At 37.4% G+C, this 139,748-nt stretch overlaps 3 protein-coding genes across 3 annotated transcripts; all 3 read right to left on the bottom strand.

The window, feature by feature from the left end:
* Positions 1-9,338: 9,338 nt before the first annotated feature.
* On the bottom strand, positions 9,339-97,993 carry ths (thisbe). The gene is made up of 5 exons (XM_064680631.1): positions 97,697-97,993; positions 80,534-80,579; positions 42,565-42,688; positions 16,472-16,590; positions 9,339-11,606 (listed from the first exon to the last, which is right to left on the bottom strand). Coding segments are annotated over exons 1-5 (2,559 nt in total). The 5' UTR covers positions 97,699-97,993.
* On the bottom strand, positions 63,207-64,632 carry LOC135427085 (uncharacterized). The gene is made up of 3 exons (XM_064680513.1): positions 64,132-64,632; positions 63,976-64,078; positions 63,207-63,613 (listed from the first exon to the last, which is right to left on the bottom strand). Exons 1-3 carry the CDS (start codon positions 64,378-64,380, stop codon positions 63,555-63,557), a joined length of 411 nt encoding a protein of 136 aa, XP_064536583.1. The 5' UTR covers positions 64,381-64,632; the 3' UTR covers positions 63,207-63,554.
* Positions 82,117-84,480, bottom strand: LOC135427124 (uncharacterized). Its single transcript, XM_064680547.1, has 4 exons — positions 84,328-84,480; positions 82,920-83,009; positions 82,548-82,867; positions 82,117-82,492 (listed from the first exon to the last, which is right to left on the bottom strand). The coding sequence occupies exons 2-4, from the start codon at positions 82,978-82,980 to the stop codon at positions 82,313-82,315; spliced, it is 561 nt and encodes a 186-aa protein (XP_064536617.1). The 5' UTR covers positions 82,981-83,009; positions 84,328-84,480; the 3' UTR covers positions 82,117-82,312.
* Positions 97,994-139,748: the final 41,755 nt, after the last annotated feature.

A 139,748-nucleotide genomic window follows, 5' to 3' on the forward strand; every position in this document is an offset into this window, starting at 1 on the left:
TCCATGAATACGCATATTCATATGAATATGAATATGAATATTAATGGTAAACTGAATTTGTATCTGCTGTGTAACTGGGCAAACATCTTCACCTGCTGCGCTGGCCAAAACCAAAACCAAAACCAAAACCGAAATCCAAACCCAAACCGAAGTCAATATTTTTGCTAATATTTAAAGCCCCAACGTCAGTTGGCGCCAGTTTGCATTTGTTTATGGTCGCCACATTTTTATGATAAATCGCCGAATGCCATTGCTAATTACTGGCTAGCAGCTAACAGCAGCCACTGGCTAAATCTGGCCGGAATCAGCTAAAATCAGCAACTGCTTTTTTGGCCAAATGAGTAGGCACATTTGGCCGCATATTTGCCCGCTCAAATTGCGGGCACCTGTTGCGTCTGCTTAATTAAATTTAAATTACTTAACATTGGACGCGTGTCATGTATTAAAATGCTAATAAATATGCATTTGTTGATGTTTCTTTTAATACCCTGTAATTGACTGCATGCTTGACGTGTGACATGCATCAAATAAATACATTTTTTTGTTTTGTTTTAATACCCATTGAACATGGAAAATGTTGTAAGGGGGTTAAGCAAGACTTGGTAACAAGAATTTCGTTTATGTGAATGCAATTATAATCTCTATATATAAAACTGTTTGTCCTGACTGACTGACTGACTGACTGACTGACTGACTGATTGGTGATCAACGCACAGCCCAAACCGTAAGAGCTAGGAAGCTGAAATTTTCACTGTAGTTACCTTATGTAATGTAGGTGCACGTTAAGACGGGGTTTCGGAAATTCCACCCGCAAGTGTGGACAAATCGCGAAAAACGTTTGTATGTAACTTTTTTGTTTACCATCCGATCGGCCTCAAATTTATTTTCAAAGGTCTTTGTTCAAATTCATTTGAGGGGTGTTTCGCACTTTTTGGAAAATGCATCCCTCCTTGGTGGAAATGGGGGTCAAAAATTTGGTGGGTGACGTTTCGCCCTCAAATTTATTTCCAAGAATCTATATGAAAATTTATTTGAGACGTCTTTTTCACTTTTCGCAGAATTTAAACTTCTTCGGGGGGAATGCGATTCAAAGATTTTTTGGGCGACGTTTTAAGATATGTCCGATTTGCTTCAAACTTATTTTCAAAGCTCTACATAAGAACTTAATAAATACGTATTTCAGCGATTTGGGAAATTCCACCCGCAGTGGAAAATTGGCGGAAAACGGTTGTATGAAAGTTTTTTGTTAACGATCCGATCGGCCTCAAACTTATTTTCAAAAATCTTTGTTCAAATTCATTTGAGGGGTGTTTCACACTTTTCGAAAAATCCGTTCCTCCTTGGTGGAAATGGAGGTCAAAGATTTGGTGGGTGACGTTTCGCGCTCAAATTCGTTTCCAAAGATCTACATGAAAAATCATTTGAGACGTGTTTCACACTTTTCGCAGTATCTAAACTTTTTCGGGTGGAATGCGACTCAAAGATTTTTTGTGCGAAGTTTTAAGTTGTGTCTGATTTGCTTTAAGCTTATTTTCAAAGCTCTCCATAAGAACTTAATGAATACGTATATCAGCGAATTGGGAAATTCCACCCGCAACAGTAGTAAATTGGCGAAAAACGGTTGTATGAAAGTTTTTTGTTTACCATCCGATCGGCCCCAAACCCTTTTTTTTAAAGATCTATGTTCAAATTCATTTGAGGGGTGTTTCACACTTTTTGATAAATCCATCCCTCCTTGGTGCAAATGGGGGTCGAAGATTTGGTGGATGACGTTTTGTGTTCAAATTTATTTCCAAAGATCTATAAGAAAAATCATTTGAGACATGTTTCACATTTTTCGCAAAATCTAAACTCTTTCGGTGGAAAATGCATTTCAAAGTTTTTTTGGTGGTGAATTTTAAGTTTTGTTTGATTCCCGTCCGATCAGTTTCAAAATCATTTTCAAAGCTTTTTGAAAACATTGATTTTATAACATACGTGCCACGGGCAAGACCGGGTTATACCCGCTAGTATTATATATATACTATATTTATTATATAATATGGTATCTTATAGAACTTGTTAAATCCCGAATATAATAAATCCTGAAAAGTTGCAATTATTTTTACCTTTCTTAAATCTTTATTCAACTGGTTTGAGGGCCGGGTTTTAGTTTATTAAAAACAAAAATGAAAAACAATTTTGTTTTAATCTTTATTTTTCATATAAATTTCGGCTGCACTTTGGCAACCGTCTGATTAATTTCTCATTTAAATTATATTTAATTTAAACATAAGCCTTGCATATAGGGTAGATTGTAGGGCATCAATTTTATGTACTTTCCTCGTATTGAAGAATGATAACAAATGTCTTTTAAAAATCTCAAACATTTTAGTTACGATAAATATAATTTTTAATATTGAAATGCATAGAAGTTTGTAATAGTAGAGAGGGATGTTTTTTTATGAAAAGTGAAAAGCTTTGGCGGGAATCCTCGAAGGGAAGCCTTCAAGAGAAACCTGGACGCGAATACTTGAAGGTTTTTCAGAGTCCTGTGAAGTTGGTCATTGACGCCGCCGTGTTGGTCAATATGTGCTAATAACTTGACCAATAAAACGGGACAGTTGGCCAATAAATGCTTGAATGCCGCGAAATTGGCTAATAAGTCCAGGAAAGTCGGTCTATATGATAAGCACTGCTGAGATGGCCAGAAAATTCTTTTTCCAAGTTCTTCATCATATAAAATGTAATTAATTGAAAAGCTCTTCCAAAGGACATTTCTCTATAATTCTTAAACCCCATCGCGAGCTGCATTTGGTGTTAGTAGAAGAGGCTTCAGAGAATCTACTAGTTGGGAGGTCCTGACTGGAACCTCTTAATTGTTATTAATTTCCTTTATCAAATAGGCGCTCTACAATCTCTCGAGCTCGTGAGCCATGCTCCCTAAAGCTGGCATATAGAGTCTCATATACCCTATCTATATAGAGTTTTGTTTAAAAAGGTTTGTATGTTGCACATTAAACATTTTAATCGTCGAAATCTGAAAGTTTTTACATATGCGACATACATGCATATGTATGTGATATATATTTTTATTTATTAGCACTTGGCAACCCGTGTCTGCCTTTTTTTTTGGTATTGTATATCATGTGTTCGATGTGTTTGTGTTAGCCACATTTATATGCCAATTTTAGCCCCATTTGCCGGTCATGGGCTTCGTTTTAACGTGCCATGGGTTGCACCCCCTCTGCCCCTTCCAAAGTCGTCCGCCGCTTCACCCGTTGGCGGGGCCAACGATGTGGGCATAAATCTTGCACGCATATTTAAGTTGATGATGTTAAATGGCTGTACTAAAAATACGAAATATGCATGCCGTATGCAGGCAACAGTTTCATCCTGTCGCTGTCCAGTGGAATGTGCCACAACACCAACAGTAACAACAGCAACAGCAACACCAGCAACACGAGCAACAACGGCAACAACGGCAACAACAGCAACATGGCGACATTCATAAACTAAAACTGAGCAAACGTACCGAACCTGCAGGCATTATGGTCCGGCAGGGGTGGGGCGGAGCGAGGCAACGGGACTCTCGTGGGTTTGGGTTGGACAACAAGCCCGACCAATGCAACGGGGCCAACAAAACGTTCTACCCAAAAAAAAAAAAAAGAAGAAAACAAAGCGACAAATCACAAAAGCAAATTATAACGAATTTGTTATGCTCTTTTCCAAGTTTGCCTAAGAAAATATTGAGAAAATTGAAGATCTGGTGAATATAAAAGCTTCAAAGGCTTAAGAACTTTAAAAGAAGTTTATGAATCGATATCATCGACATGTTGCTTTCGGCTCGATTTCGGATTCTTCATTAAAGATATCAAAACATTCTTAAGCATGCATATCCAGACTATCGATATCTTTATCGCTTGCTTTAGTCACCATGCCATTGGTTCGACGATTTGCTCACTATTCCTGAGGATAGTTATCAAAGCAGCCAACAAATTTACAATGCTCTCGTCTTCGATTTTTTATCATTGATATTAATCCTCTTTTAAGCATGCATATAAATACTATCAATATCTTTATCATCGATATAATTATTAGCTTAAGCATGTTTATCAATATTATCGATATATTTATCAAATCGCCTATCGATTTTAATTTTCTTGCTTGTGTTTTCGATTGCCACATCAAATGTCAAATGACTTGCTCACTATACATAACGATAGTTATTGATAGAATAGATACTTACATTATGTCAAAATATCGATTTGATGGCTTCTTCTATCGATAAAAATCACAAACATCGATAGGCTTTAATAAAATATCTAGAGTTAACCCGTTACATGTTGCCTTTCAAAGTTATTATACCCTGCGCAGAGTTGTAACAGCAATTGGTTTTTCTCAGTCAGTAAAGAGTTTTTTCTCTCATTTTTTATTTTTGTTTCCTTTTTTTTTTTATTATTATTATTCCTTGGCATGTTTTCTTTTTGCTTAACGGCGGCAGATTTGAAAAGAATTTTTGCTCGCAAATGAAATTGTTTCCTGTTAAAAGCTGAAAACAAAAAAAGAAAAGAGAAACAACTACTAAAAAATATGCGAGACTCCATGGCCAGACACGAGACACGTTACCTGGGACGGCACCTGCCGTCGCAACGATTGATGAAATTAAAAGGTATAAATAAAAATCTTTTTAATGGTCTGCGGGGATTTGGAACTTAATTTTTTAATTAAACAAGCAGCACACGGGGACAACGTTGATAACTGAATCTTGAAAAAGAGCAGAGCAGGGCAGTATAAAGAGGCGGAGGGGGGGGGGGCGAGAAGAGGGCTGCCTGAGATACGAGCCCAGCAGCCCAGAGGCAAATACTGACTGGGACATTTATGCAAAGCAGCCACCGAGTTGGCTTTGCGACCACTTCGTGGTGGACTGCAGGCACTTGTGTGGTCCCCAGCCAACGTCTGCACTTCACTCGCTTCATCCATGGTCGGCTGGCAAGTGGCAGCAGCCAGCAGACAGAACCTGAGCCCGTGTCTGTGCCTGTGCCTGTGTGTCTGTGCTCTTGTGGCCTGGCTGGGACAAACGCATATTTGGCTTAACACTTTTACTGGCTATACCACTATCCTGGTAGTTACACCCCGCCCACAATTACATGTTAATCCCCGACTCCTGCAACAATGTCAAATGTCAGCACATGTCATTTGTCATGGAGCCAGCGCTGGTGGTGGTCATCCAGACAACAGCTTCAACTCCAGCTACAACTTCTTCGCATTGTCGCCTGGTCCACAATTTGTCACTGGCCTTGGGCGACCACCTGGCATTCTCTATAGAGCCATAGAATCGTCTGTTTAACATGCTCAGGCGGCTATTTAGAGGATCCCTTCGGTATGTGTGGGACTTTGGCATGTAATACTCTATGTTGGCAACGGAAATGATAATGATAATTGCCATTTCGATATTGTTTTTAGTAATAGGTAGAGCAAATGGCGGAAGCTGCCTATGAGAATTAGCTATTAAGGAAAGTAAGTTATTATGGCAATCTGTTCTAAAAACAAATGCCCTTCACATTATCATTACAAGTGTCTTTAGTCTACAGAGTTTTGAATTGAACTGTTTGCAAGGATTGACAAGAATTAACCTGTTGCAAGAGTCTATATTTAGAGGCTTTATTCTTAATGTGACTATAGGTTTATTTGTATGTATGTAGACATGTACACCTGCTCTCGGGGTAGTGGGTCGATTTCTTGAGAGTTTAGCGGCCCTGGGTGTCGGTCTTGCAGGCGGGTGACAAATAGGCACGACATTGCACCACCAGGGATCAGAGGAATGAGCAAAATGCACGACGTTGTACCACTATGGGTCAACTGAGTGGTTGATAGGCATGGCGTTGCACCACCAGAGTCAGACGTTTTGCAACTCTCGAGAATGTCTTTTACCTTGTGTATTACCATTTTTTTGAATTTCAAATTCAAGCAAATAAAACTAATTGAAAACATTTGCTTCTTTTAATTTATATATAGTTTTTATTTATACGATTTCTCTGCACACGTTTGAAAACTAAGAGAGATGTTATAAATTAATAAAATAACTGAAATAAAAATAAAAACGAATGCAATAAAAAGAAAAAAATGTGATTAATATCGATTTTTGACGCTTTTATTTATTTATTATTCGCGTTACTCGTTTAAATACAAAGAAATGCAATTAAATAGGCGTTTTTTTTGTTTCGTTTATAAGAATAAGAGTATAGAGATAGGGTAAGTAGGTAGTTTTAAGGAGAGAGTAGAGATGTGAGTGTGTGTGTGTGTGACTGTGTAGTTGTGTGTGTGTGTGTGAGTGTTTTATACATAAATAATTACAAGTATGCTGCGGCTTAGAAGTAAACAAATTACAATTTACAATGCAAAATGCAAAATGGCGGCAAACGGGGCAACTAAATTACACGCATTAAAATTAAATGTTAAAATTAATTCATTAATTAGTAATAGTGTGAAATAATAAAAAAAAAAATAATAGTATTGGCGCAAATGAATTTACAAATGACAAATGAGCAGCGCTTGCCTGGCCGTAAGCTTCGACTGGGCTGGCCGAGGGTTTTTCTTTCCTTTTTTTTAAATAAATATAGCCGTAAGAGTAGTACGAATGATATATATAATAAAGATTTGCATTTTCGTTTTTTTTCGTGTTTTGTTTTTCGTTTTTCGTTTTTTTTTTTTTAGTATTTTTTTAATATTCGTTTTTGTTTAACATAAAATGTTATATTACAGCAACGCGCATATAAGTACAGTAGTTCAATTTGATTTTTTTTTTGTGTATTTATTTGAATTTTTATCTGCTTTGATTTTTAATTTTATATTTGCATTTTTTTCCTTACTGTGTGTGGCTTGTAGTTCAATTTGTTTATGGCTGTCATCAGTGTCTATTTAAGTAATCATAAATGTTTCAATTGTTTTAAAGGTTTTACTTTGTTTCGTTTTAATCTTCTTCTTAAGTACACACTAATTAAATTTTTCACCTAAGCATTTTGTTGCATTACCTTTTGCTCTTGTTATTAATTTGCTTTAATTTACATTCATACATATTGCTACATATAAACTTGACGCGTTTGTTTTTTTTCAGTAATTTTTTTCAATTGCCTTTTCGTTAATTGAACTTGTATTTTTGTTATTTGTTTTTCAAATTTTGTTTATGTATTTGGTTTGCTAATTTGTTTGAACTATTTACGTTTTGTATTTCATTATGTTAATAATATATTAATATAAATATACGAGAAACAATTATTGTTTATATTTATGTATATATATATATATATTTATATATATATGTAGAAAAGCAGCAGTTGGTTTCGATTTCTTGTTTGATTTTACATTTATTTAGTTACATATTTAATTAATAAATATAACGTTTATTCAGTGTGAATTTTGGTGTTTGTCGCCGTATATATACCATACGTTTCATATGCTTATTGTTTTGTAGCATTTGTTTTTTTCTTTTTATTAAAGGTATTTAAAATTTTTAATTTTTTTTGTTTTGCATTTCTTTATAAACTAGTTCTTGACTTTTACTAAGTTGCCTTTAGCTCAAAGTTTTCAAAATTAATTTATTCTTTTTCAATTTCTTGCTATGCTTCAAAATATTTTGTAGTATTTTTATTATGCTTTGCTCTAAATCAGCTGAACATTGTGCAACACTGTAAATTGTTTTCAGCAGTGTTGAGCAATGCAACAATTATATGCGTTTAGCTATTTGTTTTTAAAATTCGGTTTATTTCTATTTATTTTTCATATTTGAATTGCCCCAATTTTATTTACTTGTGCCTATTAAAATTTAAACTTTAGTTTCTTAATTGGTTTTTTTTTTCATCATTTTGTTTTTGTTTTTTGGAAGTGTCTTGCTGTGCGAATTTGTTGTCAATTTGTTTTATTTTACTTTGCTTGCGTATGAATTTAAAAAACATTTTCATTAAATTTGTTTACTAATTTGCAATTTTGTTTGCGCTTCATTATAAAATTTTGAAAATATATATGCGTACATAAGTATATACTTAATTGTTTTTGTTTTAGTTTTTCTTTGTTTTTTTTTTTATAGATTTTTTATATATTTTGTAATCTCATTGCTAATAAATTTAATTGATTTAGTAAACCAAAGTTGCTATTTTGCGTTACATTCAGTGCGTCTAAACATTTATTTATTAAGTTTTTAGTTTTTCTTTTCGCTGACACCATTTGATTTTAGTTTTGTTTTTTTAATTTTTGCAACTTGCTTTTAACAATTTTAGTTATTTTTTGTTTTTGCTTTTGTTAGTTATATAGCACATACTCGTAAATAAAAATCTTATTGTCTTTCATTTATAACTATGTAGCAGTTCTGCAAGTTCTTCCATGGAACTGTTTTGCTTGACTTTTGTTTTAAGAGCTGTGTGTGTTCGAGTTATGACAGGCCAGTCGAGTGCAGCTTTAAGATATATTTTTATATAGATAGTTTAGTAATAAGCAGAGCTCTAATTACCAGTAAAATTGCTTTATTCATTTAAGTAACAAAACAAAACAATTTTAAACAATTACGTGAAGTAAATGTCATTGTAATATTAAATTATAAATATCTGTTTATTTTCATACGGTTGCCATAAAAAATGATTTCTAGTATTTTGGGCAATGGTAAATACAATTAATTATAATTATATATTTAAATAAGCATTACTTCAGTAATTGTTATTGTAATTACCGGTAATTGGGCAAACTTTAGCAAAGGCCTCGGCATTAAATTTAGATTAAAATTGTGGCCTGAGTATATTCTTTTTTTGCTTGTGTGCTTTTAGGCGTGTGTGTGTGTGTGTATGTGTATGTAGGTGTCTGTCGGTGTGGCCAAGTGTTGCAAAGTTCTGACTGAGTTGAGGCAACAATAAGTGCGCCCTAGGTTGCGGCCTAAGCAACTCGACATATATATAAGTAACTATATATATATATATGTACTATATATGCAGTGTATGTATATGTATCAGTTCATTATATAGTATATCTATCAATGTATATATATATATATATTTATATATATTTGTTTAATGCATAATTTTTGCTTGAATTTACCTTCACTTGTTTACAATCATTTGCTTTTGCACGTATAAATTCTTTGCCGTTTAAATTAAAACTCATCGAAAAACTGTACTGAGTATAGGTATATATATAAATATGTTTGTATATATAACTCGACTAAATTGTCAAAGCCAACTTGTTGCGCCCGCAAACCGTGCTGCCATTTACCGATTGTCAAAACCCCCGACCCTGACCCTGACCCTGACCCTGAACCTAAACCTGATCCTGATCCTGACCCTGACCCCGCTGACCAGCTGCTGCTTCGTTTACTACGCGAAATTGCGCAGTCGCCGCTGACCGCGCTGCTGCAGTCGACGGCGCTCATTGTTGATCTTGATCTTGGCTATGCGTATGGATTCGGGCAACACGGATGTGGGCGAAGTGGCCAGAAAGCCACTGACAAAGGTCAGACGACTGTTGCTGCTGCTCGGATTGCTGCTGCTCGGATTGCTGCTGCTGCTGCTGTTGTTAGTACTGTTGCTGCTGTTGTCGTTGTCATTTAAGATATCCTCGAAGACATCGGGATATACGCTAATATTGTCCAGATTATCAATGTCTATGTCGCCCGCCTCATTGCGCACATAGGTCAGCTGATGATAGGGCGTGGCTAGTAGCTTTTGTGTAGATTTGCGTAGCGATTTCTTTGTGGTTGTTGTTGCTGCTGTCGTAGCAGCTGTTGTTGTTGTCGCTGTTGGTGCCGTCTCGGTTAGCATGTTGTTCAGATTGCTGTTGATGTTCTTGTAAACACTGAATAGCTTGTCTGCAATATGTTGCTGCGGTGTGGTAACAACACCAACAGCTGCTGCTGCTGCCGCCGTTGCTGTTACCGTGCTCGCTGCTGCTGCACTACTGGCTGCTGTTGCTGGCGGCGTTAGCAATCGCGTGCTGGCTGTGGTATCAACTGTTGCCGGGCGCATAAGTTTGTGTAGCTGTTGTTGCTGCTGCTTGGTGTTGTTGTCCCGCAGCAACTGTTGCTGCTGCTCGTTAGGGCTGCCGTTGCTGTTGCGATGCCTGCTGAGCTTATGCGTGCTCTGCGCCAAATCAGTCGCTGTTGCCGCTGCTGTTGCTCCAGTTGCTGCTGCTGCTGTTGCTGTCGTGTTGCTTGCAGCTGCCTCTGCCCCATGCTGTTGCGTTGTGTGCCATTTGTTGTACATTAGCGTGGCCAGTGTTGCTGCCAGCGGCGTCTGTTCCAGCACCAATTGTGTGCCGGCTGCTGCCGCTGCTGTTGCTGTGGTTGTAGCTGTTGTTGTTGCTGCTGTTGTCGAGGTAGTTTTAGCCACTTGGCTGCTAGTTGCTGTTGCAGCTGCTGCTGTTGCTGTTGCTGTTACTTTGGTTTCATAGTTAGCCGTGGTCTGCAGCTGATTTTCTTCATCTTCAACCAGCTCCGCCTCGTACTGTAACAATTCGGTGTCATTGCCGCTGCTTGTTGTTGTTGTTGTTCCTGCTGCTGCTGATTTTGTTGTTGTTGCTTCTGATGCTTCGGTTTCCAGCTCTGTGATAAATGTGGACCAGGCATCATAGTTGCTGCTGCTGCTGTACGGTTTAATACTGTCTTCTGCTGTTGTTGTTAGCAGCATGTTGCTGGCGCTTGTGCTGCTGCTGCTCGCATCTGGTGTAAAGCTATCAATTGTAGCTGTGGGCGTGGCGAACCAAGTGGACCAGGGCTCGCTGCTGCTGCTGCTGCTGTAGGCATCGTCGTAGCCTGTGGAAAAGCTGCTGCTACTGCTGCTGCTGCTGCCGGCGAACGTATCGTCCGTGCTGCCATCGAGTGTTGTTGCTGTGGAGAGCAACTGCAATTGTTGCAGCTCCTGTGGATGATGTTGTTGCTGCTGTTGTTGCTGCTGCTTTTGCTTGCGCGCCTTTCTTCGTCTGCCCTTGCGTTTGCTGGCAAGTGTTGTTGTCGACGTTTTGGTTGTTGCTGCTGTTGTTGCTGTTGCTGTTGTTGTTCTTGCACTTTTGGCAGTTGTTTGTTTCGTTGGACTAGCTGTGACTCGTTGTTGCTGTTGCTGCTGTTTGCGTCGCTGCTGTCGCCGCGCCAGCATTGAGGGATCATTATGATGATGTCGCACCTGATGTTGCTGCCGTTGCTGTTGCTGTTGTTGTTTTCGTACTAATGCTAATTGTTGTTGTTTTTGTTTGTTAGTGCTACTTAGACTACTACTACTATTATGGCCATGATGCGCTTGTTGCTCTTGCAACTTTTGATTTTGGTTATTCGATTTGTGGCGATTGTTTTTGTTGCGCGAGACTTTGCGGTAGTTGCTGCTGTGATTGCTGCTGCCGCTGTGATTGCTGCTGCTGCTGTTGGCCATCATTGCGGCCGTCTCGCGCCATTTTGGTAACGTGTGCTGATGGAAAAACTGCTCGGCATCGATCTTATTGAACATGTAGCAGGCATCGTTGACGCTCTTCTTGGGCCCCACAGGCTTACCTCGGTGCGTGAACCCGACACGTCGCTTCAGATCGACTACGGAACGGAACACGAAATAACCGTGCACGATGGTCTCGTTGAAGTAGCAGGTAGCGCGCAGTTCCTTCTGCAGAGAGAAAAAACGAGAGAGAGAGAGAGAGAGAGAAAGAGAGGGTATTAGATAGAGTAAGATCATCAGTTAACTTCCCTACACTTGACACTGCAATTTATGAGCGGCATTTCCTGGCTGCTATTTTAACTTGTCGACAATATTTTGACAAGCAGCTTGCAAGTGAGAGGTTAAGCAGCGGCAACATTGACAGCAGCAACAATAGCAACAGCAACAACAACAACAACAACTATGAAGCTAGAGTGTGTTTATTTATAAAACACTTGAAATACCAAAATGACAGCCCAAATGAAACGCGGCTTGATTGTTGCTGCTGTCGCGGCTGCTGCTGTTGTTGCTGCTGTTGCTGCTGTTGTCGCTGGCAACACCTATGTGTCAGCCTGCCCAATCTCTGCCATTTGGTTTGCTTTTCGATATAAAGTGTTGCAGATGAGGCAGATAAGCAATTATTCCATATTTAGTCGAGCCACTTTACATTTTGGCGAACGTCTAACCATAGTATTTATAGCATTTAATTGCTATTTTTGAGCGGCTTCTCAGCGGCCACTCAAAAATCTCACAACTGGCCGCTGCGAGGCGGCTGCTTCGATAGCCAACACATCGTTTTGTTATTGTTTGTCAATTGGCGCTACTTGGTTCTCTCGTATTGTTCAGTTTTATCTTGATTCTGCCTCAAGTGTGATCTAACTCATTTTTATTAATTATTCAAAAGTTGTTTTATATTTCTTTTTTTCGAGCACTTGACTAATTGCGTGAGAAGAACATTAAGGCTGGCATATCACGAATGTCAACATATTCTATTTATTATTAAAAAACCTTTTCAATTTGGTTTTTTTACCTGCTCGTTTTCTGTTTTCTTATTTGAATGCAAATCAATATAGTATATATATTTAAACGCCTTAAAACCTTTTCTTTCCTCATTAATATCATATTATATTATAATATCATTTGTATAAAATAAGTATTTTTAAATATTTATATATATATTTTTTAAACCTTTTTTATCTTGATTCTTTTCAAATTATTTTAAAATTCTTATTTGTATACCCTTGCTGAGGGTATTACAATTTTGTCATGAAAAGCGTAATGCATAGAAGGAGACATCTCCGACCCTACAAAGTATATATATTCTAGATCAGCATTAGCAGCCGAGTTGATAAATACATGTCCGTCTATCCGTCTGTCCTTCCTTCTGTACGTCTGTCGGTTTCTATGTCTTCAAAACTTTGCGAAGGTCTGCTTTTCTGTTGCAGCAGGCATATAGCTGCCCTAGAAACGATGGGTCGAAAATTAAGTGCTTGTATGGAAAACTTTTCTCTTTATCAAGATATCTTACCAAAATTGGCATTTATAAGTTTTATTATGCCCCCTATATGTATGCAAAATCTAATTGACATCGAATAACTATATCATATAGCTGCGATAGAAACGATCAGTGGAAAATTTTATACTGATATGTAAACCTTTTTTATATGCAAAATATTTTCAATATCGGACCACTATATCATATAGCTGCTAAAGGAAAGATCGGTGGAATAGATCTTATATAGCAAAATATTCTGTTTTCTAAGATATTTCTATAAACTCAGCATTTTTGAGCTATTCTCACATATCTGCAAAAGGGAAATGTCTACAAGGGTATTATATGATGTTAAATTAAACTGTTGGAAAAATAACTTTGTTTTTTAATTTAATAAATTATTCTTCAAATTATTTAGAATTGCTTTACTTGTTTTTAATTGGTTGAAAAAATAGAAATAAAATTATATTTATGTTTTATTGTATATAATTAAAATAATAATTTATTCAGTAATAACTGATTAAACAATTATGATTTCATTTTCTACACACTATAGTTTATAAATATTCAAAAACTATAATTCTGCGGCATGCCTTAGCTATGCTGGGTCCACTTCACGCCAAAGTGATTCGCTCTAACCTTATCAAACAATTTGTAACCTCAACCCAATCATATGTCACAGACATTAACCTTCAAGCAAAACTGTTCAAACTGTTAATAAATGTTTTATAAGACTTTATAAAGAGTGTGAAATCACAGTTACGAGTATTTGCACACATGAATTCAAGTTGGGATTTTGCGATCATAATCGAAAGCAATAAAACGACAAGTGCAAGTTTTGACCTTAGAGATATGCACAGATATAGCCGAGTTCTATTGTATTCGCAGTATATAAATATAAATGTTATTGTTTGCATAGCTCGATTGCGGCTTTGGCTAACTAACTGTACAATTCATATTGAGAGCTATGAAAGGACATTGAAATATTTTTGCAATTACAGCATAAAATGCCGCGTCATTCGATTGATTGATTAGATATATCTATCAAATGTCATGTATATATATATGAATTGTTTGCTTCAATGATTTTTATGATCACAAATCTATGCGAGGCACTCGACTCTTTGGAGTATGTGTGTGTTTGCCTATTTGATTGACATTGAAATTATCTAGCTGCCCAGAAATTGTGACAATGTCTCTCAAAAACAAATGCACTTGGGTTACATTTTCTCTGCAGCTCGAGAACAGTTGCAATTGGAAGCTAAGCATGGAAACAGTTTCAATTTTTGATACACCATTTTTGCACTTTTTGTATGCAAATATCAAGCATACGCCGCGTAAATAAAAAGCACAACAAAAAAATGCACACATTTGTGTGCCAGTTTTCTTTTGTGGGCAATTTGTTGTCTCGCCCCAGAGTTATAAGCAGTTATTATATTTATGTTTATGTGGCTGTAATTGCATATGAAATTTCAATATTGTAATAAATATTTTATTTTCTGTTGTCGCGCGTTTTTCATGACAGAATTGGTGCAACCGCAACAGGTTTTCACTATGACAAAAAAATAATAACATTCCAGTCATGGGTTGCCAAACAATTGTGCTTGACTGACAGATGCCCTGTAGTTAGCTTAAAAAAAAGGTTTAAGCTGCGTCTACAAATTGTTGGAGTTTACTTTATTGAATAACTTTTGTGTGTGAATCACAGTGCGCAGCAGTGTAAAGAATAGTGAGAATCTGTCATATATTTGAGCTTTGCAGATGTGGGAGGCTGCAAGGAAAATTTGTTGCCTCAAGCTGTTATTAGCTCTGAGATTAATGAGATATAGACAGGTAGTTCATTTCTGTTCAATTTTGGGTAAATCCCGATGAAATGTACTGCATCCCACCATTGAACCGAGGGGCGCTGTCGTGTAAAGTACGATTCGAGTCGCCAAGTACAAAAGTGAATACAAGCTAAGACTATATGCTTAATAGTTGAGAGTATAATTAATAACTATATATACCGGAGTAGAATTATCTATTATGCTTATCAGAAGTCTTCTGGAATATGACGTTAATCGCGCTCGAGGATCGCAGTTTAAAGCATAGATGCCGAAAAACGTTTATATATATTTTCTAAGATCACAAATGCCTTTCTCACAACTGTCTAACCCTTCTCACCTTAATTTGTACAGGGTATGCGATGCGAAAAAAAAATGGTAAAATTATTTACTCTGGTAGTGTCTGAGCTGGCGCTTAGCGCCCTGTCGCTGAGTTGGCAATTTATGCAATTTGGCCAAATCGTTCAAGTATCGCCATTGTCGTTATAATCGCTCGTTTGCATAAAACCATTATGTGCTACATGCCATAAATTATAGTGTTTGTACAGTTAGTTTGCATAAAGCGGCGGCGTTTCAAGTACAATGCAATCCAATCCAATGAAATGCATTGCAATGTAATCAAATTTGTTACAAGGCGCCCGTTCGGGGCCTTGGCTTTAAGTACATATCATTATAGTTTGCCTTTGTCTCTGTGTGTGCGTGTGTGCGATTGTGTGTGTGCTGCCATAAAGATGCAAGTACTGGGAAATGCAGACCACATTTTACAATTTTCTTTTTATATCGCATAGGAAGCCATAAAGCCTATCAAATAATGTGAACTCAGTTGAATTCATTTATTTATGGGCATTATCAAAAGCGGGATTCCCTCGACTTTATGTGCATTCAGTTACTATCAACATTTACACTTTTTATAAGCTATCTGTTCTATTAACCCACATTTTGTTAGAGTATTTGGGCAGAATGTGAGCTATAATGCAATGTTTGATATGGATTTTCTTTAACTTGGAATAGACTGTATGCCTGCAGAAAATGAGCTCTAATGCAATGTTTAATATATTTTTGGAGTAAACTTTATGTCTTCTGATATCATCCAGCATATATAGAAGTAGGCAGATATGAAACTATTGGTTCTGCAAGTGTAGAAACCCTCAGAAGTTCTGACATTTTTAAAATTAAATTTTTAATTAAATCAATTATTGTGCCTGTCTACTATGTATCAAATTGTAAGCTTGACTAAAGACTGCTTGGAAAGCTCAAATATTGTATTTTTTAACAAAAATACTTTTCAAACGATCAGGAGCACCAAATGTTTTTGCATAATCGTTAAGTTGGCTGCACCTGAACTTTTCTAAGGCCTGCTTGGAAAGTTAAAATATTCTATTTAAAATAAATATATACTTTTCAAGCGATCTGGCAACACCAAACGTTTTTGCGTGGTCGTTAAGTTGGCTGCGCCTGAACATTTCTTAGATTCTCTTATATGAAAAACGTTCCCAACCTCAATGCATAAAATAATCTTACAAAAAAAATTAGCTAACATAAATTAAAGTAAGTATTTCTTTAGTTTCTCGTTTAATTAAGATTTGAATGCCAACGATTTGTCATAAACCTGACGGCATTTAAAATATCATCATTAAGCACTTGACTTGAATTCCTTACGTTTATTTGCTCAACTTAGTAAATGCGAGTAGCTATGAAGTCACTCGCTGCTAGACTCAAGAGATCTCAAGGTAACTTACCATGCCAACTAATCTCCAGTTGTCGTTGAAACACAAATATCTTTGCGTTTCTTTTGCGAACAGTGCTATTTTGAATTCGTTGTTCACATAGTCCGGGAGGCCGACTATCGTTATATTTTCTGTAAAAAGAAGAAAAATAAAAGCAGTTTGAGTACCTGTGTATGTGCGTGTGGATCTTTTAATTGATGTAAATATTTGGCTGGCAAAAACATTTTTTAATTAAATGCAAACACGGACGTGCCGTGATTAAGCGTGTCAAAGCAAGCCGATCTAAGCGATCTAAAGGGAAAGGTGGGTTTGAAAGGCGCAAATAATTTTAATATGTAATCGGAAGCTAAACGTCGTATTAGCTTGTACTTTAATCAGTGGATTTTTTTAGACACGCCCTCCAATGCCGCACGTGTCCAAATACGTTTGCACAATGTAAAAAGTAAACAACAAAATTATTTTAAAATTATACAAATTTTTTTATAATTAATTTAAGGCGTGTTCCACACTTTTCGCAAAATCCGCCCCTCCTAGATGATAAGAGCGGGTGAAAGGTTTTAGGACCGAAGTTTTATGTCCATAAAAGTATCCAGTTTAAGTTTAAGTCTCCAAAAAAATAAAAAAATTTGGCGAAATAACCTAACTCCACCTTTGGTTTATTATCGGTTTCAAAATCATTTTCAAAGATCTTTATCAGAATTTTTTTGACACGCCTTTACAAGGTTCACCACTATTCAATGGAAAATGAGGGTCAAAAGCTTAATAAACGAAACTTTTTAAATTGGGCCTTAAGATTTTTACCACAAGACTAACTAGGGCGGAAACCTCTGATTGCAACATTTGGTTCTTTATTCGATGAACTTTAAACATATTTTTAACTAGAAGTGGAGATCAAGATGGTACAGGTGGATTTCAATTTACCACGGGCGTAAACTTGGTGGAAAGGTAATATTTAAAAGTTGATGCGCCAAAAGTTTCCACGGGCAAGGCCGGGTAATACTCGCTAGTACACATATTTAATGCAAAAAAGTGCTCAAAACGTACAGTCAAATCTCGCTAAGGCCAACGCATCTTAAGCTTTTGATAGGCTGTTAATGAAAACTGGAAATACTGTGGAAAGAAGAAGTCTTAGATATTCAGAGAGAGAGAGGAAAAGAGAAAGAGATATTTGAAAGATGTTTGCCATCTGCGCCGTGTTTAATATTTGCTTAACAGTTAACAAGCCGAAGGAAATTCAAGGTGTGCTGCGTTCTAATTTTAAAAGAAGAACCGACTGCTGCAGCTGCAGTCCATGATTAAATCGGGCAAAGTAAAATGGGGGAAATGCATTAAAACCAAACTCAAGTACATATGGAGATAGCTGCTGCTATCTCTCTCCGACACTCTCCCCCCGTTGCCCTCTCTCTCTAGCTCTCTCCACTAATTATAAACTAACAATGTATCTAAGGCCACGCCCCGTTGTCGTCGTCGTCGTGGTCGTCGTCAGCCACAGGGCTATTGAACTTGCGAGCAGGCACAAAAGTCACTAATAAGTAAAGCACTTGAGCGCAGCCAAAGAAAAGCGGAATGTAGCTGGGGAAAAGCCACTCGAGTTAGATTGATAGGTGACTGGGTTCAGCTTCAGCTTCAACAGAAACGCTGACTGCCACAGCGACTGCGACGGTGACTGCGACTGCAACGTCGTCTGCCAGTAATTAAATTTATGCACAGAAATTCTTGGCAAAAGACGCCCGCTAAAAGTTGGCCGGCGGGGTACGTAGGCTGGAGCTGGGCTCTCATATTTCATAAGCCCGACAGGGCCCAGGGCCCAGGGCCAGTGCGCTTGAGTGACTTTTGTGCTTCACACCTTTTGGCCAGGCCACTGGCAGCAGCAGAGGCAGCAGCAGCCGCTGCGGCAGGCACTTGGCCTGCCTTTGGGGCCAACCAGTTGGTGACTCCTTCTCGATGGCAACTCGATGCTTGGGCCTTTTGTTGTTATTGTTATTGTTGTGATTCATGGCGCGTTCGCATAACTTATTGATTTCATTAGTTTAGCGACACATGCCAGAGAGAGAGAGAAAGAGAGAGAGAGAGAGAGTACTCTGAAGTTTGCACTTGTGAGTGCATGCCACTGCACCAACACCACCAACCCATGCACCACCAACTGGCACTTGCCACCATGCCACTTGCCGCATGTGCCTGCTTTTGTTTATTTTGCTTGGAGCTTGAAGTTGAGGCTGCAGCTGGAGTTGAGGCTGTTGCTTGGTCCTCTCCAAGCCTGCTCCAAGCAAGCTATTTTGCATTGTTTACCTTGTGCATTTCCAGTGGATTCTCAGTGGGTATTCAGTGGTTACACATTCGCACGGAGTCGTTGCTGATGAGCAATTGTGCTAGTTATCATGACAAGTGGCAGCTGGAAGGGGCAGATGGGCGGCAAAGGGAGGCTGCACATTGGAAACGGCGCAGTTATTGTGCAGGTGGAATCTGGTGGTGCTGAACATTTACCATAATAGATAATATTTCTATTATAATCTATAGATTGTTCTAGAACTGAGTGAGAATTTGTGTGAAATATGTAAAGCTTACGACTCCTGCATAGATATAATTTATCTGTAATAGATAATAGTATTTATGATGTAGATATATACATATGATATAGATATACAGAAAAAGATTGTTCTAGAACTAATCGAGAATTTATGTGAAGTACATATGTTCAAGCAGTCAAAGTTACAGTTAGGTAGCTTAAGATTCTTGCTTGGGAAGAATTTGATTTATTCCAAAATATTTATTAATTATATAAAACCTATTTATTATATATTTGTTTTGATATATTAAATGCAAACCCTACAGAATTATTTCGACATTGCATCGACATTAATATATATTAGAAAATCTAAAAAATACAATACAAAAAACTCTTTTAAAATACTTCAAATAAATCTATTTTACTTTAATCTATGTAAAAACTTTATTCTAAAAATTTTAAATTAATTAAATTAAGAATTTATTTACATATCATTTATAATAATCGTTGGATATAGTCTAAAGGCACCCCAATAAACGCACAGCAAAAGGCTGGTGTAGTGAAAAAAATGTCGGTTCAGTTTCGTAGATTATACAGAAGAGAACAAGATTAACATAAAGCTTCTGTTATTAGCAGTTGTATTCTGTTACGGATTCAACGATATGTATTATGTTAGGGTTGCACTAGTGCAGACAATATTTCAATACAAATAAATAAAATTATAAAGCCAAACAAAATTGAACACAGTTTAAACATATCTTTTAAACTTTTACGTTTTTCCTGAATAGTTTTTAGACAGATAGAATTATATCTATATTATTATTTGTATTTATTTTGTTATTTAATATTTATTTATTTTAATTAATTATTACTTGGACTTATTAACTTTGTACTCTTTTCGCGATTCTTTCTTTTTTAAAATTAATTATTACTTAGTAGAGTATAACTCTTGACTTGCATTTTTTCGGTAATTCTTTCTAATTTTTGTTTTTTACCAACTTTAAATAGCAAACAATTCCCTTTGTACGTTCACTTTCAGCCCAAATCTCACACGATGTGTTATGCCCCACCTTCACTTTAACAATTGCCAAAAAAAAAGAAAAGAAAAGAAAAACCTGCCCATAGCCTGCATTTACGAAATGAAATGTTTATTTTTAATGCCTCACGATGTTACAGAAATAAAACTTGGTCGTTTTTGGCTTCAAAGTTTTCACGACAAAATCACATAAAATGCATTTATGCTTGGAATTTTTATGGCCATCGATCGTTGATATTTTAAAGATTTTTCGGTTCGGTTCGGTTTGTTTTTCACTCCATAAAAAGCTACGATCGGTCCGCATTTTTGCCGCTGTTTATTAAGTTTTCAAGTTGTTTTTGTTATTTTATATTTTTTTTTTATCTTCTGTTGGGTTTCTAATTAAGTTATTAGTCACAGTGAGGAATTTTTTTTTTTTGGAGTCTGAGTCTTTAATTTATGTTTTTATTTTTTTCCCCAACATTTTTGGGTTTTTAGAATGGGCGTCGCCTGTTATCGATATCAAGATCTGTGCACTTAAAACGCATCATCGTAAATATGGCAAAATAAAACATTAGCCCAAAGACCTGAAGGCCTTCTAATTGTTAGATGCTATCACATTAGACTGATTTCAGACTCGTTAGGCTTATGGTTATGGGCTATGGAGGCGGTTGTTGTTGGTGTGGGTGTGTGTGTATATATATGTGTGTGTGCTTTTGGGCGTTCAGTGTGATCTTGAGAGGGTTCTTAAAGGCGAAAGTTATGGTATACGAATACATTAACTCTTGGTCAGCTATTATAAACGAGTTTTCATACTTATTAAAATGAAGAAAAGACTAATTCATACAATAAAAGAAAAGTTGTTATATTATTATACTCTAAGTAATCCATTCATGCTATCTAAATGTAATCGGTATAAGCAGTGTCTGCAAACAGCTTAAAGTTGGCTGCACTTGTTTGATAAGTTTATCGATAAGTTGTGGCACATGCAAAAGGATAACCTCAAATGTCTTGAAAAATATTAGGAAAACATAATAAATAATTATACTATCGCGTTGTTGACTTATGTTGCTTTTGTGAAAAGATCTTCATAACTTTTGTTTAACAATAAACCACAAAAGAACCATAACCTAACCTAAACCAAGTTCGAGCTGGTTCCATTTATGACCTGCTCACCAGCTGCGCAGTGACCGCTAAGAATCTTGATATATACTGTCAAAACTTAGAAATATAACGAATAAAAAAACACAATTTAATCGAATCAGATGAAGATAAAAACAAGCTGAAGTTCAGGAAAACAACAGGCGAACAAGAATAAAACCAAAACAACACAAAACAAATAATAAAATAAAATGAATAAAACAACAAAAAGTTTTAATCAAATATGCAAGCAATGAGGCTCATCAACATAAAATTAAAAAATCATAAAATGCTAAACTGCACAGCATGAACAAAATCCAACAGCAAAAAAAAACCAAAATCTGATTATATATCCAACAACGCCGGGCTCCAAAAATCTGACAACAAGCTGGGGCGTCAAAATGCCGCCTAATTGCGGCACATGTGGTAGGGTAGGTGGATGGAGGGGTACGAGCTCCAGCGGGGCAGGAGGAGCGCATGGTGGAATGCCAACAGATTTTGTTTTGTTTATTGTTGTTTTTTTTTATGACCTTACGATGTGCACGTCACACAGCTGGTCACTTTGTCATTCCATCAGCGTGATAAGCATCAAGCATCGCCCCCATGCCGCGCCCCCTCCCCGCCCCTGCAACCCGCTCCCTTATTGATTGCTAGAGTTATGGATCGCACGTAGCCGCCAGCATTTGAATTTGGTTTTAACTCAGATTTTGCCGGTGGGCGTTGAACGCTTGATAAGCATAAATTGCGGCTTATCGATCGGGACTGCATCCATTTGAATACATATGATAATAGCATTTTATTTGGCATATTTACAAGACTTATGCGACTCTTAACTGCGGTTTTACTTTCACTGCTCTAGAGGAAAGCTGGCAAGAGTTATGGCTAGAATAAAACGATTGTGGGCTTCGATTATTCATGATCATGATCACGTAGTTCAATATATCTGAGCAGGTTTTATTGATGTCTGAATCATGTTTTGTGAATGAAACGTTTGCTCTAATGCTTGTATATATTTGAAATCGAATGTATTTAGTTGAGTAAGTTAACTATCGATAGTAATCGATTTCACTATAAAAGAACTTAATCTTGACTTTCATATGTTTAATCTTTTTAGATTTTAAACGGGACTTGGTTTATTGATTGACTAAACTCTCGATATAATGTTACTATAATCGATATCGTTATGGAATAAAGCTCGGGAACTTTCTTTAAATTTTGGAAATCATAAATTTCAATAACATTTTCTGTTTTTAAGGAATTCCTCAAAATGTAGAAATTCTTTCTGTTTTTACGGCATTTTTACTGATTTATTTAAAATCGATATAATTGATAATAATCGATATCACAATGAAACTAATCATTTAAATTTATCTTCGCCCTTTGTTTAATATTATATATATCTAAAAAAAAATATATGTAATATTTTAAATGATATACGTTTTCTAGCTAAACTATCGATATATTCCTACAATAATTGATATCGTTTTGAAATCAATCGTTGGATTTTCTCTTTACATTTGTGAAATCACAAATTTCTGTTAAATTTTCTAGTTTTCGAGGCACTTTTACTGAACTCTTCAAAATTTTGAAACTTCTTTATGACGTATATTTCTAACTAACTTCTCTGTTTTCTTTCTGGATAGCAAAACTACGATCAGTCCTTAGGTTGCAGTGATTTTTTAAATGTACTCTAATTGTACTTAATATTATTGATAAACGTGAATCAATCATGTCAGCTCGATATTTGTGAAATGAAAAATGTCGTTTCATTCCTAAAATCGAGCACAAATTTATGATTTTGTCATCCCGACACGAACATATTTCACAAATTTTTAATGCACAAGTTCCACGCATTGCTGGTATGCGATCAGTTCTAGTTGGAGTCGGAACAATTCCGATTTGTTTTGGTCAGTTCTTGGAGCGCTCGGCTGTTTATCCTTGGGTTGTGCCGGCCATGCTGGCAAAAAGCAGTGCATTGGCCCTTTCCAGGAATGTTGTCTGAGGCCCGAGTCTGGCGACGCCGTGCGGCAGCTGCATTCCGGGAACTTTCGCGCTTTGATGCTGACAGCGACTGCAGCAGCGGCAGTTGCAGCGGCGACGTCTTAGATTACGTACGTATTTTGACTACGCGGTCTAAGTAATGGCTTTTGCACCAACAGCAACAACAACAACAGCAACAGCAGCGACGACGATTTGTCACATGGAGCAGCAGCAACTGGCCGCCATTGGATTGGCGGGCATTGGGCAGCAGCGTCTCGCAGTTGGATGTTGCACCAACTACTCCGCATCGCCAGTTATTGACGTTTTGTCACGTTTCCTGGAAAAAAACAGTTTTATTTGCTCGTCGCTGGCTTTTGGTTTGTTTGTAAGCCGATGCCACAAAAGCAAAACAAACTGCAAAACCAACAATAACAGCCCACAGCAACTGCAACAGCTAAACAACAAGCAAGTACGGTTTCAACCGACTACGCAATACTCTTTCACAGACCATTACATGCCAACCGCCATCCGTATAAAGAGATATCGATTTTTCCGATACATTAATCGATCTTAAGCTCTTCAAATGTCTTCATATCGCTTCTTGAGAGATATCGATTTTCTGCTTGTTTGTATCGATATGCAGAGAATGCCTTTAAGAAGACTTTATAGCACAAATTTAGAAACATTGATTTCCGATACATGTATTGATTGTTAGATAAGTAAAAATTCTTCACTATATGAATTGAGAAATATTGAGACATGTGTCGATTGTTAAAAAAGTTTTTCAAAAGTTTACATTATACAAATTGAGAGATATCGCCTTGTTCCTTGCTTGTATCGATCTATAGATCTATAATAAATTTGGGAAGACTTCGTTTTAGTAATTTGGAAATATCGCTTTATTAATAATTTACATCGATTTTAAGAGAAACTCTTTAGAAATCCTCATACGACACTTTGAGAGAAATCAACTTGCCTCTTGCTTGTATCGTGCTATAGAGGGTGCTCTTTAGAAGTCTTCATTTTAATAATTTAAAGTAATCGATTTTTTTCCTGATTGTATCGATTTTTGGGGAAGCTCTTTAGAAAACTTCATTATACAATTAGAGTAAACAAATTGTGCATCGTTTGAAAGTTAGAACACATTGGCTCAATCTTTAAACGGGGTTAAGCGCCAAAAATAATTGCTCGTTACTTAAAACATATAGTTATAAGTATTTCCGGACATGGCACAAAACTAATATACTCGCTTTTCAGTTGGTGAACGAGCATTTTAAGAAAAACAAACTTCAACTTGAAGCCGTTGCACTTGCCCTGCAGGCCCATTTATCAGTGGGAGCTGGAGTCTGGCCATAGTCGTAGTCGTAGGTTTGGGGCGCCCTCAACATATCGCGCTCGCGAGACTCCAAACAGCGCTAATTGCATTGGCACGCCCGCAGTTGAAAGCGCTCTAGCAAGGGGATGTGTGTGTGTGTGCGTGTGTGTGTGTGGGTGGGGGAAGGGGCGATGATGCGGAGTACCGCAACTCGAATGCCACAATTAGCGCCATTTAATGTGGAGCGTACTCGACTTTTACGCACGATTCCTGCACAGACGCCACTCAAATTGTATGCCCAAGCGGAGGGCCACAGTGTCAATGAGTTAATTAGCGCACGATTTGGCGGTACACCCTACCGCGCGACACCCTACCCTGCCCGAAGACCACAGCACAGCGCACTGAGACCCAAAGGGCCAAACTTGTGGCAACTCTGCCTGTGTGTGGGTGTATAAAAAAACAACAAAAAAATCTGTTTTTATTTAAGTCATCGTCGCGCTTTTCTGGGTCAAATGCAGCTCGTATAATTTATGTAGCGCTGATTGAATTTTGTGGTCCACACACCGAAAAAAAAGGGCAATTAAAATTATTGAAAATCCCACAAAATAAAGTTCAGATAAAAGTTTATATATTTTGAAAAGTCTTCGGCTCGATAAGATTGATTGAGAATGTGCAATGCTCATAAAATAAAATGCTAAAAGGCATTCGTTGTTAAATTCCACATTAAACAAACAAAAAATGCAATCGAATAAAGTGTATTTTTTGAATATTTATTTTGGATCGTTTTGATCTAGTTTTATGACAATTTTATGCTTTATTAGTGCACTAAGTAATCATATAAATTCCAAAATACGTTGGCACTTAAATGCATTGATAGGGGAGTACGTAAATCTTTTAAGGAGGTACATGAATATTTGCTTAGTATGCAGTCTATATAAAAATACATTTTTTATTTAATTATTTGATTTTTATTCAGATTTACATCTTTGGAAAGGGACTAGCATATCTATCATAGATCCCTAAAAAGCATTCCTTAATAATTCAAATTGAAACATAATCCATTATAGCCTTACGCATTTGAATATATTATTAAATACATATATTATTAAATACATATATTAGTAAATACATATATTGTTTAATACATATATTATTTACTAAATAAATCCGAGGAAAACTAGTTTGAGGCCATGAAGACGAAATGAAAAAGTTATCATTTTAAAATAAAAACCAAGCTCAGCTCGTTAAATTAACATGCAGCTACTGTTATAAAATGTTTTAAATGTAAATTTGGATTATAATCCCCAAACGGTTAGAGCGTGAACTTGCATAAATTGCATAAGCAATGCCGTAATTTAAGCTGGCTTTTAGCATTTTAATCGAAATATCGCAGCCAACTTAACGGTGCGTAGCTGCTGCAGTTTTTGTTGTTGTTGTTGTTATCGATATATGCTGAAGATAAACGTGCAATTAAAAGCTGCTCGCGCCATTTATCAATGCAATGGTCAGCAGCGGGTGAGCAGTATCGATGACAACGGCAACAGCAACAACAGCAACAACAGCAACAACTGCAACGGCAGCAACTAGAGCAGCAGCAGCAGCAACAGCAACAACAACAACCATAAAACTTAATAACTGCCTCCTTCTTTTTTGTTGATATTGAGAGAGCAAAAAAATGCCGACCACACGCAGGCGGCATGTTATTTACAGTTAATTGCAGCTGACTGCAGCGAAATGTAAAATTACATTGATAGTTGCATCAGACGACGACAACAACAACAGCAGCAGCAGCAGCAGCAACAACAACAAATTGCTGCGGGGAAGTTTCCTTTTTTTGTTTATTTATTTAGCGGCGTTGCGGTTTCGCTTTCATTGTTGTGGTTGCAAATGGAAAATAAATTGAAGCTGGCATTTAATTAAGTTAACTGCGCATAGAGCAGGGCAAGGGGCTGTGTGTGTGGGTTGCGGGGCGGCAGTCGCTGGCAATTTATTTAAAATAAATACAAATAAATCAAGTGAGAGAGTCGGCTAATTGCAGTTTTATCAGCGCAAGGACGTCTCAAGCCAAGACCCAGCCCCAGGTTGCAACATGCAACATGCACAGCAGCAGCAGCAGCAGCGGCAGCAACTATTTGCTTTGCAACAAAGTCAACGGGCCATGCATTTTATTAATTAAGTGCAAACGCAGTCACTTACAAGCCGTTTAAACTGCGTGTTAGCCAACTTGAAATGGGCCCGCTAATGTGGCCAACAAACCGAACAACTTGAAATTCGGCCACGGATTGCCGCAAAGTGTCAACCGGGCACATAAAATACCAGATGGAAGCTGGGAAGTTGGGCGCTCCGTTGGTGGGTGTCCACTTGTTTGCATTTAATAGCAAATGCGCCAAAAACTGGCGCTCAATTGCAACAGGCTCACAAAACAGCTATTTGTGGTAAACAAATATTTTTCCTCTTTTGAATGCCTTGTCAACGTGTAATGTGTGAAAAAGGGTATACTAAACTGATGCCAAGTTATGTAACAAGCACAGGGAGGCCTATAAAGTGTTGCATATATATTCGAAATAAGAACTGGCTGTGTTAGCGTCTGGCTATAAGTGCAATGCGTTCTTGATAGGTCCGGTAGCAATGACTGCTCTCCGATTGCCCAAAATCGATAAATATCGATATTTAGTAGGTTTTTTCATGCATATATTGGATATTAACAGAGATGGAGACACTAAAGCTTCTATATTCTTACTGAGATCTAGCTGCGAATGGTCTGTCTATAACTGCTAGAGAAGTCATTGCGTTTCTTTTTCGAAGCTTACGATAAAAAAGATAATTCTTCGATTGCCTAAAAACGATAATTATCGATATCAGGCAGATTTGTTGACAGTTTAGTCGAGTATGGAATATTTAGATCAAGTATATATCACGTTTTGAATACCTCCCCTCGCCACAATGCCCAAAATGGCAGTTGTAGGGATATAGTTCTGATATTTGACTTAAGCACCAGGTCAAATGCCATCTAATAATGGGTTGTACATTTTATACTGACAGACAAATAAACGCAAAAGTAATTATGAAATAAATCTTTCAAAGTTAAGTTGAGAAAAGAGCTATATATAAAGGCACTTCTGAACTGGAGCACAGGGTATTTGCCAGCTCTGCACCAGATGTTTAAATTTTTTTTAAGATTTTCTGAAATTTTGTTGCCTGCGTATTTTGCTTTTTGTTTTTTTGTTTTTTTTTTGTCCATAAGGCGCTGAGTTATTGTGACAATTTTAATTGTTTGCCAAATTGTTGGTGCATTATATGCGGACTGAATTATTGTCGAGATACGCGCAGAAGCATTGATTACGTCAGCATAAATTAAGATATACCTGGCGTTGATTTATGCGGACAGGTGTTAATTGTCATCGATTGGCCAATGAATAAGTATCCATAAGTATTCATATATCTGAATATATACATGCATATACATATATACGCGAGTATCCACCCAGCAGGAAGCCGCTGGCGTGGGTGCCGCAAATACATATATATTTTTATTTAGCGGAAAAACAAGCGCTAATTGAATGCACTTAAAAGCCTGAACAACTCATGTTTCGACCACTGATAAACTGCACTTTACGACTCGTGTAATAACCACCAATCCATATTTATATGTATTTACATAAATGTTGCCGAAATATACACAACAATTTATGTAGTCTTTTTGGCCTGCACCCTAGGGTTTCCTGAGTTTTGTAATTGCGCAAATGGGTTAATGGTAATTGCTGAGATATTGCTGCTAAAGGGGCAGCTAAATGGGCTGCAAAGAGTTACGTTTCCCAAATTGCCGCAAACTAGAGTAGGAGTACTTATGCTGTTAACCTGAAGATAGTAAAAGAGGTTTTGGTTTATATAGAAAACAAATTTCAGGAGTTCCCTAAAGGTGAGCTGAGCAGAAGGAAAGGTTAACATTTTAGTTAGTTAATACTGCCTTTGGTTTCTTTTTCTTATAATAATTTCTTCACTTTTAATTCTTTGTAGGTTTCTGCAAAGTTATCAAAAGAGGAATTTCTGTTGTAAATGTTTAAACTTAAATTAAGTTTCATCTTTGAGCAGATTAGCTACTATCTGAAATAAAGTTCTTTCTTGCTTAGTTATGAAAGTAAAGTTGTTAGATAAAATGTGGTCCGACTAATATTTTTTCAATTATAAAATAGTCTTCTATGTATAGATTCACATTAGACCGCGTGGATCCAAGCGGCCCTCTTCACACGCATTAACTTGGTCAAGAAAACCTTTATTGCGATGGCTGGAAATAATTTAATATATTTTTGTTTATTATTACCATTTTTTTTTGTTATTAGAATTATTATTATTATTATTAATATTATTATTTTTATTGTTATTGTCATTATTATTTTTATTATTATTATTTTTTATTTTTTATATATTTCTAATTATTATATTATTATTATTATTATTATTACTCCCAGATAATAATATTCCTTATCGTAAAAATCTAGTAGACTTCTAACATTCTCTGAGAGCTGTCAAAAAAAAGGCAAATCACATCACAATGGTGGACAGGAAATAAAGAGAAATATTTGTATAATATTACAACGGGTCTTGTTTCTTTTGTGTCATGCCCCAGATTATTAAGGAACTACTTAGTCTTAAACAATTATCCTTAACGTTGTCCTTTAAGAGCAGCACTTGAAACTATTTAAAAGACCACCCAAAACAACTTCAACCTAAGACGAAAAATAACACACACTCGTTTTTTATAGTTTTGGCCTGAGGTTTTAAATCATTGCAGGCGTGGTCCAAGCACTTACAACATAATTATTATAGAGGGCAACAAGACTAGCCAAGGGCTAGGAGTTGCGCCATTAACATGTCTGGCCTAGGAGAGAGAGACACAGAGAGCGAGAGATGAGAACATTTTAATGATGCCATTAATTAGCAAAAATTACCAACAATAAGAAAACATTCTATACAAATTTAACACCCTCAAGGCACAGTGAAGAGAGAGAGAGAGAGGGGGAGAGAGGGAGCATAGGGAGCGGCGGCAGTTGGCCCAGTCCTTTTGGCCTGTTGTAACACCTTTTGATTTACGTGCAGCGCAGCAGCTCGTGGGCCATAAAACATAGTTAGAACCTTTTTGGCCCAAGTCGAAGCGGGTTTGAGCCAGGCTCATGTAACACGACAGGGCGCCGTCTGTCTTAACAATTTTGGCCCAGAGCGCCTGCCAGCTAGGGAGGTAGGGCGAAAGGGAAAGGCAGCACCCACCGCACGTGCAAAAAAAAAAAAAGTAGAGAAAAGAAGGCATAATAAAAATGTCATGTCCTTGTCTGCATTTGCCTAGTTGTCTGAGTGTGTGTGTGTGGCCAGCCCGGGCCAAACAGGATTCTGACCAGGTCCAAGGTGCTAAGTGCGGCCGGCTGATATATTTTTTTTTGTTTCTGTGCGCCTTTTATTGTCTGTAATTTTTGCCAGCCAACATATTTTTCTTTCTTTTGTTTTATTGTTTTTTCGCGCGTCATTATTTCGACTTTTACGTTTGTTTGTTTTTCTGCGGGCCAGGACAACAGCAGCAGCAGCAGCGGCAGCGCCTTCTAGGCCCAGTTTATTTCTCTGGTCTCTGAGCTCTGGTCTGTGGGCCTATATCATTCGCAGCTCTGTTTATTCTGACATTGAGTGACATTGCTGTGCAACTGTCAATGTTACTTGGCATTTGTTGCATTTCAGTTTCCTTTGGTTTTTGTCTTAAGCCCTTCACCCATTGAAAATGGCTTGAAAACGGGGTATTTTGTTTATATAGCAGGCAGACGAAGACATCTTCAAACTATAAAAATCGGCTGTTAAGAGTTGATATAGCTACGATCTTATGTCTGTCCAAGTCGATCTCTGAGTTTATAAGAGCCAGAGTCTAGAAATTTAGAATGTCGACTCTTCTATTACAAATCAGATTATGTTATTCGACTATTACTCAAGGATTATAAGATCAAATTTGTTGCATTTTAAGCCTCTTAGAGTGCACACTAATATTAAATATTTCACTTTTGGGATTCGTTCCTAGGTTCTTACTAAAACTGAAACAAATAACACACTCTTGGAGGTATACCCTTGATCTTTCGGATGCATTCACCTTGGAATAGCTCATTTAAGCACTAAAATTTTCATCAAGTTCGGACGAGAAGCATCGGAGTTATTTAAGAGTAAAGTTTTCACAGCTAGCATCAAAGCAACTGCGATTGTTAGTGCCGGCATTCCGGCACTTTGTACAGGGTATCTGCTAGTCAGGCTCTGTCGACTAGTGCTATCTTACTTGTTCGGCCAGTTCCTCTAGCTTCAGCTTAATTAAGGCTTCAGGTGTAAAATGCTCATAAAATGTTGCCAGCGCCGTTGCCCCACAGCAAATTATGCGAACACACACATCGGCTACAGCACAGTGGGTAACCTCTTCTATACGCTAAGCCTGTCCCTTTTATTTTTGACGTGTTTCCCTTTTTTTCGAGCATATTGCAAATCGATTCGTTGGAAATATAAACTTGAATTGTTGCACTGACAACTTCGTCAGCGCTGCGGATGATTAAGTTGACTGCGGTTGGGCATTTTGTCAGTGGAATATACAGAAACTAGAACTTGAACTAACATAAACTCTTTCGGTAGCGGAAACCGAGTTTTAAAAATGGTTAAGAATATAGGCGATATATTAAAAAGGGTTTAAATGGCTTAATCTGCCTTATTTTTAAGCAAGAGTTACTCTTAAAATTTTACTAAATCGAAATATAAAATTATTTTCTTATCTATTTATCATATCCTAATATTTTAGTATATAGAAATACAATATTATTTTCTTACATGAAATTTCTATCTATTTATTATATCTTAAGCACATTTTCTTCACTTTATCATAGATTTTAATTAAAATTTATGTGAGTACAATTGGAATGTTTCGGAACTTTTTTGTTTTTGTATGATCGCATTTTAAGAAGTTTCCTGTGAATTCGATCTCTTCAGAATTCGATCCCAACCCTGTTGCCTTATAATGTCGGGGTTTGTTCTTCTTTTATATTATCAACTCTTACTCTTTCTTAAAGTTACTATCCAGTTTTAGGTAAGCCCTTCTTTTAGTCCTAACTAGTTCTAATTTTCCCCTTCTTCAAGTTTTTCTCTAGCCAAGTCTGATGCTTCATGATTATCCTTCCTGATTTGGACATCACTCGCTCCTAAGTAACTTCCTCTCTCTTCTTATACTTCTTCTCGTTTTAGCGATTTCCTCATCTGTTTATTCTACTTCTTATAACTTATCTAATAATCTTGGGTTTCTCTTCCTAACTCTATCTTTTGGTTGCATCAAATTCTCCTAGTTCTTCTGGTCTCATCTCTGGGACCACGCCTCAAGACATTGGGTTCTCTCTCTTGGGGATCATTTCCTGAGGTAAATTTCCTCAAGATTTTATTAAGTTTTGCTTACTTTCTTGCTCTCCTTTTTTTTTTGAGTATGTTTAAGTTTCCCCTATCTTATGTATTCCTCTCTGTGGTCTCACCAAAGTCTTCGCGGATTCTTTTCTGTCTTGTGTGCTTAACTCTGTCAAGTTTCTTGCTCTCTTCCCTCTGTTCCTACTTTACGCTCTAACGCCCTTCTGCATTCTTTCTGGCGCCTTCGTCTTATTGGGTAATTTGCGCTAATCTGGCGCATTTCTCGTCACTCGGCGTTTTGAGCTTTGGGCTGATCCTGACTTTCCAGACGCCTCGGTCAATGTCCTATACTTATTTTATTTTTGGCTGAATTTTGTTTTATGTGGCCAAAAAGCTGACCTGTTACCTGCAAATCTTTTTAGTCGGCGGCTGCCGCGTCCCTTTAATAATGAGATAAGAAAACATTTTACGTTCGTTTTGTTTTTGGTTTTTTTTTAATTTTTTTTTTGTGGACAGACTGCCGACTGTGCCAGCGACAACAGGAGCATCTCCACGCGGATAACTCTATTAAAAATTATTGAAAGCATTATTTTATGGCTGTCCATGGCCATTGATTGCTTTTGCCAGCGGAAATCGCTTAATGGTATTCCAAGGAAACCATTTGGATAGCCTGTATAACACCCCACCACTGGGTGGTCTCTACCCCCATAAAAAAAAGAAGGAGAAAAGTAGAAAGAAAACAATTGACTTGGTTACGTCAGTTACAACGTCATTGTTGGTTGTTGCTGTTGTTGTTGTTATTCGAGCCGCAATTACCTGCTACAAATGATGTGCCAATTGTATGCCATCACACGAAAAGCTCCACCCCAATTCCCAGCTATTTGCACTCCCCAATGCCCAGCCAAAATGGGCAATTACCAGTGCTACAAATGTTGCCAGCAAGGTGTCGGCAAGCACGCATTGTCATTTAGTCAAGATACAAGTACGAGCCGCAGCACGAATGTGAATATGAATTCACCAATACGGGCATGAACAGTGATGCGAATGTGTGTGTTCACAGTGAATGCAAGTTGAGGCTTGCAACTTAGCCACATTAGTGCTAAAACTCTTTGGGAATTATAGTCAAAATTATTGTAGATTGTAGATGCGCTCCTGCGACTGTTTCTTATAAACCTTTGTCAACAGTTTCTAAAAATAATCAAAAAATATATAAATAACCATCTTGCTAAAGAGTTTCCGTATATCTTTCTGTATTAACTCCTGTAGCTAGAAATGGCATAAAATAGAAAATGTAAACCCTTTTAGCTCTTCAGGACTTTAAGAGCATATATGCTTTTAAATTGTTAAATATTGAGCATTTTGTATAGGCAACTAGCAATTCGACTTCATATTAATACTGTACTTTTTGTAAATACTGTATTATATCACTTTTCAACACTATTTTAAGGTGAATAGCGTTTAAACAGCTTGAAATTATGAGCAAATTAAGCTATTAATTTGATTATCAGTTCCAAAGTATTTATATCTGCACCTTCCGTAATATTTGTGAGCACCGTAAATAAACTAATTCCAGTGTTCACAAGCAACTCAATAGAACAGCATTATTTATCACTTAATCATATTCAGGGTACCAACTATATGGGAATTATGAGCAAAAAAATAACAACTTTTAGATATCTCCCAAAACTTCTTTGTAACAAAAGTGTAAAACTGTGATCATTGGTTAAACCGTGACCGCAAACGTGCCGTCTTGCTCAACACTGTCACACCCGGAGCTGCGCCATCAGCTGGGGTAGACATCTAACAGATATAACGAAGGCGTCGCGTGCAACAAAATGTGCTTTGTACAATCGACAGACACGCAATTTTTGTTAACCAAATAAAAAAAAGGAAAAAACTAAAAAAAGAAGCCCGAAAATCGAAAAACCGACGCCCTACGTCCGCCTCAGCACATTAACAACTGCCTAAATACACAAGTTTTTCGCTTCTTTATGATATTCGTATGATTAAAAGCTTCATTTGCATGGCAAGGAGGCGGTAGGGACAAAGTGTTTGAAGTGCACAAAAAAGACTCGGCCAAGACCGAGACCCGGGACCCGGGCCAAGTTCGAGTCATGCAACAGCAGAAGCTCATTATACGGTAGTATAGAGCATTTGCCCGAAAACTCCGAACTCAAGCCAAGAACTCCGAATTTGCATAGCTGCACGCGATGCCGAGTTTACGTAATTGGAAAGTGCCTGTTTAAAAAAATATAAAAGAGAAAATACCAGAACGGAACGTGTCTCCCCTTCTTTAAGCAGTTGTAGTTGGTTGCGGGGGGAGGTAGGGAGGGGGACTCCTGCCCGTTGATTTTTAGGCACGGCCACCTTGTAAATGAATTGATTTATTCGTGCGGCACAAGCCAACTGACAAATTAATGCATTTCCGTTCTGCGGCATTATCGGCGCTGCCAAAACCCGACCTGACAGCTGTCGAGATCTTGGCCAATCTCAAGCACATAAATACTAGATATAACACGTAGCGTACATGTGTATAACATTTAGTTTTTCCTATTTTTCGTTTTTTTTTTTTTGAATTGCTGGCGCCATCAGTTGCGACATTTCCTGTGCTTGTTGAACAAATTTCTTTGTCATTCTTGGCCAATTCGTGGAAATTGTTGGGATTTAGTGAAAGTCTTTTTCGATTTCAAATCAAATAATACTTAGGCATAGAAGAATTTAATATATTCCAAGCGGATTTAGGTGTTGTATGCAGATTGAGGGGCAAAAAAGAAACACGCTTTCGGTTGGGGTGCATAAAGAACTTTGGAATTATAACAACAATAGATTTTGCATATTTATTATATTCTTCCATACACAAAAACTTTGCCAAAATTCTTTACATAAACAGCTCAAAATCCTTCAATGTTTTTTTTTCTGATAAGTTTCCCATATCTTAGGTTTCTTCTACATCAGTTAGTTTCTTATATTGAGTAATTCTTCAAAATACACATAATTTTCTATATACTTTCTCAGCATGAGAACCTCTACTTGCCGCCTCTTTCTTTTCAAAATGTTCTCTTTATTCTTCCATATGTGCATTAATTTTTTGCGAATTTTCCTTATCTTATAGCAAATGAGAAGAAGTTCTATATATCCAACTTTCTATTTGTTTTTCTTAACCAAAAAAACACTCCACAATCCCTGAGCAATTCGATCGATATATGTATTTTATTTCCCACACACGTAAACGTAAAACTTCTATCTCATCGCAATACAAATTATTCATGGAAGTGAAGTGTCCACCGAGTCTCTGCTGCACAACAGCCTGTGTGTTCGATAATAATGATGATAAATGCCGTGCTGGGTATTATGTACAATTTAAAGGGTATTTAAGGGATCAACAACAGGCGGCAGACGACGCGTTCTCGAGCCACAAGATCAAGATCAGGCCGAATGCTCTAACGATCCTCGTTGTAGCCGGTTGCCGGGTTCGTTTTTAGAGCTCGTTGATTTATAAAAAAGGGCAAGAGAGAGAGAGAGAGAGAGAGAGAGAGAGAGAGAGAGGGAGAGAGAGAGGGAGAGAGATAGAGAGAGCAAGAGTGCGAGTGCGAGAGAGAGGATCGCATGTTTAGAAATATAAAAAAACGTTGCATTGCCTTTTTGTTGTTGCTGGGAGTGACGAAAGATCATGTCCATTAGGTCGTCTGCAGCCAGTTAATGGCTCAAAATAAAATACAAAAAGGGTCCACAACGGTGGCTGATGCGATCTGCTCTGTTCCACATGAGATTGATATGTTTTCCGGGGCACGGCCGACGATCATATCGCACTGATTATAGTTTTGTGGTTTTAATATTCATGTCGATTATAACGCAAAGTCGGCTAAGCCGAACAGCTTAAAACCTTCTCCCTCTCTCTCTCTCTCTCTCTCTCTCTCTCTCTCTCTTTTGCTCTCTCTCTCTCTCTCTCTCTCTCTGGGAGCGATATTTGTTTGATGAATTTATTGCGCCGTTGATCAGCGTCGATCGGCGGCGTTTTGTTTTATCTGTCAGCCATGAAAGCGGCATTTCTTTCATATCATACACGAGTTATCTTTCTGGTCTGGTTCTGGTCTGGTCTGCGACTCGTAAAATGCGCTATTTAATGGCTTGGAGTGTGGCTAGTATGACTAAGCTTCAGATCATCTAACAGATTATCATGTGGTTGTCGAATTTTTATTGATCGATCATAAAGCAGCAGCTGCCACTAGTTTCATTGGGATAGGCATCGTTTTTTTGGAATCGCATGTCAAATATATTTTATATTTGATATTAAAAATGCCATCGGAGATCGTTGATAATATAAAGTATCTTAAGGTTGATATCATATGTGGAATATATTTTTGACGATTTACTTAATATCTTTAAAGATGGGTACATGAAAGGATCTGAAGAGTTTTTTAGTTGCTATACCATTATTTTTGAAAAGTTCGTAGTTGAAAGAGTTTCTGACTGATAATGATTGATGCAAATTTTGAATAGAAGCTGATCTATGTGCTTGAGGAGTATATTGATAGTTAATTCTAAATGAATCTATATTTTCATTTGATTGACTTGAGAGAAAATGAGAATTTTATTGCTTATAATTAATTCACAAATAAAAAGCCAATCAATCTAAATTGAAGCTGAAACGGCGACTTCTCGCTTGCTTGTTCGACGCTCAGAGACCCAAGTCACACAGGCCATACAGGATATTAATAGGAATTTAATATGAAAAATTATGATACAAGCTCTTAGAAAAAGTATGTGTAAATTAGTTAGGCAAATACTATTTTATTTTGTCTGAGATTAATACAACAAAATTATTTCTCACGCCCAAAAAAAAGAAACCAAAAAACGCAGAAGAAGAATTCTAAGAACTTTTAATTTCAATGCATTGACTAGCTGAGAATTCAGCTCCTTTGTCAGTTGCTTTTGGAGTGAAGTGCGTAATTGCTGACAATGCAGCTCCTGCCAGATTGAAAACGCGAACGCTCATTACCAATAGGAAAACGAATAGGAAAAGTGAAGATCGAAGCCCATTGAAAGCAAACAAGAGGGCAGCGCTTTGAAGCCAAGCCGAAGTTCAAAAACAAGCCCCATTGTTATTTAAATTCAAGCAGTAAGAGCGAGCGGCAGGCAGAGGGAGAGAGAAAGAGAGAGCGAGAGAGGGCGGCACTTGAGCGTGGAACGGTAGTGAGCCGGCTGGACTTGGACACGGCAATGGGAATGAGTTTTCTTTGAGAATGGAGAAAAACTATATGAAATTGGCGCTTAAATATTTTCTGGGCACTGTGGGAAACAATAATATTGAAACAGAGAAACGAAAGAAAAGTCAAGAAGAAGAAGAAGAAGTGGCCAAAGGGAACGGGCCAGCCCCCCACCCCACCTGCCTTGCCCCTGCTGCTTACTTAAACTGTAAACTTGAAATGGCCACTTGAGTTTTGAAGCGTTAAGTGGAAATCAATGGCGGTGTCCGGGCCCGAGACCCGGGTTAGCCAAGGTTTCAGCTCTGCGAGCCGAGCGGGCAGAAAGATCGAGTGAAGCAATTGACCAAAAACTGTCGAACCTGGCTCTGGGTTTTTCGACTGACGACTGACGATCGGCAAGCGGTACACTTGTTCAGCTTTGTTGTTGACCATGTTTTTCTTTTTTAACCGTTCTGCGCCTCGTTGTTTTTTCTTGGCCTAGACGCGGCAGAGCGAACGCGCGCGCTGCGCGGTAGGTAAAAAATGCAGTTGAGATTCTTTTCGTTGTTGTTGTCGTTGTTGTTGTTGTTTTCTGCTGTCGTCGGCTTCTCTTGGAAATTTGTTTGTGCGCAACGGAAATGCATTTATTTGTCCACAACTTGGACGCAGCGTTTAATGAAGTGACCGCCTCTCGACACTCCGCCACACCGCACCGCACCACACCGCACTGCATCACTCCAACTCCAAGTCCAAGACCGAGTCGAAGAGCTCGCTCTTTGCCACCGCGCGGGGCGTTAATTGATGAATCGGCGCAGCGCTGCTTGAGCAGATTCAATGACAAGCCCTGCCACTGCCTTTGGTCCTAACCCTACTCCTGCCCCTACCCCTAGCCCTACCTGTTACCCTGTTACCCGGCATGTGCTATTTCTTGGAATTTTCACGGCATGATTTCCTTTCCCAGTCGTTCGTTTGCATGTGTCCCAAAAAAATAACTTTCATACATGTCGTCTTTCGGGTATTTCCATGTTAAACACATCTATTTAAATTTTAATGATGTTTGTAATGATGGTGCTAAATATTTCCCACATTATTATCACCTATCTATCATTGAGTAAAATTTCGAGCTGTGTGTAGTTCTTTGGGGGTACTGTAAAGGTCGTTATGTTTTAGTTTATTTTGTTAAATTGCTTTAAATTTGTTGTTTATAAACAAGGTAGTTTAAATCTGTTCTAAACAATTGTCAAACTGCTTTTATATAAATGAATATAATATAATATAACAAGATATAATAAATATACTATATAATATTGATATACCAAAAAAAGTCGTAAGCAAAATGTTGGATATAATAAATACAAAATGGACTCAAGACTTTGGCCAACGAGATTTTAGACAAGAAATTAAAATTTAAAGTTAAATTGTGTTTAACTTTTCTAAATTTATTTTTAACGTCAAATAAAGTATAAAATATGCCTATAAATTATTGAAATATTTTTTATATAAAATAAAATAAATTAAAACATATAAAATAAATTTAAAAAAAAATTGGCTGGTTCGAGGTCCGCCAGCAAAATGAAGATTTAAAAAGGGAAAGGTACTCAAAACCAGCATAATATAAATAAAATAAAATTAATAGATAAAAAAGATAAAATAAAATAAATAAATTAAATAAGTAAAATAAATAATTAAATTTGTATAAATGAATATATAAAAAATCAGTAGTCATGCGGTAATTTTTACTTTTCGAATTATTTAGAAAATTTGGTTTAAACTTTTTGCCTTTTAATATCTTCTTCTGTCTGAAATTTTGAATATTGAACTAAAAACTGTTTAAAATGAATAATACATTTATTTAACTATAGCTGTCACTATAGAAATAAATAATAATATATAACTACCAAAAAACTACAATCAAAAATTGTTAATAACTTATTTTCTTTCCTACATTTTTTTTCAAATCTTTAGTTCAAATCTTAAGATTTTATGAGGTCGAGTTTTTCTTAGTAGTAATTCAAAAAGCAATCAGCGTAGAAATTGCTGCAATTGTTTGAAAGATTAAAAAATCATAAACGAGTAATTAGATATATTTTTTTTATTTCATAGTCTAAGTATAAAACGAAAGCCCATCTGAAGATCCAAAAATATCATTACTTAAACAAACTTATCAAAGTTACCACACATTTGCTTAGCACACTTCACTTTGGCGCTGTGCTTGGCGCTTTTTTTTTATTTATTTATTTATTATTTTTGTATAATTTCTAACTCTGATTGAACGCTGGCGCTGGGCAGTCTTCAACGATGCCCAACAATGCTAAACAGTTTTAATGAACTACAAGGCAAACACACATAGAAAAATTCTCCATTGAAATCAGCTTGTGGCCGAAAATATGTTGGCATCATATAAGACAATGATCATCGGGGACTCTTGGCCGAAAACCCTTGTCTATTTGATCAAGAAATTAACAGCTAAGAACTTGTTACAACGAGCGCCGCATTCGTAACTCTCGAGGGTGAGGTGTTGATTGGGCAACGCCCTGGACAGCAGTTCGATGTTGCCACTCTTTTGGATGATTTGTCGGCCGGGTGAGAGATAGAAATGATTGCGTTCTTTTAAATTTATGATCGCACATGATGAGCTATAAAATGTTTTATAGCCCAGGGGCTGCTGGCCCCACATTTGCTACCCTTTCGTTGGCAGAGGTACATAAATGTGCGGCACATACCACGACCTCAACAACTTTTGGCTTTAGTCTACCAAATTAAATCATGTGATTTATTGCCTGGCTGTTGGATTTTTCACCGCACGTTTGCGGCGCGGTTTTCCAGCGGTCTGTTGTTTCCATTTTCCCTTTTTCCCCTGCCTGGCGGGCGGTTGGTGGGGTGCAATTGATTGAAATGTCAAGATTCATTAGCCACGAGGCGCTTAATTGCGCCCGAGGAGCACAGGAGCGGTTCGGCAGCAGATGCGGGTGCCGTCTGTTATGTTCAAATTCTCAATATTATTTCCACTAATTCCTGCCAGACTCTATTATAGATATGTGTGCTTTGCACACTTCCAACCTTGAGCTGCTTGAGCTGGGCGGAAAAACCCGCAAACAATTTGCGCACAAGTGCTGCGCATCGGGTTTAACCCAAGCCGCTTAGACTTGCCATGGCTCGTAAAACCCAAACATGCATATTTTTTTGTTTTGTTTTATTCATAAACACAAAACATGGCCAAAGAAGCCAGGATAGGAACTACCTGAGCTTCTGCCCATGCAAATGAATGAAACGCTCTCCAAGGTACGCCGCAGTGGGCGTGTAAATTGACAAAGGAACTTTTCGCACATTAGTTTTAAGTGTTGCGGCCCCTTTTTCTGTCTCTCTCTCTATATTTTCTTCTCTTATTTTTTGTTTGTACACCAGCTGGAAATTTTCACGCGCATTTTGCACCTGTTGTTCGGCATTTGTTGTGCTGCTTGAAAATGTGCAAAAACACGCCGGAAAAAAGAAAGAAAAAGAACGACAAACAATAGACATGACGTTAGAACATTTAGGGTCCTGCTGCTTTTAGCTCGTGCTGCGACCCTTCCCGCTCACAATCGAACCGAACCGAACCGAGCCGAGTTTTTCGTGGCAGCTGCAGGCTGTCGGGCGGGCAGCGGCACTTAATTAGCCACGGCCTGACTGTGGTGCGGGCTGCCTGGCCCGCCCCGGGCCCGGCCCGGCTCAGCCCGCCGACAAAGTCCAGTGAAAGTTGATGCGGTTCGTTGCGTATTTTTATTATTATTATTATTATTTTTAGTCTCGACGGTCTCCAGTCATAAATTTGCCAATTTATGCGACAAATCGCCAAAAGAGTCGCACAAATGTGGTCTACAAATCTTGCAATTGGGTCGGCTTTGCGACTTGGCTGTTTGGCTTGCTAAAGATATGGACAAATTCTGCATATGCTACCACAAGCTTTAGACAAACATGGCTTACATTTCGTTTGACAGGTGCATAATGCACATTTCATCTGATTCAACAATTGTAATACCAAATATTACTGCTTAAAGTTGATGAAATTCTATTATAGATTTTATGTTCGCCAAAGGGCAAACGCGTTTACTCTGTTCTGTTTTGCTGTTTCCTATTTTTCCCGTTGCTTGCAGCTTGTAATTCCCAACAAGTTCATGCCTCGAGAAGCGGAATGTTCTTGAAGTAGTTTGGCTGCCAATCTGTTAATTTATTATTTGTTTATAACATCTTTTATTTATAAACCAAAAAATCTCGAGTCCAGCAGCTTATTGTTTCGTCTTTTCACTACATATTTTTTTTATAAAAATTGCCTGTGGACCAGCTCAAAGTTGGGTAAGATATTTCCCAAAAAATTATTTTAGCTATTAATTAGGCCATGTAGAAGGTAAAAGGGAATAAAATATAATCTACATTTTGGTTATATTTTTACCATTAACTATTGACCGGCCTTGCACGTGGCTTTCCAGAAAAATCTTTCATTCGCATTTTCCACTGCGGAAGATGCGAAAAGTGTGAAACAAGTCTCAAATGAATTTTCATGCAGATGTTTAGAAATGAGTTTGAACGCGTAGCATCACCCACCAAATCTTTGACCCCCATTTTTACCGAAAAGGAATGAATTTTCCGAAAAAGATTTCACACAAACGCTTTTTGCAATTTTTCCACACTTGCGGGTGGAATTTCCCAAAACCCCGTCTCAGCACATAAAGTATTTACAGTGAACATTTTAGCTTCCTAGATATTACGGTTTGATCAATCAGTCTGTAAGTCAGTCAGGACAAACAGTTTTATATATAAAGATTTCAAGGTAATATGTTATTTTGTAGTTAAATAATTGCTCAGCTTAATGCTAGATAAAGTCCCCAAATTAAATAATAAGTTTGATCGGCGCACCTAAAATCCTTATTAAGACTTTAAGTATATTAGACAAAAATAAAATAAATACATTAATATGACAGCTGTTGTTTTAATTCAATATATGCATAACGCATATCTGCACAACAAAGCTTCTCTTCACAAATCGAATTCCTAAGTTCCTCCAATTTAAAAAAAAAACCTTTAAGATATGCGAGTTAAATGTAGGTGAGTAACAGCTCCAACACGTCTGCAACATTATTATATAGAAAAATGAATATTATAAACAGTTGGACTTGTTGTAAAAGTAATGTCTGCTTTTTGGTCCAGTCAAGTGGTTGAGGAATGAGTTTTGGGCTCGGTTTGGGAAGAGATACTTCATATGCAGCTCTCACATTGTCATTGTCATGGAAATGAAAGCAACAGAAACAACAAGAAGAGAAACAACAATTGAACATTGTTGCTGAATGTTGTATGTTATTGTTAGTGAAAGGCTGCCAACAAAAATGTTAAATTAGATGCAACAAATACGAAATGTGATGGCATTTCCTGCAGACGTGTCAATAAACAAAAGAAAATGAGAAGCAGACGAGAAGAGAGGTATATATTAAAATGTAACAGGCGCACTTGAGCTGCGTATTATGTTTGGATATTTGTAGTTCGAGCTCCTTTTGGGGGGAAGTTGTAAATTGTATTTGTGGTACTTACGTATCTGTGAAATGTCTGTCACTGAGACTGTTCCTTCCGCAGCTAGGTGTATGGCTTTGTTGTGTGCACACTGTGACATTATTACGTAATCTTCTACTGTACATAATGCACCTGAAATCACCACCTGAGAAAGACAAAGAGAGAGAGAGAGAGAGTGAAACAGAGAGAGTGAGTGAGAGGGAGAGTTTATTAGAGAGTGTGTATTTTATCACAGGCGCTCTTATCGCGCGTATCTATAACAGCCAATCAATATTGTATCTTATAGATACAATACACAACAACCTAAATTGCATACCAGTGTTTTCAGCTTGTCAAACACATACACACGCACGCACACACACACGCACACCCAACTATATTCACTGCGCCTTTTTACGACTTCCTCCGCGCACCCGCCCACCCCCGCTCCGAGGCGTAGCTCGGTAGTCGCCTGTTTGTAATTTATCATGTTTGATTTGTTGTCTCTTTTGATATTTTATAACATTCATTCATAATCGCGCCTTTGATTTAATGAATTTATTGGTCGTTTTTTATTTATTTTTTTTTTTTTGGTTTTTCTAAGCTCTGTGGCGGCGCTTGGCTCTTTTATTATTGTGCCAGGTCAGGTTGTAAATTAGAATGGCAACTGAATCGTGTTATATTAAGCCCCCAACTGTCAGACCCAACCATGTTTTATGGCTCATCCGCAGACCATGTAATAAGTTACGCAAATATGTTGTTAGACTGGCTGCGATTATTTTGTATTTGTAATTGAAAACTATTATGCGATTTATTTGTGCTATATTTTATTATAATATTCTAGTCATATCTTATACTCAGGGGCTTATATCAATATTTATGCTATTTTTTGTTTGTTTTCAATTCTCTATATAAAGTCTTAAGACTCTTATTTATAACTTTTCTTGATCTCAACAAGTGTTTATCTCCTATCTCATTGTTCTCCTGCATATCCTCCATGGATACATGGTTGAGATAATAGCTAGCATTTCTTATTAAAAAGTTAAAACATAAACTTTTTGATCTATTTGCTACGCCTTGCTTTCATCTGCGACAGATTACGCTTTGTTAACCCTTTTCACATGCAGCATCTTCTCTCTGCGCTTCTCAAATTAGTTCACATATCGATAACATCGCATTCCTTTTCTTTTGCTTTGACTGCTTTATCAACCCTCACCGCTCGTCCCAAACCCTTTGCATTAAGTGCTTGGCGCCTCAACCGAAGCCCTCCAATTTGTAGACCACCCAAAGAGTCCAATGCACACAAACGCCCCCAACCCCCCACCCACGCTCATATTAACCACTCCAGAGAGCACTTGACTCCAGTCGTGGCCTCTCGAGATTGGCATCCGCTTAGCTTACAGCCTCATTCACAAGTAGCTTCCACAAATTAGCCAAGTTATAATTCAACTTCTTAAGCTAGCCGCTAGCCGCTACCCGCTTCTCGCTTCTGGTGGAACGAGCTTGAAGACAACAAGAACGACAACTGAAACTGAAAACGAAACCCAACGAAATCTTATCGCACACTTTGTCATGCTTTTAGTGGGCGGCATGAGGTTGCTGGTGGGGGTACACCTAGCACATTGGAAATTTATGCTCCGCATAACCTCGTTTCATACTTCGCTTCAAAGTTTTTTCCCAAGCGTAGTTAAGGCTACTTCAACGTGCTTCAAGATACAAATGTGGAAAGGTTCGTTGGGGTATTTGGCAGCGGGTTTTGGGGTGGTTGGTAAAACGCATTATTTTGTAATTATCGACAGAGTTCTAATAAATAAAACGAATGTGCGACGTACACAAAATAAAAACAAATAAAAAAAATTTAGAAAGAACAGCTAACTACGACACGCCGAAGTTTAGATACCCTTACATCAATGTGGCTTGGATATGCTTTATGGAAAGACTTTACTTTCGATCAATTGTTGATTAGAAAGCCATATATAAGCTATATATATAGTAGTCCGCTTTGATGTGCTTCTGCGGAGAATTGGAGGAGAGAATAGGAGAATTGCAAGGCTCTCAGCTGCTGAGCTTTTTACTGTCAAGATTAAAGGAATAACAGACAAGCAAGACAAACATTTTGATCAAGCTCAAATGGACCTACTTTACTGGGTTTCATAATACCCTCCAGTTAGGGTATTTTAAGAAACAACGCAAGGCCCCGCACAACACTTTGTGACTGGGTTATAATTTTTGTTTTCTTTTTGTGGGTTGATGAAATTATGAATGAAGATAAGGTATGCCACAGAACTTTTGAATGGGCCTGTATGCGTGTGTGGGCGTGTGTGCTTATATTTGGTCTTGTTGTTACTGGAATTGCGATTAATATTAACGTAACTTAGAGAAACGCAGAAAAGTATTCTATTTACCGATTAAAATCTTCAATCATGCAAAATATTTTGGAGTGCAGTTCGAACAGCTTGCAGCCATTTATTGAACAAGTGATGAGCTTTTTATTCGTACAAATTTCTATTATACATATATACTAAAAAAAAGAAAGTCACTTTTTAGGCAGTGAGAAACGCTCAAAGTAATCAAGAGAGGCTCTTTTTGGGCAGTGTAAAGCCATCATATTTGACTTTTAACTGGGCTTATAGGGTATCCTCCAGTTGTGCTGCTTTGCTTTATACCCTTAAAGCTCTAAACAGGGTATAATATAGTCGAGCGTTATCTGTCTACTGACAACCAGACAACTGGCTAAAGAGCATCTGCTAGTCTTTCAACCTCACACTTGCCTAATTTTGTTTACAGCCCCGCATGTTACTAAGAGGTATAAGCTAGTCAATCACTGTCCCACTTATTCGACTTGTTTTTGCCCTTGTTGGTAAGGGGTATAGGCTAGTCGATCACTGTCCCACCTATCAGACTTGTTTTTCTTGGCATTACAAACTGTGGCTAATGTGTATTTTCATGCAAAATTCCTGAAATTTTCGAAGCAAAGGTCAAAGAAATGCATAAAGTATTTCAATACTTCTAAGCTCTTTTTATAGGCCATGAATATTTTAATATTATTATTGTTAAGCTTAGTTAATCATCAAAGAATATTTATATATTGTTAAGCTCGTTTGACAAGAAATAATCTTTCAGATGTGTGAAGTTTTGAAAATCTTAAAATAAACATTGCCTTTATACTGGATAGGCAAAAAAAACTATTAAAAAAAGGGTTAGGAATATTGATTTATAAAGAAGCTCTAAAGTTTTTCAAAGTTATTTAAAAATTATTTCACGACTTCGAATTAATATTTAAAATATATTAGGCAATTGTATGCAACTTGAAAAAAATGGATACAATTTTTCAGCGTTTGAATTTAATGTCCAATATATTTAAATCATTTGTGTGCAACATTAAAAAATATTTTGTATAATATTTTATTACTTGAAATGAATACTTAATATTTTTTATATCTTATATTCCATAAAAGTTTTAAATAACATTTTACAATTTAAAACATTATAAATTTTGAAAGGAATTTAAGGAATATTTCATGATTTTGATTTAATATCTAAAATATTTAAGGCATTTGTGTGCAACATTAAAAAAAATCAATAATAATTTATAAATTATTTAATGAAGAAATGAATATCAAATGTATGTTAGGCCTAAGAATATTTTATTAAATTAATAATTTTATTTTATTTAAAATCTACATGAAATATCAACAATAAAAAAATATTTAAATAATTTTTCATGTTTTAATATGTAAATAATATTTTATCTACACGAATATCAACATTAAAAAATAAAAATTCCACAGTTCAATTCAAGCATTTGATGCTAATGAAACAGAGTTAAATTTTGAGATTTTCAATCAACATTTTTATTATTTTTATTATTATAATTATTATAATTATTATTATTATTGTTATTATTATTATTATTATTATTATTATTATTATTATTATTATTATTATTATTATTATTATTATTATTATTATTATTATTATTATTGTTATTATTATTATTATTATTATTATTATTATTATTATTATTATTATTATTATTATTATTATTATTATTATAATTATTATTATTTGTGGCATTTCCAAGTCAGGATTATGCCACATATATAACCGCTTTACTTACAATAAAAAAGAGCAGTCTTTTCAACTGATTCGACATTCATTCGGCGATTAATGTACATAATTTTAACCCATTTACTGCCAGCTGAGCAGCAAACTAATAATTCGTCCCGTCAACTGCACGTCAAATTTGAACAGTCTGGCAATGTGGCTTGTTTTCGCTGACATTGAGCTTATACTGCAAACTGTGGGCGTGGCAAAGTGGGCGTCATTTATTGGGAAGTCCAATTGTTAAACGATTATTGGGTTTAGCTCACTTTTGCGCATTGCTGGCACGTTTTTTTTTTTTTTTTACAATTTTTTGCAATAATTTTTGTCACAACTTTTGGCGAGAATTTTTCGCCAGGAATTTTAGATTTAACGCGTTCGGTCGTTTGTTGTGTTAAATAACAATAACAACACACACACTAACACTCATTCACACTTGCACTAATATTAGCGGACACTTCCGTTTCCGCTTTGGCAAAAACAACAACAATTTGCGGCAACTGTCACGTATTAGCGATGAGTTTTTGTTTTTTTTTTTGTTATTATTTTTTATTATTTATATTTTGCGGCGTTGCCACCTTATTTTGCAAGTGTTGCACGCGTAACGGTTAATGTGAACTGCACACACACACGGCGACACAACAGAGTGAGAGAGACAGAGCGAGCGAAAGAGAGAGAGGGAGAGACGCTGTTTTGTCCGCAGTTGAGTTGGCAGCGACGTTCAACGTCTTTGCAGGGCGATTGAATTATCGAGACTAACCGAAACGAAACGTGCGACATTTTCTTGTTGCTGTTGTTATTGTTGTTGTTGTTGTTGTTGTTGGATACGGATACGGCCAACATAGCTGGCGGCAGTGACAGTGGCTGCGACAGCAACAGCAACAGCGGCAGCGGCAGCGGCAGAGGTGGCAGCAGCGGCGTAAACGAGCTGCATACAGACATGTTGCATGTCGAACCGGGCGGCTCAGCCAATGCCAGCTCTGTGCTATAGTCGCTCGATCTTGAGCAAAATCTGCGGATTTTTTATGTAAACTCTTTGCTTTGTATTTTATTTGCTTCTTTTTTATTGTTTTTGTTTCTTGTTTTTTTGATGCGTGATATTATTTTTCTTATATAGATTTAGTTATAAATTTGGTTTGTTTTGTTAGTTTTTTTTTATACATATTTCTTGTTCCAGTTTTTATTGGCATTCCCCCATTGTTTTCTAAACTTTGTTTATAAGCTGGTTCAAATAAGTTATAGCCTACAGTTAAACAAATTATACCTAACCTAAACTCTACAAAAATCCTAAAATTTCGTAGATATAAAATTACATTTAAAATCGAGCTTTGCTAAGATAAATTTATAATACAGTCATAAGATATATGTACATATGTACGTAAGCTCAGTCTATAATATTTACATAATTCTCAGCTTGACTCAAATATGAGCAGATTTTCATAAAAATATAAAAATATGTAATTATAGTTTAACGTTAACTCCCTTTGATAGTCAATAAGCTCATTTAAAACATAACAAGTTTCATCACATAACTAAAATAGCCCATTGTCAGTGTATAGCCCAACGTTTTTGAATGTTTGAGTGCGTCTAATACCAATTTCGCCTGTCGCCTGCTTTTTGTTGCTGCTCGTAACATTTTATTGTCGCATGCGAGAAATGCTGTTAACAGCCGCACGGCCCGCAAAATGTGCTGCGGTTAACAGAGCCAACACATCGAGCCTGTTGTATGAACTGTTAAAAGCAGTTTCCACATCTGTTGTTGCTGCTGTTGTTGAGGTTCGATTGAATTTTCGGTCGTCTGTTAGATAAAATGTTAATGCAATGGGAGCAGATAAAAGTGAAATTAAATCAGAATTGCTAAACGGAATTTCGGGTTTCCCTGAATCGAAATATTTGGGCACATATTTCTATTATATTTGTAAGTTATTACGTAACGCAGTGCCATATATAATTTGAATGCTTTCAGGATTTTCGGGTAGGTCGGGTGTACTTTATGTGATTTAACATAGGAAAAATAAACGCTGTTTAAGCAGCTGCCTTAAGCTTTAATTATAGCTGCTCAAATTTTAAAATTATTAAGATTCTGTGATATTCGTCATGATTCAGTGTGATAATACTGGGAAACCTTTAGCTTATGTGCAGTGTAAAAATTCAAGAAAATCTCTGGCATGAACTTGTATTAATTTGAAATAAATTTAATAAAACAGAAACTTATCTTCCATCAGTACTGCCATATACGAGAACTACAGTTCATATAAAAGATAAATATCTTTAAACTTTCCTTTTTTTAAATAAATTTTCTATATTTAAGCCAGATAGTTGTGAGCTTAGAATATAATTGATAATCGAAAAATTTATCCTAAGCTTAAAACTTATTTTCTGCATTTTCCAAGATCTAATAAGAGGAAACAAACTTTTTTTGGAAGGCTCTGAATCTTAAAAATGTAATCTACAATTAGAAACATAATTTTTTTTTAATGCTGCGCACAAATGCCTAAAATACTTTTAACTCCCAAATGTTTAACGCAGCGTTAACTTAATAAATGGAAAATATCTAATATTTGTCGATGAAAGTGGGATATGTTAAGGGTCAATATATATATATTATACATGGGAAAAGTTAAGGACCGACATATCGGTAAATAGGTAAGAACTTAAGGCTATGGAATACAGCTTAAATTTCGATTTCTTATCCTTAAATAGTTTTAGTTTTGTTCAACCTAAAATAAAACCCATTAACAGAGTATTGTGGAACATACGAAATGGAAGAACACAATAAACTGTCGGATTTACGTGCTGGACACGCGCAGCTCATTAATGGACTCAATAATGAAAATTGCAATAGTTCCGGGTGTCCATAAAACTGGTTAACGCCCACGCAATAAAAACGGGATCAACCCCTAAAAGTGTCGCTCTGTGTGTGTGTGTGTGGCACAGTTTAAAGCGATTAGGGTCACAACAAAAGGGACGCACTAATAAGCAGAAGGACCCGCATGCAAGGACTTCCGTTTGCCTGGTTAATGTGTTGTCTTGTGTTCTCGCTGATGTGGGTGGCAACACTCGGAAGTTGCCAAAAAGAAATGAACTGCAAGCATTTGATTGAACACTGATTGACAGTGGTTCAGCCGGAAGACAGGAAGCCCAAGCGGGGCAGCTCGATGCCTCAATGGCTCGCTGGGTCCTGGCAACTGGCGACTGTCAATCGATTTGCAAATTCATCGACATGGACATGAGTCCATTTTCATTGTTCAGCGCACAATGGCGATTTGTGCTGCCAGCCGCTGCCTCCTTCATGCCCGCCACCTCTCCAACGGCATCGCCTCCTTCATCCGCTGTCCTTGTAATCCTCGATAATGGGCTATTGTCAGCGCGTCTGATGCTTGACGCCTGGCGACACTGACAAACGCCACTGTGACGACAGCTACTTGGTTTAGTGGTTCGTTGATTCCCTGCCACGCCCCGCACCGCACCGCATCGCCCAGGCCCGCTTGGCACACACTCTGTATTGGATTACCCATTGCGGCTGCTGCAATTAAGCGAGGCGTCTCTTGTAAGCGTATTAAATGCGACACAGGCTTTGCTTTTCAATTGAGTTGCACTAAACTAAAAATACATGGGATTAGGCCGAGCTACTGGAAATAAGAAAGGAATAAATGGCTAAATAACTCGATAATTCTGAGAGCTAGAAAAAAGTAGGTTTTAGTATAGTATACACAGATTAAGGATAATTTTTCCCTTTTCGATACATCTCCACATTGCTCGCAAAATTGTAAAAAATTTGTCTGTCTTATATAAGTTTTAAAAGTTTCATAATGATCGGACAATAAACACCGAATCTGGTCAGGAACTGTTTTCCCATAGTGGACCGTGACCGAAGAGAGATGTAACTGTACTTATTTAGTATATGCTGGCCTATTAAATATTGTTGCTTGTATACGTAATCGAATTATCTGAAGAACTACAACTATCGATAAGCAAATTAATCGCTCAATCAAGCGCTCATTAGTAATTGTTCACAATTAGAGTCCACCCCGCATTTTTATCGCATTGTTGCAAGTCATACTAAGTATTAAGCGAGCTGGCGCCTAAGCGATACGCATGAGTAATACAACATCTAGATAGAAAATATAATTAATTTCCCAATTTCTGTAATGGTTTCGTGCGCCTCGCTATATCAATGTCCAATGGGGGGCATTTCTTTGGTCAATTCACAGAGCTGACTCACAGTTGCCCGCGATTATAGTCTACCCATAGGCGTTCGGTTTCGGTAGATAATATCGCTAACTATTTATTTGCAACTCATTAAAACTGTTGCCAGGTGAGTAATTTGGCTCAATTACTTGGCCCAAATTGCGAAAGTCACGGCCTGGCGCTGCCTGCGCGCTTGTTCCCTTATCGCCGTGACGTCACAAGAATTTACGTTACGACAGGTGAAGCGATTAGATTGTTGCAATATAACTCAAAATATGTTGAGCAATTGAAATTTTTGCATTTCTACGTTGCCAACTGACACTCAAGTGTTTTTTCTATTGACTAAATACCGAAGAAATAATAATAAGAATGGATCCCTTCAAGCACGCAATTCTACAAGCTTCCAAAACAAAATTAATCATGTGGCCAGTTCAAACACGCCCTCAAATCGCGAAAATAGGTGCTTCAGACTGTGCCGGGGGAGTTTTCAATAATAGAGCTCGTGACTAGGAAAGAGACACAGAAATATTTGAAATAAATCTTATCGCTGTTATTGTCTAAAAATTGCTTTGGTCTAAAGTTCAACTACTTGAAATGCGTATTTGTCTAGTCTTAGCCCTTTTTTTCTGCACTACAAATTCGAAATTCTTATCGAATGCAGCTCAGACTGTGTCAAGTTATAGTTAAGAGCTAGAAGCAAATAATGTTTAGTTTTAGTTTCATTTATTTTCTGTGCAATTTTCATTTATGAGTGCTAATAAGCCAGTGTGCGACTTCTGCGGCATTCGCTCGCATACCCCAGAATACAATGACTGCGCAAACATTTTCGAGTGTAAGCAGTCATATAAGCGGACTTAACTGAAGGGTCGCCGGTTTCTGCTATTCCAGGAAAACTGAGCCCAAGAGCTCCCTGACTAGTGGCCCGCGCAGATAAGTGCTGTTACAAGGGCTTCAAAAAGTCTGCATTTCTGAACATGCATTTCAAAAATAGCTTAGTTTATTTATGTTTCGATTGCATTTGATTTTTATAAATACAATATTCAACTGCGCTGCACGGTAGTTGGCAATGCGCTTCAGCAAAACAATTGGCAACGCTGCGCTGCTATCGTTAATTGCAGCACTGCTTTCCCTGCATTTCGATAGGCGAGCCTGGAAAGCTGCCGTGAGCTGCGGCTTATGCAAGCACACCTCCTTCCAAGGCTCGCAAGCAACTCTGTGGAGCAGCAGGCGCAGCCAAGTTCAAGTTTCTTTCTTCTGCTGCTGCTATTCCAGTGATCTTTGCAAAGTGTGTAATTAAATTTATTGTGTATTTTCTTTTTAAGAATGTGTGTGCTTAATGTGTGATTTATAAAAATGTGTGTGTTAAATGTGTTAACTAAACCAAGGCTAGCATGCAGCTCAAGCAAAAAGTCTGCCAAGAGAAAAAGGTGAGCCAGTGTCTACAATTTAACAACATAATTGACATTGATATTTGCTATATTATGCCTAACTGTAAATGTTATAAAAATTTGATTAATTTTGCTGGCCTAGAAAAGCTGCAAAAGCATTTCTGCAGCCGGCGCAACCACTTATCAAATTAATTGGCCGCGTGGGTGGTCGGTTTCACTTGTCGTTCGCGCAGCTTCGTTTAATTGCAAAGCCGAAAACGAAAACTCCAAAAAGAGGAAAAACAAAAATGTAAAAACAAAACAAAATGTAGATAAAGCGGCATTAAAAAGCGCAGCTTATTGTCTGGCTAATTGACTACGTCGCGCACCTCGCTCAGCTGACAACAGCAACAACAACAACAACTACAATAACAACAACAACAACAACTGCGGCTGCCGTTTTGTGGCCAAACCCATGAAATTGTTGTTGCTGCCTTTTTTTGGCAATTGGCCTCTTGACTTAGCGCTAGCGACGCCGTTTAATAAACTTAACAATTTAATTTGTGATTTTCGCTTTTAATACCCTGCTTTGGGGTATTATAGTTTTGCCATGAAATGTGTTAAGCATTGAAGGAAGTATATATATGCCATATCAGTAGCAAAAGTCCAGTCAATATAGCCATATCCGTCTGAATAGGTATCTCAGTCTGAAAGTTATACCTTTGAAACAGGATCGTCTTTCTGTGACAGGCAGTAAATATGTCGGCACTTGTGGGATCGAACTTCTATATAGGGGATTTGTATGAAACATATTTATACTTTTCAAGATACCTTGACCAAACTTGGCATTTATTAGTTTTATTATGTTTGCTACATACGAGAAAAATCTTAACAATATCAGACTACTATATTGTAAAGTTCTATATGAAGAAGTCGTTAAACCCGGACTACTATATCGTAAAGCTTATATGAATAATTCCGTTCAAAATGAGTTTTTCTTTAAGAGCCTTTTCTACGATAAACAAACTTAGCAATTGCGAGCTTAACTATTCTCCTCCCATATATGCATAAGCATATTTCATCGAACTACTATATCATATTCCCTTTAGAAACGAATGCTTTTATAAAAAGCGTATTTAATATTCGTCACGCAAATAGTTTGTTTTTCTAGTTACTTGTAACTTGTATGTGTTGCTATCGCTGAGCTGACAGCTTGAACTCAGTTAGCGGCGAGTTGGCAGCACCGCCTTTTGGCCACTTGAACTTCGTGCCCAACTGCTGACTGCGATTGGCTCTGGAATTTTGTTGCGCTAATCTCCGGAACTGAAATCGCGGCGACCCATGGCGCCAATCAATATAAATGACTGATTACCGACTGCATTATTTAGACGCAGCTGGTGACGCATTTATTGGATTTTGGACCCCCTGGTCTGATAATTACACTGAAAGTGTTGACAAAAAACTAAAACCCAAGCACACGATTGTCGTAATGGTGAAATTGATAAGTGGATAGGCTCTGATTTCGTGCGCTAGCAATAGCCTGTTGCTATTGTGACTGACAAGTGGACATGCCCATAAACAAAGTTCTCTTCATAAAACTAGCTCAGGCCAATTAATCAGAATGAGTCCCATTCGTTTGTTAAATGAAAGTTTAGTTTATACCTTATAGCAAAAAGCTAGCTCAGTCCAGTATTATCTGATTATTTAGCTAATGCTTAAGAAGAAAAATCTCTATAGATTTAGAAGATAAAACTTTATAACCAGTGATTTCCTGTTTGACAAACTCAATTTGATATTATTTAAACATCTAATTATTGGGAATTATAAAATCTATATAATGTTTATTAAGTATTGAGCTACTAGTCAATAGATTTGAACATATGCCCTCATTTTTATCAGTGAATAAAATAATAAACTATTTGCTGTTGATCTACTGACAAGTTGACAGCCTTGTCAATTCCATCTTTCTATATTTCCCGTTCTTTTTAACTTCTATACCCCTGTTAATCTTCACTTTAATAAAATCAAGTTGTCAAACTTAATTTGGGCTTCGATTAATATGCTTCAATTTGATGTGCTTGTCAACAGATTAGCAGAATTCTCATCTAGTTGTCGAAAAACTGGCAACAAATATTTTAGCGTTGCCACCTTGTTCTTCTGCGTGCCTAACTGGCAAAAAGTTTTAAAAAACTTTTCGACCTGCCGTTGCTATTAATGGCAAATATGCTAAAAATTTAGATTTACAATTTACTTGTAAACTTTTGCTTGTAAATTTTAACATTTAAAAAATTTGTAAAGTGAAAAGTCTTGATATTTTAAACAATCAATGTATTGTCAAATATAAATTCTTTTCAGTACGAAGTGTAAACTTTACGAATTTTATGTATGTTTTTTACTTGAGTAAACAGAAGAAGTTTAATAACTTTGATCTTTACTTTTAACAAAGTTTACAACTTTGAAAATTTTGTCGAATTAAACTTCTTGTCAGCCATTAACGTGAACTTTGACAGTAGCACAAGATGCTGAGTTCTTTGCTGAACTTTGAAGTGTTAATGCAAGTGTATTTTTCTTTTTTCTTTTTATACTCTTCTAGAAGATATTCTTATTTTGTCATGAAATGTGCAACGCCCAAGCCTAGGCTACCCCATAGCTCTATTTATAGAGGTGTCAGAAGGTATTCCAATTATGTCATGAAATATGTAACGCCAAAAGAAATATAGCCGAACAGCCAAGTCGATTTATAAGGACTATAGTACTATATGCTCTGAAAATACAGTTTTTCCAAGCCATGTGTCTGCAAGGGTATTTAATCTTCAACATGCTCGCAAAGCAGCCTTTTTCATATCTATGCTATGCAAAGCTTGCTTTTCTAAGGAGCCAAATTCTACCTTGGGCAAATGCTCATCCTTATCAGTGAACAGCGTCAAACGGGCAAATGCTTATTTATAACGGTATAATATAATGCAGGCCTGGTCGGCACAATTTATATATATACACGTATAGCACAGATTTATGGCCAGTGTTGCGGCCTAATTGAGTTCATAAAGATTGCGCGCTGGCGCGCAAATCAAAACAAATCGTAAATAAATCTGAAATAATATTTCATATATTTCTTTTTTTAATATATATTGTAAAACTGTGTGAATGAAAGAAAAAGGGAGTAGAAAATACTATTTGGCCATTTGCACTTGACAATTTGGCCGGCTGCTATCGGCCACGTTTGATGTGGCATCCGTTTCTTGCATTGAACTTTGGCAACGCATCGTATATTACCGTCCCGGGTGGACAGCTCACTTATCGTTCGTTTGGCTGAAAAGAATTAGGGGCCGGTTCTTATACGGGGCCCACTTGAGTTTCGGTCTATTTCGGGTCCGGTTGCGGCTAATGAGCATTAATTGATTTCCAATGCCCAACTGCTGGGCCCACGCACAGCACTTGAGGAGCCCTGATTTATGGGCGTTACGTTGGCCAGGCAAGGCACAAATATGAGACGTTCTGTACAGGATCCTGCGGTTTCCTGGGCACGTGTTCACCTTTTTTTTTTAAATGTTGTATATACTTTTTGTTCAACTTGGACGCAAAACCGCAGCGAAGCTAACGAATTTTGGTAGCACATTATTTGTCTCTGGCCGCAGCAACGAAAAACCGCAAAGTCAACAAAATAAGCCGGCGGCCGCGCCACACAACTTATTGTATCTGTATCTACACATAAGTATATGTATCTATGTATCTTTTGTGTGCATTTCGGCGCGTGGCCGCCGGCCGATTCATGTTTAACAAGTAATAAAAGTGATTAAAGCAAATCTAAACGCTTGTCGATTTTGTTAATTACACTCGACTGTGTGTTCGTGTGTGTGTGGGCATGTTTGAGTGTGTGTGTGGGGCCCGGCTGCATCTATTTGTTAATCAAAATTTTGTGAAGCCATGCAATATGCAAATGTAGCAAACAGTTTGACGTACAAAGTAATCAATAGAACGGAAGCTTAAAACATGCGAAAGGGCTTTGATTTGGTTGTTTAAGTAATTACATAATGGTCAGAAATTGAAGTGGGCGGTGTACTGGCAGCCCGATATGTACAGTGGAATGAATAGGGCAAAAACGAGGCAAACTATATTGTTATATTATTAAATAGCAAGATAAAAAGTGCAGATCGCATTTTGTGCAACTGTTATATTACACTTCGTACAGGTTTTTCTGATGCTTTGAATACTAGAAAATTACATTTTATATGCTTAGGATACATAAATAAACTGTTATACAAACATAGTCATGTGCAACACAAACTGTTATACCAGTATACAACATAAAAACTTGCTTTTAACTTTTTTAAACTTCAGAGAATCTTGTTAAACTCGATATCTTAAATATAAGCTTCATTTAGATTAAATTTGATCTGATGTATAACCGAACTGTTCCACTGTACTTTTTTATACAAATTTCGCTGTGGCTACTCGTAATGCCATCAGCCATAACGCGACCCTGCTTTTACCTGTATAATGTGTATGTTCATTTATTGCTGCGCTACCCTCTCGGCCAACCCCCTCAAGTTGCATGTTGTCAAATGGCATGTTTCTCACTCCAGAGCTTCTCTCTCTACTTATTTTTTTGGCCTTTTGGCATTTCCATTTGCCATTTTCCAGCGGAAATGTGCGCCAAAATGTTTGCGTGCCTTTGAATTATGGGTGTGTTAGTGTTAGGGAGTGTGTGTGTATTCTGTGTGCTGCACGAGGCTTCAAATATTTGAAATTTAAGAAAGCAGAAAAATACATCATAAAAATGGGTGTTAGCAAGGAGTTTGTGTTGCAAACGCCGCCCGCGTGCAAATGGCGCCGGCAAATGCGTTCATTGAACTGCCAAGAAATGCAATAAAATCAACAAAAAAAACCACTGAAAAGAAAATAAATATATATGTATATATGTGTATCTAGAATGTGCTGCTGGTGGCGACGACATGGACGCGCCATAGGCGAGGCGACACGATCCAAGACAAACAGCTCGTTCCGGATTTATGGAGTCGGTCGGGGGGCCGCACATGTCTCCGTCTTCTACTTAGTCGCCGTCTTTATTCGCATGTAAACGGAAGCGGAAAGACGCACAAACTGCGACTTGTGGCATACAACAAAAAATGTTTAAAAAAAAAAACGGGCAACAGGACACGAGTAAGACCGCAGCAAAGGAAGCTGTCGAAAAGGCTGGCAACCCTTCCTTTGGATTTTTGTTCAAAAAAAAAAAAAAAATAAGAAATTGAAAATAAAAACGGAAGCGAATTATGTTGCCTTATGCGGCAAAGGGGCTTCAGCAGGACGCCGACGGATTGAAATCGATATGCAGATGCACTCAGGCTGAGCTTCAGATACATATGTATCTACAGCTCTGTCATATGGTCCCCCACCCTCCCCACCGCTCTGCCTAATGTGGCGAAAATTTAATATTTTAACAAGCGCTGAAAGGTATCAGATTTGTGTATGTTTATTGCTGCACATTATTTACAATTCGATGGGCAGCAATTGTTGCCCGGCCCATTGCATAAGCGCGCACAACATGGCGTATTATTAATATATTTTTCGTTGTGCTCGCCTGGCAGGCGTCGAGGCTGCTTAAATTGATCAACTATATTGATCAGTAAAGTAACCATTACAAGCACTATTAAAAGCAAAAGCACTTGAGTTTGACCGATGTGGCGTCAGGGCTGACGAGGGGCCAATTGAATTGATTTGCCTGCCTTGTTAGACAATATTTAGCTGTTGGTCTTGACGAATTGCTAAAATTGTGCCTTTTGATTGATAGTTTTGGGAATACTCTAGTTAAACTTAAGCGAATTTTTACTATAACGACGTTTGCTGCTCTTTACAAAATTCTGCGATTAACGGAAGCCGCGTTTTCTGCCCCTAAAGTATGCTACATATTAAGTTAAATGTACATTTGTAATTTGGTAATTTTAAATGTTAAGTTAATTATTCGACTCCATTTAACAAAACTTCAAGAAAAGAATTTAAGAAATGATAATAAACAAAAGAAGTATTCAATCAATTTAATAAGCTAAAGGAACAACTTTAATAATTATTTAATGACTTTTAAACTATTTTAGTAACAAATCAAATCATTTACAAGGTGGTTTTTCTTATAGAAATTTTTAGCATATAGTTATATATATCTTTTAACTTAACATGAACTTAACCAACATAGAATCTGTCTTAATAAATTTATTTTTTTTTTTGTTACTCTTAAGAATCTGTCTTTATATATACCTTTTAATTTGACAGGAGCTTTAGAATCATTCTTTTCATTTGACATAAACTTAAACAAGATAAAATAAGCTTTAGCATCTGTCTTTATATATATCTTATAATGTGACATAAAGTTAACTAACATAGAATCTGTGCTAATATATATATTTTAATTATATATAAACTTAATAAACATCGAATCTATCTTACAAAGAATATAATATAGAGTATAGAATCTAACATAGAATACATCTTAATACATACATATATCTTTTAAGACTGAGTCAATGTTGGAAATTATTCAAATTTCCATCGACATATTTTATTACATAAATAAAACAAATCAGAACTAACATTCCAAATCAATTTAGAGAACAAATTTGCAGCAAATCAAAATTTTCCCTGTCGTATTTAAGACTAATTTACAAAGAAAATTCACAGTTGATTTAACAATAATTTTGTTATTTTTCAATTATTATTATTAAAATTTTTGCATTTGTTAAAACGAACTATTCGTATCACATATTTGTAGCTAATTTATTGCCAAATATAAATTATTGTTTTGATTATTTTAGTTGCGATTATCAAAAAATATTTGTGCAGCTGCCAACACATTTTTTTTTTGGCCAAGTCATGACGACGTCACGTTCGTTATCCGGTTATCAGGTGAATTCCTATTAAATGCTATTTACAAGTTCGAATACCCATAAATTATTTCTAATTTATTTCTTTAAGCATTGATTCAAAGCTGTCATTTAGCCAGTTTTGTGTTTTGATGTGAAAAGTGAGAGTGAGCGATTTTCTTGTCACTTGGTTAAAAGCCACAAAGAAATTCATTTCGTTGCCGTCAACGACATTGTGAAGGTTATTTAAGCACCCGACGAACGTTTCGTGATAGCTTCAATCATTTGTGATTGTGATTGATGTCAGTCATTAGCAAATAACTTAAGAAGCCGATGTGTCGGAAATTAGTTAAGATAGCTTAGAGCTTAGAGAGCTTAGAGCTTACGTTTTATAAATAACGAGCGGGTACAACCCGGCCTTGCCCGTGGCACGTATGTTTTAAAATCAATGTTCTCAAACAAATTTGAAATGATTTTGAAACTGATCGGACGGTAAACAAATAACTTTCATACAAACGTTTTCCGCCAATTTACCACTGTTGCGAGTGGAATTTCCCAAATCGCTGAAACACGTATTCATTACATTCTTATCCACCCGAAAAAGTTTGGATTCTGCGAAAAGTGTGAAACACGTCTCAAATGATTTTTCTTATAGATCTTTGGAAACGAATTTGAGCGCGAAACGTCACCCAACAAATCTTTGACCTCCATTTCCACCAAGGAGGAACGGATTTTCATAAAAGTGTGAAACACCCCTCAAATGAATTTGAACAAAGATTTTTGAAAATAAGTTTGAGGCCGATCGGATGGTAAACAAAAAAGTTACATACAAACGTTTTTCGCGATTTTTCCACACTTGCGGGTGGAATTTCCCGAAAACCCGTCTTAACGTGCACCTACACCACATAAAAAAGTTATCACTCTTGTCGGGAGTGCCTGACTAGGGGATACCCTGAACCCTTTTCCACCAACAGAAAATGCAGGACTCGCTGAAATGAAAGATACTGGAAAGAAGGGTTTTTTACCCATTTCAATGGGTTCAGGGCATAAAAAGTTCTTGTACTTTAGAATACGGTCAAAGAATAAATTTAATATATTTTTACCAAAAAAAACTTTTGCAGTTGTACTCTTTATCATTTTGTAAATTGTTGTAGCTTTATTCTAGAGCTTTGATTTAAGGAAAGCTTAAGCCGTGCTGAAACGTATTTTTTCAGAAAACAGTTGAAGCTTATTGGTCTAAGGAGACCAACAGCTTTAGAAGCTTTAAAAATCTTGATGTTAACAAAATAAGAAGTTTAAATAATGAGCTTTGATCTTAGCAAGCCTTCAATTCGAAGCTGTTTCGGAAGATCAAGCTGTGTATTGAATTATGATCTTTGCCCTGACGAAGTGAGTTTTGAAAGAATATTTTTGATTAAACCTACGATTTAGCACCAAAAGTATTCAATAAAAATCAGTTTGTTGATCTTTAAATAAATCGCTGGCAACTGAGATTTAAGAGTTTTGATCTTAGTTTCATTGTGAACCGTTGCGGTTGCATCAAGTCGAAGCCTTGAGCACAAAATATTGTTAACAATAAGAATACGATAAAATTGCCTTTAAATTTGCAACTGCAACTAGCCACTTGCCACTTGCAACTACTTAGGTGTAAGTTCCGCTCACTGGCCGATCGATGGGTGTGACTTGCGGCAACTGATGAAAAATGCAAAAAACAACACTTTTTGACCGAACTGTGGCATGAGGCACGCCCCTGGTTGGCAATTTGGTGCGCTTCGTTGCGCGTGAAAATTATGATTTTTGCTTTTGGGAAAATCTCATTAAGTTTAAGTCTGAAAAAGGATGCCGATGGGCGATGCCTGGCCAGCATGGACTATCGCCTAGGCCATAAATATAGGTGGAGAGAGGTGTGGAGAAGGAGAAATAGTGGGGGGGGGGGGGGGGGAGGCGTATATGCAATGTAATTTGCATGCAGCTGGTACGTCGACGTAGCCGGCATTCGAGCCAAATTGAAAAGCTCACTGACCGACGACCGCCCGCGATAACAACAACCAGAACAACAACAACAACAACAACAACAACAACAACAACCAGTGCAACAAAAACAACATTTAAACGCATGTTACGTAGTATTTTAATTAAGCGCACATTTTTATAGACATTTCTTAATGGCGCACCATAAATTTTCGGTCTACCCAGAAGTGGCATCCGAGCAGGGATCGCGGCGCTGGCGTCCGAGCAGGGATTGCATACTCAAAGCGTAACTCAGGAATCTCGTGTTCTACTCATTCTCCTTCTCTCTCTCTCTCTGTCTGTCTCACTCTCTGAGATTCCATTTAGCAGAACGCATATAAAATGCGCGGCAGGCGACGTCGCTGCTGCTCATAAATGGAAAGTGAATTTTATGCGGTGCTTTAAACAAAGTTGTGAAACTGAAACGTTTTGTATTAAAGATTGAAGCACAACGTCGAACGCTTGATAACTTCATTGCGGCTCGGCTTTTTGGTGTCTCTCCCATGCACGATCCTCGCCTGCCCTAACCCCCCTCCCGCCGCGCACGTTGCGAGCGCGCCCCACCCAACCAACGGTTGCATGAGGCAACTTTGTTGCCGCCTTATCGATGCACCGACTGATAAATGTTTGACACAGTGTGTGGCTTATTTGAGTTACAGTACGTCCTCGTTCGCGCCGCCGCCACCGCCGCCGCTGCCGACGTCCCACCACGCACCTGTTTTCCGCAGCGCTCATGAACACTCAGCGTGTCATTCACCCGACGACGACAGGCAATTGCAATTGAGCAGTAGTTGCAGCAAAAGTGTGTGAGTGTCGGCATTAATGCCGGCGTATGAATATGAGTGTGAGTAGTAGAGTATCTGTATCTGTATCTGGTAAATACGTTTTATGGCCAGCCAGGGTACAAGCCGTTTAAGCTTTGCTTCTTCACACAAACACACACATTTACACTTGTGTTCGTACAGACTCGAAAAATACTCACAACCGTTTGTTTGAATGAGCAGTATATGCTTTAGATAGTTAGTCACAGCTTGGCAAAACATCATGAATAAAAGGTAAATAATGAAATGCAGAGTAAAAACCAGAGCAAAGTGCAAATATATGAATCGATGTAATTGTATGAATAGTGAATGCATTTGCAGTCCTTATATGAATACTCAAATTATTGTTGGGCATAACTGCTATGGATATGAATTTGCTATATATTCAAAATATTTTCTATATATCCATAAAATACATCTTTCTTTCATAGATATTCAATTGACCCATTGACATTTTATTCATTATTTAATTGTTATTTATTCAAAATATTCATAGAATACATCGTATATTCTTATAACATTCACAACTAGAGATTCAATTGTATGCCACATAGGCATTCAGATGCCCGATTGAAATTTTCATCATTATTCATTTGTTAAACATTTTAAATATTCACTTTATATTTATTCATAACAAGAGTTCATTTGCATGCTACATACACATTCAATTGCAACATAGTCTCTTTAATTATTATATTCAAAACATTCATTATATATTAATGAACTATATTTTATGTATCAATAACACTCATACCGATTTATTCATTTGTATGCTATTGCAAGTATATTCAACTCCTCAAATGACATACAAATCCATTAAATACACTATTTAATTGTCATATTCAAACACTCATTTACGTAATTTATCATTATTGCCTGCACTCACTTATTCACACCCATTTATCAATTAGTCTCAAAATAATCAGCTAATCAATATTTATGTGATGTGCACATAAGCGACATTCACATACATTCAAAGTTATTCAAAAAAATTAAACAAAAACAATTGTGTTTGGCCAGCGCAAAAGTTTAGTTCAAAGTTGAGTTGCATATGTTGCATACCTCATGTGGCAAGGCGATTCGGTTCGTTTCGGCTCGCCTCGAATCGTAATGGAATGATTTATTTGCATATGCAACATCGAAATGCACTCACCAGGCCCCAAAATGAGGCGACTTTTAAGTGGCCGTCACTCGACTGTTGCCTGAGTTATACATATATTTTTTTTTCATTTATTTTTTTTTGGCTGTCTCCCTTTCTGCCCCCAAACTGTCGCCAAGTGCTCCATTTCTCAGGCGGAACACTTTGGTGTAAAGCTTATTAACGAAATTGTGTTTATTCGTTTTGTTGCTCGTTTCTTGCGCTGTTTGTCGCTGTTCTTTATTATCGAGTTTAATGGATTTTTAATGAGTCTTAAGCGAAGCTTTTGACGGCATTTATAATAAAAAAAAAATGTATTTAAAAAAGATGTGCAGTTTCATTTAATCGCTTAATCCTTTTTATAAGGGCGCTTCTGGAACTCTGCGTTTCTGTCATTTAGAAATCTCTTTCTCTATGCCGCCTTTATATAAGTACAGACTCTCTTTCTTCTGTGTTGATAATCGTCAGCGCTGTTGAATGTTGAGCATTTTCTTAGAAATGATACGTTGACTGTCAATTTGTAAACTTAGAACTGCAGAATTTGATGCAATCAAGTTGTCAGCTCATCATAGTAGGAGTTCACGACCAACATGGCATACACGATTATAACTACAAAATGGCAAAAAGAAATTGTGAATCTTAACTGAAAATTGCAGTGCTGCAAAGCTATCGATATGGAATATTATTTATATCGATAATAATGGAGCTTATTAGTGTTGCAAAACTATTCCCTTTTGAAAACTCCAATATTCGTTATATCTTAAGTCATTTGATTCGCTCAATGAAATTGCCGATAACACTATTACAATTATCGATTAAAACTTTGAAATATAATTTCAAAGACTTTCATTCGATTGCAGTCGATGGCGATAACGGGAAAATTTCGATAATTGCATGGCTTGCCAACACTGTCCAGTCGCGAGCGCTTCCGATAGATTTGCAACACTGTGCTTATCGATTACTTTGCTTACCGATTCTTATAATAGCAAGTGCACTCAGTAGAGCTGTGGCTATAGTACAAATGAGCACAATAAAATTCACTATAAGCCAGGGTCCCATGCATGCCGGGTTTTTCTAAAGTTACCCATAAAGTTGTAAATGCATTTACCGACGAACTGTCAACTTACCGACATTGCTCCAGAGATTAGCAATAGATCGCTAAAAGACATTAAGTAAAAGACAACTGCGAAACAGAAAACACACTGACGAGCGTTCATCTTGTCAAAAAACATGATTAGCCACACCGGTAACTCTTTGCGGGTCACATAATAGATGCCAAGGCATCCCATTAAAAAATCCATAATCCCGAATATGCAGCCGATGATCATCGTCCCGAATTGCAATGAAATGCAGCAACAGCATTTCAATAGGCGCATCTTGATTGTATAAAATTCTGTATTTCTTATAAAAAATGTTTAAAATTGTAAATTTTTCGATATTTTCGTTTGTACTGAATCAAAGCTGATGTATATGTCCCTAATGTGATTGTCATATATAATACGATCAAGCATAACCTATCGAGGTTCTGCTAAGCTTATCCGAAGCCTTTTCCTGAGGAGAGCATAACAGATTTTGTTTTTAACGGATTTTTTTTTTTTAGTTTTTTTTTATATTTTCTGTGACTATATTACAATGTTTTGACATATATGTCATGGTAGATGTTTTCTTGTTTATAGATTGCTTTTTTTTATTAATTTTAATTCTTTGCTTTGAGAGTAATAGTTTTCGTGTTATAATATAATATTCTTGTCTTTAATTTCCGAAGATTAGTCCCTTTATATATATAATAATATAGGAATTGGATTCATGGAAAATTTCGGCATTTATAAGTTTTGCCAATGCTCTCCAATTATGTGTAATATCTCCCTATTTCGGACTTCTATGTCATATAGCTGCCATAGGAACGATCGGTCATAAAGTAGTATCTTGTATTGCAAAATATTCTGATTTCCAAAATACTTTCATTAAACTCTGCATTTACGAGCTTCGCTTCTCTCACATATGTATCTGTATGAGTATTACATCTTCGGCGTGCCTTATATATCTCTACTTTCTCTCCTTTTTAACTAAGGATTGCGTAGGCCCCGCAATACCCAAGTTTCCAATGGTACAAAGTTCAAAGCATGAAATTCATTGTCAATCAGTTATCGAAATGAGTTCGCAGAATTGTAATTGCGCAGAAAATATTAAAAAATGGAAAATTAAGTAAAAAACTGAAAAACGCATTAAAAGACTAAAGAAAATAATTCAATTCGTATGCCGCAAAAGAATTATTTGGTTTTTATCAGTGACCAACAATCAGTTCGAGGGCCTGCGACGACCAACCTCAGAAGTAGTTTTCTGAAGTGTTAGCAGGCGGCTCAAATCCGCCCTCTGACAGTTGAGGACGCCGAAATGTTTTCTTCTTTTTTTTTTTTTGTCACATTCTTTGATCGATTATGAGCACATTATGCCTCGTCAAGCCAGAAATATTTGTTCAAAGTCCGATCCAGTTCGGTTTCTTGCATAACGCTTCTCTGGCACGGCCTGCATTGTGTGAACCACGACAAGGTCGTTGGCATTGTGCAGGGCGGTACTAGTTGACTCTAGTTGATAAGAATTTTGGCACTGCAAATTGTGCGCGTGAGTATAGTATCTTTCGAGTGCTTTTACAAGCCGCAAAATGGGTGTTTTTTTCGTCTTCTTCTTCATTTTTCGGTGAGGTGCCGGGAATGTACCTACTACAAGCAGCCACTTCATTTATCGCCAATGGAATTTTAATTGAGTTAACATGTCGTGTAAATGACAGCAGCGGCGTCTGGGCGTGCAGTTGTGATTCAGATGTTAACGCCATGCTTGGCATACTTCGCGCTGTGAGGGCAGAACCATATGCATTGAACTGGTTCACGGTTCATTGTCCCAGGCAATTGGCTAAGCCAATTGAATTTTAATTGACTGTAGGGATCAACATTCTGGCTGATTAGGATTGTTGTGAAATAGAATGATTCATTTGATTATACTGAATTTGTTCTGTTGAACTAGTTCAGTTCATTGTCTCATTCGGTTTTATTTGGGTTTGTCTAATCGAATTAGTTACTTGGTTCCGATCGGGTTAGAGTGAAAGGTTGCATTTTTTTTGTGGATTGCCTAGTAACATCTTCGAACTAGTTCATTTCGTGCTCTTATACCGCTTTGGGTCTCGTTATTAAAACGTTGCATAGGTTTAGTAAAGTAGTTCACTCCTACAGGTTCACTTAACTTATTTGTTCTCATATAATTTTGGAGTTAACTGGCTCTTTTCCGCAACGAGTTCTGATGAACAAGTTCACTTAAAACTTAATAAAATATTGCATTGAAAATTCCGCAAATCATCATTAGCAAGCAATTCATAATGGTCGGTTCAAATAAACTGGTTCAACAACATTAAACAAAGACCATTAAGTGATTAATTTATTAAATAATTCATTTGCCAAATCCCTTGTTTTCAACAAGTTCGACTCGTGCATCTTCGTCAGGCCTAGTTCAAAATAGAACAGTCAACATATTTTTTTGCATATCACGTGTGAAAAAACGATTCATTTCGGAACGCATGGAATGATATATTAGCATATGCAACATTCCCGGGGCTCATTCGCTCATACGTCTTCGTCAGGGCTTTGGGCTCTGTCGCAACCAAAAGCCCCAATAGATCTTTAAACAATGCCCAAAGCTCGACTCAAACTGACCCAAGTCGCAATACGGAGCTGATAAAGAGAGGACAGTTTGAACTCCATAAACTAGCCACTGGGCCACTCGACATAGTTAAGCTGACAACTTGGACTTGCTTTTAGGGGAATAGTTAAGGCTAACGAATGGGTTTTTAATGCCACACAACCCGAAATAGAACCGATTTCACAGTATGCTAAAATAGAAATGGTCAAACTTGGATGGTATTTCTGCTGCTCTCTTTTCTAGTTGGCGCTTGGCGGTATCTATGGGTATTAATATCTGGATTTCCCCATCAGCCCGCTAGATACTTTCTGCTGACAAGCCTCTGACAGGAAATTAACAGTTTCAATTACATTTAACTAAACGAGATAATTGAAACGCCACCCCGGTAAAAAGCCAACGACTGGCGTGTGGCACAGCTTAAAGCACTGTGGGGATTTTTTTTTATTCTTTTTTTTTATTTAACTTCTCTTTTTTTTGTTATAACTTTTTTGTGTGCGAGTGTTGCTTTTATCGCACTACACAAACATTGTTAGGTTGGTTAATCCACAATAAAACAAATTATTTGACAAGCGCGTTAATTGATTTGGTTCTCGTGAATTTCGTTTGTGCCAACAACAAGTGCAAAAGAAACAGCAAATTTGGGAGGTATTTCCCGTGTGACGAAATCAATGGAATTTAACCGGATTTCTGGAAGAAGAAATCTGTCTATTGAAGATTGTTAGGAGCATGTGTATGGTTAACTAAAGTGAAATTATTGTAGCTATATAAATAGATATTATTTCAGGTATTTGACTCTGATTTATAATATTAAATGGCCAGAAGTATTTAGTTGCATAAATACTCTTATATGAGCAGAAGAACTCTCAGTAATTCCATCATGGGATTGGCCAAGAAATAAAAAAAATCTAAAATGTCCGTACTATCGATTTTGAAATATATGTAAAAGTATACAATATACAAAGTGTTGCCTTTATTTATGATAATTAAAACCATAGAGAAGTTATTTTCGGTTTATTAAAGAAATCTATAGAGTATGAGGCATAGATACATACATTAATACAGCCCATATTTTGGTTATAAAATTGTCATCGATTTAAATAATTATTTATGTATATAAAATATATTAAAATATAATATAATGTAAATTATCGATTATTTGATCGATAACCTTAAAGATAGGATGTGTAGAGGATATTTTTTATTTATTTATATTTTTATAATTATTTCAATAAACGAAGTTTTTGATATTTCTATCGATAACAGAATAGATAAATATGCTTACCCAAAATATCTAAGAAATTAATCATTTATCGATGTATATTTAAATAATTTATAATTTTGACGCATATGATCGTTATCGATTTAAATGTTTATTTATATTTAAAAAAGCTAAGCTATCGATAGTTCTATCAATAACCTTAAAGATGGCATTCTGAATTGAATTTGTCTATACAAAATATTAATTATTAATTTATATATATTTTCAATAATGATATGCTTATTTAAAACCTCTAAAAAAATACCGATATTATCGGGCTTTACACTATATTTTTCTTTCGTTATAAGGGGCAGGGATGTCGATGACTCCGATACATTATCATCGGTTTTTTCTTTTCAATTTTTAAAAAATCCCACAATTTTGTTTATTGAGTTATTCATGTAACCCAGACAAAGCTTTTAAGGCCCCCGCCAAGGGTATTAAAAGCAGGTGGTTGGCATGCAAATTCCTAAAATATTTTCGAAGTGAGTGACGCGCTTAGTTCGATAATTTAAGTCACGGCTTTTTTGATGATAACTGATAAATGATATAGTAAATACTAAATAAAATGATGTAGTAAATACATAATTGGCAGTCACGCGTTTCTGCGGGATTCACATTAAAATACTGCGATCAAAAGTTTGTTTACGATGCAAACAAAAATATATATTTATAAGTTAGGGTCAGATATTTCGAGGATTGCAGTCATATAGAGTACCTAGAATCAGGAGCCTTGAAATCAAATAGTTTATTATACTAAAAACAATGTCAGCTATCAGCGTTCTATTATTTTTTATACTTTCATAATGCTAATGCAAACATAAGAAAATATGTACTTCGTAATAGAATTTGTGAGCCTTTAGGGTCTTTAAGCGGATGTTACCACACATCAGGTCGATCCAGCGGGCCACGAGCCGCCAGCTAGAAGATAACACAAAATGCGTTTTGCAATGTGTGTACGAGTGTGTGTGTGTGTGAGTACGTGTGTGTGTCTGGGGGGCATTTTATATGGGTATAAGACCGACCGTAGACCTATTTTCTGTTTGTTTAAGACCAGTTAACGTCGCCGTCGCCGTCGGCATTCGCGTTGCATGTTACAGGAAATAAACAATAAGTAATTATGCATTCGCATTGTTGCCAGCTCAAATAATCGCCCACCGGCAAGGTGATGTTTATAACGGTTCCTCGCTCCCCAAAACATGCCAAGTCTGGATACGCACACATATATCTTGTGGCTTGGCTGCAACAGAAAACATCATCATAAACAGCCGGTTCTGACTTGTCAACAAACTGTTCACAAAAAGCAAAATAAGAAGACATGAAAGAACTACACGTCGAAGATTGAATACCCTCGCGAATATATAACACGATATTGAAGATATTTGGGAGGCAAAAAGAAGCTTGCAAATTTTGAGTCTGGCCAAGATATCTTGGAGAACTAGAGAATTCTTCATAGAAAACACAATTTGTTGACTGATTCTGTCTATAATATAGTAGTACAATGTTGATAGGATTTTATAGATTTTATTTATAGATAAAAAATGTAGGAAATGACGATAAACGTAGAAACAGGCAGAAGAAGAGTTGATACTGATCAAAAATAATATATACTTTAACGGATCGGAAATGTCCTATTTCATGACAAAGTATAAAAACCCTATATTAGGGAATAAGCAGAAATGTATGCCGCTTGGCGCTTGCCAGACGCACACGCAGCAGGTTCAGCTGGAACAGCCTGACGGGGCGTAGGAGCTGCCTTGGCCGTCTCCTACACTGAGCGGAAGTTTGACTTTTGACAAATGCACCGCCAGAAAAACCCAAAAAAAAGGGAGAGTGCTCTGCAAGCAGCCAAAGCTTCTTCCTGTTGTGCTTTTGGCGGCTGCCCGCGGCTCAACTGAAGTGGGTCAACTGCAACTGACATAAGCCGGTTGCGTATTGTGGATCTGGTGGATGTGTGCCTTAATGGTGCATGCAACACAAGTGAAAGTGCAGGAGTTTCTGGTGCATAGCAATATTATATCATTGTTCGGGTTATACCAAGAACTGTGGACTGTGTAGTTGTGTCTGTGTGTGTGTGTGCTTAACTATTATTATTTTCTTTTTTAAATAAAAATAAACATAAGACTTTTCTTCATTAAGTAATATTTAAAAAATAATTTATTAATATTACATATATTGCATTCATTAATAATAATATTATTTATTAAACAATAATAAAATAATTAATAAAAATTTATTAAAATAAAATATAAATGATTAAAAAAATATAAACATAATATATTAAAAAAATATGTAATTATTCAATAAGTGAGATATGAAAAACCAAGAATGATTTTAAAAATGTTTCCAAAGAAAACTTAAATATAAAAAACTTAAATAATAATATTATAATTAGTAATATATATTTAAATGAATAAATAAAATATGTAGGCTTAAATAACTTATAACTATTTCAAGAACATAAACAAGTTAAAGTGTCGAATTTTGCACAACCTTTCGAAAAAGTTTCTGATATATTTATTAAAAAGTAGCTCCAATATATTGGCAGTGTATAAACTTTAAAAAGCACATGGCTAAGCGCATTTTACAAAGCATTTCGATAACTAGAACCAAAAGACCACCCAGCCCCAGCCCGAGGTCCCCTCTGTCAGTTTTATTATCATTTGATTTTAATGGCATGCCGAACAAAATAAAACGCGCTTATCTAAGTGCGCAAAAGAGAGACTACGAAGTGGCCAAAGTGTGCTGTGGCCATGGCGCCCTCTCTCGCTATCTCTCTCTATCACTCTCTGTCTCTGAAATGTTACCCTGAATTTCGCGCTGTGTAAGAGGAAACAGTCCGGCGGCGGTTGGACCTGTCGTTGTCATTCAATGCCACCCACTTTATCAACATCAGCGACGACAATGCGGCGTCTAAAGAAATGCGTGCCACATAGAGATAGCTGGAGAAGGAGTGAGCCACAATCGTAGCCACATATTATTACTATTATAACAATAATAACAATAACAATAATAATAATTAATATAATATAATAATTGTGTCTTTCTGTTTGCTTTCCCAAGCGCCAGCTTTTCAAACAGACTTCAACTGCGCCGAGAGTGATGGCAGCCGGTGCAAGGGCTCGACTTTTGCCCATTTTAGATATACATTTGGGTGCCAGCATTTCTTTTTACTCTTTTTTTTGTTTAATATTTTTATTCTTTATTAATCAATAAGAGCAGCGAGCGTTGCCTTACGATAAGATTACAAGGCAGCACACAACGCAGTTCCATGCTCTGGCTAGGCAAGGGCCCCCCCTCGGCCAATGAAGATCTGCGATCAGTTGGCCTAAACCCAATCGTTTGGCACATTCTCGATAAGCGACCCACACACAAGAGAAATACCAATGTGACAGGGCCAACCGCATTGCCAATAATTGGTAAATCTAATGTTTGCCTAAAATTTATTATTGTATAAATTATAATTACCATTTGCGCTTTGCATTTGGCATTAAATGTACGCGTCTTGCTATCGCCTACAAATACACTGTAATCGCTCTACACTGACTTTAACTTAAAATTCCGTGTATATATATATATATATATATATATACAATACGGATTTCAGACCCATTATTTGGGGTCTACTGCCCAGCGCCCATCAATTTGCACCGTTCATAAATATTTACATAAACCAGAGCGTTAGGCCAAAAAAACATTTGTTAGGCCAATTTGTTATATTTAACAAGTAGCTCTCTACACTACAGGAGTTTACTTGACTTAAAGTTACCCTTTCATGTTGGCCATTTGTGGACGACTCGTTCATAAGCTTGCAATTTGTGTTTATTGACATGCAATCGATTTTGTACAAGTTTGGTGAGACATGCAATGTATAATTAGTTAGTTTTTGTTCGTGATGTTTAAGAGAATCTACAAAACAAATTTTAAATTTTAAAAGTTTTTGGTCTCTTGCTGTTATAGTTCATGATATCCTTGGAATCAGCTTTTTATTGATTACCGATACGCACAAGAACCTATATAAATAACTTTCTTATATGTAGTAAATATAAGAAGGCCCATTGCAAATTTTTGGTCTCTTGTCTTAATAGTTCCTGCGATCGTTAAGGTCTTAAAATGGTTAATTTCTTTTCTAAAGACTTGTGGACAGTGAGAAAAGATTTGTAATCGCATTTCTTTGCCTAATATATATTATGAGTTCTCTAAACGGTTGTTTTTTTCTTCTATCGACTCATATGTTCAAAGTTCATTGAGCTTTTTTCTTTGGTTCTTTTCTTTTGAGCAGGAAAGAAAGATTTGTTATCATCTTATTGTGTGCAATATATATGAGAACCCTTGCACCAAATTTTATATCTCTAGTCTCAGAGAACGTCAAGTTCTCTTGTATTTCCGCTTCGTGCAAGATTTGTTAAACTCTTTTTATGTGCAAGCCGTACGAAACGGCAAGCCAACTTTGACCAATTTGGACTACTACAGGGTATCTAAAATATACTTAAATATATACATATATAAAAAAATTAAAAAAAAAAAAAAAAAAAAAAAACAAACACCATCGTAATTGTTTGGGGCTTTGAATGTCTTTCTGGGAACACATGCGCAATTTGTTTTAATTAACGCCTTGTGGACTAAACCCGTTAATGGCGGCACACACACTTGCATTTACCCATTTACCCATTTACCATTACCATAAGCCATTGCCATTAACAGGGCCAGACGAGAACCCTTAACTTGGCCGTGTTATCTTAATGATCCGCGGCAGACAACATTCCAGACATGCCATTTGCATGCGAAATACCTCAAAAACCCCAACGACCTTTGCATTTTAATGAAATTCCTGACCCAAATAGTAACAAAAGGCATTTTATTAAAATTATCTTTTTCTATATCTATATGATTCAAGATTGCATTTTGTTTTCGTATATTAATAGACATCAGCTCGATAAGACAGCACGCAAATAGCAAATAGCTCTTGTCTACACGAGCGTAAAAAAAGTAAAGAATTTATTTTATTTATACAACTCGGATGATTGGTAAATTATAAGCTTCTCGATATGATAGCATTGCTTTTATTTTATATTTAAGCCATAAATGGAACAATAACCAACACAGATTTGATATTAATATGTGTGCAAAAAGTGTGCAGAATGAGTAGGAAAATTTGGAAATGTGAAAACTATGATATGGGATATGGATCTGGTAAAGAAATTTATTTTTAAATAAATTAATTTCAAATGCCAAAGTTATGAATGAACTACATAATAAAGGGAATTGAGAAGCGTGTGCAGATATTTTGTGCGCTTAAAATTCGCAACTGCTTTAAGCAGATGCTGTTATGAAAGGCTTGTCTTAGATAAGAAGAAGATGGAGAAGCGCATGCAGAAATTTAGTGCGTTTAAAATTCTCAATTGGTTCAAGCACAGACTACTATGAAAGGCTTGTCTTAGATGCCAGTTTATTTTGATGCTAAAAGTTAATATGCTGCCTTAGATATTACTAACTAATTGATAGCTTAACTTCATTTTGAAAGGAAATCGAACGATGGGCTAGCAAGGCCAACAACAAGAACAACAATAAGCTGATATCCCACATAATGGCAGCAATTAAAGTGTCTGCAGCGCTGCTTGCATTATCAGCGGCGACTACTGACAAGAAATCAAGCACAGACAAGCGACCCCACCAGGTGCCGCAATGCCCTTTTCTTGTGTCCAATCAATTCGACGTTGGCGTTGGCGGCTTCCCTGACAGCAAAAAAAAAAAAAGGAAGAAGAGAAAAAACTGCATTATTTGCGCAGACATTAGCAGAGTCAACAGCGGCACATGCGAAATAGCACACAGCGTGCGTGGTATGCGGGGTGTTGGATTGGGAGAGAGGGGGGTGGGGTTATGCTGTTTAGCAGTGGCTAGTAATATTGAAACGGAAACCATCTTCTGATAGCCGGAAAAGTATTTCAAACAGCAAAAGCCTTTTAAGGCGAAAAACTGATTCTACAATCGAATGTGCCGACGCATAAATCAAGCACTTGGACTTGGACACTTAAGTTTTCCAATGTTTTTTTTTTATTTTGTTTTTCTTCGCGTCGATTTCAATTTCAAATTCCAACGAACACCCAGAACAGGCCCGGTAATTGTGACAGCGCTGCGGATCATATCATATCTCATATCACAAATCGATAAGAGAGAGAGAGACAGGCGACGGGTGAGAGAGAGACAACGGTCCAATTGTAACTGTATCTATGAAAAGTTATTGTTGTTGTTTTGTTTGGGGACAGCTGATAATTCATGATGGCGCCTGTAAATCTCTCACAAAGGATAAATGTCTGATTTCCCACCCAATGTTTTTTTTTTACCAGGTGTAATTATTGAGCACAACAAATGGTTCGATGTGCCACATTTATCAATGCCCGTCATGAGGATCGTAAAAAGCACGTTTTATATATATACATTTTATTTTGGTATTATCGTTGTGCACGTTTTGGAAACGCGACACATACGTTGAATAACAAAAACTTTCCGCTTATAATCAAAACAATGTTAAATTGGCGCTACAATGGGCTTATAAACGGGCCGTCATAAACAACAGCACTAAAAACAACAACAAGAAGAATAACAGCCGTAAAAAACAGCGGCTAATACTTTGGGAACTTCGCATTGATTTTGCGGAAATATGTTGCTAGGGTATCGCAAACTTTAATAAATAGCTATATCGTCTGTTCGGAAATAAATAAGAGTTAAGACAAGCCGGCGTGAGCCCAAAGTTCTACGTTATGTCTACCATGAACTGAACCAGATCGGAATTAAAAAATTCTATTGGGATATAATGAAGATCTAAAACAAACCGGCAAAATAGTTTTAAATCATTTTTGAGCCCAACCATTTTTTTCAAACTTGATTTGATAAAATTTAACATATTTCAAATATAAAATAATTAAGTCCGAACCAAGGTTTGAACCAAAACCTTTGGTTAATGGTGTAGAAAACTAGGCTCTCGAGCTGAGCCCTAAACCGAGTCTTTGTTTCGAACCGTAAGAATCCATGAAATCACCTGAAACCTTGAAAACTACAGCTTAATTGTGTGGCAACAGTGTGAAGCGTGCGTCGAACTCTTAAAAATTCTTATCTGAACAAATGCAATAAGAGTGAAATACACGACGACACACTAACATTTAGCTCTCTCGGAATTTATAGTGGCAATACAGAAAGAAGTACTACAAATGGTTAATATCCACAGCAATCGTTTGTTCCTGTTGTTGTTGTTTCTATCATTTGGCTTGTTGCCAAAGGCAACGTGGCCAGACACCAAAGCGGTTCACCATCTATTGACAATTCAATTAACGTTTTGAAATAATTTCTTGATAAGCAGCGCCAGTGTGGGGCACCTTTTTCGGTTATGCCAAAGCCACAAGTACAACCACCTAATAACAAACTGTAAAAGTTAATAAAGAGTCACAAAAAATTAAAAGAGCAGTGCAAATACCGCACTCTGGATGCTCTGGCTGAACATGAAAATTGTTTTTAAAGTGTGGCAAGTCTCATAACAAATCGACAAATGATCAAAGACAACTGTGGTACTTATAATTGAGTTAATCACGATTTACTGATATTTTGATATAGAATCTAGTTAAAAGCTTCCGATTTTTGATTAAGAGAAATCTTTTTGAAAGCAACGCATTTTCAATAATTTAATATTATTGAAATTTTTATATTTTGGAATTTTGTATTGTATATTCGATTATTCCCTCTATACATAGTTTTCAATGGCACCAAAAGACCTTCCTGCTAGGCAGCGCTAAGCTCGGAGTTCGCTTTGGTTAGGTGGCCATTAATTAATGTGGGTTAAATTAATTAAACGTAATTAGTATACCAAGTGCAAGGCTATAAAAGCAGTTGGGTCAATCAAGTTGAGTGTCAGTACAAATTGTGGATGACTAACGTGATGATAAAATCAATTGTTGTCGTCTTAATAGCAGCTTGTCTAAACACAAGGGCCAAGCAGCTCGATGCAATAACGAAGACAACAACTAGTTGTGATAGCCCAAAATACACTGCAACTGTTCTACTGTACACTCGCATGGAATGGCGCAGGAAATCTCTGGAAAAAGTGTGGGTGCCAAATGCTATGCAATCGGTAGATCTGATCTGCGGTGCACAGATTGCAATTTTGGGTTATACCCTGGCGCTGGTGGCCTTCGTTCTGGAGTGGCTTGTAAGGCGTGCTCAATTTGCATAATTTCAGTTGCTTTCTCACCATGCACTTTGGCTATGTAAATCACTTTTTTATCATACCATTACAATCATCTGCTATAAAAACTTCAGTTTCGTCGTGAGAAAGTGCAGTACCTTGCAGAATGTGCGAAAAGTTGGCAGTCTGCATAGCTGGAGGTACTACAGTTAAAGGTATTTATTGAGCGTGTGCAATAAAAATCGGAACAATAAATGTTTTAGAGTAAGATATTTCATTTGATTCTTGTGCTAATGTTAACAAAGTGTGGGTAAAAAGAGCTAAATAAAATATATAATGGATTTGTCTTAACATATAGCTGTCTTTTGACATATAGCTGCCTGTTGATGGACTAAAGAGCTGCCACATTTGTCTCAAAAGTTTTGTTCTTAATGTTAACTGCGTTTTAGCAGAATAGGCAAAGCTACTGTTAATAACAGCTTGCCAGTTATTGGGAACTGTTAAAATGAACAGATAACTGCAACTAAAGCTGTTATATTCATGTATATTTAGTTTGCCTATAGCACTCAACTGTTCAGCTGACGCTCTGTTAAATACTAAAGCTCTTAATAACAGACCTAAAGTGACTCTGTTTATGGTAATGTGAGCTCGATAATGTTATGAACAGCGCGCCACATATGTTAATCAAAATTTTGTAGAGAACAACTTGCCTTGAACAGTAACTTTATCTACTTGATTCTCACCTAATTTCTTGTTCAACTTTCTCAACCAACCTTGATTTTATTTACTCATTTTGTTTATGTCAAATGACGAATTTCTTAATTCTAGTAATTGAATACAGATAATGTTAGTTATTTATTTAACGCATAACATAAACATAACATGAAATACTAGTTGTAAGTCTCGAATGACAATTGGTGATGAAATTAAGCTGTAAACCGATGGAATAACAATGTGCGCGTGTAATTGTGAAATTAAAGAAGTATCATAATTAATTTATTATTCAGTTAGATAAGAACTCTAGAATAGATATAAAGGTGGGTTTCTGCCAAATAGATTGTCTCTAAGTGCCATGAGTCATGTATGTAATATGCAGATGCGCACTCAAGATAGGAATTTTACCAATTTCAAGCACTCTAAAAATTTCCTAGAATTTCCATATTGTTTTGGCCTATATTATCAAATAGTTCTTGACAGTAAATGACTCAGGTTGAATTCTTGACTATTTCGTTAACAAATGCGCAGCCTGTTGCTATCGAAATTCTCTGCTAAGCTCTATTAAAAGTGCCACTAATTTGGCCCTTGGTTGACCATTTATTTGATTATTACGCTTTTTGTCAATTGTTTGCCCAGAGCACACATAATATTAACCCATTTGGCAGTCGCAATAATTATAGCCCCTTTTGCATTAGCTTTATTAAAAATGAAGCAACCTCTCGATTATATTTCAGCCAGTTATTTTCCGTGTTTCATTTCAATATCGGAAAGCCACTCGACATAGGGTCGTGATATATTCGTTTCAGTGAATTACGAGCTGGCTAACCAAATTCTGCGTAACCAATAAATTTGTTATTTATGAATTAATTTATCTGTGCGTCGTTGAGCAAAACTGATTTTATATTTTATAGCTGTGCGCGAACTCTAAAATGTGCATTTAGTAAGTCATAAAAAAAACCTTAAATAGCATATAAATTTCAAATAGCCAACGGGCCAGGCGCCATAAACTAAAATTGATCGTGTAAAACTTGTTTATAACTATATTATAAATCGAATAATATATATTTCTCCAACTAACACTTATGTGGTTAATGTATTTATGAAGCCTTACACGAGTTAATTGGCTTGTTCTGAGAAATACATTTAATATGACGCGTTAGGAAAAAATTACTAATATTTCCTATTGACAATTATTTAGCTTTACTTTATAGTATATAAAATATTATATACCAATCTTTATAAATTAGAGGAGGTTTTATGTTTGTGTAATAAAATTATCAGAGAGAAATCAATAACCTTTAAAAAAATGAATATAAAAATAAAATACGAAATATTTTGCTGAATAGAGCTCATCAAGCCAGATATTCAACCCATATAATATAATATAAATATATATAAATAAATATAATATATATAATAGTAAAATAGATAAATAAATATTAAAAACTATATATATTATATTTATATTTTAAATGTACTATATATAAATAATACAATAATATAAAAATACATAGTTGAAATATTATTATTTATTATTATTTTATATTTATTTATTGATATATTTATATTTATTTATATTTTATTGTATATATATATTTCTATTTTCTTATTTGCTTATATTTATATCGAGGTAAAATAGATAAAGAATCTTTTAGCTCTACTTAACTTAACTAGACTTTCAGCTGACTTCTTAAATAATGAACCTTAACTTCATTTTGATTCTCTTCTTAAAACGTAGTTTAAATATTTGCCAATTCATGAAGCGTAAACACGAATTGCTTTTTCGCATAATTAAGTTTGCAAATTTTTCTATTATTGGCCGTCAGTCGATTTATAGCCGCATTCTATGGCTTCTCCCGCCACCCGACAACCGCCTCCCACCACCCGACGAAATGGTGAAAGGCATTTTCATAATTGACCAATTTGAACTGAAGAGGTTCAAGTATTAGCGGCACAAACATTTCTCACACATTTCAGATGCGGCAGCAATGTGCCCAAAGGCGCAGTAAATACTTGAAATACACTCAAAACACTCGAAAGTGTTGAATAATTCAGGCAACTTGAGGAACAACAACTCAGTTCCCGGACACAGAGCCGCAGCCTTTGGCCTGTGAATGTCAAAACGAGAAGTAAAAATAATTTGCCAAAAGTTCATTCTGAACAAATAAATACAAGCTAAGAGGTCGGCCAGGCTTCTCGCTTGGCTTACTCGAAAAAAACACCAAATTCATAAAACGGAACTTGTAAAGACGTCGCCAAGTTGTTTCATGCCAGCGGAATTCCAGACATTTCAGTTATTTATTTCGGCATATTAACAACGGAGACAAGCCAGACACAAGCCCAGCCACAAGCCCAGCCACCTCTATACTTCAGTGTGTGTATACACACGCCTGGGGGGCACACTTAAAATTGATTGTAAAATAAATTAAAATCGGAGAAAAACGAAAAAAAAAACACGGCAAATAAATGCGAATGTGAAATGAACATGTAAAGAGCTTTGCCACAAACAGTATAATTTAATTAGCGAACAGTTGTTGGCATTTAATAATTATTTACTTGAAATTTCCGCTGTACTCGCACATATTTCTGTATTTCATACCCTGTGCCCTTTTAAATTGCTTGAAACAGAAAGCTTTTAACTGGCAGCACACACAAATATTGTAGTTCTGGCTAAGAAGGACCTCTAAACGCATCTTACCTATATGAACTCAGAGACTGCATGTGCGGGGAACCGGAAACTTTGGTACAAAGCTTCCTCATGACAAAAGCCAAATACGTTTTATTGATAACTCCCACGAATTAAACATAAACGAATAAGAAAATTACTTTTAAGCACACAAACTAACACATTTGTTAGTTATTGTTATTCCAGATTGGGGCTTATAAGGTCCTTTGAGCCGATCTAACCTATAACTAAATAAACTCAGAGACCGCATGTGCTGGGCACCTGAAAATTGGTATGCAGCCTCCTCTGGACGAAAACCAAATAAAATTGATGAAATTTTATGTCTGCCTCCCACGAATAACACAGAAATTAATAAAAAATATCATAAATGAATTACTTGAATTACAAACACACATACTTGTTTGCACTGCCCAACCTTAGAGCATAGGTACAGGGTATTTACTAGCCAATCTTACTGCTGGTTTTTTATTATCTTTGACTATTTTGGCAAATATTTACTGTTGGCCATTGCAAGTGTCAATTTATATCGATATATAGACAATTTTGTATTTTCATTTTTATTCCCATTGATTTGTTTTTTAGGGCAATGCCAAACGGATCTGATAAAATACTTGGCATAACTTCGATGGGTTATCATCAGCAATTGGTTGGGTTGGGTTGGCTGGGCTTGCTTCCAGTTAAATTGTTTACATTGACATAACTTGTGATATAACTTGTCATTTTTAAACACATTGGAATTTTAAGTTGATGGCTATCATATGTTACGTTCTTCAAATATTATGCGATAGTATCAATAAACAGCAACAAAAAAATAGTTTATAAATTACGCAAACAAATACAATGTAACAGATCGTACGTGCATTTAATTTAGATATTATTACGCCTGCGACTAAAAACATCTGTTCTTTTAGAATGTTTTTTTGTTGTTTTTAAACAATATTTTAATTGTTTATTTGGGGGAATTTTTTTTTGATCGTAAAGTTTAGTTATTAAAATACTCACCATCAGGAGGTAAATAATCTTGGCATAGACCGTAAACTGTGGTAACCTGCAAATAAATGACAATTTTAATATGCATTACCATATAATTATATGCATTAATTATATTTTAAGCACAAGTTTTTCAAAAAGCGTTCAATGTACTTCCCCCCCCAGAGATTGAACCCAGACGAATTGCTTGTTAAGTACATTTGGCAATTGCTTTTTGCTGCCAGCTTATCTAATGCAAAAACGGAAAAAAATATGCCTAGCCCCAGCCCATAATAATTTTTAATTTATACTCCCATTTCAATTCGCGTTATTTGGTTTTTCCAGGTAAACTTTTGGTGGTACTTCCCCCATGCACCGTTGCTGCACTGCTGCCCGGGTAAGTCTGGCTCATAATTTAAGTGCTCAGCTCTAACACCCACTGCTAATAACAATTATGACAAGATATTAGACCACAAAACACGTAAGCATTCCGTTTTTTTTTCATTCACGCCCCATTTTAGCTGTAAGTCAGTTGTTTTGACAGACTGTTTGACATTTATTAAGTGGGCCACAAGGATTGCAATTTGGCCAGATAAATTCTTAACAATAAATTCACTGAAATTTATTATGCAATTAGTTAAAAGTATGCCCCGGCAAAGCATAAATTTCACACTGACCGACAAAAGAAAAAGGCAGCGCACACAAGGAGCCAAAACTAATTGCCCTGCGCCAGCTGCTGCTCCTGTCAGCGGAAATAAAAGCCAAGTGAAAGACGGCTAAAGAATTTGTAAAAGCTGTATGTTGGCCCAAAAATCCACAAGAAACATTTTCAAGTGGCTTGCGGAATGACCTTGGCATTCTTATGTAACCGAATAACAAAAAGTGTAAAAAAATGTGTTGTTACCAGTATTAAACTTAGGCTAAATCAAATATGTCTGCTTAAACAATATTAATTTAGCCAACTAAATGCAATTTAACCTTTTTTATTGTTGATTATTCAAGCTTAACATTTAGTTCTAACTAAGAACTTGCGCTTGGCATTGGACAGCATATTTATTTAGTTAAGTTAATTATTCGGTTATTGTTTTATTATGAGTTTTCGTAATTCGTATATTAATAACGTTATTAATAACTGTACGTACGTTAAGGATTACGCAACACTGTTTTCCTGACAGTCTGGCAACTCCATATTTATTTAGCTCAATGAATATTTATTAATTGCTTTATTATTGAACATTCAAACTTATTAGATACTTCTAAAATTATTTACAAAAGATTGTTCTACTGGCAGACTGGCAACTCTATATTTATTTAGTTAAATTACTGAGATATTATTTGTTTTATTGTTGAACATTCAAATTAATTTCACAACACTGTTTAATTGACAGTCTGAAAACCCCATTCTGTATTGCGAATGTGTTTTGAAGTGAAAATCTTTGAAAATATTGAAGCTTCTGTATAAAAAATTCAATTTAATTATATTGTCAAGTTCATAAAATGGAGAAATTTAATAATATATTAAATATTAAAATGCTGGCATCAGAGATTTTATTTGAAAAATATTCAAAAGTAAACCCTCATACCTCATTATTTCAGTTAATTTAATTTCACTTAAGAATTCAATTTGTTCAGACCTTGGCAAGCTCAAGAACCTTGAGAAAACGAGCAAAAAATTCCAAGCATATCTCACGCAAGTGCTGCAAACTTGGCCCGTGAAAACTTGTTAGCCCCACCCACATTGAAGCCCCTGACACACTTGGCCAACAGGCCAAAAGTTCAGTTAAATTGAGCTGCAGGGTTTGTAGACAAACTTTAATACAATTGCAATTGCAAAACGATAGACGAAACAGGGAGACGTTTCTTGGCCTTGAGGTTTGCATTGGCATTGTTTTTACCATAATAGTTCATATCTTTGACACGATAATTGCCGGGTCGCAGATACGCCGGAATGCTGTTGTTCTCCAGGTGAAAATTGCGCAGATCATAGTAGCCCTGGAATAGGGATATTAACTAATGGCTCGTAATGCTGCTCGTTGTGTCAACCTACAGCCTTCATGGGACAGATGCTCGTTAGATTTCCGTATTTGCGTAGGTTGCGAAACCAGATGTTGGTCAGACCGAACTGCAGCAGATCTTTCATGGCCTTGCAGCTGTCTACGTCATAGCTGAAGAGCGTATAATAGTTGGCCGAGTTCTCGATTTGGTACTGCACCGTTATAGACGTACGCATGGCCAGGGGCAGGTTGCGTTTTATATACACATCCACATTAAGATTGCCCTCGGGCGAGAGCCAGCACGACATATTCGTAAAGAAGTCGGTATTGTGCTCAAAGCTTACGTTTGTGAATTTACCACGTGGTGCTAAGCCTTGAAAGAAAGAGGATTTTATAGGGTATTCTCTTTTTTAAAGGACTCTTACTCTGCGCTGTCTGCACCTGAAATGCAGCGAACAGCAGCACGTTAACGAGCATCAGATACATGACTTTGCTACTCAAGTGTCGGAAGTTTACTAAAAATAGAATTTACTAATAGACCCATTGGATGGGCACGACTGAGCTAGTAATGAGCTCTCTGTTGAATATCAGCTTATAAAGAATGTGGATCAGTCATTAGCTGATTTTCGGAATATCAGATGAAAATAGGAGTCTACTCTTATAAACAGCATCGCAATTTTACATGTCAATAATCGGCGTGATATCAGGTATAATCTTTGGGCTTTTATGCTAAAACAGAAACATATATGGCCTGGGAAATTAGTTGCTTGAATTAACTCAGTAAGAGCGCTAGCTAGAAAGGGAGAGAAAGAATATGTGTGTTCTAAAGTTTGTATAAAAGTGGTTCAAATCGAAAACTCAGGAATTTTTTAGAATATTCTGCTGACATTCAGTATGAGCATACAGAAACACACATAGCTCTATATAAAACCATTTTCGTATCGTTAGGTTTCTGTTCTATATCTCAGGATCTTTTTAGCTATGCCGCTAAAATTTGGTATATATATTCAAGAAAATCTTTTAAACATATATACATACGCAAACTAGTTTAAAATTCTAAACCCGCTTCAAAAACAGCTAAAAACAGACTGCAAATACTGCCAAAAAGAAGAAACTTCAAACAATTTAGTTTCATGTTTATAACGAACTAGCCGCGCGCTGTTGACAACTGGATTGAACCAATCAAGTGTTCAACTGTAAATCTAGCAATCAATCAAATGCTTTCAATCAGCCAATCAGCAGCTTCAAATTGATTGACAACATGTTGACAGTTACATGCGAATTGAGCTGCAGCTAGTTTGAGTTTTGGCTTTGCCAAGGGGTAATTTGCGACCAGGTGTGAGTGTGTGTGTGTGTGTGGCTGTGGGGCTGCGTGTGTTTGTGTGTGTGAGTGGACCCCCCATACTGATTTAAAGCGGCTGCCACATAAACATTCAAGTTCAATTTCTTTGGCTCTTTGGCAGAGTCAACTGCAACTGACAAGCTAACCGTAAAGCAAACTGAAAGTTGTTGCATCTAACAGATACAAATGACGTTGATGTTGCTGCTGCTGCTGTTTTTGTTGTTGTTGCTGTTGCTGTTGCTGCTGTCATTGTCGTTGTTTGCCAAAGCGGCGTTTAATTGGAAACACAGTTGGGTGTTGGTTTTGACCGGTCTCTGGCCCCGGCTGCTGTCTTCATCAGCATCAAGCGCGCCACAGCAATTGTGAAGCGCGGACAGCTGATGGATGCGGACATTTCGATTCATTCTCGACTCCAGGCCAGGCGGCAAAACCCGTTTCACAAAAAAAAAAATACTAATCAAATGTAATATTACGCATACGCCACGACTTACCGTCGCGAAAGAAATGCTCGACAGTCGTTTTTTTTTTGGCTCTTGATTGCCGCACACTGAATTCAGAGTTTTTGCAGTTTAATTGCAAATTATTCAAATGCTCCACAGACGGCGAGTTGGGGCTTTGCAGCTGCCGCGTGTCTGCCGCCTGCTGCTGTCATAACCAGTCGCCCCACTGGCCCCACCCCCAATTGCCACTGCGCTCACCCCGCCCCCCACTCCCTCTTTGTTGCTCTCTGCAATTATGTCTGAAAATTTACAACAAAAGCAAAATGAGAGAAAAAATATGTGAAATGTGTAAAAAAATTTCCAACGTATTTTTCTCGTTTGTTGTCAAATGAAATTAGGCGTGAAATGTAGTTTGAACTTTGGCTAAAATATTTTAACGGCCACACAAATTTTATTTTTTTTTTATTTACTTTTTTTTCTCCACATTTTATATGCAAGTGTTTTGTTTAGGCGCCACGTGCAATTTTTTCTTAACGCTCGACAAAAAATGCACATTCATTAGGTTTGTTTTGTTTTTTTTCTGGTTGATTTGCTCTCTTTTTGTTGTTGTTGTTGTTATTGTTTCTCTCTGTTTTTTGTTAATTACTGCATTTTCAGATCATAAACGATATATCGGTTTGAGCAGCGTGTTTGTTGTCAGGCGGCGATATCAATATTGATATTCTTAAGTTGATAAAACGTCAATGCACTTGGCATTATCTCAATTGGCGGCAGGCGAACACGCCATTCTGAATACCCTGTACGCTGAAAGAGTGACTGAAAGGGTGTGTGAGGCTTGTGCAAAGGGTATTTGACAGACAGACAGGAGGAAGCTCTGAACTTCTTTTACCACATACTTAAGTCTAAAAGAAATTGTTATATTGAATTTATTGTTAATGCCGATTGTTCACGCACTTTGTAACTTGAGATAAAAAACAATATTGAAATTTAGTAATATACGGAAGATGTAAGAGAAAGAAATTTTGCTATGTTAATTGTGAAGATGACGATTTAATTATCTGCGTGTTACGTATACGCATCGTGTACCATAATTAATTATTATTCAAAAAATTGTTTAAAAATCGGCTAGTGTACAAGTAGTGCCGGACTAGGGGATACTCTGAGCATTTGTGGTGGCGGTAGCTATAAAGTTAAAGATATTTGATCTGTATATACTATTCTGGAAGCTACATTTGTTAAATTTGACTCTTTCTCTTGAAATCTAAGACATTTGCTCAGAAGACAGGATTGCGATATCTATTTTTATCGATTGCTTAGAAAAGGGCAAGTTATCGATTATTGGAAACAGATTCGTACTGCGCTACGTACCTACGTTCAAAATAAGGTCTCACACAAACGGACGGACCGACAGACTGATAGACAGATGGACGTACAGATAGACGGACATGGCATCTGCCTGTTTCAAACAATTGCACAAAAACATTATACCCTTTTACCCATTTTCAATGGGTGCAGGGCATAATTATACCAGCTTCTTTTGTGTTTTGGGTGAATACAGGGTAACTACAAGTCGATCTATTCGTGTTGCTTATGCAATTAATAATTTCCAGTAGAGGATAGTAGGCTACTGTTTACAGGGAATATGCTAGCTGGATTGTAGATAGGCAGAATAGTTAGGTAGGCATAGATTTAGCTATGTTTACCAGTTTATAGGGTATCTGTAAGTCGAGAAACTGCTGAGACCTGTGAATTCTTGACTAGTTAATATGAACAATGCATTCGTGTTAAACAAACTGGGCACACCAGAAGCCACAATGCGGGCCCAACACGTTAACATGGCCAATCTGCAGCAGTTGCAGCAGTTGGTGCTGCAGTTACTGCTGCTGTTGCTGCTGCAGTTGCTGCTGCTGCTGCGTCTTAAGTTGCATTTATATGCAAATAACTTAAATTGTTTTCAATTTGCCTTGGCCGCCATATTCCTTGAGCCAAGTTGCAGCTAATTTTATGGCTAATTGTCTGCTTGGCTGTTGCTGCTGCTGCTGCTGCTGCTGCTGCTGTTGGTCGCTGTGATTGCTGATGAAGTTGTGATATTTGCGATAAAAAATGTATGTGATAAAAATTATAAAGCGTCGATAGTTATGGTCAGGAATTTCTTAATTGCCCATAGCAAACAGGCAACTAGGCAGGCCGGCATACCGTCGGGCAGGCGGGCAGGCGAGCGGACAGTCAAAGCCAATCAGTTGGCAAACAGGACAACAGCCACGCGGCAAAATGTCAAAGACACTAAAAGCTTTAAATTCAATTTTTAAGTTGTGTTCGCCTTTTGGAAATTGTCCGTCTCGATGTTAACCTAGTTTTTTTTTGTAGTGGTCGCCCCCCTCTCTCTCTCTCTCTCTCTCTCTCTCCCTTATTCTCTATCTCCCTCTCCACTTGCGACCTCATTCACGCAATTCAATCAATTCAGAGCATGACGAAAGCCCAGATTGTCCTTTGGTTTTGTCCAGTTGAGTTATTTACTTAGATAAATATCCATTTTCAATTTCCTTGGCAGACAAAGTAGCTGGCTTGGAAATTAATCAAGCTTGTGGCGATGCGGAAATTCATTTGTGCTGCTTTCTGCTTCAATTTGCAATTTATGCGACGACTGTCGCATTGCGACAGAAAAATATATAATTTCAGAATTATTCAAGTGTGTAACCAAAAAAAAAAAAAAACAAAATCAAAAGCAGAAAAAAAAGAAGGAAAATCAAATGAAAAATCAATGCACAAGTTGTATATACAAGCAGATATACATTTTAGTAAATACAAAATAAAGGAAAAGCTATATAAAAAACAAATATTAAAAGGAAGATTAAATAATAGAGGGAGAGAGATTAAATAATACAAGGAAGATAGTAAGGCTTAAATATGCAGAATATACAATCAGATATACATCGTTGTTATTGTAATAAGCGAAAATTATAATAAAAACAAATATTAAATCGAATTCTAAGATTACAAAGAGGAAGATAAAATATTCTTATAATACAAAAAATAAGGATTCGATATCTAACTCAGAGCTTGTTTAATATAATAATTTAATATTCATACAATTAAATATAAAAATCCCTTTACTTCATTTAAACAAATGCTCTATGATAATTTGCTAGTTAAGCTGCAAAGTTGATTGTCTAATAAAAACGAATATTATTATTTAAATATAAATAAAATGATGAAATTGAAATATATTAGATTTTGCTTAGTTCTAGGGAAACGTGTTAAACATGTCATGCCAGAATAATTTCAATTCAAAACATTTGTGTGTAAATCTGTGGCAAGTTGTGTTCATAACTGGACTGAATCCCAAATTATATTGTACAATAGCCTTCGAATTTTCCAATTCAACGAGCTTGACAAAACAGTTAGTTGCATCACTTTGCATACGAGTTCATTAGCCTGAACTAAGATTGATTGCTTTCAGGTGCTTTTCAATTATCTCGGGGTATTGCCCAATTTAGGTTTATTTTCTGTTAAGCCCGCTCCTTAATTACAACCATGTAAAATGCACACTGAACTTAGAGTTGGGAGCCGGTTGATTAATTGCGTTACTTCTCAGGTGTCAGACACTTGTCACCAGAAGCCACTTGACAGCTGAAGTCCCAATAATCGTATTATTTTTAGGCATCCAATACCTATAAATTGCGTTTTATCCAATATACTAACACGAGGCGCGCACGTTTCCCCCACAGCCCACAGCTCCGACTGACATTATAATAAATATCTGCTCGATGGCCCTGCGCCGATGGGTCCGAGGGCAAAGCGCACCCTGCGTTCAGTTTCAAGAGGGCATTACGAATCGCAAGTGCGCAGTACGAATTGTTCGATATATCATATCAATTTGCATTGGGTATGGAAGCGAAATGTTTATGAGAATGAAAATCATGTAATGCAAATGTGATTGCCATTTTTATGAGCCAACAACGGCTCGGTAAATGTAATTGTAATTGTAATTGTAATTACATTGTGTGGCATTTGTTGTAATTGTTGTAATTGAGTTGCGGCTATCTGATTATAACATTACTTTAGTTTAGTAGATTGCTCAACACGGCTGACATAATGACAAGTTTGGCGGGCGTCTTTGAATATCAATAGTGTAGAAGTCATACAGCAAATCAAGAAGACAGATTATGCGGCTCTTAAGAAAATGTTAATGCCAAACCGGTTCACAACTTCATTTGTATGCAATTCAGAAAGCGCTGAGTTGAGACATTGGCTTCCAACTTGTTGGTCTTTCAAATGCTTATGGGTTTAAAAGTTATAATTGGTTTTAATTATAATGAAAGGTGGGATTATCATATTTTAATGTTTATTTATCACGAAATTATTATCTTTGATATAAGTTGTGTATTAACAAATTAATTTTTGTTTTCAACTTAATTAAATAAATAAATATGAATTGAATGCCTTTACGTGGGAATTGAATCATCAACCAACCGCTTTAATTTTCTGTGGATGTACTGATAAATGCTAGTTTCAGTCCGAATTTTAGGAGCCCAATTTAAAGAAAAGTTTATATGCAGTTTTTCTTATGAGACAGCTCAGACTTTATTAAACCCATTCCGATCTCAATCTCTTATGCTTGAGTCACATTAAACAATATTCAGAGCATTCCAGGTCTAAAATGTTAAGCTTTTTCCCTTTTGCTATATTTCGGCAAATTTGGTTATAACATGACAGGTGGGGTATTTATGAAGGCCACGCTTAGTCAAATATGTAAATCGTCTCTACTGCACCAGTGTAAGATGTTGATGTCCTTCAAATTACGCTGCATATATCAAAAACTCAATATCTGTACTGAGTTGAGCCCAAGATTTTTTGAATACCAAATATAGTATGTATCGTATTATATCATCGAATAAGAGTCATGGAATAGTTCTAATCAACATCTTAATCTTTTATTCAACTCCTTATGAATAGACTCATGATGCAACAAAATAATTGCTCTAGTTAAAGTTTCAAGACTCTCTCTTTTTAACACAAAGTAGATCATATTGTTTTCCAGTTATGATTACAAAAATCTAGTCTTAAATTTGACTTATACTTTATTTAGTATTGTTATGAGATATTTTGGATGAGATATTTTTACATTTTATTTATATTATATTCAATATTTTGGAATGAGATATCGATATAAAATGAAAACCTCTTTCTGCGTATGTTATACGAGAAAATATGTATGAAAAAAACGTTTGAGCTCTTGTAGTTTCCGACACCATCGCGTTCATACAGACGGACAAGGTTAGATCAAAGACGATATAAACAATATAAATCAAGAATATACTCATACTTTATCGAATTGGAATTGCTCTCTCTCTCTCTCTCTCTCTCTCTCTCTCTCTCTGTTAGATACATTTATACAAAATCAATGTAGCCTCTTAATCATTTTCATTGCGTTTAAAGCATATACAAAGCATGCCAAGTGTTAGGAATTATTGCCTAACCCCTTTTAGCCATATCACAAATTAATTTTGCTCTACATTTATTCACCTATATTTTATTTAATGCACCTAATCCTGGCTTTAAGTTTTAAATCATCATTTACCACATTTGATTATCTTGTCTGCACTTTAGAATTTAAAATTTCTCACACATTAATTTGCCCATCCACAAGTTATCGTTGGCCAATACGTAACCCCACAGAGTTCAACGAGTTTTCTATTAAATGCCCATTTAATTGCTTCATTTAATTGTGTATTGCAACAACAAGCAAGACAAGAACAACAACAACTGCAAAAACAATCTCACTGCTGTAGGGCGCGTCGCGGCTCGCACATGTTGCACCTAATTACTGCAAACATTTAGACGACAGTAATTATACGATATTTATATGCAATCGCAGTGTGCGACGCCAACAAGTTTCCCAAAGTTTTCAGAGCGCGCTGTCAGCCAAGTCATGAACTCGGCCCGACTAGGAAATGCCATTGAGCACACACACACAGACAGAGACAGACACAGACAGACACAGTCCCGGCCACTGTCTCGCCGCCCCCGCACATTGTCACCCTGACATTGAAATGCATCCATATTAACGCGCATCTAACTGTAAAACTAACTGAGTTTTGCCACCCAGTTACAATGCCCGACCCCAGCTGCACCTCCCCCATTTACAGTTCCACTTATTGTTTCAGCCCCTTGCCCCAGCCGCATTGTCAACGCTTCTCCATTGAGTTGTCAGCGTCTGCTCTTAGCACATTATTAAATGATAGTTTATCGAGCTGTTTACTGGGTTTTGTGTGCCTGATAATCATGGGATTGGCCTAGGATTTGTAATTGCAAAAGGGGCTAGGGCGGCAAGGGAGTGCACACTGACTTTATGACTTGTGGTTTTTCAGTGGTTGTTGAATTAGAGTTGTGTCTAGTTGCGAAAAGTTGGATGCCTAATTGGGGGGAAGTATTCAAAAATGAGTTAGTGCTGGGTTTTATAGCAAATGCAGCGTTCAATTGCGCTGCAAATGGGATGCAATTTATGTTAGTACAGGGTTTCTTAATTAAGCACATTTGCTTATAACTCCCAACTGGTGTAGGATGAAGCAGAAAAGTTGTAGATAAAGCTAGCTGAGGTGCATGCCATGATCATTGTGCTGCTTCGGGTTCCTAAGACAAAACTCTTTTTCTGTTTAATATATTTAATTTAATCTAGCTTGATAGCTTCATACACTAGGCCAGGATTTGAACCAATGTGTGCTAGTTCCAATGTGCGCCAATTGCAGATTAAGGACATCCTTTAATTTGTGCTTGTCTAAAACAAAGTTTGCTACTCCTAATTGAAGAAAGTAGACAAATTATAATTCCCAAAAAGTTAATGAGCAAAGCTTATAAAAAGATTAGATCGAATGCGAATACTCAACTATTTAACGGGATTCTTAAGTATAAAATATTATTGTTATTATCATAGAATAAATTAATTGATATTTGTATTCGACTCTACTTTCGCCATGCGCATAAACCCTTGATACCCATTGCATTTCAATTAATTTTCTGCTTCATTTCCATTTCCCATTAAATATTAAAGTAGCTTAGGTCAGTAATACCCTTTGATGTTTGTGTGTGCGCGCCTTTGTCTGATAAACATGGGCTTTGGACTTGGGGCGCACCTGTTCAGTTCTGTTATGTTCGGTTGTTGTTTTTTTAGACAGCCGCTAGACGTTAGGCCCCACCAAACTGATTGGGCGTAAGTCAACAAAAACGCCGATATTCAAAACATATTTGCCCAGAATCAGCGACTCTTTGTTGGCTCTGCAGTTGAATTTGCAGCCGAGCCCGAAGCGCATGCGTCGACACAAAAAAAAGTGTATTTTCCCATGAGCATCAAAACAAGTGGAACTGTTGGGACGGAACAAGGCACACCCACGTCCTGCTACGCTCAGTCGGCCGCCTCATGGACATCCTTTCACCCAAGCCCAAGTTGCAACTTTCCCACAGTGTTGCGGCACTTGAGAAGCGGCCCACAGGCGTGATAAGTGGCAAAGTGTTAAGTGGCAAACACGCAATTCGCCATTCCACGCAGTTTTCACACATACATTTTTTCACAATTCCACAATTCTACAATTCATGATCAAGTGCAATCTTTTGACATTAATATGACAACAAAAGGAGCTGGCAAAGGAGGCAAGCCCAGACAATGGCCCCGGCAAAAATCAATTATGCGCACGAGGCACAGCCAGTGCCGGTCACAACAATGAATGACAACTCCAGCTCCAACTTGGGACTGCGACTGCGACTGCGACTGCAACTGGAACTCCGCTCAATGATTGAGCATGTGACAAGCGCGCAGTGACAGGCGTGGAAGTTGGGGACAGGCTGGTGTGGGAAGGGAGGAGGCAGGCGCGCCGGCGCAGAAGCATTCGCCATACGCCTGATGAATGTCTGTCAAATTGCCGACACGCACACAATCCTCGCTTGACATTGACACAATGTGTGTGTGCTTGTGGGCTTGAGGAATTGAGGAATTGAGGCTCGGCTGCTTGGCTGCTTGACTTGACGCGCGCAACATTGTTGCTGGCATCGTCAGACGCTGCTGTGGCATGAAAATATTTCATACCATTTAATTTTTTTAACACGATGCGGCCTGTCATCTAATTGAGTTGTACGCTGGGAGACGCACAACAAAAATATATTTATCGGCATATTAATGCAGCATATTTCAAATGCCTGCCACTCGGTCGACTTACTTCCTCAGTTTCTTTGGCACGCCCCCTCTCCATACCCCCTCCATCCTAAGCAGTTCCTCCTCAGCTGCGTGGAACATGTTTATGCAATTTGCTGAACAACCGAGCAACTGGAAGATTGGACTACTGGCCGCTGGAGGAGCTGGCTGGCTGCCCAGTTAGCTAGCTGGCGGACCTCTTGTCTTATCAAATGATTTTATTTATGCTATGGGCGCGCATGTGTGTGCGATAATTGGATTATTTACTTTCGCGGCTTAGCAGCCAACAAAGTTGTGAAAATTGTCGGGTTTTCGCTTTCTATAAAGTTGGTCGATCATCGCCGGCGGTAACCAGCCCAAGTTATTGCCCATGTTGCTGTTGTTGTTGTCGCTGCTGCTGCTGCTGTGGTTCGCTAATGGAGTCGTCTATTGGTTTATGTTAGCGTTAGTTCGACTATGCACCAAGCACTTCAAGTTTAGCTAAACGCAAGTCCCTGCTCGGGCGCCATATAAAATTATCTGCGGTTTTATTTATTTATTATTTCTGCTTTTTTCCCTGGTCAATTTATTTATGTTGCAGGCTAATGGCAGCTCAAATGGAGGTGAACTGGCCAAGTTGTTTAATGTAAAGTCCCTGCTCGGGCGCCATGTGAAATCATTTGTTAATGTCTTGCTTGTGTATGAAAAGCTTATTTAAAAGTAAACTCCAACATTTGTTTATTTTCGTTTTATTACTGTTGAAGCTGACGTTATTAATATAAAGTCCCTGCTCGGGCGCCATCCTAAAGCGGAATCCATTTGCATAGTTTGAACATATGCAAAGTAATGGCTTTTCACTTTCCCATAGAAAGCTTTTCCTGCATAAATCATTTCAATTTAACGCACTTGCTGATCTCAGTCCCTGCTCGGCCGCCATGTTTATACACTTTCTGATTGCAGTCCCTGCTCGGGCGCCATATTAAATTACATTGCCAATAATTATTTATTATGAGAAATATTTTAAGCTATTTACCATTTCAGTTTAATTGTATGTTTAATGTGGCAATTATATTTTTTTTTTAAATAATTACAAACTAACCTGAAATGCGGTCCCTGCTCAGGCTTAGCGTGGCGCGCGATATGCACCTGGTTGATATTACATGTTTAATGCATTTTCTTGCAAAGGTTAATTGAAGCTTATGCAAGGTTTTACTTTAACAAATTACTTTAAGTTAACTGCTTGAACTTAAATAAACTGCCTACTCGGGCACCATTAGCAGTGGTACATGGTGTCTGGCTCAGCTGGGACTTTAATTATAATGTTCAAGTCTTACACCCGCAAGGTCTTAGCTTGGTAAATCTACCAATCAGCACCCTTAAAGGCCTTGCAACTATGCCATAATTAAATTCAAATCAAAATCAACTCTTCTTGTTCGTCTCCGCCTTGTGGGCTGACTGTCAATGTCCGCCAGCTGCCGCTGCTGCTGTTGGTAACCCAAAACCCACTAAGACAGTTGGCAACAGCACAGTGCAACACCCAGTTGACTATCTACCAGGCTGTTGACTGTGGCAGTCGCAGTCCCAGCCCCAGCGGCATTAATATGTATGAGCCATGTCAGGAGGCAATGCCACAACGCGTTTATCAAGCATTTGAAACGTTTGTCGCCCTCCGTCTCCGTGCGTTCCGTCACCTTCCGTCGTGTTGTTGGTTGACCCAATTAACAGGGCATTATAAAGTCATAAAGCATAGGAGACGTGTGATGCCAGAAAATTAGCAAATAGACAAGCCCCAAAGGCGTACATAGACAAAGATTGGGAGGTGGGCTGCGGTTCCCGTTCCTCGTTTCCCGTTCCCCGTTCCCAATCCCGTGCGCCACATCGCATTAAATGTGCATGCAAATTCGAGTGAATTCATAAATCACAAATCACTTAGGCAAACAGTTTGGGAACGCGGCTGGGGATGTAAATGTCTCCGGCTGTTGGCTGGTTTTTAGCTGCCGTTTGGCAGTTGCCGGTTCGAGTTATCGTTTGTGTTTGGGCTTGGGTTTGCCTTGGGCCTTGGTTTGGGTGCATGGGCTTACAAATGTTCATGTTTGTGCGATAATATTGACAAATTGTGCAAACATTCGCACACAATTAATAAAGCCAGACCCACACGACCTGCTCGAGCTCGAGCACGGCCCACGTGCGCGCCGCGCGTGTTCGCCAAAAGACAAAGCTACTGAGACAAGACGGTGACAAGACTGAGAGACCCGACCGAGACAAGAGACAACATAATTTCAATTCCAGGCGGGTCCCGCTGGCTACCTAAAAACAAAATCCAAGAAGCCAAAATGTCATTCTGCATAAAGTGTCAAACCGAGTTGGTACAGTGGGTCGAGGAACTCTGGAATTTAAGCGAAATCGATGGGCATGACTAACACTTGACTATGAGGATGTAAATCGTTCTAAAGACTTGGGTGCCTGACAATTTGATCTGCTTGTTTTTGCTAAGAAAGAGTTCTCTCTTTGTTAGTGAGTCTCTTTCATATCAAGGCACACCAGAAATTGTTTTACAGGAAGACCCAAATACCCGTAAGTGAAGTTCTAGCTGGAGTACTCCACACTTCATGCCCATTGCGCCAAGTGCAGAAGAGCAGCCTGTAGATTGTCTCCTTTAACATATATCTAGCGTATTTCAATACAAAAATAGGTAGTTTCTAACCACTGTGCTAGTTGCTTCTGCAAATGCACAAGGCCTAACGCGATGCTCAACAATCAATGCACGTACACAAGTTGGCGCCCACACACACGCACACAGAACTAAGGAGACGGCTGGCCTGGAGCTTGAGCTAGAGCTGGAGCTGGACCTAAGCCAGAGCCTGGACTTGTGCCCGGATCTGATGATCGCCCACGGCAGGGCGCAGGCGGCGCAATGAGCTTGCAACATTTTGCTTTCTGCTGCTGATTGAGTTGGCAGTGAATGCTGCTGGTAGCGGACGCTTTCAAATGCTGCTTTGTATCTGTGGTGGCATGCCACTTCAACGCGGCGGCAACAGCAGCAAGAACAACAATAAGAGCAGCAGCAGGCGCTGTTTGATTGATGATTGTGGCACTCGCAGTTGTCAGCTGGCCTTTGAGCTGCCTTCTGATGTGGCAGCCACACTTCCTTCACACTCCACTTTCGTTTTCCAACTAAAGTCGACAATTTATGCAGCATAACTTGTGTGTTTAGCCAAAGCTTTAAGCCGCTTGCCAGTGCCCGAGGAGTTTGTATATTCCGACACGGTAAGCCGCTTAGAGAGCCAGGAAACTGCGACAGACATTTGTGTTGACAAATCAATTAAATGTTAAATTTAAGGCGCGCACAGTAGCGCCAATACCCGGTTAACAGCTCCAGAGCTTCAGAGCGAGTGAATTAGCCGCTCCACTCGCAGATAAACGACTGCAAGCACGCAATGCAGCCCCTGGGTCTGGGCCTGGACCTGGGCCCAGTTCTGACCAGGGCCTAGATCTGTGCATGTGGCGCTTATCGAGAGAAAAACAGAAATAAACATTGATTGGCTCGGCTCCGGGCCATGCGAATCGTAAAGTGTGAAAACAAATTGCAAAGCCGTAGACGGGCAACGCCGGGCGTTGAAGGGGGCGGCGGTTGCACAGGAAACTCATTGCAGCCGTCAGATAATTGCACTCGATTTGTAATTCAAGATTAAGGGCAAGCCAGGCAAACCAGGCAACCGGGCAACGTCGAGGCTTTTCGATTGGGGCCTGCACTTTTCGATCTTTGTTTTAATTTATGTGCACTTGACTTGGCTTTTTGCATTTTTGCCGCGGATAATCACGGAAAATGTGGGCCATGAGTTAAGTGATTATGTACATTTTCGGCTCTCTCCCTCTCGCCCTCTACAAGCTGTCTGTGTCATGCCCCCTAGATACGTATAATACGTATAACCTTCAACTGAACCAAGTGAAAGATTGACAGCAACAACTTGAAAGCCATCAAATTTATTGCCATTTCAAAGTTAAGAAGGGATACAGTCGGCAATTGAAACTTTTTTAAGAAATGACTGTAGAATAAGTATACATATACGATACACGAATACACTCTAGAAATTTTTAAAAAGAATAAATTTTTATGCATTCTACTTATTATTTACATTTTGCACCAATATAGTTTGACATAAATATAATATTTGAAAAGGAAACCAAAAAAAAAAATATAAAAGGGTTGAAAAAAGGAAAAATATATTTATTAAAAATAAATAAAAAAATAACATAAGATGTAAGAAAATATATAATAAAGGGAATTTTTAGATAAAAAATGGTATAGATATATTACAGGCAATTAATAGGGAAAAATATAAAAAAGGGGCAGTCTTTTACACATTAAATTTTATCATTCGTTTTGCTTATGTAATTTTATAAATTAATTAATGAAATTATATATTATTATATATACAAATTCTAAGAATCACCTATAATAATATACTAATTTTGGAGCTTTATTAATTTTAGTAATTCAATGTAAAATATTTTAAATAATAATTATATAAATTATATATATAACATTTATTATGTATTAAATTAATAAATTATATTTAGTTTATTTTATATAATAGTTTTAAAAATTATATATAAACTATATACGAATTATTTTCATGGATATGCCCCATAAAAAACTCTATTTTTGATTTGAATTAATTACAAATTTTCAGATATAATTAGCAGACAGTCATTCAATTAATCAAACAGTTTAATATATAAATATTAATGTGAACCTTTTGTTGTTGAATAGCTTGGTATAAAAACAATACGTACATATTTTATGAATATTTCCCAATTTTCCTATAAAATCCGAGCGAATGAAGCCTCTGAAAATACAGCTGCCAAAATAACATTTCTTCTACCGAGCTGGGCAAAGGGTATTCCCATTACTTAGACCAATATTTACTTTGAGCTAAACCTAAACTAGTTTAAAAATCTCAGGCTATGAATAAACATATAATTTATCTTGATATCTTGGGCAAATACATGTATAAGCCAAACATCGTGCTTATATCTAAGCCCAACTTTCTCGCAATATATAGATTTTAATCTTTAGGCACATTAAAATTGCTAATTAGTAAAAAAATTCACATTAAATCTTTAGTTAAAGCTACCTATTTAATATTAAAAGTTTGTGACTTAATTGTTTGCGCAAAACAAGTATTTATGCATAATTATGATATGTTTGTCATGAATATATGGTATATATGTATATAATTCTTGAATACTTACATCGTATTTACTTGACCTCATTTTACCCATTTATTTTGCATCTAATTTGCATTCGTATTTCGGCTACGCTCTTTTGTTATATTCAATCCAAGCAAACATTTGTTTAACGTAACAAGAATTTTCGTAGCGTTTACTAATTAATTGGCTTTCAATGAATGGAGATTTGGCTGGCGATTTAATTGATTCGTGGAATTATTGTTCATTGCATTCGATATGATTTGCTTATAATTTATTGATTTAATTTAATAAATTAAGTTTATAATTAGGCATTATATCATTTTTTTTGTTATATTTAATACAATATTTTAGAATTTTGAACACCTTTTGTTAAGCACTTTATTTATTTATTTATCAATTTACGATTATTATGTTTAGCACTTTTCTAAATAATTATGCATTTATTTTGTAAGTACATATATTTATTTTAAATTGATTTATTGATAGCGATTTTCCTTGTGTGTTGCGTTTTCTATTTTCATGTTGATATCGTTTACACAGTCTTTAATTAATTATTAAAAAGTAAAAGGCTTCAAGTGTGTGCAACTGTAAAGTTGGAGAAATTTTCTATTATTATTATATATATTTTCTTTATTAAGCATACACCACGTGGCACCAGCCGCTGTCGGACTTCGACTGAACTGCCAACGTAGAAGTCTTGGCCGAAATAATCAAATACTGGGCCAAAGGCCGGAAATCAAACGTTGATTTCGATCAACTTTTCGCCAAATGTGCTTCCAACTGTTACTTTCAGACATTTTCAGCGATTCAACGAGCTCTGTTCAAATGTTTCGCCTGACTTTGCTGTTGTTGTTGTTGTTGTTTGTGTTGTCTTGGGGAAAAATCGTTAGGCTGAACAACAACAAATGCCAAAAGTGCACGAATGTTAAAACGATTTGGTAGATGGGATGGGGGGTAATGGGTGGGCGGCGGAAGCTTGGGCGTAACTAAACAGACGAATGGACAAACGGCCCAGCGGTTAGCAAAGTGCTGGGAGGGGGGCCGCCAACCACGTGAAAAATGCCGGAAACAGAAATCGATTTGCACCAAGCGTTCATATGAGCATATGTGTGTGTTTGTGTGTGTGTGAGTGTGCATAGAGCAAACAGCAGAAAAGCGACACAGGCAGCGGCCAGGCAAAGGTTCTGCTGCCCCAAGCAGGCAGGCGCAGCAAACGTATTTGTTAATAACAATTTTTGTGCTTAGGTCAAGTCAAAACCTGTTTAAACTGTATTAGGCAAAATGTACACACACACACACACGCACACCGAAATTATGTCACACACGCAGCGCTCGAAAGTAGGCAACGATTACGTTTTGTGGCCCGTTTAATTTTCGTGAACTCTTTTGCAACACTGCACAGCAGCAATTTTAAAGACAATTTTTTTGTTCAAATAAATTAAATTAACTTAAAAAAATTGTATTTGATTTAGTTTTTATGCTCAGCCATTTACCCGTCGCTGCTGCTGTTGCTGCTGCTGCTGCTGTTGCTGCTGCACGACGCGCTGAAAATTCACGTAACAATTGATTTGTGTGTCAAAAATGTCACAAGTGTCAAAAATTATATGGAAACACTGCGCTGCGCTCGAGAGAGCCAAACAGCGAGAGAGTGTGTGCCAGAGAGTAAGAGAGAGAGACAGAGTGAGAGAGAGAGTGAGCGAGCATAGACAGCAAAAGAGATAGAAAGCTCTGCTGCTGCGCATCAGTTGCGTCTCAGCTGTGAGCTCTGAAGAGAGTTTTTGCTCTGGCCTAGCACGTGTGTCCTTTGCCAGAGAGCGAGGCTAGAGAGCTTAAAGCTCAGCCCGCTTGTGCTTAGTTTCAAAATTGTTAGCTAGTTTTAAGCGGAGTCTAAGCTGATCTTAACTAGCAGCTAGCAGCCAGCTAGCTGATATAAAAGCTGGATGATATTTTAAAGGGTATTTGAGCTAAAAAATAACTTTTAATTAATATGTTTTGAAGAGATTTAAGAGTTTTTTATAAATTTATAGATATTAAGAGTTTATTAATATGCATGAAATATGTTCTTTGTCTAATTTTCTCTATTTAAATTTAAATTTTTTTTTAAAGTTTTGTTTTATGTGTTTATATAAAGTTGGATGGGAGCTAGTACAGAAGTTCGTTGGCTTTAAAAGTATTCAAAAAAGCCAACAACAAAAACTTTTGAGAGTTATTTGATACGCATAACTATTTTAATGAGCTATATGGCTTGAAAGCTTTTTTAGCTTAAATTTAATATGCATATGTATATCTGTAGCATATAGTTATAACAAATGACAATGAGCTCGTGAGAATGTTTTGTAATGGAAAAAAAGGAGGAACATAAACAATAACAAAGTGCATTGTTCACGTACATGTTTGTTAATTTTATAAATTAAATTTTTTTTATTTGTTCCATTAATGTTGAGTCAAAAACTCATTAAGTTAGGACTGTTTTATTGAACAGGCTGTGTTTATAAGGCTGCTCTTTGTACTTGGTTTCAAATATAATATTCATCTACTTGAATAAACTTGATATATATATTACTTGAATAGTTTATTAACATTTGATATGTTATATCCAAACAGCTCTCTAACAGTTTCCAGGGTATTTAATATAAACAAAATATTAATAAAAATATTTTGTTGTTTTCTAAATCGTATTTTCTTCACAACTAGGCTAAAACTCGCTGAGGCTTAAAACTCAGGCTCTGCATCTGTAACAGCTTTGTGTGAGGCTAAACAGAACATGTCGTTTTCTTTGTTAGCCAGGCTTTACTGTATTCTTATGCATTGCATGATTCATTGCTTTGAAGATCCCGTCAAATCACAGGGAAAAAAGCCCCTGAAAAGGGATTCACTTTCATCTATTCCTTGAGTGTGTCCGTCTAAACGGCTTAAAAGGCTCAAGTGTACTTAAGTAGGATATGAATACGAACGTTTTACTTGCACATTGCACAAGAAAAGGGGCGTAGTTGTCCCACCTTCTTCCACAAACGCCCACAAACTAGCGGTTTACATCTAGTCTACTCATTACCCAGAAGTCTGGTCAGCAAGGTGTTAAACACACACACACACACACACACACACACACACACACACACCACTACATAAACACACACACATGCCAGCAATACATACAATTCTAAAGATTGTTTTTGTTTTTCTTCAATTTAATTTTTCTCATAAACTGAATTTGCATAGACTTTGATGAGCCACACAATCTAATTGGATTGTTGAATGCTCTTATTAGACTCGTTAATGTTATAAATTAATTAAAAACGGGGCACGCGGTATTTGGTTAGAGTGTTAAATGATACGAATATACGCGACGGCAACGGCGACGGCGACGCATTCATATTCGCATTCGATTCTTGATTCTCGATTCCCCGACTCTAGACTCTCGACTCGCGGCTGCGGTTTTTTGTTGTGAACCCAACTAAATGCGATGCGAAACTGGCCGACCAGGCAGAGCCGGGCACTGACGATGGTTTCTTATTGGAACAGACCCACACTAAGCAAGAGAGTGCGAGAGAGAGAGGGAGAGAGCGAGAGCGTGCACAGTGGGGCAGCAGGAGGCAGCAGAAGGAGAAGGTGAAGGAGACGGCGACGGCAATGGAGACGGAGACCGGCCAGCGTCAGCTGCGTCGCGTGAGTGTGGATAGCGGGTTGCGTTGTGGTCTGGCGGGGGGTTGGGCGGCTTGGGGGACGGCTACTGGAGCAGCAACGTTGCTGCTGCATGTGTGCGTATGTGTGTGTGTGTGCGTGTGTGTGCACGCCACTTGAGGCTAATAACAACAACAAAAACAAGAGAAACAAGAGCAAGCGAGTTGATTGCAACCGCACTTGCGGCCAGGAGCTCAAGTTGAGAAAGCTTCACAATTGCCGCTATTAACTGAGCGAAGCTGCATCCAGAGAGCAACAGAAAGAGAGAGGGAGAGAGAGAGTGAGCGAGCGGGAGAGCGGGAGAGAGAGAGGGCCATGTATTTCAACAAGAGCAAGCGAAATTAGGTCTCTTAAACATTATGCGGAAGCTTGCAAACAGAGCGAGTGCGAGAGAGCGTGTGGGAGAGAGGCGCAGAGGGAGAGAGGCCACTGCGCCCGCATAACGGTCAATAAGATTTAACATCGCATGCAATAATATTATTGTTATGCCCTGCTCTTAAGGCCCAGCACAAAGAGCGTGAGGCACTGTCAGGGGGGAGGGTGAGGATGAGGTTGAGGAAGTAGCCCAGTGACTGGGCCTAGGGGTTGCTTTTATTCCCACAGGGCATATGAATGGAACAGCACGCAATGCCGCAATCGGGGTGACCATTGGACTTAAGCTACAGTGAAGATTCGATATGAGTACCTTAGATATACTTAAAAAAGCAAAAAAGCTAAGGAACTGTTTTTATATCAATATTTGACTTTTCTATAGGATATCATAAACATTTTAGTAATTTTACAATAAACCAATAAATATTTGAATTTGAGTTAAGAGTATGTAAAGTTCAAGAAATCTATATTAAACTAGTCGCACGTTGTTTTAAAAGTGCAGATTCCATTTGCCATGCATAGGCAATGTTTGGGGTGACCATTTCAAGCAATTAATAAGCAGAGCTCTTAAAAATAGCCTCAGTAAACATAGTTGATTTCTACATTCGTTGAGCAGAGGATATGCTTCTTTATATGGAAACTCAGTAAATAATTGTATGTATTATATTTCTATTTGATATAATTCTTAAAAATTGATTTGTATTTGTAGAACATTCAGACGAAACTTTTCATTTAAGAGCTTTAAAACTGAATACGCGCTTTTTGGTACCAAAACAATTAGATGTTGGTTTAATAATCAGAACAAATTAGTTAATAAAAACTACAACATGGCAATGTAGTCTACATAAGATAATTTTCCCTTGCAACCAGGTCACACTGTAATTTTGAAAAAGCTTTTAACCGTTACCAATTTAAAATGCCATCTGGTCACCTTAATTTTCTCTCTCTCTCTGTCTTTCTCCCTTGTGCTCTCTTTCTCACTCTCTCTCCCTGTTGGTCTCTCTCATGCTGGGGGTGGCTGTTTACCCCTTTAATTAAACATTTTGTGCTCTCTCGCATGCGATAATTTTTGTGCTAGCTTCAGGTTGCATGCAACAACAGGTTTGAGTTTGAGTGGCCGTTGCAGCTGGGCTGCGGCAAGCAGCAACAACATGTTGCAGCTTATTGACACAACAGCAGTCAGCAGCCAGCAGCTAGCTGCCATGGCAGTTGGCATTGGCATTGGACTGGGACAGGATGATCAAGAGCCAATGCGCTGATTACTCACGCGATGCCCGCACACGCACTTGGACGACTGCAACGCGGAGTCGTCTCCGCTGAGGCTATCAGTTATGTAGGTGTTTTCTGATATATTGACAGCATTAAGGCTGCGATAGTTGAGATTCATTAATCATAGATCCTTAGGGCTCGCAGCATTCGCTATTCATTTGGGCAGCACAAACAAAAGACGCCCGCTTAATGGTGTGAACACGCACAGAGAGTAACAAATTGGCGAAACAGACAACAGTTGGCCAACTGTGGCAGGCTCGGAGCGCAGTGGAGGGGTGCCACCACCCGCGCACCGCACAAAATAAAAGAAACGAACCCGCCGAAGGACAAGCAGAGCCTTGCCTCGTAAAAAACAATAAGAAGAAGATGCAGTTACACGCATGCGCAGCGGGTGGTGCTGCCTTGTAATAAAACGCAGGCAACGCACTGGAGGACGGCGCGGGCTCTGCGCTGATAGCGAGAGCTCACATATCGAAGCTTTCGATCAAATTGCCTATCAGATTGCCCGGCGTGGTGAAGAGGAGGCGGGGGCAGGGGCAGGGGAAGGGTGTGCGTTGCATCGTGTGTTGAAAAATTCATTTTAATAAGCGCCCGTAAAATCAAGCACGCAATATCTGAGCAATAAATAAATGACAATTATGAATTGTTCGCCGGAACCGGCTCAGCTCCAAATGCGAGTAGAGCCCTTTTGGCACCGCTTAACGCTTAAGACGGCGCCCGCTGGTGCGCTATGAGACATCCACTGCGTAGATATACACATCCTCATCCTCATCCCCATCCTCATAGCCATCCGCAGCGGCGTCCGCGGTCATCGCAGCTGTGTTGGCTGTCGTCGTGCCGGGTCATTAATTTGTTGTTTATCGCACCTTGTTAAAATCGCATTGCCCATAAGAACTGCAAGTGTGTGAGATGTGACGAGATTGGAATTCCGCAAATTCTTTAAGCTCAGCTCGTGAAAATAGCCGCAAGCCTAGAAATAAATATGAAAAATTTTGAATCATTTTGAATGTGACTCAAGGATTCGAATTCAAGATGTGCATACCCCATATTCACATTCGCTAAAATTATTAAAAATAATTAGGATGCAAAAAAATTAATGCTCTGTATCAAAAGTGCTAAAATCTATATGCAATTATTTATTATTATTATTCTCGCTTGCGGTGCAGCCGCCCTTGTCTTTGCAAGACTTTCTTTTCATTATTAAAATATTCATTTGTATACTAGAGTGCAAATTTCTTACGGTTCGGGCTGTGCGTTGATTCACCAATCAGTCAGTCAATAAGTCAGCTAGTCAGTCATTCAGGACAAATAGTTTTATATATAGAGATATTTACATTAATTTTGTAGCCTTTTAATCGTGTTTTTTTCATCTGTTGCCTGGGGGATTGGAAGCAAATACTCTACGTTCCTGACAATTAAGATATTCTTTATTTTTCATTAAAATTATTTTTACTGTTTTAATTATTTACTATTAACATTATTATTATTATGTTTACTATTCTCATATTTCCTTTTTAATATAAATATCATAATTATTTTTTACTACAAAACTTATTATTGTCATTATAATATATTTTTTTTAAAATTAAAATTCTTATTACTTTAATTATTTTATTACCGTTATTTTTGGTATCATTATAATTACTAGTCTGTGTGTCTATATATAAATAAATTATTATTTTATAATATTATTACTAATATAATTATTTATTATGATTATTATTGTAATAAGTTATTTTTAAACTATAGTTATATATTAAAAACCTAATTGATACAAGCGCTCGCATACCTTGGCCTTATTTTTAGACAATAATACTACGTACACTAACATCCCAGCCTAGAATTGAAATCCGCTTATTCAGACTAAATTTATTAAATAATCCCTACCTTTAAGCTTTCACTTATTACTACTCCAGTAAATCGGAGATTAGCTTTAGATAAGACAATAACAGGCATTCCTTACGCATGTTGAACTACATGAAATATAATAAGAATACTAAAAAGTCAATTATCTAATCGGGATTTTCTACAAATAAATAATATAGACCCACGTTGAGATAGCTGCACGATTGTTGCACGAACGATTCATTCATGAGTTTTGCCTCACTTCGACTAAAATAAAATTATTTTCAGCCAAAAACGGATTTGATTTTTATTTATTTGCACAAGAAATACCCAAGTGGATGCCAAAAATAAAATGAAATCAAATTCGCGCATTCATTTGTTTTTGCAATTGCGCGCATCAAAAATGTCATAGACCAAAACACATTCTTGATACCCTAAGATAGGGTAATATGAGCTCTGGCATTCGATGTGTAAATGGCTTATCGATAAATGGGATTGTGCGATGTATCGATATGTGTATGTTCAGAAACTCTTTGAGGATGAAACCTGACCTAAAATATTATGTGATAACTTTTGTTGATACCCTAACACTATTTGGTTAATCGATTAATATTAAAATAAATATAAACATATTCAAAAAATCGTAGTGAACGGAACCTTACTTATTAAGTCTTGTGTGAAAACTTTAGTTGATACCCTAACCTAATTTGATTCATCGATTAATAGGATTATACGATTCATCGATATACATTCAAAAAACTTTGAGGAAGTTTTCTTATATGAAAACTTTTGTTGACAACTTAAGTTAATTAAATAGTTTTAAATTGATTATGGATTAACTTTTGTTTATTATCATCTTATAGTCTGGCTCTCATATGAGGGCATTGAAGGGTATTACAAATTCGAGACGCGTTTTTGGCTATTTTTCCATGCCAGGCTATCAACATCAACTGGCAGTCGGTTAATTTATATTTATAATATTTTTGTTTTTTTCTAATATTATTTTTATTTTTTGTCGAATTCCGCGCATATTTTTTCCCTCGTACAAGCTTACAGCATTGGCTGTTGATTTATGCAAATTATTAAACGTTTTCTAATAACTCATTATGCCGCGCAAACAACGCGCCGCATGACTGTCATTTTGAGACGAGCTTCGAGCTCCGAGCTCCGAGCTCAGAGATCCGACACCCGAGAGACTCCGGACTCGAGACGCGAACCCGGCACCTGAGCACGAGGTCTTCAGATGTCAGTTACAGAGCCGCCATGTGCCTCATTCTCATTACACGTCCGCTTTACAGCAGCCCCCTACGAGGGGGGGCTGGGTGCGGATCTGCTGTCCAGGCAACTACTGTTGCCTCTTTCCAGCTAAATGTTGGCTTTTTGTTTTCTAACACTTAGTTTTGCCCATTTCCATAGCTTATTTTTGTTGTTTTGTTGTAATTCCATAGTTGTCTGTCAGTTTTCGCATCTGTCTACCGATTCCAATTTTGAATAGCGCTCAGCTAGCTGTCGGGCTTTGAGCGTGTCAATATATTTGGATTGGTAATTGATCAAATATTTTGCTCCGTTAATGATTTGCATTTTACAATGTTTTTGTTTTGTTTTTCACGGTTTTCTTGACCTGCGTCCAATGCTTTGTTTTTTTCGTAATGGCCTGTTGTGCAAGCTTTTACTTTCAGTGTATGCACTTCATAAGCTAGAATGGGATTTTCGGAATTGTTACGCTTTAGCGGAAAGTAATGATCAACAGTTCGACTAAAGATGATCTCAGCTTTTTAATTAGGCTTATTGTTTACCTCAAAAATGTTCTTATAATTAGATATTGACCCATTGAGAACTTGTTTGTAACGCAATTAAATTGAGAAATTGTGCTGACAACCTAAAAAAAATCATTTCACTGGGAAAAAGCGGGCGTATGCAAGACAAATGTGAATTTAAGCAAATTATATACATTTGTGGACGAAGCCTTTCTTAATAACCTTATAAGCTAATTACACTAGGAAAGACTGGCATTTACAAGAAAAATGTAGATGCAAGAATTATAAAAAAAATTGTATATGAATACAAGAAAAATGTCTAAAATATTATGAAAGAAATCGTTCTCAATTCCTTCTAAATTAAATTAATATTGAATTGAATACACTGGAAAAATCGAGCGTATGCAAGAAAAATGTGGATGCAGGTATAATAATGAAGATTACTATGTTATTCAGAAGAATATAAATACATCTGTGGACCAAATCTCAAATCCTTCTTAAGTGCCTTTAATTGAGTGAATAAACTGTGCCAAAATCCAAAATTTAATTACTTGAACTATTAAATTTATGAATAGAATATTATCTAGGAAAAAATTTATGAAAAAACTGACATGTTCAAAAAGTAAAAATATATTCTTCTTAATAATATAATTATTATTATTATATCATTATCTTATATTTTATATATTATATTTCAATAAAAAATGTATGAAAATAATAAGAAAGTGGTTTTAGATTCTTAATAAAATTGTTATTCGTAATATTTATTTAAATCCAAAAAAGGGAATGTTATAATTTGTGGCTGGATTGTTCCTAAATATGTGCTTTATAGCTGGGTTTCATAAAACTATGATAAAGTTACATAAATATAAATATATATGTAAGTCACAAGCCGCAATAATTTTATTACTCTTTCTATAAACCGACATTCATCATAATTAAACAAATGCCTAAGACGACCTAGATAAAATTTTGTTATTTGAAATATATTTTTAAATAGTATATATTATTATATTATATTAAAGTAATAAAATAAGTTTTGTTTTTTATTAATATAATAAAAAAATTCGATTTTGTGCAGTTCAACCTATTTTGTTATATTTAAAAAAATTAATAGTAAAATTAAAAACTCGTATTTTTATTATTTTTTTTTATTAATAACAACTTTTACATTAAAGTTTATATATTATTTATCATTTACGAGTCCAAGAAACTTTTTTTCGCAGCGCATCTAATGCCATCTGCCTTGACCCGCTAAGCAAGTGCAGCGAAACCAAATTTTTTCTCGCAGTCCAGTAGTATTTTTTTTTTAATAAAAACTATGCATTTTAGGTTTATTATATTTTTGGAATATTTATGAATCCACGAGAGTTTTCCTTGCAGTGCAACTAAAGGCTAGACTGGCAAAGTGCAGCGATTGCCACAGTTGCCAAAGCAGTTGCCGTTGCAGTTGCAGTTGCATTTGCAGTTGTTTGTCCGAAGCTGGACTTCGGCTATTTGCATTTGGATTTTAGCACCTCGCCAACTGTGTGTGACTGGACAAAAGGGTGGTGGGCGGCTGGCTGGCTGTCGCTGAGCGCGGGGTGTGGCAGCAGCATCTTGCATTGTGCTGATTGCGCATGCAAAGTCACAGACTCAGTCGCTGTAGTTGCAGGTGCAGGTCGGCGACCAAATGAAAGTGGGCACCGCGTCGCTGGCATTCTTCGCCTTTTCTGTACAACTTAATTCTGTGCGCCTTCTGACAGCCACGCCCACATGATTGCCAGGCTCCGGCTGCGTTTCACCTGCGCACCACTTGCTGCGTTCGTGGCGCGCAGTGGGGCAGTGGGGGTGTGTGGGTTGTCGCTGCGCGAAGCGCGTATCTAATTACAAAAAAACGAGACAGACGCTGATTTCAAAGATAAATTGCCGACGCGAAGGTCCAAGTTAAGTTTCTGACGCACTGCAGCATTTCGTTCGCGTGAAAGGTGTCGTTTTTAGGTCTAGAACCTTTGGCTAGCACCACAATAATTCATTATGGCTGTATTTATATTTTTACGAGAAAGCGATTTTTATGGGTCTAGCTGAGCCGTCGAGCAAACCGTCCGCCTTTTGACTGACAGCGGCGCTTTTCCTGCCATTTGATTTATGTGACAGTTTGAGTTACGTATTCGCCATAGAACGCGTTTGCTAAGAGTTACCTCTTTTTTGGTTAATATTATGCGAACTGGGAGAAGAAATGTGGCAACATATATGCCAACGAAAATATCCAAGATACGAATTACAAATGGGTCTATGTTGGATAAGGGAATGCAAATCTTTGGAAAGTGCTAACTGAAGCGCGTGGAAGTAGGTCGTAAATATGAAGCTAGACATCATGAGTTAACTTTTATTTAGTAAATTTAATAATAAATAATAAATACAATAAATACTTTTAATTCTGATAATTTAATTTAATGAATATATAAAAGATATATAACAAAATTGATCGGCAAAAAATGAAGTCAAATAAAATAGTTCTTATAATATTTAGTTAGCTGGCTCGAGGTCCGGGGTTTAATTTACTAAAATGAAAATCACATTTTTTAAATATATGTATATTTTTTTTATATATTCCGGCTGCAATTGGCTAGCTTCTTGAATCTGAGTTAAAGAATTTAAAGTATAAGCTGCTAGAAAAGACTCTAAATATTTGTTTTTTAATAGCTTAAAAGAAGAGGTTTGATTAAAAATGTCTTATATTCATACATATCAAATGTAAAATTAAAAAAAAAAGAATTAAATTACGGTAAATAACTCTTCATGGGCCTAATCATATCTCAAAAGTTTCCCAAAGAGTTCTCTTCACCTGAGAACAATTGCAAATAGTCGATTTGTGAGCACTTTGCTTAACGCCAGGATAGTTATTGCAGCAAACATACCTGTATAAATAGTTGTCTGTGTGTTTAGGATCTGAAGCGTTTAGCGCATCCTTCAACTTTCAGCAGCAGTTAGCTCTAAGTGAGCTCTCTAGCAGCTAGGATCAGCCGCATCACCCCCTCAAGCGATGACAACAACTTCCTCACATAATTCAATATGTGGACACAACAATCTGCGGGATTGAAACAAAAAAAAAAAACAATAAGAAATAAACAGAAAACAAACTAAAAATATTAAAAACCTACACTTGACCTCAGACGTTGTTGGCAGCCGCTGGACCACTGGTCAGTTCCGTGGCCAATGTTCAAGTGGCTTTTATGTAGGAGCTAGGAGAGAGTAAGAGAGGGTGAGCGAGGTGCGCCGAGGGGGTGTTGGCGGGTTGCTTTGGGCGCGCATTCGTTAAGTAAACATGCTACGGTACGACGCCATCCTAAAAACCTGGCAACCGTTCTCAGTTGCATTTCGTATTCTCATGCCATGGCGTCAGTCACAACAACAACAACAACAACAAGAGCAACAACAACAACAACTACAACAGCAACAACAACAACAATAACATCGTCATCATCAACATCGACAGGCCACGTACACAAACATAAAGCCCACACTCATATGTTTAACTCTATATATATGTAGACTTATATATATATATATCAAGAACTCTGGGATTGTGTCGGCTTCGCTTTGCATCTTTTGTTCATTTTAGTTTAAATATTGCCTACCTTGGTCCGTCCGTCCCGCGGTCCGTCCCGGCGTCCGTCTCTCCGCCTGTCCAGTTACAGTGGCCGTCCAGCTGCCAATAGTGCATGGCAGCACTTTTCATCTTTTTCAATCAACTGAATTGTACGTTCACTTGGAAGCTACCAGAGAGAGAGAGAGAAAAACAAAGATGTAATATGTACCACAATGAGACTTGCAGATACCCTGTAAACAGTTTGAAAACGAATGCCAGCAATTTGAAGTAGAGTTCGATTTTCAAATACTCATTCAGCAATAAGTCGAGAAAAATGGCAGCGATGATGAAAGTGCAAAAGAATTTAGGTGCACGGGGTTTACGGGAAGGTACATACCAAATTTGCCGGGACTAGGTCTCACAAGTTCCGAGTTCACACGGAACATGTCAAGAGCGCGTCGTCCATTGAATATATACTCCAGAATCTGTTTAACCAATATCTTAACAACTAAAGGGTATTCAAGTCCTGAGAAAAAAAAAAATCTGTTTCGCTTTAGCTCTTTGAGGGCGCTAGTTTAGAATCTGTCCGGGTTGCCCGGTTAACCATCTTCTGCCGTTTATTTGTGTTTCTTAATATTTTTGTTAAATGTTTCAAGCGCGCGTAAATTAATCTCGAGCTTAATTGCTTTTTGGTTTTTTATTTTTTGCTCTCTGTTGGGTTTTTTTATTTCCTTTATTTTGTGCATGCCGCTTCTTCATTTTAGTGGAGTGCTGCTACTTGGCCTCGAGGCCCTACCTTGAGCGCCATCCTTTCAGCCAAGTGGTTATAAATATGTTTCGTCTATTTTTAGTGCTAGCTCTTTTGGCGCTAGTGGGACTGTCATCATTGTTCGCCTCAGCTGCCTTAAGGGTTTCGCTATTTAGATTATGGAACTGGCCATTCGTTTAACTTTCAGGTAGCCACAACCTATTTTTTATTGCGCTGTCTGTGATATTCAAATTAAGATTAAAGTTTTTATGTTTGCTCTGCTGTACAAGACTGTAGAGCGCAGTGCTTAAACCTTTTGTGAATTACAACTGTCTGTGTGAATAAACTTCCTTATGCTGCTGTCAGAAAAAGTCTCATTGTTTTTACCACTTGGACAACTTATCTGTTAGTGTATTCAATTCTCGATAGATAAGCTAGCCGCTTTAACTTGTTCTATCACATTCTCACCCACCCGTGGACAGCTCTCGGGCAACTGTTCCATTAAGCATAACCAAAATCCAGCTATAAAAGTTTCCATCTCAGCTGTCCACTTATGCCAATTTATGCGCCAGTTTCTTTTTTTTTTTGTATTTTCCACCTCTCCATCTGGCGGGGAGCTGAAAGGAAATACCAAACCATACCAAAAATGTGCTCGCCTACAGCTCCAGCTGGGCAGCCGACTTGGCGCTGGTCTGCGCCCAAAAGCAAAGCGGACAAGTTAAGTACAAGTGCGATACAAAGGCCGCCACGAGCCTCCGACTGTGGGGCACTCTGTGGACGACTGCACCAGCCGAGAGAGAAAGAGTGAGAGAGGGAGAGAGAGAGACTCTGAGACTGGCAATTTGTGTTGGACGGGGCGCATGCGCACGATAACAAGATTAGAAAATAAGATTTATCTCATAGATTGATAGATTCGATTACACGCAGCGTCCAGCGGCTGCGGCTGCGACTGGGGCGGGCGTACGGCGGCGTGTAATTACAACAAAAGCAACAACATCGAACAAGAACAAAACGAGCTAAGCAACGAGTAGGAGATTGCAGAATGGGCGGTTGCGACTAGGGTATGACTCGATGGGAGTTCAGCTCGATTCTACAGATACCCTGTACTCAAAATATAGATATATATACATTAGTAAATAACTATTTAGAGAATGAGCAGCAAGTAATTTATAAAAAATGAATAATAATAAAATAGAATAAAAGTATAACCAATCAACATCGTCTGAAACCTATCTCAGAGAACTCAGGAACTATAAAAGCTAGATCTATGAAAATTGGTATGCAGCTACTTCTAAACAAAAATTAAACGATTTTTATTTAAACTCGTATATGACACAGCAAATTCTCATACAAAGCGGATAAGAAAAGAAATCATAATTGGTATAAACTGTTAATACAATATATTTTATATATATGTATATATAAATAAGAAAAGAAATCAGAATTGGTTATAGGATATATTTTGTTAATAGGATATCTATAAGCTGTGCACATGCTATGCTAGGGCAGTCTAGCTTGCGTTGTCTACCTCTCTCCCTCTCTGTGGCGTTTTAATGGACTTTTAACTGGTTTTTTTGTTCGTGGCTGCGTCTGCGCAGCTGCTGCACCTGCAACAACTGCATAGATCGCAGCGAGTCCCGATTGAAGTCAGATCTAGCCGGGCGTTGCATATTTACTAATTTAATAATTCAAAAGCATTTAAATTCCTAATCATATCTGTGCAAAGCGGCCGGCCGGCTGGATAAGCTGGACTCTCGCCAAATGCAATGCTTGGGCGCAATTTGTGAAAATTTCTCACCATTTCATGCCGCTAGCCAAAGCTCCGTGTGCCCCATCTGCCGCAGCCTCCCGCCCCTCCCGCCTCTGACGGTTGACTGTGTGTTAGATTTCCACTTTACTGTCTATGCAATTTGTTGGCTAACTAGATGGCTATCTGCAGTCAGTGCTTGTTGTTCTTGTTGCTGCCGCTGCTGCTGCTGCTGCTGCTGTGGGTTGTGCTCCATGTGGCTTCTACACGTTCTTTGTGGCCCGCTGCGCTTTCATGTTCTTTTCATCTTTTGGTGGAGCTGCCTGCGTCTGCTTGGTCCGGCATCTTTTTGGACTATTACTACTGCATTTTATGCATCGGCTGGCGTTAGTGTTTTGCGTCTTATTAGACTCTAATTGCATTGCCAGTTATGGCCGCCTGGTCGGTCAACTGGGCATGCACCAATTGGAATTAACATGCAGCCTTTGAGCCAGCATTTTCATTCGTTTCGAGAGCCAGTTCGAAAGGGTCGGCAAATGGACTTTCGGTTCAATTTCAGCTGATGTTTAAGGCGTTAATTTAGCCGCTATTTGGCCTAGTTGCATATCATATGAGTTAGTCTGAGCTGCGCTAGGTGGAGACAGTGCGCAAAGGAGAGAGAGAGTTCTATGATTGCCTGGGATTGGAACCTGAAATCTCGTTAGGTTCTAGTATGCTTAATTTGTGTTCAACTAAGTGCGACCCTACACAACTTGGTCAAGTTTTAGGTACATAAATGTAATACTAATAGTAAATTAAAACATAAAAGATAGTCCAATCAGTAACTGTTAACTTCTGTTATTATTGGAACTTCTAGCAGGCTTGTGAGTAGTTCTTAAAATTACATATTGATATTTATAATAATACTCGATAGTTCCACATAGAAGGTAGGTTGAAGAGGAAATAGAGACTCTACGAACAGAGTCAGAACTTCTAGTAAATTAGTAGGCCAAATATATCAATTATTTGAAGATTGGGTTTTTTGTTAGTTCAGAATTTTGCAGAATTTCTTACTAAAAAATTTGTTTTTATTTTTCAACTTCACATTTAAGTATTTGTCACAAGCTGCTATTTTGCATAAAAGCATATTTTGGTGTTGCCATAAGTGTTAAGCCAGGCAAGGTGGCAACACTGCAAATTATAGCCTCACTTTTTTGATACGCGTGCAATGATGTCAATTTGAAAAATATGCCTTTAGCGCTTAAATGCATGTTGAGTAGAAAGGCTTAAGCATTTTAAGCACATTTGAGTGTCTGTTTGTTATTTTGTAGACAAACATTTTTTGGGGCTGCCGTATGTGTCACAACTAATATATAAGGTGTATTATAAGGTGGCAACACTGCAAATCATAACCTCACTTTTTTGATGGGCTTGCAATTGAGTTAATCGCTGGGCTAGTAGCACTTGCATGCACGTTGCGCTAAAAGCTCTAAGCATTTTTTGCCTATAAAAAGTTTGCACTCTAACTATTCTCCACCAACAGGCGCCTCAGAGTCTGCAAACAGCCATTGAATATATATGCCAAGCCAGTCCCATAAACTTGTGTAGGTGAGTTTGTGATTTGTTGCGTTTAGTTTGGGGGGCAAACTTTTGTGACTGGCGTCATCAAAGCACTTACGCAATGCACTTCCAATAAGAAAGGCCTTTGCGAAAAGCGCACGTCACAAAATTCCAGTCAGCATTTATTTTATTTTTGTCTATCGCCCCAAATGAAGGTCGCGTCGAACACGCGAACTCTGGCGTCATGTCCCATCCTGGGCCCGTTCTGCATTATTCAAGTGTTTGGGGCTCGACTTAACGGTGCCTGGTCGCCATTTTGTCGGGCGGCGCGACGTCAGCGGGCGCCATTTTGCTTATGCAGAGCACGGCCTAAATTCAATTTGCTCTGCGCTTTTATTAGCTTTCCTTGGGAAACGTTAGTTGCTGTCACTATTTTTAGTTGCATGAGCACAAAAATAACTTGAGGGAGCAGGAGGGAACGGGAGTTTGGGCACTAAACAAGTTTATGAGCAGCCATCAAAGGATCTGGCGTAGGAGCTGGAAGGTCCTTTTTTGCGAGTCCCTTATTTATTTTTAGCTTCATAAGAGCAGCTACCATAAATGACGCAACTAACTGGAATATTTAGGTTAGGTTGCAACTAAATGTAATCGATATAGAATAGTTAGATTAGGTTGAAATGAATTTAATCAATATAAAATAGTTGGGTTAAGTTGAAAAATGTTTTGGAAATTTTAAAAAAAATTGAAAGCGAACAAAAAGTAATTTAGATAATTAAATGAAATATTAAGATAAACTATTATATAAGACGGGAAGTAAAGAACAATATTTTAAGTTAATTAATAAAAGTATTAGACGCTGAACCCCTTAATGGGTACAAAGGATACAATGGATTTGTGCGAATGTATGTAACAGGAAGGGGGATGCATCTCCGATCCCATTATTGATCAGCATAAATATCCGAGTGGATCTAGCATGGAACGCAAGGATCTAAGAACCTATAAGAGCTAGAGACTTGAAATTAAACATGCTAGTGCCCGCACAGTACGAATTTCTTTCCGATAATCGATCATTTTTCCCGTTTCCAAGCAATTGATTAAAATCGATATCACAATCCTGTCTTTTCAGCAAATCTCGTAGGTTTTAAGAGCAAGAATCATCAATTTTAAGTGTAGCTTCTAAAAAAGTATATACAGATCAAGTATCTTTCATTTTATAGCCACCCTCTCTTCGTAGCGCGAGCTGCATTTGGTGTTGGTAGAAGAAGTCCCCTAGTCGGGGACTCCTAATTAGAGCACATTTATACAAATGAATTTATATTATATTCATAAAAAATAGTAATTATAGTTTATATATATTATTGTATTTTACTGATACACATATTTATTGGCAAATCAATAAACCTTATGCTCAATTTAGTCTTGAACGTTATCAATATCCAAAAACTATACCTGGTTTCTTAACAAATAGACTATAACCATCAGACAAAGCATAATTGTTATGTAGCTGCATATAAGCCAAATGTAAATCAAGTTTGGCTCTGATGTTGTAATCTACGTGACGCAAAGCCGCAAATCGATAAAAAAGCATAGTGAGTTAAAATACAAAGGATAAATGGCTGCTAAAAATACGTAACGAAAATACAATAAGTATTTATTACCAATTACCGAAATATTTCCAGCTTTGTTAAGCATTCATTCATTCATTCAACCAAAAAGTCGTGTGTGCGTGTGCGTGTATGTTTGTGTGTGGCAACTTTTGTTGTGCATTGGGCTGCCTACGGCGTAGGCGACGCGGCGTCTGCCAGACCCAGACACACAGATTGAGGTCGTCCTGGCGTCCCGGCCTTCTTGGCAAGTGGCTGCCTCTGCTTACAAAGAGTTTGGTAAACTGCAGACCCAACTCTTTATGGGGAAGGCCACATTTGGGTCGACCTTTTCGCAATGTTTCAATAAACTTTGATTGCTTGGCAATTATCTGGCTGCTGGCATCAACCTTTCAATTTGTCGCTGTATCCTTTGCATTCTGTGCGGTCCAAACGAGCAGCCAGGATTTGTCTTCAATTACTGCAGCTTCTGCTCGGATTATGACGGCTACCCGCAGCAATTTGGCACAAAAGTTTTTCACATAAACCAAAAGTTTGTACTTAACCTTCTTTTTTTCTTTCTTTTTGGGACGAGCATTGCGTCCCTGATGGGGGTTACTAATTGAAAGATTGACATAAGGCATTTGTAATATGGCTCATTCAAAGCAATTGAAGATTAATCGCTTGGCTAAGAGCTTAATGAGAATTATTATAATAGGCGGAATGAGCTGCGGGATTCGTGCTCTTAAATGAATGACTTATGTTCTTTGAAAGTTAGAATGACAGACTTGGCATAAACTGAAGCCAAACACTGTACTTATCCGAAGAACCCCTAAGTACCTATATAACATATTAGATACGGGCATATAGAATCCAAGTACGTAAATATTCTATCAAACCGAATGTATGTGTTTGTAAGATCTTAAGTATCTGCTATGTAAAATACATAATTCAAATTTAAATAAATTTCATCAATAAATTGTATTAGCCCTTGTCTAATAAAGCATTCCAAAAGAAATTTGTTATTAAAAAATAAACTTGAACAACTGATAACATTGTTTGTATAGAAGCTGTATGATACAGCAGGCTGATCCGGCTTATTTTAATATATTAGCAATAATAAATAGCTAAATCCTTTTTATATTATTGCTTGCATTAGGGAGAGATTAGTTAGTGATAGTGATAAAAATAACTTGGAAAACAGAGTATTTTGATCGTCCCTATGGCAGCCATATATATAGTGTTCCGATGTTGATATAATTTTGAATATTTAAAATATATATAGAGCGTAGCACAATATCTTTAAAACCGAGAGGCTAGTTCGCATAGAAACAGACGGACGTAGAAACAGATGAATGGCGGACGAACGGACAGATGGACAAGGCTATATGAGCTTGGCTGTTGATGCTGATCTAGAATATATATACTTTATGCGTTCGAAAATGCGTCAATAACAAAATTACAATGGTATACATAACTACCTTAGACTTGTTTTGCAAAGCAGACTAAGAAAATCTCCTTGCTCCTAATAACTAATATAAAATCCTCGCACCACACAAATTGTTATTTGACAAAAGTCGAGTTAATCAAAGTCGAAGTTAAGGACCCTCGGTTCCAAACATGTGTCAAAAGCAGCAGGTGAGTGGGAATACCCAGAGAGTGTGTGTGGGAAAGCCCACAACAAATGAAAATGAATTCAATTGTATAGAGAATTTATGAGCTTTAGGCCGAAATGAAAATGAGTTTTGCTTTTACAACCCTTCCAACTTTTGCAGGCTGAGTGAAATTTATGTGCAGCCTTGTTAAATTTTCACACTTGGCTGCGAAATGGAAAAGCGAAAATGCGCGCGAATTTTCCATTTGCACTTTAAGCCCAGAGTTCTCTGCGTGTAAATCCTTTGCGCGCTGCAGCAGCTGGTCTTAAATTCTTATGCGAAAATGGCAAATGGCTTTTGGCGGCGGCAATGAATTGCAATTTCCCTTTCTTTCGGCGCGCCAACTCTTAGGTTCCCTGCTGCCCGTCCTGCCAGTGCAGGATAATGGCGTGAAAATCTCGCAAGCGCCATGTACTTTGTCCCTCCCTTGTGGACTCAGAGGATTTAATGTAGTTTCAGCAACTTTGCCGCTGCTCCAAACTTGCTGCAGATGCAGTTGTTGCTAAAATGTTGCTGCATATTTATAGTCAAACATTTTGCTAAGTTTTTTTTTTCAGTTTATTTTTATTATGCTAAATGCGTCGCCATGAAATTTTAATCAAGTTTCTGCTTCCGTTGTTGTTGTTGTTGTTGTTGTTGTTGTTGTATTCAAATGGCAGACATGTCTGCCGCCTGGCATTTCCGCAACGCCAACATTTTTGGAGCCTTGGGACCTGGCCAGGAGTTAAAGTCTGGCTGGCTTATGCCTTTAGCTAAATAACGTTTGGTATCTCATCTTGCGTGAAGGTGCTGCGAGTTCAACGAACTTTGTAATATGATTGTGGGAGTACAATTTGCCAGCAGAGTCGTAGATGTAAAACACAATTTGCAGCATGAAATGACCTGAGCTTAAGTTAAACAAATGCAGAGTGGAGAAAATTGTTGGAAAAATAAATCGTATGGTATGTAAGCATAAATATGTGTAGACGGAAGACGGTCTATATATAAGTTAATATGGATTATAGCGCAAGAAAAAATTATATTAAAGACCATAGGAGTTGAAAGATTTAACAATTATTTGAAATTAATTAAAAGGTATATTTTTTGCAACACTATTTTTAGTTAAGGCTCTAAGTTTTTAGAATCCTTTAATTAAATATATCTTTTAATTTATTTTTAAATTAATTTGTTTTCTTATTAAATAGAATGCCTAAATTCTGTAACCATAATTGCTGCTTAAAAACAAAGAATATTATTTAAATTAAATATTTTAGTTAAACTTTAAACTAACGTTGTCATTTATCTTCATATGAGATACACATTTTGATATAAATAAATATAATGGACTTAGAAATACTGTTGCTCTAATTTATTTTTAAATTATTTATCACAATTTTCTGAATGAACTTAAAATTCACACTATTTATCCACATATACTCAATTTTTTTTAAAAATTTAATTTTAAACTTATTTTATTTAAAAGAATTTTATTTTCAATACATTTGTTTATTTATTAGTATATTATTTATTTATTCTTAATTTACTTAAAATTAAAAAATAGTTAACCATTTTATATTTGAAAAAAAAATGTTGACTTACTTTAATCAAATCACAATCTAAGCTGTCAGTTATGTCTATTACATCCTGTGCACAGTTAGTTTTGGAAGAGTCAGAGAGAGAGAAACAGAAAGAGACAGAGTTTCAATAAACCTATTCGTGCCACATGCGACACCTTTTCAATTTTAGCCCAACTGGCACAGATTTCATATGAATTATGACACTTATGAATACACAAATCGCATTCAACTATAATCCATTTATGCCATTCAAAAAACACACACACACACAATAAGAGAGAAAGTATAATATTTAGAAAATATCCTTTGTGCGTCTTCTTTTTGTGGCACATGTCACTGACAAATGAAAGCCAACTGCAGCACGTGATGCTGTGCCACAAAAAAGTAACTGGGAGACGTCATATCAATGTTGCCCCTTCTTATGACAGCTCTATAAATATTGCTAGTATTATATGCTGTTTAATTCCCTGTGGGCTTCGTGTGTGGGTCCAGCGGCGACCTCTAGCCCCTGCTCATGCTTGCTCTGCCCTTACGCGAACTGCGCCAAAGTCACGTGCGTCTGACAGCCGAAATTGACAGTGTCATTAGGTACAGTACAACAGGAATTGCCAGGAATTGTCCTCTAATTGCCAGTCATTTCTTTTGGCAAACGAGACGCGCACTTGTCAACGGCCAAAACGTGTCCATTAACAAGTTCTACTTAAGCGAAGGGGCACTATGGAAGAGCTTGGCTAAAAAAGTGGACAATTGTCAGCGAATTGTATACTAATATTTTGCATGAAAGATCAAAACTCGTATGATTAGGAAATAAATATATTATATTAATTATTGGTTGATAATACTTTCGATAAAAAGAAAACTAAGAAAAATTTATAAAAGCAGTATGAGCAATAAATATTTTATCAAAATATACAAAAACTTTCCATTTCTAGTCATTATACTACTGAAAATGCTAAGGTCAAATAAGGCCCGTGCCAGAAATAAATAAATAAATGTCTGAGAAGCCAAAACCTCTCGAAATACACAAAAAAAAACAAGAGAGAAAAAGATGAAAATATACACAGTCCTTCCCCCTAATTCAGACGAGTCGCTCGTTGCGTGCGTTTCGTCTCAAGTGGTTTACACAATTTTCTTGATAAGGCAGCGAGACTTGCCACTAAATGTTTTTGGCGTCCGTTAGTGCAACAGCAACAAAGGCAAAGGCAGCGGCAGAGGCAGCCACAAGAGCCAGAGGAGGAGCACATGATGTGCTCATGATTTCTCAGTCGATTGCCAGGTAATGCGTCTAAAATGAACTTCAAATGGCGCCTCAGATAAGACCTTTGCCTGTTCCGATAGATATATTTAAATATACTATTGTGTGTTCTCTGAGACTCAATTTGATATGTAAATTTAGTTCATTGATGATTTTTCGTTTCGTTTGAAAAATTCAAATTGACCCGCAGACTGAGAGTCGAGTGACTCATGCCTTGATCTGTGGCTGATTCACTGGAATTGCTGCGGCTGCAATTAGACGCAATAAGCTGCATACACGGGGCACACGCCCACACGCCCCCAAAATATATTGGATTATGTGCATGCCGACCCGTGCCAAGGCCACGTGGAAGCCTCAGCTGCTGCTGCTGCTGCTGCAATTACACAAAGGCTTCGCATAATAGGCCAAAACTGCAACTGCAACGCGGCTGCTGCGAGTGCGGGAAAGGTGAAAGTGTGGCAGGGCACGAAAGCGGCAGCCAGCCAAGCGCAACGAAACCTTTCACAACGCCTACAAAATAGTTTGGCCCGATCTCAGGTAGGCGCCTTGGCAAGGACACGATTCTAGGCTCGAGCTGCTGGGACACACCTTTAATTTGCGGCCAGCTCTCTGCCTTTCTCCGCCTTCCGCTCGGGTTGACAATAAATTATGAGCAAAAATGAAATTTTATGCATTTTACATGCTGAATTACGAGCTATTTGGCCGTGTGGCATGCGGCATGCGGCACACGGTTGCATATGGGCCATGTGGCACATTCGCTATGCCCCATTTTGCAGCTAGTTTAAATTGATTTAAAGTTGCATTAGGCGCTACGGTTTGCGGTCAGGCTATAAATCAGAGTGTGTGTCCCTGTGTGCGTGTGTGTGTGTTTATTACGGCAAACTATGCAATTATTTTCACTTTCCGCAAACATTTTCCTTTTGGCAGTGAAAGCGGCTGCAGTTGCATACTTCCAGGCGGCCAAGCCAGGCAATTTGATTTAGTGCCTCCCCAAAGAAACTGACCTTGTGCCCGGAGACAGTTATTATACTCTTGAAAAAGCCATTAATTACTCGTTTGCGCGGATATTAAATGTAGCTTGTGAGTTTTCTAGAATGTTCTCAACTGTCTCAAGAATGGGTAAATTTATTGACTTGGCTTGAAAGCGAAAAGTAAAGAGATTAGCATTTTATATGGAATAAATTCTTTGAACTTTAAACTTTAAGATCGGACAATTGTTATTTTAATTTAACAATAATTATTGATTTACGAATTATCTTATTTTCGTTTTTTACCAAGAGTTTTTCGTGCTACAGAAACCGAGTACGTTGAATTCGATTAGGAGTAGTCACTTTTGGTTTTCTTAATATTCATAATATTCAATCATTTATAAATATATGTATATATTTGTTTATTAATATTATTTTAAATTTGTTGACTATTAATTATTATCATTTAACTATTAATTACATTTATTATAGTAAGTAAAGTGAAGGCTTCCATATTAGGCAGAAACTCCTCTGGAGCGGACAAATATTACTAACCAATCCGCTCAAGAGAATTATCACAGTATTTATCTTTCAATGTTTAATTTGCATCTACTCTAAAGTAGGAAATGAAGTAAGTTCATTTTTATACCCTTTTAGAAGGTATTATAATTTGGTCATAAAATGTGTAACGCATAAAAGGAGACCCTATAAAGTATATATATTCTAAAACGGCATTGACAGCCGAGTTCATATAGCCATGTCCATTTGTTTGTCCATCCGTCTATCTGTTTGTATGCGAACTAGTCTTAAAGCTTTGGTCACGAAGCTTCTCATAGGTCTGTCTTTTTGTGCTTAGCCGGAACTTTGTGCTGTCGGAACCGGCCGGATCGGACTACTATATCATACAGCAGTCATACGAGCGATCACTCGAAATGTAGGTTCTTCTTCAAGCTTGGCATTTTTTAGTACCCCTAGCTCCTTGTATATCTTATCAACATCTGCCTAGGAAAGATCTGTCAAAATGTAGGCTCTTCAGTATTCTCACATAATCTCAATAGGAAAATGTCTACGAGGGTATTAACTCTTTGGCGTGTCAAAGATATCCTTGCTTTCTCACGAGTTCTTACAATAGCTAACCCAAAAACAAAGTGTAAAGTATGCATTATAAACAAGGCTGCAAACAGGTTTTGAACGGATCCGATTTGAGCTAGGGACTAGATTTTTTAAAGTTACTTTGAACTACCTTCAAACCGGATAAGTTAAGGTTCTAACATTTGTGTAAATACATATAATTATTTTAAGTACCAAATAATATGAACCAATTGCCCAACAAAATTAATTGTTTAATACTCAAGTAAACATAAATTTTTAAAGTTTGATTTCGATAGTCAATTAACGTTTTTAATAAATTCGTTTTGTTAATTAAAAATACATGATAAGTAATATCTCTGACTAATATTATACGTTAATGTATTCACCTGAGCGACTTTTGTGTGTCAGGAGTTTATCTCATACCTTTTACGTCTACTTTCCCACTCGAGACACCTGAAACACACACACTCGCACGCACGCGTTCTCATTAGTCTGGCCAAAAATAAATAACAAATTTCGTATAATAGCCGAAATATATTTGTTCTCCAATTTCTACCCACGCTTAACAATTGGAATTATGATTTAGATTAATGTTTTGATACCGAGCAAATTCAATAAGCCGAACGCCGAAATAAATAATAAAACATTGACCGATTTATGAGCTAATGTTTGATTAATGTGTGCGCTTGTGTTTGTGTTTGTGTGTGGAAAAGTGTCCTTAACAAAGGCGGCGGTCAAAAAGGACAAATACTAGAAACACACACAAAAGTAAAGAAAGAATATAGAAAAAAGCCCAGCAGAGAGAATTCATTGATTGGACGCGGGACCTCACACAATGTTTGGACGCACTCTGATTTATCGCTAGCCTAGCAGAGAAATTAGCTTAGAAATTTTGGGAATTTCGAAATTGGAATTTCTTATATTGCTATCAGAGCCGGCCACACAGCAAGGCTGATGGCTGCCCCTTCAGGCTGCTAATTGAGCCGACCAAAAAATGAAGTGCTCAAAGGGATCCTGCACCTTGGACAGCTACTTAATGTATGCGCGGCTCAGATCGCTCAGTTCGCTCAGGTATTCCCTGCGCCTCTTCTTCTTTGTATTTTTTTTTAATTAAGTACAACAACGCAGCAAAATTGATTTCACATGGCCCGAACCGCGCACTGGCCAGGCTTAATGCTGCAGCTGTGGCAGCTATCGCCGAGAAAGATCTCTGAGAGATGCGCGCCGCCAGATAAGGCAATCGCTAGAAGTTAGAACCGGCGATCGCCCCTCTCCCCCCTCCCCTCTCCGCAGTCACTTGTATCTCATATTTAATATAGTTTGTAAAATATTTATAATCGCTTATCGCTGGTAAAATATCTGCCGCAGGATCCGTATCGAGCTGCCAAGTCATTAGGCCACATTGGTAAATTTGTAAGGCTCGTTTGCAAGAAGGCGGCTTTTCAAACACGCGCGCGACTTGCTGGCGTTTTGCGCGCGTTTTCGACCTGTTTGCTTTTCTAGAGCAGAGCTGAGCTCGCTACGCGCTCATAAAGCACACTTAGAACTATTTTTTGAACGTGGAAAATTGTTATTTCAAACTAAAAGCTCATTTAAGACATTATGCATAAATTATTGTGAACCCAACTCCCAGATGCCTATCAGGCCATGGCCATAAAAGATATTAGCCTGAATTTAGAAGAGAACCCCAAAAGCTGAAAGACATTGATCAAAGCAATGATAATATAAATTCCAATTAAGTTATCGAGTGAGACATTCAACGGTAAACGGCACTGGCAATTACAATGGAATAAATTTTCCATTTCTCCGTCGCTCAGTTTATCGGTGAGAAACTATCTAGTCTGATGTCTCTTCCAAGTCTCACAATGTCTCTATAACGTGCTGACCGTGCACATTCAAATTATGGCATATCGTTTGACCAGTCGAGTTGACATCTTTAGCCACATCCAGACAACCGTCAAGAACGAGCCCGGCAGCTGAAGGCAGAACTCGCTTCGCTGTGGCCTAATGAAATTATTAAAAATGCATTTTAGTTAAGTTCACAAAAGAGATAAAAACAAAAAACGAATGGGAAAAAATGCATTATATGCATAAAAGGCAGCTCCAACAAACATAAATAACCTGAACTTGGCTGCAGTCCACAATTTCAGTTCCAGACTCCAGTCCCTGGGCAGGGCTTCTGGGTTGCCTTTGACAAAACTAATTATGCATTCATTTTGTTTGCCAACAATTAAGTGGCCCATGGGCGTGGCACATTTTTCATTTTGCTTATTAGTAGTCGGTGCCTCAGGATCGTGCAGGGATCCTGCCTTTGATTTATGATAGCCAACTTCTTGATTTAGCAACCAATAAGCACTGAATCGAAGCGCTAGCTGTGAGCCAATGCTAAGTAAAGGTATTTGAAATGCGTTTAGCAGATTGCAAAAATGCGTTAAGCAAATGGCGCTGCAAACTGATATTTTATAGTTTAAATATACAAACTTGGCCCGGCAAGGCCGGGTTGTACTCTTTATATATGTATATATATATATATATTCTTATACTAACCACATAGCATTTTAACATCGCTTTATTTTATATCACAAGTAACTACACTGCAAAAAAAAAAATATCGTATTACTTTTTTGCCCGTCTATGCGATTCTCATGAATCTATGCAAGGAATATTGTTTTAAAAATCTGTGCTTGAGATCAATCTATGCTCGTACTCTCACTTTTATTACTCTCGTTCTCTCTGACTCTTTCTCTCTCCCCTTCTCGCGAACTCTCCTCCCTCTCTCCATCTATTTCTCTCTCCTTTGTTCTATCTCTCTCTTCTCTTCTTTCGCAAATTTTTTTCATATTTTTCTCTAACCCGTTTTCTTCTCCTCTCTTCTTTCAGTGATGTGTGGATATAAGTGCAAGTCGCCCTCTTACTGATAGATGTTAATTAAATAATCATATGAATTTTTGGGTAAGTGCGTATTTACATATACATTTCTCTATAAATAACTAGGCTTAAAATAATATAAATAATCTTGTGAGAAATAATAAATTTAATAAACAAATCAAGGGCCGCCGAAATTGAACTAGCGACCTTTCCCTTGTTGGTCCGACTCGCAGGCAGCCAAGTCACGCAGGCTCAAGACGTCACATTTACCAAGAACACTTGAATGGCTGCATTGTTGTTGTAGTTTTCATACAAACTTTGATCAGCGATTACCTCCCTTTCGAAAATCAAATTTTTCAATACCTCGTCTCAGTACTTAGTCTTGAACCAAAGGGAAAACTTCAGCTGCGTTGATCAAAGCTCAGTCAGTCAGGACAAACTCTTTTATTTATAAAGATAAATATTATAAAATAATTTCTACTTAACCATATTTTTGGAGAGATTCTGTGCTCGCAAATAGAGTCGACTTTTTGGGCACCCGCAACGAATTGACACTGAATAAATTAAAGAAAGCTGTAACAATCAAGTAAAAACTCTTTGAACAGTCGCCTTGCACAAGCTGACCGCTGCTTCCAAATAACAAAATAACTCATTGCAGTGGCAAGAAGCAGGAGGCAAGTGGCAAGAGGCAAGAGTCCAAAACTGGTTCGACAATCAAATGACCATTTATAACAGCAACGACAGCAACAACAACAAATGGAAAACAGGCAACACGAGCGACAGATCCAGAGCCACCCACATGGTGCCGCTGCTCATTCATGCCACAAATGCCACAATTACTTTCTAAAAGAGCCCCAGAGACAAAATCCGTCGGCGAACATTTGAATTTTGCACCAAATTAGGCGCCAATCACAGAGATCTCCAACGGGCCAAGCTGAAAGAATTTTCATGGGCGTTTTTCCAATTTCTGGCCCAGGTTCTGGGCAAGAATTTCCGCCAACCAGCAGCGCTCACCGCTGAGTAATGTGAAAAACGCCTTATCCGGTGGTGGCAGCCGATACGCGGGAACTGTCAACGCTATTGCTGGAGCCAGAGCCAGAGCCAGAGCCATAGCCAGTGGCCACCCATGTTGCAGGCTGGTGGTGCTGGCACTTGCCACAGCCGCGTGCAGTTGACAAACGTTGACAGCGGCGACAATGTAGCCAGCGCTTGCCCCACAACGCTGCACGTTGCAAGCTGGCTGCTGCCGCTGCCGCTGTTGTTGCTGTTGCTGTTGCTATTGACATTGCTGCAAGTGGACACGACTTGGACAGACAACGAACTTGATTTCTTATTTGAATATGTATTCATTTCAGCGGCAGCGCGTCGCCAGCGCCATCGATCGTGACAATCGCCAACGCAAGTGAAAAACTCTGCACTTCATGTGTCGCAACCAACTGGCGATCTGTGTGGTGGTGCCACTTGCCACTTGCTACTTGCTACTTGCTACTGCCTGGCTATAGCCTATCAGAGGTGATTAAAATTGACGTTTGGCGATGTGATGACGCTTACATGATGCTACCTGCCCCTGCCCCACACGCCCCTCAACACTTTCTTTGGCTAAACGTTTTCATCATTTTATGAATTGATCAATTTGTTGCTTTTGTTGCTCAGCTTGTGCCCTGCAAGCATCAGCCGCATCGTTTGCTTTGTTTGTTGTGGCCATTAGCGTCACTTGATGGAACCACTATCCCAGCATCCGAGAGCATCCAACTATAACAGCAACAACAGCAACATCCAACCAACTATCGTCTATTGGAGTCGTGCCGGGTCTGACTTAATTTATTTCAAATTGTTGCAACTGCAAATGAAGGCAGCTTCATTTCAACCATTCTCAACCAAACCAACACATACACCACTGTAAATGATTTACACAAGTAATTTATGCAGTTTACAAAACGTTTAAAATTAGTTCAAGTTTCCTGGCGAGCAAGGGCAGGCGGAATAGATCATTTGATCAGCTCAGGTTGCAACTTTGTAAATTAACAATTAAATCTAATTTGTGTAACCGAAAATTAACGCATCAGAAACTCAGAAAATTGGAAGAGTTCCTCATTCTAATTTTGATCGACAGTTCTGTATTGAAGATCATTGGACATCATTTTTATAAATTTTAGAGAGCATTTACATTCTATTTCAATTTCATTTTGAGAATCGGTAATAAGGAATTTTAATATCCTCTCTCTTTATATTCACAACTTAAGTAGGGAACATGAAAATCGCATAGAGAGGCGTTAGTTAAGAATGATTAAGATATGGTAGAGGCGAAAGAGAGAGAGTGAGAGAGAGCGAGAAAGAGAGAGAGAGAGAAAGAGAGAGAAAGAGAGAGAAAGAGAGAGAAAGAGAGAGAAAGAGAGAGAAAGAGAGAGAAAGAGAGAGAAAGAGACAGAAAGAGACAGAAAGAGTGAGAGAGAGAGAAAGAGTGAGAGAGAGAGAGAGAGAGAGAGAGAGAGAGAGAGAGAGAGAGAGAGAGAGAGAGAGAGAGAGAGAGAGAGAGAGAGAGAGAGAGAGAGAGAGAGAGAGAGAGAGAGGGAGGAGAGAGAGAGAGAGAGAGAGAGAGAGAGAGAGAGAGAGAGAGAGAGAGAGAGAGAGAGAGAGAGAGAGAGAGAGAGAGAAAGAGAGAGAGAGATCAGATAGTGAAAAGGCATATCTGATTCACCTTAGTCCAAATATAGATACGTATCTTGCTCAATAAACGAAATAATTAAATTCCATTAAGTAATTGTAGAACTTGAATTCATGAAAATCGCATAGAAGAGCTATCTGCGCTTTAAACATGTAGAGGCTGTTTCTAAGGCAAATTAAAAGCGCTTTTTATTCTTGTTATAAATAGGAATCATATCATAATGCACCACATAGCTTCTAAGGACTGCAAAGTCATTAATCCACGAAAATTCCAAGTAATATTTGAATTGGTAAATATAACACAGCCAGCTAATGGGCCAGATGTGCTTTCGTTATGGTTTCCATAGATTAGGTCACGCTTAATCAAGGTTGCCAGGCTTCAGAGTGAGACCCCACATGCCCCGCCAGTAATATCATTGACACACATTTGTCAACAAACACGCGATGCAATGTGGCGACCATTAATCAAAAAGCGAGCCCTTGGCAAATGACAGTCGCAGATCCAAGCCCAGACCCGGAGCCGCACAGGGCCGAGCTGAGCAACTTGACCAACTGGCCCAACTGTTAAAGCTGACCTGATGCTGACGTTGTTGTTAATAAACAGTTCAAACAATTTGAACGGCAATTAGTGGCCAGCTGCTAATTTAGGACAGAACAGACTTGTACCCACTATCTGTGCCGTTGAATGGCTGTGGAATGTGGCGACCACCAGGCGTTGCATCTGCCAGAATATATATATATATACACATACACGTACATATATGTACATAAAGACCTACTGCAAGGTTTCAAATCCAAAGTCAAGGCGCAGACTTAACGCATGTTCTGGCCAGGAAGACAGCGAGACTTCCACGACCAGTGCTTGGCCAGGCCCCAAAGCGCCCCCTAAATATTTTGTACATTTTAATACACGTTCACAATGCGAAAAGAGAGTATATTGGTTTTGCTAGAGATTTGAGATTTGGAATATATACATATACATATACTCATGTATATCCGCATTCGACTTAGAGTTTAAGCCAGCTCTTCTTCCACAGTCTTAAGGCTATATTTAGCCAATTCGGACGACCCCCTCTTAAGATCGATCCAACCTTTCTTTTAGTCACGTCCGCCAACGCCTCCTTAAGCCGCATAATTCTATATTATCCAGAGTTGCGATGACAGGCTGACCAAATCCGAAATGAAGAGTCCAGACGAGCTACTCCAAAGCTCAATCTAAAATTATTATCGCAAAACAAATTTGTAGGGTAGCATGTTTTAAATACTAAATAGACTGTGAACGAGCATTGCGCAGTCAGTTGCAGCCGATTGCAGGATTTTTGCTTGTTTGTATTAATTTTCAACCACGTTGACCGCAGCAGGACTGCGTCTGGGCCGAGTCGTCTGTGCCACCCAGTTTTCAATTGAAAAACCGCAAGGCTGCAGGCGAGTAGCCGTCGCTGGCTTTGTCCTGGCTGCACCGGAAGCTACGGTCGTGTCCATGTCCTGTGCCTTGGCTTTTATTTAACATGACGCAACACAAAAATGTCCTGTCAACAATCTTTTGATCGCGTCTGCCACCTCAGGCACCTTTTATTTGTGTATTTTTTTTTTTTTTTAACTGCACTCGGCTGCTTTCACCTCGGCCCTGTGAATGCCCTTTTAGCCGCCGGCTAACCGACAACTGTGACGGGATTTACGATGACTTGCCACATTTTATTGTCGGCATTTTGCATGTCCAATTCTGTCTCATTTCACTACGCTTCAGCCACGCCCCTGGCCTTCGGCTTGCCATTTGTGACGTCACAGTCAAAGTAATGAATACCTGAAGGAAATTTTAGAAAAATGTTAAAAATGCTAAATAAAACAAGGATTTGATGAAATTCTTAAAATATTTATAGAAAAATAAATGTTTATATATTAAAATATAAAATATATATTAAAACTTTTTATTGACTATGGAGTCGGAATTCATTTCAACATGGTTATGAGAATTTTAAGTTGAGTAATGGCGTTTTTTGGGTATCTCAAATAAACATTAAATTACATAACAATAAAATAATTTCTTATTTTAAATGAAAGTTCTAAACATTACAATAAAAATATGCATCAAAACTTAATGTTTATTTAAAAGAAAATATTCTAAATTCTAAAAAAAATATACATATGCCAAATAAATCGGGCGATAAATACTATAGAAAAATTAAGTTCAACAAAGCGTAGACGAAATTCCGAAAGAGTTTAGATTACAATAATTGATAATTTTCATTAACAATTCATTTCCTGCGGAATTTATAACACTTTCTTTCCATTAACCGGAAATGTGGTTTATATTTTAATAACTTCCTTCGGAAATGTAGTCATATCCGATTATGCAAAGCTATAAAAAGCAAGTGGCTATCTGGCATTCCTTTTTGCCATTTAAGATTGATATGGTCAATAAAAATGTCGTACAATCGTATATATTTCACTGGGCAGGGCAGTGTCAATAACTTTCACGGAACAATCAATGAAATCACAATACGAAAATATTCCGTAATTTCAGTGCTGATATCAGTCAAATATCGCCGAGATATTAGTCGAAATGGCATTTCCTTAATTGAAAGGTCCAACATGGAGGCAAGTAGAAACAAAAGTCGAACACAAATATTTGAGCATTCGCATAATCTTCTGTTGTCAACAACGCATTCCAGGCACATTTTTTTTGTGTTTTTCTTTTTATCAGGTGTGCTATTTCAGGTGTTGGTTTACACGGAATTGCTGCTATCGAGCGCTGATCTATTCGACAGGTTTCTTCAGTTCAATAAATGAATCTCAAACATGGCGAATTGCACAAAATCTGATTGTTCGCAATGGGCAAAAAGCAAACAAAATGCTTAACGGCTCGCGATTGGGCAAGATATACAAACTGAACCGTGACCTACTACAAGCCGGCGAACCAGTACACTAAACCCCCAAAAGCCTCACGTAATCACAAATATCATATTTTTGGGGTGCAGGGGACACTGAATATTACCCGTATATGTGGCGCACATTCGGCGTATGGCGCAATTGGCCGAATGCGGCCCGTTTGTTACGAATTATAAACGGAATCAATGGGGCTTTATCAGCAAAGCTGCCGGCCATTTGGCCAGCAGGCCCTGAGGCCTCATCTAAGTCCGGCGGCGGCAGGCACAAACAACCTCTAAAGTGTTTTTGACTAACAACAATTACGTGACCGCAGGCTCAGAATTTCCCAAAAAAAAGGCAACCTATGCTGCATTTATCCAATTATCTAGAACAGGCGTTCAAATCAAGGCCTCAGGTTGGATTTTGCAGTAGGTTTTCTTAAGTGACCATAAGCTATGCCATATGTATTACACGAAATTCCTTGCCCTTTTTGCTTTTACCAAAGCTTATCGAATGACCTAACTTCCTTAAGGAAATAAGCTTAATTGCCAATTTATTTCTTTGGATCAAGCATTCTTATATATCAGCTAAATAATCAAATGGAATAGGGCGATCAATCCCCATCCCAAAACCCATCTGTCGGACTGAAGTAAATAAGGGACACCCTTAGTCCCAGTTAAGGGAATTGTTAGAACATATATTTATTATACTAAGATTCAGAAAGCCCCCACAAAATTTCAAAATTTCCCATATTTAATAAAAATAAAATATATAATTTTATTTAAAATAATTTGTTTTTAAACTTTAAAAACTATTATAAAACTTTCTCTGAAATTAAGAACATTTTTCATTTATGGCCATAATTATAAGTGAATTTGAAAATGCGACATCGTGCAGGTTTGCTGAAATAGTAATAACTCAGACATCTCTACAATAGGCTTTTTATATCTTAAATGGTGCTTAATTAAAGCAGTTATGAATATATTGGTGTGAAGAGAAATATACATATGATTTCACGAGTTTTCCTCGAATTTTCAATTCGCAAAAATCACCGCACAAATAATTATTTGTTATTAAAAATTATATAGTATCAAAAATAATAATTTAAATTGTGAATGACTTAAATAAACTTATATTCATAAGCTTTATAAAATCGAATTCAAAATGTTCGAGTAATGGCAAAAAATTAAAATCGTTTATCAAAATGCAAAAACAAAATCTTTAAAGTGGTTTTTCGACATATGGGGCCGCATATGCATCAGAAAAAAATGAGTTTTGCCAAATGACACAATTTACTGTTCCTTGTGTAATCTAAAATGAAGGAAAAAAGGTTTACGAGCTTAAAAAACTAAGATTCTCCCTTTATATCTTCTGCAGAACCTACTGTTCCAAATATTGCTTTAGCCCAGACCTAAATACCGCAGCCTTCAGTCATTTCAACCAGATATCAGAAGCCAGTGGTAGGCTAAAGTTGCCAGGCGGCAATGACGTTTATTGCACTTCTATTTAGCACGTTTTGTACGCCTGACTTTCGGCAAGGTTTTTGGCCATAAATGGTCAATTCAATCATAGCCGATACATAAAAAGTCTTTAAAGTCACGCGATTGCCAACGTTGGCCCACAAACCATAACGATAGTAGACCAAAAATTTATGATGTTCTTGAAAGCCAAGAATCAGCATGATATCATTTAAGTTAGAGTACTTTCTACTGATGTAGATGGCGTGATGATTTTTATGATACCTTTTGCTCTAAATTTGTGCAATTTCGTCAATTGGCGCCGGAATTTCCAACCCAAACAAACTAAGACCTTAAGCCCCCCGATAATTGTCGACCACAAGTGCAGAGCAAAGGTGCAAAAGTTTTCCATCGCGCTTGCTCTCAAAATACTTTGGCAATTACTCATCGATTCAAGCGATTCATCGAACTGACCACTTTGCAGAAATGAGAGGTTCTTATCAGCGGCTATGTGGCTTGTGCCTGGCCGCAGGCCATGACATCACTTTCTATGACCCAGCCGATATCGGCTATCGATAAGACGCAATTTGCCTATCGTAAATACCAAAGACTGACTATCACAACAACCAATGCTTATATGGATTATATGACGCGCCATAACAAATTTTTGGGGGGGCCCTGCTTGGCTGATTAACGAGCACTGCGCATTTCGCAGCTGCGAATTAGTTAATCGTCGTCTTAGAAATCGTGGGATCTACCCCACGCTTTCTCAAATATCATAGCCGTTTGATAAACACATTGTAAACGCTTTCAATATGTCCAAGGCTTATCGCCAACAAAATTCTTTAACTTGATTTGTTTTTGTAGTACTAGGTCAAGGTTATATCGTGACATTTTTATCGATAACGTTCATCAAAAGCACTTGTCAACATTACTCAACACTTTCCTTGGGCTCATGTTGATCCGTCACCTTCCAGCAAGTCCTTTTTCAGTCTATGTGAAATTCTCTTTCACAAATTTTATCGTTAATTGAATCGATATCTTCTTGATCGTTATATTTGTTGACTTTCTTAATCCAGTTGGAACTCAGTTGATAAGCTTTCTTCAGATCGTACGCAATACTTCCGCAATTGCGCATTGGCATCTATTTAATCGAACATTCCAACTGGCCATGACCATAACCATTGGATTCCGAGAATGTTAATAATAATAATTCTAAGCATGATACGCATTCAGGAAATAGCTGAGCTCAATCTAAGGGTGAAGAGAAGTACTTTTTATTTTTGTATGTACTTATAAAAATACCTGCACTATCTGATCTGATTTGCAGACATTTTTTCTATTTTATGGTACTACTGAGCTTCCAGGAAATCGGCATTACCCTTAACAATAGCCAATAATTTGGATCATATAACTCAAGTGGAAACCAGTTTGAACCGGTTACCTTCTTATCAAATCTGCAACAATAACGAGTATCGTTTGACTATATTTGATAGAATAATAAGGTCGTTATGTGGGTCTTTGAGATGGAGTGTGGGCAATAGATGATGATATAAAACCTGTTAAGAAACTATATAGAATTCGGTTGCATAATGTAATGGATGATAAAAGAACAAGTAAGAGTGGGGAGTACCCGAATAGGAGATACCCTGAACCCATTCTTGCACCCTTCTATGCCTACATATTCAAAAAAAACACACACACACTTTTTTTCTTAAGCCCAACACTATGGAAAATGCTTTCCTGATTAACTTTGTTGTTTACAGTCTGATCTTATTGATATTTCGAGAACCAAAATATGAGATCCATACCAAAATCTAAGACGTTAACTCAACAAATGCGATTTATTCAATTTTTTAGGATAACGGAGAGAGGTATCAAGAAAATTAAAAATTCTGGATATGTGAATGCAATAGATAACCTACATCCCAAATTTTGTATATACAGCTTTTATAATCTACGAGCTATGATAAAAAAAAAGAATGTTGAATCGATCTTTATCGATTTATTTTACATCATAATTTCAAATCTCTAGTTCTGAAAGTCTCTGACAGATCTCTGACAGATCGACGGGCGGATCAGGAAATCAATCAGGTAAAAGAGCAGAAAAATAAATTAGAATTGAATGAAATACTAATAAAAGTATTATAATATAAGTACCTGGAGTTGTATCTGAATTCAGGGTATTTAAAAAACATGCATACCTCTGCAGCTTAACAGGCACTTGTTATTTTATTGATCGCACTCAAAAAAATAAGACAACATTGTCTTGCATTTGCCTAATGCCCTGCCATATTCTAAGAGAGGCGCGTTCCGTCAGTTATATTACGATTTTCCTCTGGCATCAGGCCATGTTATCAATCCGTAGCCTATCAGCAACTGCCGCTTTATGGGGCCGGGCATTAATCGGGCAACAAACGCTTGGAACACACCCATCAAATCAATCAGGCTCCAAATTTGGGCTATTTAGCAGCGACCTTGTCTCGGTTCTCGCCACTCGGCACTCGGCGCTAAAGTAATTACCCATAATTAGAGCAATTATATTGAGATACGCGTAGATCATGCTGTCAACAGGCCTGTCAGAGACGGATACCGAGTCAGAGTCAGAGTCGCAGTCGCAGTCGGAGTCGCAGTCGCAGTCGGAGGGGGCGATTGATGATTGACATGGCAAAGCGGAAGTGACAGGCAGCTGTTAATTGGCCAAGTCTATAAAAATTGTAGTCAATGAAATGCGCTTTGCGACCGTTTTCCGGGACCATATAAATCACTCGAGAGCAAAATCACAAAAGGGCTTTGATATTGACCGCAATATAGAGTACAGGCCAAAAAGAAGAAGAATGTATCTATGCGTTTGTGTATCTGAAAGATTGCGTATCTGCAGCACAGAAGAAAAAAGGGAATTCGCTGTGGCACACGACGCACCGACGCACCGACGCATCGTCGCAAGGACATCAATGGAATTAATGTTGCAAGGGGCATTCATTTGTTGCAAGTAAAAATTACATAGCTATTAGGCCAGCCGAATATCAGCTATTGCACGCCCCTCCCTGTCTACCCCTTGCCGCAGCAGTTGCCCTCATATTTACCTGGAAAATTATTATGTTGCAGCAGTGACTGTTGCAAATGCGGCCTCAATTATGCACGGACCGGGCACATAAATTGTCAATTCGTTGCCTCTTGTTCTTCTTCTTCTACTTCTAGCCCACTCCTACCTGGTGTTGCATGTGGCTATCTGTGCCACACCGGGCTGCGCAGCGTCCGTTTCGGCATGCCACACGCTGCGCCCTGCACTCGTTTTTCGCAACAGTTTTTAATTTTTTTTTATCGCTTGCCCGTTGCACGGACATGGGGCATGGCAATGTGGCACTGACTGACTACTGCGTCATTGTTAGCGATAAGCTTGTCCCTTCAGTTTTTTCTCTCGTTTTTTTTTTTTTTGACTGAAGTGTTTTATCTGGCACTTGGTTCTTTACTTGTAATTGGCCACGCTGATAAGCGTTTACGGGTTAGTCTTAGCCCGAGTCCTCAGTCCTCAGTGTTTGGGTGGGCGTTCACTGATAGACTTCCACGTATTGTTTAATTTGCTGAATGTCCTCGAGAAGCGAAAGGCGCTGTTGTTTATAGAAAGTAGATCAGAATACTGAACATTAAAACAATACAAATTTTTTTAAAGTTATTTTTTTTTTTATTAAACGGCTCTGTCTTGCCTTCTGCGCCATTTGTGTGTCTTTAGCCGACAGGTTTCTGACTATTTAGAAATTTAATTGATTTTGAATTTTGTTTTGGATGTTGCCTACATGTTTTTTGCAATTGAGCTATAAGATGGCCGCCCTGAGGGAAGGTGTGTATCTGGCCAAAGGTTCACTATTGAGAAATTAAATAGTAACAATTTTCTATCATATATCTATTAATAAAATTAAAAATCTTGACGATAGCATATAACATATTTATGAGAATCTCTATATATAAAACTGTTTGTCCTGACTGACTTATTGACTGACTGACTGACTGATTGACTGACTGATTGGTGATCAACGCACAGCTCATACCGTAAGAGCTAGGAAGCTGAAATTTGCACTATAGTTACCTTATGTGGTGAAGTTCCCACGTTAAGACAGGATTTCGGAAAATTCCACCCGTATGCCGTGGAAAAATCGCGATTAAAGTTGGTATGAAACTTTTTTGTTTACCTTCCGATCGGCCACAAACTTATTTTTTAAAGATCTTTGCTTAAATTCATTTGAAATGTTTTTCATAGTTGTCAATAAATACATTCCTCCTTGGTGGAAATGGGCGTCACAGATTTGGTGGGTGACTTTTCGCGCACAAATTAATTTCAAAGAATCTATATGAAAAATCAACGTTTTCTTTTTGCTGTAGTTTTAAGTTGTGTCCGATTTGCTTCAAACTTATTTTCAAAGCTCTTCGTAAGAACTTAATGAATACGTGTTTCAGCGATTTGGGAAATTTCACCCGCAACAGTGGTAAATTGACGAAAAATGGTTGTATGACATGTCGTCCGATCGGTTTCAAACTCATTTTCAAAGATCTTTGAGAGAATTTATTTAATACGTGCCAAGGGCGGGGCCGGGGGTACCCGCTGGTATATATATACCCAACAAACTCACACCCTTGTTACCTAGCTGTGTTATTTCTTATGGACAAACATATTCTTTCAGTAGCTTGTAGATCCAAATTACTTTTTTATACTATAGTTAACATATATTTATTTTTAACAGTTTTTTTTTATATTTCCTTGAACAAAAAGAAACTGAATTACAAGTTGTTTGGGATTCGTTTAAGTAGCTTTAAATGCTTTTTCAACTTCAACTATTTCGTCTTCATGATGAACTTCCTTTTTGGAGTCAGTTTCAACCCACAAATTTTAACTTAACTTTCTGTCTATTAACTTAACGCCAATAAACGCTCATTAGAAACGTCACTTGGGTCCGTGTAAAGTCTGTATCATTTAAAATCATGTTAAGACACAAAAGCCCATGAGCCGACACGCCACAAACAACTGCAACAGCTAGTTGCAACACATGCAACAGCAACAGAAATGCATTTGGTAAATTTACATATTTAAGTAGCAGACGAGGCAAATTCCTTCTTTACGATGGTTGTCAACGAACCTTAACTACTTTCTAACTGGACCGAAAAACGAACTTCGAACTGGAACCGAGAGAGAACCCAGCAGTGGGCCGTGGGTGAGCTCAACTGGCTGAAAAACCAACTGACTGACTGACTGACTGACTAACTAACTGACTGACTGACTTACTGACCGACTGTTCAAAGATCATCATGAAAATGCAGTTATGTTAATTTTTGTATATTTTCCGGAGGCCCGTTCAGTATAATTTATGGCCACATATCTCAGACACTTTATGGCAGAAAATATTCACATGACGTTGACTGAGTGACTGCTCACTGGACCCACTACCACATCCAAAATTCCCAGTTTCCCGGCAAACTGACCAACTGACTGACTGACTTCTCGAGCGACTGACGGGCGAAACAAATTTGTTTCTCTTTGACATTCTGGGCATTTCCGCAGCCGGCTTTAAGTGTGGACTAGGACAATCGCTTCAACAATTCAATTCTCATATTTGTATCTATAAATCGAAAAAAATAATCATTGTTGGCAACTTGGCTTTTTTTACGCATTTCCATTGTTCAGTCATAAGTTGTTTTTGGCTTATATGAAATTATTTTTGTACATGTATTTATTTAAAAATATTCTTTACTCATTCAAATGCGCCCCTGACATTATACATAGATGTCGATTGACTGCCATGAAGTCATCAGCGTCAACAGCGGCGTCATCCACATCAATTTGATATGTGCCCAGTGATAGGCCCCAATCTCGAATGATTCGAACTTGATACCAGGCAACATGCGTGTCGCAGTCGGACCGGGGACTTGTCGCCTATTCACTGGGGCGGCATACAATAAACGGGCCAACGTTCGAATCTGAGATCTGAGACAGACGGACGAATTGAGTTCTGTGTACGGCTCTAGGCGACTGTGGGCTATTGTCTAGAGGCGTCAATAGAATAGAAGCTTGACACCTGTGGCGCCTCGCATGTGGAAGCATATTGTTAATGCCGCTTCTCGAGTTATGGGAACCGATCAGGGAACACATCAGTTTAAGGTCGCACACAAAATTCATAATAATTTTCACATATATATTGAAATTTTATTTAAATTTCAGAGCCGTACTACATTTTTTTATACGAGAATATACATTTTTTTAATTATAACTATTATAAAAATAATATTAATAATAAAAGTAAATATAAAGTTGACTTTAACAGTCTTAAATAATTAAATATTAGTCCTTATCCAGATTTCGTATATATTTGACAGCTATTTAAACATTTTCTTGAACTTAAATTTAGTTGATTAATATACCCTATTTTATCGTACATCTACAGTTGCCACATCTCTTGTTAATTGTCTAGACTAAAACTAGTGGAGAATTTTAAAATTGATTTCTTATTTGCTTATGATCTGTGTGACAGACCAAACCCAAAAGTCATTACGTAATAAATTTGATAAGTTTGCCACATCTCATGTTAATTTACTAGACTAAAACTAGTTGAGAATTTTTGAATTTAATTTTGATATGTTTATGACATGTGTTCAAGACCCAGCCCAGTAATTGCGTGTTATAAATTTTAGAAGCTATTTCATATCTGCAAGCTATTTGTATTGTGTAAAATTCCATTTGCATTAATTTCTTATCAACTCAATCAATTTTAATTTGTACATTTTATTGGCACATGCTAAACGAACTGGATTTTGGTATTGTATTTGCCCAGCCAGACGTTCATAATTCAAGTGATTTTTTGTTAATTTGTTGAGATTTTTGAAACATTTTGTGTGGTCTGAACTTGTATGTTAATGCCTAACAAGTCGCCGCGTCCAAAAAGAGAGCGAGAAAAATAGAGACAGAGAGAAAGAGAGGGGTAGATAAGTCTAACGGTTAACCATGTAGCGCATAATTCAAACGAAAAGCTTTTTACTTTATCGTATGTTGGGAAAATTAATCAAAAATGCCTGCGGATCGAGCGTTAAAGCCAACCCGACCCAATCAAAAACGCATCAAAATCCAAAAGGCCGCCAAATAAACAACAACAATTTGTCAATGTGGCAACAACAATCAACGCCATTTAATTAGATGCCATTGATTAGGAGGAGCTCAGCCCACAGAAAAACGGACCCATCTGCCCCTCATGTATATTTCTCTGGGTCTTTCGCCCCTTTCAAGAAACCACTTGGAAACTTGTCGAGCTTGACAAATTTGACAGGCTTGATTGAAAATGAAAAGCGCCCAGCGGTGAATAATGTTCGACAATAGAAAGGCCGCAGCGTACCCAAAAAGAAGATGAAGCAGAAAAAGATGAGAAAAAAGAATCTTCAGAGCTCTGAGCTCGATGCGGATCGTATAAAGAGCAAAGCTCTTCAGCTCGTAGGTTTTATAATACCCTTGCGGGGGCTATTATAGATGTGTCATCGAACGTGTTACGCTTAGAGGGCAATATCAAAGCATATATATTCTGGATACACATGTCCTTATCCGCCGCATCGAAACACTTT

Source organism: Drosophila montana, unplaced genomic scaffold (assembly GCF_035044405.1).
Source record: "Drosophila montana isolate Dmon_TW-CO22-7 unplaced genomic scaffold, ASM3504440v1 contig_2127_1, whole genome shotgun sequence".
NCBI lineage: Eukaryota > Metazoa > Arthropoda > Insecta > Diptera > Drosophilidae > Drosophila > Drosophila montana.

Bases quoted from the DNA above. Each gene is read 5' to 3' on its own strand.
- LOC135427085 (XM_064680513.1), bottom strand. From the start codon at position 64,380: ATGCGCCTATTGAAATGCTGTTGCTGCATTTCATTGCAATTCGGGACG. The intron at 64,079-64,131 runs GTAAGTTGACAG...GGGTAACTTTAG, and splicing joins TAATCTCTGGAGCAATGTCG to AAAAACCCGGCATGCATGGG. The intron at 63,614-63,975 runs GTAAGCAAAGTA...GCCATTTTGTAG, and splicing joins ACTTGCTATTATAAGAATCG to TTATAATCGTGTATGCCATG.
- LOC135427124 (XM_064680547.1), bottom strand. From the start codon at position 82,980: ATGTATCTGATGCTCGTTAACGTGCTGCTGTTCGCTGCATTTCAGGTG. The intron at 82,868-82,919 runs GTAAGAGTCCTT...CTTTCTTTCAAG, and splicing joins TCAGGTGCAGACAGCGCAGA to GCTTAGCACCACGTGGTAAA. The intron at 82,493-82,547 runs GTAGGTTGACAC...TCCCTATTCCAG, and splicing joins GCATCTGTCCCATGAAGGCT to GGCTACTATGATCTGCGCAA.
- ths (XM_064680631.1), bottom strand. The intron at 42,689-80,533 runs GTGAGTATTTTA...TGTCTTTCTCAG, and splicing joins AGATTATTTACCTCCTGATG to GTGGTGATTTCAGGTGCATT. The intron at 16,591-42,564 runs GTAAGTACCACA...TTCTTTTTACAG, and splicing joins GACAGACATTTCACAGATAC to AAAATATAACGATAGTCGGC.